We start from the raw sequence: 144,179 nt of genomic DNA on the forward strand, positions 1-144,179 counted from the left end.
TAGATGGAATAATTTCACCCACACTATCCAATTAGTCTTAATAAAATGAAATATCATTTTCTGTGTCTCTTACCAAGTCCTAGTAGGGATCTCACTTCTGCTCCTAGGAAAGCTGGGTGGTCCATCATAGCGCATCTCACCGTGGCTTTCATCTTGATAGACCCCTCTAGAGAGCTCAACTTTCCTCTCTCTCCCTCTAATGTTTTTCTTCTCCCCCTGTGTATGGTTTATGATAAGAAACTTATCAGCTAGACACACCTTCCTAGTTTGGAACTTTCCAATCATTGTTGGATTGGCGTGACCATTGATAAGAAACTGGGGGAATAATAGGCCTTATTTCTACTGGGGGCTCTGTGAGGGTACTATTAATACCAGAGGGCTCTTCTACTAATGGAGGCTCTCTTGTGGAGCATTATCACCGTTGGGTCCAGTAGGGGGCAGTATTACTAATGAGAGAATTCTAGATGGGAATTACTATTGGTGGGACTATGAGGAGTACTGTTACTATGGGGGCACTCATTTTTCTTTAGGATAGTATTAGGGGGTACAGAAATGTAAGGAAGCTAAGATGTCTGTGCGTTACAGTCTGCAGAGACGAGGCGGCTGAGAGAAGTGTCCGGACCGAATGGAGAAGATGACGACAGAGGCACTGGATGTGACAGGTATGTGCTGCTGTATAGCAAGTACAGCAAAATGCCTTCGGTGCTAGTGTTTGCGGGGGATGGGGGGCAGTAGTTTAACTTAGAGAATTAGGCCATATGCATTGGTGCTTGGGCCCCGGACCTTTTGAGAGCCTAGCAACGCCCCTGGCTTGTATTATGTTTAACATACCCGAGACGGATCCGTCATGAACTCCATTGAAAGTCAGGTGGGGAACGGATCTGTTTTCTATTGTGTCAGAGAAAACTGCTCTTCATCCCATGATCCAGCCTTCCCTGATGCCACATTAATCACACAGGTAACACCGCTGAAGAAGGTCCACCTGGACCGAAATGTTCGGTGACTTACTGTGGAAAATTATGATAAAAATATCTGGATCAGAAATCCGTTTGATGTCTCTGTAAAGAATAATAAACTATATCTTTATTTGCAACATAAACATTGGAGTGCTGCGATTTTTCTCTTTACTTTGCTCCGCATCCCATGACGGAAAGAAAACCGCAGCATGCTGCGGTTTGTTCTCTGGTATGGGAACAAAACCAAACAGAACGGAATGCATTTTAGAGCATTCCGTTCTGTTCAGTTACGTTTTGTTCCCATTGACAATGAATGGAGACTAAACTGAAGCGTTTTTCTCCGGTATTGAGATCCTATGACGGATCTCAATACCGGAAAATAGAAACGCTAGCGTGAAAGTAGCCTTACTATACTTTATATACACATGTAAGATTCTGACCGTATCTCATGCATAATGAAGGCACTCAGTATTATCAGCTAGAGCACAGTTACAGTCCCCGTTTATACACAGTCACACAGTACTAAAGGCTTGAATTCCACCCACACCACTGTCCCTACCTATTTTCACGATCCGTGCTACATGACGGCCCACAACTGGACGACAGTCCCTTCCTAAGTGCTTGAGTCTAAAAGGGAATAGGTAGCTGGGAAGAAAAATAATGAACATAGTGACAGAAACACCCGATACAGTAACACTGACGAGTAGGAAAGAACCAACTGGACTGGAACAAAACCAGAAGAGACAAAACAGAATAAAACAGCACACAAAGATCAGAAGCAATAAAGCCCTGAGGTCAATACCGGGAGAGTTCACCAAACCAGAACGGATGCCAAGAACCAGAAACGATACCAAGCCAGGGTCAACACCAGGAGCGTCCACAGAGCCAAATCAGAATCCAAGAGCAGTGTCGGAGGGATAGACGAGGTCAGAAGTCCATGTATATTTTAGCCATAAGGAAGCGCTATCATTGGGAACAGGAGGAGTTTGGAGAATGGATATCTCAATAGCAGGGTGAGGTCTGTGGCTTATAACTTTGGTCCAATAAGGGCTGCATAATAAGTTGTTTCTATCTTAAAATAGAGAACATATAGTGTGGTGTCCCTGAAGAGTACACTCCAACACCAACCATAAGGTCATATGGTACTCTAATATTCATATACTACAATGTGCAGTGGTGAAAGAGCAGCGCTATACAATGCCCAGCTAAATAGTGCAATACAGGCAGGGCCTCAATAGTGTATATACAGTAGAATGAAGTTAGTAGAGTATAGTACCTGGATAAATAGCACATATACTGTATCACCAAATATGTACCATGCGTTGCACAAGCAAATATTGTTTACAGTGACAAGTTTTTAACATGCTTTTCCATGTCCTGATTCCCACACAACCAGATAGGGGGACTGGGTGTGCGGCACACTGAGATGGTTGGGATGGTGAAGTATATTATTATATTACATTAACTACATCAAAAGTCGGAGCCTGGAAATTGTTTATTATATTGTGTTACATAAAAATAGGAAAGATGAGTGGCAGTGCATAGACACTTAATGGTTATGGCTGCCACTATTATATGGGCAGTGCGGGTGGCACTGGCACTATTATATTGACACTATAGCTCAAACTATTATATGGCACTATACTATTTGGGCTCAATTGAGGTTATAAAGCTGGTAGTTATATGGGTCCCTGGGTCGATCAATGAAACTGTTGGTACTACGCTTCTATCAAATAAGCACTATATGCCACTATAATGTGAGCGGCGTATGGTGGTATATTATATGCAGTGACTTGTAATACCATCATCCTACTGTGTATAGATAGATAAATGATACATAGATTCGCTCTGGTAGTTAGGACTAGCAGATGCAGTATAGAGGCAAAGTACCCAGTTTTTAAATCAAACAGCGGTGTTTATTCACACATTGGTGTATAACAAAATGCAGATAAAGTAACATAGTAACATAGTAACATGGTACATAAGGCCGAAAAAAGACATTTGTCCATCCAGTTCGGCCTGTTATCCTGCAAGTTGATCCAGAGGAAGGCAAAAAAAAAAACCTGTGAGGTAGAAGCCAATTTTCTCCACTTTAGGGGAATAAAAAATTCCTTCCCGACTCCAATCAGGCAATCAGAATAACTCCCTGGATCAACGACCCCTCTCTAGTAGCCATAGCCTGTAATATTATTACGCTCCAGAAATACATCCAGGCCCCTTTTGAATTCCTTTATTGTACTCACCATCACCACCTCCTCAGGCAGAGAGTTCCATAGTCTCACTGCTCTTACCGTAAAGAACCCTTTTCTATGTTTGTGTACAAACCTTCTTTCCTCCAGACGCAGAGGATGTCCCCTCATCACAGTCACAGTCCTGGGGATAAATAGATGATGGGATAGATCTCTGTACTGACCCCTGATATATTTATACATAGTAATTATATCTCCCCTCAGTCGTCTTTTTTCTAAAGTGAATAACCCTAATTTTGATAATCTTTCAGGGTACTGTAGTTTCCCCATTCCAGTTATTACTTTAGTTGCCCTCCTCTGAACCCTCTCCAGCTCTGCTATGTCTGCCTTGTTTACAGGAGCCCAGAACTGTACACAGTATTCCATGTGTGGTCTGACTAGCGATTTGTAAAGTGGTAGGACTATGTTCTTATCACGGGCATCTATGCCCCTTCTGATGCAACCCATTATCTTATTGGCCTTGGCAGCAGCTGCCTGACACTGGGTTTTGCTGCTTAGTTTGCTGTTTATTAAAATTCCTAGATCCTTTTCCATGTCAGTGTTACCGAGTGTTTTACCATTTAGTATGTACGGGTGACTTGCATTTTTCCTTCCCATGTGCATAACCTTACATTTGTCAGTGTTAAACCTCATCTGCCACTTATCTGCCCAAGCCTCCAATCTATCCAGATCCCTCTGTAGTAGTATACTGTCCTCATCAGTGTAAATTACTTTACACAGTTTAGTGTCATCTGCGAAAATTGATACTTTACTATGCAAGCCTTCTACAAGATCATTAATAAATATATTGAAGAGAATAGGGCCCAATACTGACCCCTGAGGTACCCCACTACTGACAGTGACCCAATCTGAGTGTGTACCGTTAATAACCACCCTCTGTTTTCTATCATTGAGCCAGTTACTTACCCACATACAGATGTTTTCTCCCAGTCCGAGCATTCTCATTTTATATACTAACCTTTTATGAGGTACAGTGTCAAATGCTTTGGAGAAGTCCAGATATACGACATCCATTGATTCGCCGCTGTCAAGTCTAGAACATACCTCCTCATAGAAACTGATTAAATTAGTCTGACATGACCGATCCCTCACGAAGCCATGCTGATATGGCGTTATTTTCTTATTTCCGTTAAGATGCTCTAAGATAGCATCTCTCAGAAAACCTTCAAACAGTTTACCCACAACAGATGTTAAACTTACCGGCCTATAGTTTCCAGGCTCTGTTTTTGGCCCCTTTTTGAATATTGGCACCACATATGCCACGCGCCAATCCTGTGGGACATTCCCTGTCAGTATAGAGTCCGCAAATATCAGAAATAAGGGTCTGGCTATGACATTACTTAATTCCTTTAGGATACGGGGGTGTATGTCATCCGGTCCTGGTGATTTGTCTATTTTAATCTTTTTAAGTCGCTGATGTACTTCTTCCTGGGTCAGACAGGACACTTTTAATGGGGAATTTATTTTTGCATTCTGCATGTCATCTGACAATTTATTTTCCTCAGTGAATACATTGGAGAAAAAAATATTTAACAGCTTTGCTTTCTCCTCGTCGCTCTCTGCGACTCCACCCTCATTACTCTTTAAAGGGCCAACACCTTCAGATTTATACTTTTTAACATTTATATAATTGAAGAACATTTTAGGGTTAGTTTTACTCTCTTTGGCAATTAATCTCTCGGTCTCTAGTTTGGCCGCTTTTATTAGTTTTTTACATGTTCTATTTTTTTCCTTATAGTTTTTCAGTGCTTCCGTGCCACCCTCCTGTTATAGTGATTTATATGCTTTCTTTTTGTCATTTATTGCTTTCTTTACAGTTCTATTTATCCACATTGGTTTCTTTTTGTTCCTTAACCTTTTATTCCCATACGGTATGTACCTCTCACAATGAGATTTTAGGATGTTTTTAAAGATATCCCATTTTGTGTCTGTATTTGTGAGGACTTTGTCCTAGTTAGTTTGGCCTATGGACTCTCTTAGTTGGCTAAATTTAGCTTTTTTGAAGTTTGGTATTTTTGTTCCTCCCTGTAGAAACGCTCTTTTGAATGATAATTGGAAAGTTATTACTTTATGGTCACTATTTCCCAGGTGTCCCCCAACCTGCACGTCTGTTGTTCTGTCAGGTCTATTGGTTAATACTAAGTCCAGTATGGCCGTCCCTCTAGTCGGGTCCTGAACCAGTTGGGAAAGGTAATTGTCTTTGGTTATTGCCAAAAACCTGTTTCCCTTATGAGATATACAAGTTTCAGTTTCCCAGTCTATATCTGGGTAGTTGAAGTCCCCCATAATAACCACCTCATTATGATTTGCCGTCTCGTCTATCTCGTTTAGTAGTAGATTTTCTGTGGACTCTGGTATATTAGGTGGTTTATAGTAAACTCCTATTAGTAATTTATTGTTGTTTTTAGCTCCATGTATCTCTACCCACAGTGACTCCACATGTTCATGTCCCTCACTTATATCTTCTCGGACTGTGGGCTTTAGACAGGACTTTATATAAAGGCAGACCCCTCCCCCTCTCCGGTTTTGACGATCCTTTCTAAACAGACTGTAACCTTGTACATTAACTGCCCAGTCATAACTATCATCCAGCCATGTCTCAGTTATTCCCACTATGTCATAGTCCTCCTCACACATCACTAATTCCAGTTCACCAGTTTTATTAGTCAGGCTTCTGGCATTAGTATACATACATTTGAGAGGTTTATGTATATTTTTTACACTACACCTTTCCTTCTGAACTGTTCTAGTCCCTCCTTCCATTCCTCCCCCATTCTTATTACCTTGCCCCCGGTCTCTATCTGCACTATCTTCCCCTCCTATAACGTAATTACCCTCCCGCCCAGTCCCTAGTTTAAACACTCCTCCAACCTTCTAGCCATCTTTCTCCCCAGCACAGCTGCCCCTTCCCCATTGAGGTGCAGCCCGTCCCTACGATAGAGCCTGTAGCCGATAGAAAAATCGGCCCAGTTCTCCAGGAACCCAAACCCCTCCTTCCTACACCAGTTCTTGAGCCACTTGTTAATCTCCCTAATCTCCCATTGCCTTTCTTGTGTGGCTCGTGGTACAGGCAGTATTTCGGAAAATACTACCTTTGAGGTCCTTGCCCTCAGCTTTTGACCTAAATCCCTGAAATCATTTTTAAGGACTCTCCACCTACCTCTAACTTTGTCATTGGTTCCGATATGGACCATGACCGCTGGATTGTCTCCAGTCCCTCCCAGTAATCTGTCAACCCGATCCGCGATGTGTCGAACTCTAGCGCCAGGAAGACAGCACACTGTTCGGCGATCACGGTCTTTGTGACAGATTTCCCTATCTGTTCCCCTAATAATGGAGTCTCCCACTACCAGCACCTGTCTGGCCTGCCCTGCTCTCCTGGTTCCCTGCTTACTGGAGCTGACATTCCCCTGACTGGCAGAGGAAGTGTCCGGCTGTAGCGGTGCCGTCCCCGGACTGACATCCCCCTCATCTGCCAAACGTGCAAACTTGTTGGGGTGTGTCAGATCAGGGCTAGCCTCCCTGGCACTCTTCCCTCTACCCCGCTTTCTAACTTTCACCCAGCTAGCTACCTCACTTTCATCAGCCTCCTCTCTGTCACCCTCCCCCTCATCTACCCCAAAGAATGCTTGCTCGGTGAGAAGCAAACTCTTTTGCAAATTATCAAGTGTATCACAAAATGCAGGTGTCTTGGTGTTTGTTCACACACAAGGACAGTCCATAAACAATAAAAGTCACCTTTTCTCCTGGGTGTTAATTCACATCCAGTTAGCCGTTCAGCCTCATCATGTCCATAGGCGGCCTGTTCGCCCTAAGAGGAGCCTGAGTCCTCCAGCCCGGCTCAAACCTCAAATCCCAGCACAGCCCTCATTTCACAGCACACAGATTCCTGAGCTCCACTGTGAGAGGGAGGTAAATCCACCACACCTGGCAGTGCTGGCTGTTTTTTTATGCCTGGCAAAACCCGGCCTGGAACATGGGGAGTAGTCACCCACCCAGCACTTTGACTACTCCCAGTAAGAGCCGTCCCGGATTAGCTATGACAGCCATGCTAAATCTAAAGGTGTCAATTAGCAATAGCTGCTGCATAAAATTCCGGCCAGGAACCTCGATGACACATACCTTCCATCCACGATGATTCCAGGTACCTTCTTACAATAGATAGATATTAGATAGATAGCTAAATAGATGGATAGATAGATAGATAGATAAGATAGAGGATAGATAGTAGAAAGCAGGGGCGTAGCTAAAGGCTCATGGGCCCTGGTGCAAGAGTTCAGCTCTCCCCAACCCCCCCCCCCCCCCCCCCCCCACTCAGCGCTGGTGCACCTAGCTTTTATGATGCCCAAGGCAAATATTGAAATGCCCCCCCCCCTTCCCTCCAGTCCTACTGTTAAAGGGGTTGTCCTCTTTTTACTACTGATGACCTATCCTCAGGATAGGTCATCAATATCAGATCAGCCGGGGTCCTCCAGAACCCCCGACGATCAGCTATTTGAAGAGAGGGCAGCGCTCATATGAGAGCTGCTTTCTCTGTTCTGTTCACCTACTCGCCGTAGCATTTGCAGTGATGAGCAGGTAAACAGAGCAGAGAAGGCAGCGCTCATACAAAAAAAAAACTGACAACCCCTTTAAAGATATACTTGGAAAACATTACATACAGCGCTACAGAACATACAGGGTAATACAGCGCCACATACCTCTTACATCCAGTGACTTCTCTTCTCTGATGTAGATATTTTCTTTCCTCTTCTTCTCCTGTTAGACCAGACCACCATGGTGACTTCTTTCAGCCGTGCCTCATCTGTGGAGTTTAACAAACAGAATCTTACTTTCCTACTTTTCCATCATCCTCCTCACCTTCTCAACACCCCATCCTGCCACCCCCAATACTGTGCCCACTGTGCTCCCCAATACTTTCCTGCAGAAACAGTCCCCCTGAAAATACTGGTACCACACAGATAGAGCGTCAGTACAAAAACACCCCTTTATATTGTGTGCTAGTACAAAAATATCCTGCCTTCCTTTCAGATCAGACCCCCATATAAAACCCTAAATGAGATTCCCCCATCTCAGACCAAACATCCTTTAGACCTCTATGTCAGACCCCATATAAGACCCCAGTTTTAGACCTCAGATCAGACCCCCATTAGACCTCCATGTAAGACCCCGACCCAATATCAGACCTCAGATAAGACCCCCATTAGACCTCCAGACCCCCATTAGACCTTCAGACCCCCATATCAGACCTCCACACCCCCATATCAGACCTCCAGACTCCCACTAGACCTTCAGACCCCCATTAGACCTCTAGACCCCCATATCTGACCCCCATTAGACCTCTAGACCCTCAATCAGACCTCCATACTCCCAATCAGACCCCCATTAGACCTTTAGACCCCTAATCAGACCCCCATTAGACCTCCAGACCTCTCCAGACCCCCCAGTCAGACCTCTCCAGACCCCCAGTCAGACCTCCAGACCCCCCCCCCCATTAGATCCCTTTAGGCCCCCAGTAAGACCTCTAGACCCCCCCAGTCAGACCTCCAGACCCCCCATAGACCACTCCAGACCCCCATTAGACCTCTGCAGACCCCCAGTGAGACCTCTCCAGACCCCCCATTAGACCTCCATATCAGACCTCAGATCAGACTGTAAAATAATAAAGTAACTTACCTCTCCTGCCACCACTTCTACCTGTTCTGGCAGTCTTTTCTTCTCAGGGCCCGCGCTGCACTCACCTGACCTCCTGCAGCGTCAGGTCAGAGTGCGCTGTGTACGTCCTGACGCTGCAGGCAGCCAGGACACAACAGCGCTGACCCTGAGAAGAGCGAGCAGGAGGAGAGGTAAGTACTGGACAGCGCTCACAGCGCTTCTCTCCCCCTGCAGACTAGTGAGCTCTTCCATTATGGAAGCGCTCGCCAGTATTCCCTTTATAAGATGCACTGCATCTTATAAAGGGAAAAGTACAGTACCATTGGCAAGGGGGGCCCAGAGGGTCCAGGCTTAGGGGCCTGGTCGCAACCGCGACCGCTGCGATCCCTATAGTTACGCCAGTGGTAGAAAGATAGATGATTGATTGATAGATAGTTGATAGTTAGATAGAAAGATAGATAGATCAGACCTCCCAAGTGTCCCTCTTTTGGACCCAAGTCCCTCTGTCCCGCTTTGCACCTTAAATGTCCCTCTTTTTGAGCTGAGGTATAAATTTGCATTATTACATTTACAATATTGATCCAGAAATGATTTGTATGGTTCCTATCTTCATGACCCAGCCTTGCATATTATTTCATTATTTGATGCAATTTGGATTTTAAAAATGTCAGCTCTCTGACTATTGACCCTCAGTCCGCCGTCAGGTGCTGATGGAACAGGCTGTAAGCACATTCATGTGGATATCCGGGGCACAGGAGCCTGAACTGTGCAGAAGCCTCCAGCAGGCGGCGCAGTGCACAAGTCCTAGGGATACCTGGTTTTTGTCCCGCTCCTGTCTTCCGCCTTTTGTTTACAGGGGAGAGGGCCGCACTGCGCATGAGCGGTACTGACTGCTGGCACAGGCTGTGGAGACCAGAAGAGGAGACAGTGGCCGCTGTGATGAGCCCCGAGTCCCCGAGGTGTAGTGTGCGGTTCCCTGGAGGCAGCCATTGATGCCCTGTGCTCCGCTCCTCCTGGCCCTCGTGCCAGCTGTATGTAAGTGCCCCTGCACCCTGCGGTCAGTGCTTCAGTACACTGTATTGTACAGAAGTTCTATATTGTGTATGTATAATATGTAATTATCTATCGAATTCAATGGAGCTCAACCAAAAGCAGGACCGCGCCATTCTACACGAAAACCGCAGGGTTGTGTGAACATACCCTTACTGTCTGCTCACTATGTTCACACAACGCTGCGGTTTCCGTGTAGAATGGCGCGGTCCTGCTTTTGGTTGAGCTCCATTGAATGGAACGGGTTTCCATTGTAACCGCACTGAGAATGGACGGGTATATTCTTGGCACGGTCTGGAAAACCGCACGTGAAAACTCAATGCCGCCTCCCACTGAAAACACTGGGATGTCGGTTTCAGCGCAGATTCGGCGAGGCTTACATCATTGAATCCGAGCTGTCGTGTGAACATACCCTGCGTATATCACTGCAGAGGCCAGTGATTGGCTGCAGTGGTCATGTAAACAAAGCCTGGCAGAGTGGTAGCCCTGGAGCGGAGGACTGCCTTCAGCCTATGTTTCTATTATTATCGTGCACCTCTGCTTTGGGGCTCATACACACAAACATTATTTTTTTTCCGTGTCAGTAACGTTTTGTGTGCGGCCCGTATGCGGAACCATTCACTTCAATGGGGCCCCAAAATAACGGAAATGATTCTGTGTGCCTTCCCTGTCCGCATAGCCATTCCACAAAAAAATAGAACATGTCCTATTATTGTTCGCGTTACGGACAAGGACAGGACTGTTCTATTAGGGGCCGGCCCTTCCGTTCCGCAAAATGCCGAATGCACACGGACACTATCCGTGTTTTCCAGATCCGCAATTTGCAAACCTCCAGTGGTCGTGTGCGTGAGCCCTTAAAGAGGTTTGGGTCGGCGGGGGTCTGACTCTCTGATACAAGCGCCGCCTGCACTTCATACAGCTGGTCGGCGGGGGTGTCAAGTGTGTGACCCCCGCCGATCTGATATTGATGACTTATCCTGAGGATAGGTTATCAATCTTACAACCCTCGCCAACCCCTTTAAGCGTTTAAGGGCCCACTTTACAGTTCAGGTGTTTATAAGTGTTGTCCGCCTGGTCTTCATGAGTCCCCTCATCACTAATGGTGGGCACCAGTCATTGGTGAGAGGGGCAGGGGGGGCGCTCCTTTAATGAATACAGTGGACTCTCAGGGCTCTGCATTTTACGGAACAGAACAGCCTGGCCCTAATAGAACAGTCCTATCCTGGTCCGTAATGCGGACAATAATAGGACATGTTCTATTTTTTTGTGGAATGTGGACATACAGACACGGAATGCACACGCAGTCATTTCCGTTTCTTTGCGGCCCCATTGAAGCGAATGGTTCCGCATATGGGCCCCAAAAAAAACAAAAACGGACAAAAAATACGTTCATGTGCGTGAGCCCTTAAGCAAATAATACCTTCCGTCAGCAGTGACAAAGGGATGAGATCAGTGTGATCTTCTCACATGTGTGTACTAACAGGTCTGCCCCTTTAATGTCTAAAAACTGGAGCAATTCTGGCAGGACTTGGGTTTCTACACATTTAGACAAGGGGACGGGGCTGTGTAGGAAAGGTGTGACCTGAGATGCGCCATTTTGTGCCACAATTCTGGCGTAATTATCTGTCTGAAAATAAACCAACCAAGAGTCAGAGAAAAGCGTCTGTCCCTGCAGCACATGTATCGTCCGACCTGAGCCCCTGTGATAGATCTGCAGCACATGTATCGTCCGGCCTGAGCCCCTGTGATAGATCTGCAGCACATGTATCGTCCGGCCTGAGCCCCTGTGATAGATCTGCAGCACATGTATCGTCCGGCCTGAGCCCCTGTGATAGATCTGTTGCACATGTATCGTCCGGCCTGAGCCCTTGTGATAGATCTGCTGCACATGTATCGTCCGGCCTGAGCCCCTGTGATAGATCTGCAGCACATGTATCGTCCGGCCTGAGCCCCTGTGATAGATCTGTTGCACATGTATCGTCCGGCCTGAACCCCTGTGATAGATCTGCTGCACATGTATCGTCCGGCCTGAGCCCCTGTGATAGATCTGCTGCACATGTATCGTCCGGCCTGAGCCCCTGTGATAGATCTGCTGCACATGTATCGTCCGGCCTGAGCCCCTGTGATAGATCTGCAGCACATGTATCGTCCGGCCTGAGCCCCTGTGATAGATCTGCAGCACATGTATCGTCCGGCCTGAGCCCTCGTGATAGATCTGCTGCACATGTATCGTCCGGCCTGAGCCCCTGTGATAGATCTGCAGCACATGTATCGTCCGGCCTGAGCCCCTGTGATAGATCTGCAGCACATGTATCGTCCGGCCTGAGCCCCTGTGATAGATCTGCTGCACATGTATCGTCCGGCCTGAGCCCCCGTGATAGATCTGCAGCACATGTATCGTCCGGCCTGAGCCCCTGTGATAGATCTGCAGCACATGTATCGTCCGGCCTGAGCCCCTGTGATAGATCTGCTGCACATGTATCGTCCGGCCTGAGCCCCTGTGATAGATCTGCAGCACATGTATCGCCCGGCCTGAGCCCCTGTGATAGATCTGCAGCACATGTATCGCCCGGCCTGAGCCCCTGTGATAGATCTGCTGCACATGTATCGCCCGGCCTGAGCCCCTGTGATAGATCTGCTGCACATGTATCGCCCGGCCTGAGCCCCCGTGATAGATCTGCTGCACATGTATCGTCCGGCCTGAGCCCCCGTGATAGATCTGCTGCACATGTATCGTCCGGCCTGAGCCCCTGTGATAGATCTGCTGCACATGTATCGTCTGTCCTGAGCCCCTGTGATAGATCTGCAGCACATGTATCGTCCGACCTGAGCCCCTGTGATAGATCTGCTGCACATGTATCGCCCGGCCTGAGCCCCTGTGATAGATCTGCAGCACATGTATCGTCCGGCCTGAGCTCCTGTGATAGATCTGCAGCACATGTATCGTCCGGCCTGAGCCCCTGTGATAGATCTGCAGCACATGTATCGTCCGGCCTGAGCCCCTGTGATAGATCTGCAGCACATGTATCGTCCGGCCTGAGCCCCTGTGATAGATCTGCAGCACATGTATCGTCCGGCCTGAGCCCTCGTGATAGATCTGCTGCACATGTATCGTCCGGCCTGAGCCCCTGTGATAGATCTGCAGCACATGTATCGTCCGGCCTGAGCCCCTGTGATAGATCTGCAGCACATGTATCGCCCGGCCTGAGCCCCTGTGATAGATCTGCTGCACATGTATCGCCCGGCCTGAGCCCCTGTGATAGATCTGCTGCACATGTATCGCCCGGCCTGAGCCCCCGTGATAGATCTGCTGCACATGTATCGTCCGGCCTGAGCCCCCGTGATAGATCTGCTGCACATGTATCGTCCGGCCTGAGCCCCTGTGATAGATCTGCTGCACATGTATCGTCCGGCCTGAGCCCCTGTGATAGATCTGCTGCACATGTATCGTCCGGCCTGAGCCCTTGTGATAGATCTGCTGCACATGTATCGCCCGGCCTGAGCCCCTGTGATAGATCTGCTGCACATGTATCGTCCGGCCTGAACCCCTGTGATAGATCTGCTGCACATGTATCGTCCGGCCTGAGCCCCTGTGATAGATCTGCTGCACATGTATCGTCCGGCCTGAGCCCCTGTGATAGATCTGCAGCACATGTATCGTCCGGCCTGAGCCCCTGTGATAGATCTGCAGCACATGTATCGCCCGGCCTGAGCCCCTGTGATAGATCTGCTGCACATGTATCGTCCGGCCTGAGCCCCTGTGATAGATCTGCAGCACATGTATCGCCCGGCCTGAGCCCCTGTGATAGATCTGCAGCACATGTATCGCCCGGCCTGAGCCCCTGTGATAGATCTGCTGCACATGTATCGCCCGGCCTGAGCCCCTGTGATAGATCTGCTGCACATGTATCGCCCGGCCTGAGCCCCCGTGATAGATCTGCTGCACATGTATCGTCCGGCCTGAGCCCCCGTGATAGATCTGCTGCACATGTATCGTCCGGCCTGAGCCCCTGTGATAGATCTGCTGCACATGTATCGTCTGTCCTGAGCCCCTGTGATAGATCTGCAGCACATGTATCGTCCGACCTGAGCCCCTGTGATAGATCTGCTGCACATGTATCGCCCGGCCTGAGCCCCTGTGATAGATCTGCAGCACATGTATCGTCCGGCCTGAGCTCCTGTGATAGATCTGCTGCACATGTATCGTCCGGCCTGAGCCCCTGTGATAGATCTGCAGCACATGTATCGTCCGGCCTGAGCCCCTGTGATAGATCTGCAGCACATGTATCGTCCGGCCTGAGCCCCTGTGATAGATCTGCAGCACATGTATCGTCCGGCCTGAGCCCTCGTGATAGATCTGCTGCACATGTATCGTCCGGCCTGAGCCCCTGTGATAGATCTGCAGCACATGTATCGTCCGGCCTGAGCCCCTGTGATAGATCTGCAGCACATGTATCGCCCGGCCTGAGCCCCTGTGATAGATCTGCTGCACATGTATCGCCCGGCCTGAGCCCCTGTGATAGATCTGCTGCACATGTATCGCCCGGCCTGAGCCCCCGTGATAGATCTGCTGCACATGTATCGTCCGGCCTGAGCCCCCGTGATAGATCTGCTGCACATGTATCGTCCGGCCTGAGCCCCTGTGATAGATCTGCAGCACATGTATCGTCCGGCCTGAGCCCCTGTGATAGATCTGCTGCACATGTATCGTCCGGCCTGAGCCCCTGTGATAGATCTGCAGCACATGTATCGCCCGGCCTGAGCCCCTGTGATAGATCTGCTGCACATGTATCGTCCGCCCTGAGCCCCTGTGATAGATCTTCTGCACATGTATCGTCCGGCCTGAGCCCCTGTGATAGATCTGCTGCACATGTATCGTCCGGCCTGAGCCCCCGTGATAGATCTTCTGCACATGTATCGTCCGGCCTGAGCCCCCGTGATAGATCTGCAGCACATGTATCGTCCGGCCTGAGCCCCTGTGATAGATCTGCTGCACATGTATCGTCCGGCCTGAGCCCCTGTGATAGATCTGCAGCACATGTATCGTCCGGCCTGAGCCCCTGTGATAGATCTGCAGCACATGTATCGTCCGGCCTGAGCCCCTGTGATAGATCTGCAGCACATGTATCGTCCGGCCTGAGCCCCTGTGATAGATCTGCAGCACATGTATCGTCCGGCCTGAGCCCCTGTGATAGATCTGCTGCACATGTATCGTCCGGCCTGAGCCCCTGTGATAGATCTGCTGCACATGTATCGTCCGGCCTGAGCCCCTGTGATAGATCTGCTGCACATGTATCGCCCGGCCTGAGCCCCTGTGATAGATCTGCAGCACATGTATCGTCCGGCCTGAGCCCCTGTGATAGATCTGCAGCACATGTATCGTCCGGCCTGAGCCCTCGTGATAGATCTGCTGCACATGTATCGTCCGGCCTGAGCCCCTGTGATAGATCTGCAGCACATGTATCGTCCGGCCTGAGCCCCTGTGATAGATCTGCTGCACATGTATCGTCCGGCCTGAGCCCCTGTGATAGATCTGCAGCACATGTATCGTCCGGCCTGAGCCCCTGTGATAGATCTGCAGCACATGTATCGTCCGGCCTGAGCCCCTGTGATAGATCTGCTGCACATGTATCGTCCGGCCTGAGCCCCTGTGATAGATCTGCTGCACATGTATCGTCCGGCCTGAGCCCCTGTGATAGATCTGCAGCACATGTATCGTCCGGCCTGAGCCCCTGTGATAGATCTGCAGCACATGTATCGTCCGGCCTGAGCCCCTGTGATAGATCTGCTGCACATGTATCGTCCGGCCTGAGCCCCTGTGATAGATCTGCAGCACATGTATCGTCCGGCCTGAGCCCCTGTGATAGATCTGCTGCACATGTATCGTCCGGCCTGAGCCCCTGTGATAGATCTGCAGCACATGTATCGTCCGGCCTGAGCCCCTGTGATAGATCTGCAGCACATGTATCGCCCGGCCTGAGCCCCTGTGATAGATCTGCAGCACATGTATCGTCCGGCCTGAGCCCCTGTGATAGATCTGCTGCACATGTATCGTCCGGCCTGAGCCCCTGTGATAGATCTGCTGCACATGTATCGTCCGGCCTGAGCCCCTGTGATAGATCTGCTGCACATGTATCGCCCGGCCTGAGCCCCTGTGATAGATCTGCAGCACATGTATCGTCCGGCCTGAGCTCCTGTGATAGATCTGCAGCACATGTATCGTCCGGCCTGAGCCCCCGTGATAGATCTGCAGCACATGTATCGTCCGGCCTGAGCCCCCGTGATAGATCTGCAGCACATGTATCGTCCGGCCTGAGCCCCTGTGATAGATCTGCAGCACATGTATCGCCCGGCCTGAGCCCCTGTGATAGATCTGCAGCACATGTATCGTCCGGCCTGAGCCCCTGTGATAGATCTGCTGCACATGTATCGTCCGGCCTGAGCCCCTGTGATAGATCTGCTGCAGGTCTAGACGGCCTAAGCTTACACCATCTACAAGATTAGCACATCGGGGCCACTGACGCGCGGAGACCCCTTTATATAAAGAGGAAGGCCCTGTGATCAGAAGAAGTTACATGTAATACACGGATGGGATGTGTCAGCGATGCTCTCGGGGCTCATGCACATTGCCAGATTTCGGCTCCAGGGAACCTCCGCCTTTTATGGGAATGGTCTTACAGCTCGATACACCTCTGTATGCCGTTACTGCACCATTATATGGTCCATATTAGACTGTGACCTCCTCCTGTCCAATTATATCCTATGGACTGTGGTTGCCTTCATGAGACAGCCCTGTATTGGCAGGCAATGTATGGATGGAATAGTAACACACTGTTTTGCTGACTCTTCTCTTTTTTCCTTGCACTGCAGAAGTTCTCATCACCAGGACACTGACAAAGCTCCGTCTGTGTAAAGCAGGGATTGGCAAGCAATATGAAGAAGGTTCAGCCATTTCTGTGCGGCTGTAGAGATGCTGGGTAGGGAATTGCTGATGTCATATCTATTTAAAGTACAACTATCATTTACAGTATTTTTTTTGCAATGTGTGCGGCAGCGATACTGACTATTTTTGTAATATACTTTATTTACTGAAATCATATTTTTCTATAAAAAAGAATAGCTCTAAAGTGGCCCATTTTGTTCCTTAGCACAATCTTCTATTTACTTAAAAGGTTTTCCAGGATTTTGGTTTTCTTACTGATGACCTCTCCTCTGTATCTGATCGGTGCCGGGACCCCCGCCCATCAGCTATTTTGAGAAAGGCAGAGGTGCTGCTGTGAGCGTTGCAGCCTTCTGTCTGCTCACCAAGCACATTGCCCACTCAGCCTCATTCACTTCTATATGGCTGAGCTGCTCATAGGCCACGTGACTCATAAACGTGTCCTCACTGACCTCGGAAAAGCAGAGAGAAGGCCGCAGGGGCCCTGGATGTCGGACCTCCATCGATCAGATAGATAGGTTATCAGAAAATCCCTTTAACTGCGGAGATGCGCCCCACACTGACTGCTGCTGCCCTCACTGCCTCTCTCCACATTTAACATATATATATATATATTTTCTTCATTTTCTTAAGTGTAATTTGGGACTATTTGTGTTCTATGCTGGATTATGTGGGTTTATGGGTCATCAGATGCCGTCCTGATAGAACTTACTGTACAGTGGGAAACATGTAGCATTAATGCAGTATGTAAAGAATAAAGTGCGCTCCTGTGGATATAACACACATGGCTGTATGGTGGAGGTTGGATAATGCAGGTACCGAATTAATGGAATCGTTAATCTATTAAATCTAAGGGGCACATTTATTAAGACCGGCATTTTAGACGCTGGTCTTAATAAGCCCCTGCACAGGCGGTGGGTCGCCGAAGGTATGTAGAGGTACTCAATAACCACTGAGCGCAATAATATTGTAGGCATAGGTAATACAAGTATAAATATATATATCACAGAGGGTATATACCTAAAACCTAACTTTTAATTAAAAAATATTAATAAAGGCCCAAATAGAGCCAGGCGGTGGGTCGCTGAAGTTATGTAGAGGTACATGTACTGGCCTCTACATAACTTTGGTGTATCCACCGCCGATTCTAAATGTAAGACAGCTTCCTTGCTGTTTTACATTTAGACCATTTTCCACGCCTAAGGCTACATTCACACGACCGTATGTGTTTTGCGGTCCGCAAATTGCGGATCAGCAAAACACGGATACCAGCCGTGTGAATGTAGTCGGCCCTATGATAGAAATGCCTATTCTTGTCCGCGCTTGCGATCTTTTTTTTTTTTTTTTTCGTGGCCGCGTAACAGATCTACAGATGCGGACAGCACATTGTGTTGAAATGAATGGGTCCGCACCCATTCCGCAAAATTGTGGAAGGGATGCAGAGCCAAAAATACGGTCGTGTGAATGCACCCTAAACTATTCCCTTCTGGCTTGAGCGGGGAAGAAGTTGCAGATTCTGCTGCAACATGGCATGCAACAGAATCTGCGCCAGATATACGCCACAAAAGTGGCTTATATCTGTTTGTAAATGACCCCCTAAGTGTCTATAGAAGTTGGAAGTGTTGCACTGTAATGCTGCCTGTCGTTTACCTCTAGATACTGAGGATCAGCCCACGTGAGGAGCGTATCCTGGTCTACACCGCCATCTCTATAGTTGACTGCATTCTTCAGCCACTTGTGACCGGATTCTGTAGACACCCAAATTACACATTCGTCAATGGCTCCCCTCCTGGAATATGAAAATCAAATCTTCCTAGACCTGTTCCATGAGGATGGGCTCATCATCGCCGCTCGTGGACTCGGCATTGATAGAATCCTGCAGAATTTCTTGAAGCTTTATTGTGATCCTGGGAACTTGGTGCTGGTGCTAAATACCAATACTGCAGAGGAGGTAATGCCAGTATGTAGTGCTAGATACTCACCCCAAAGAACAAGAGGGCACCCCCTTGTGTGTTTCTGCTGCACCACTACTTTATGGATGAGACCTGCTTAAAGGGGTTGTCTCACTTCAGCAAATGGCATTTATCATGTAGAGGAAGTTAATACAAGGCACTTCCTAATGTATTGTGATTGTCCATATTGCCTCCTTTTCTGGCTTGATTCATTTTTCCATCACATTATACACTGCTAGTATGCAGGGGTTTTCATCACCCTCAGCGTTGATCGTACTTGCACATTATAAGAAAAGGCTCTGGCCCCTCTGGTGGCTGGGACCACGAGAGTGTGCATAGTTCAGCGCTTTTTCCTGTAGTGTGTCAGCACGACCACCGCCGCTGGATTGCGGGGTGGTCGTAACCATGGATACTAGCAGTGTATAATGTGATGGAAAAATGAATCAAGCCAGCAAAGGAAGCAATATGGACAATCACAATACATTAGTAAGTGGCTTGTATTACCTTTCTCTGCATGATAAATGCCATTTTCTGAAGTGAGACAACCCCTGGGCTACATTTCTAGGCTTGTTCAACGCAGTAGTACCCACAACATTATATGAGTAGTAAACGGCCGTGTGCATGAGGCCTAAAACTGAAACCATATATGATACAAAAGCCTCATGGATATCTGCATATCAAAGTGTCACTTTCTACAATGTGATGTGGTGTCATTTATATAAGGGTCCATTCACACATCCGTAGTGTATTATGGATCCGCAAATTGCGGATCTGCAATACACCTGGCCAGCACCCCCCATAGAACTGCCTATTCTTGTCCGCAATTGCGGACATGTTCTATTTTTTTTGCGGAGCCGCGGCCCGGAAGTTCGGGGCCGCACTCTGGAAATGCGGATGTGAAGAGCACATAGTGTGCTCTCCGCATCTATTCCTGCCCCATTGAGAATGAATGGGTCCGCACCCGTTCCCGATATTGCGGAACGGATGCGGACCCATTTGCGGACATGTGAATGGACCCTTAACATGTGTTGCATTGTTATTTCAGGAATATCTGATTGAACAGATGAGATCAGAAGGAGTCACCGACTTGCCACGGATTGTCACCAATGAGGTCAGCAGTAACGAGCGCTATGATGTATACACACAAGGCGGAGTACTGTTTGTCACTAGTCGCATCCTTGTGGTTGATTTCCTCACTGATAGGATTCCAGCCAACTTGATAACTGGTAAGTCCTCTAACGGTCTACGTAGACCACTGTTTCCCAACTAGGGTTCCACCGCATCTGGTAAGGGGGCGCCAAGAGCAGTCACGTACATGCTTTGCTCAACTCTGTGCCAAGCTTTTTGAGTTAGGAGTTCTGGAAAGGCAAAACATTTCAGGGTTACTCAGTGGTAGAAAAGCTGGGCACCAATTCGGGACATGGCCCAATTTTATTTTTTGATTTCTGTTTTTTCCTTGCCCGCGTTCCAGGAGCCATCATTAATGGCACTTTTTATTTTAAGATAGCTTGTATTGGAAAATGGGGGACAAAAATCTTTGTGCGGTGAATTGGAAAAAAAAAACAATTCTGCCAAGGTTTTTGTTTTTACACCACTCACTGTGCGCTACAACTTTATTCTAGGGGTCAGTATGATTTTGGCGATACCAAATTTATATAGTTTTTATTATGTTTTACTACCTTTAAAAAAAAAAATGTTTTGCATCACCATATTCTGACATGCACAGAGCTGTTTGAGAGCTTTTTTTTTTTTTTTGCGGGGTAAACTATAGTTTTTAATGGTACCATTTTGGGTTACATATGACTTTTTTTGATCACTTTTTATTAAATTTTATTGGGGGGAGTGGCCAAAAAATGGTGAATGCGTGTCTTTATTTTTCCCGTTACACGGTGCACCACACAGTTTTTTTTTTAACTTTAAACGTTTTCATTGTTTTATTTTTTTAATATAATTTTTAACCCTTTTAGGGGACTTGTAGTCTTCTGATCGCTTGTCCCATAGACTGCAATAGAACACTATTGTGGTCTATGGGGATCTGACACTCGGCTTTTCAGTCCGCAGGATATGACAGGCCTAGGAACTTTCACAAGGCCCCAGGCTGAAATGGCAACCGACCGGAGCCCCATGACTTCACAGAGGAGGCTCCGATCGGAAGGCTCCCTTCTGCCTAACCCCACAGATTGACCGCGGCATCTGAGGAGTTAAAAGACTGGCATCAACATCATCGCCAATTCCAGTCATTGCAGCTGGGGGGCTGCTGTATTATACAGCTGCTGAGCCCACTCCATACTCTTTACAACGCACCACGATGTAACTGTACATAGTGGTGCGCATAAGGGTTAAATAATACCACCAATTAGCAGGGATATAACTATAGGAGGTGCATAAAAGTATATGTTGCATTAGTCGTCTTGCAGCCTTTATTATAGTCCAGAGTTGCATTCACAATTCTGCAAGCTTCATAGTTGAAAACATTTTGCATCTCTGCAGAGAATTCACCCTGGTGATTTTTACTCTCTGATGTGAATGCTGGGCAATGTACTGTAATGTGGTATAGAAAACAATACATGTACCACTGGTTTATATGAATGTGTAATAACCGTATCACCTCCTCTATCCGGACATTACTTTAGAGCAGGCATGCTCAACCTGCCGCCCTCCAGCTGTTGCAAAACTACAACTCTCATCATTCCCTGACATCATCCTACAGAAGGGCATGGTGGGAGTTGTAGTTTTACAACAGCTGGAGGGCCACAGGTTGAGCATCCCTGCCCTAGAGACTTGGAGGATAAAACTAGTGTCCACATTTTACAGCCTGGTACTTGGTATATACAATATTTGCCTTATACTAATTTCACTGTTTACTGCCTAACTAAAGTACGTTAAAAACACTTTATTTTATTATATTAAAAAGTTGACTCCACATTGATAGGCTGATAAGGTGAACTGGAACTATTACAGACCAATTATATGCTGGTTCCTAAGTGCACCCTACCACAGAAACTCCTTTTGTGTATAGGAGTATGAAATATAAGGGGGATATTCTATTCTGGTCCTAAGAATATATTTCTGCACTAAACTCACAGGGCTGTGGACCCATTGGACAGTGCTATATAGGACATGAACATAGAAGGAATAGTAGTGGGTTGTAGTGGCTCACTCCTTAGTAGTTACAGGGTGGTGCTGCAAGCTCATATAGAGGGAATCACCCCACCCTCTGTTAAAAAGGAAATGTAACAATGGAAAAATGGGCGAGCACTTTAAATCGGTATTTGGCTGAAAAAGCTGTACCGAAGGAAATTGCAGAACAGCGATCTTTGGAACTCCCGCGAAATTTGAACCAGCTTGTTGGAAGGAGCGATCAAATAAGCCGGCAGACATTTAAAGCTCCACTCAAGCAACAGGGAGACAGCAGACACCAGACGGTAAGCCAAATACCGATTTAAAGTTTACCTCGACTTTAAAAGGAAATACCATAAGAGACTTTTTATTCCAACATTATCAGGATTCCTGTGGACATTTTATGAATACACTACGTTCCCAGGGCAAATACACCTACAATATTTAAAGTGACACTCATTTTCCCAATCTGAGATAGATTCACAGAGGAATTACCTCCCCCTTCACAATAACAGCATATATAAGACCTGGACAATACTTGAAGTTTTTGGTGTGTGATTTATATCAGTGAATTCATTGACTATAGACTAGTATCGAATATTTTATTATCATATATTTTAGCATTCAATACAATATCGACTATACTATTATATCTACTATAGTTTATAGTGTTTTTAACGTACTTTAGTTAGGCAGTAAACAGTATTCAATTAGTACGTCCATATACTATCATACTAAAGTTAACTTATCCTAATTTCACCACTAGAGGTCAGCAAAGTCCTGTTTTATTTCTCTAATATTAGACTCTTATCTTGCATGTAATAAATACTGTTTGGTTGACCTGAATTAATAATTTTGTTAGCAAATAAGGCTCGTTTATTTTAATGAGAATGCAAATTATGTCACTGAATTTCTAATCCGTTTAAAACACTTAACATTTATCTTTTCATATTGACTTTTAAGGTGCTTGAGCAAGAGTGGCTATGTACAGTCGTGGCCAAAAGTTTTGAGAATGACACAAATATTAGTTTTCACAAAGTTTGCTGCTAAACTGCTTTTAGATCTTTGTTTCAGTTGTTTCTGTGATGTAGTGAAATATAATTACACACACTTCATACGTTTTAAAGGCTTTTATCGACAATTACATGACATTTATGCAAAGAGTCAGTATTTGCAGTGTTGGCCCTTCTTTTTCAGGACCTCTGCAATTCGACTGGGCATGCTCTCAATCAACTTCTGGGCCAATTCCTGACTGATAGCAACCCATTCTTTCATAATCACTTCTTGGAGTTTGTCAGAATTAGTGGGTTTTTGTTTGTCCACCCGCCTCTTGAGGATTGACCACAAGTTCTCAATGGGATTAAGATCTGGGGAGTTTCCAGGCCATGGACCCAAAATGTCAACGCTTTGGTCCCCGAGCCACTTAGCTATCACTTTTGCCTTATGGCACGGTGCTCCATCGTGCTGGAAAATGCATTGTTCTTCACCAAACTGTTGTTGGATTGTTGGAAGAAGTTGCTGTTGGAGGGTGTTTTGGTACCATTCTTTATTCATGGCTGTGTTTTTGGGCAAAATTGTGAGTGAGCTCACTCCCTTGGATGAGAAGCAACCCCACACATGAATGGTCTCAGGATGCTTTACTGTTGGAATGACACAGGACTGATGGTAGCGCTCACCTTTTCTTCTCCGGACAAGCCTTTTTCCAGATGCCCTAAACAATCGGAAAGAGGCTTCATCGGAGAATATGACTTTGCCCCAGTCCTCAGCAGTCCATTCACCATACTTTCTGCAGAAGATCAATCTGTCCCTGATGTTTTTTTTGGAGAGAAGTGGCTTCTTTGCTGGCCTTCTTGACACTAGGCCATCTTCCAAAAGTCTTCGCCTCACTGTGCGTGCAGATGCGCTCACACCTGCCTGCTGCCATTCCTGATCAAGCTCTGCACTGGTGGCACTCCGATCCCGCAGCTGAATCCTCTTTAGGAGACGATCCTGGCGCTTGCTGGACTTTCTTGGACGCCCTGAAGCCTTCTTAACAAGAATTGAACCTCTTTCCTTGAAGTTCTTGATGATCCTATAAATTGTTGATTGAGGTGCAATCTTATTAGCCACAATATCCTTGCCCTTGAAGCCATTTTTATGCAACTTAATGATGGCTGCACGCGTTTCTTTGCAGGTCACCATGGTTAACAATGGAAGAACAATGATTTCAAGCATCACCCTCCTTTTAACATGTCAAGTCTGTCATTTTAACCCAACCAGCCTGACATAATGATCACCAGCCTTGTGCTCGTCAACATTCTCACCTGAGTTAACAAGACGATTACTGAAATAATCTCAGCAGGTCCTTTACTGACAGCAATGAAAGGCAGTGGAAAGGTTTTTTGGGGATTAACTCAATTTTCATGGCAAAGGAGGACTATGCAATTCATCTGATCACTCTTCATAACATTCTGGAGTATATGCAAATTGCTATTATAAAAACTTAAGCAGCAACTTTTCCAATTTCCAATATTTATCTAATTCTCAAAACTTTTGGCCACGACTGTATACTTGGTTCTTTTAAAGGGGTTGTCCCATCTGGGACTTTTATGGCCTTATCAATAAGGCATGTCATAGATGTCTGATAGGTGGGGGTCCCTCCTCTGGGAACTGCTCCTATCTAAAGAACAGCCGCGAAAGGCGTCTTCTCTGCTCACTGCTATGAGACTTACTGAGGCAGCTCAGTTAACTATTTTCAGATGTCCCATAGCAATCAATGGAGAGCAGGCAGTGCACTGCCATGGTACTTAGCCACATGTTGGCCCAGCTATTTTTTAGAAGTCTCATAACGTTGAATGGAGGATGGGTGTGCATGCATGGCTTATCCTCCATTCACTTTGGGGGCCCGGTATTGAGATAGGAGGGGGTTCCAAAGATAGGAACCGCACCTAGTGCTCATTTATGGAATATGGATATGCCATGAATGTCCCAGAGGGGCATACCCCTTTAACTTCAAGACGATGTGGACCTTTTAGAGCATTTCTGTAAAGGAAATCTGTTGCAGAACACCTTTTGTTGTTTGTGTTCCACTTAAAGGGGTTCTCTGGGAATTTAGAAAATGAAAATACTTAAATATTACTTTATTGTAAAAATATTCCCATATACCTTTCATTATTTATAATGGCTCATTTTGTTTAGGGAGCCATCCTCAGGAGAAACAAAATGGCCGCCGTCCTATTAATACACACAAAACCTGTCCTAATCTTACAGGAGGACATGTTACTTCTGAGCACTGAGGTAAAGAGCTGCCTCATCCTCCTCTCCTACTTCTTAGGGATTATGATCCTGAATACAGATTATAAGAACGTTAACTGAATATCTGTGGAAATGGAGTTCATGAGGAGACATGAAGTACAGAGAGGACGGACAGGACAGGCTGTGGTAATGGAGACTGCAGACAAGTGCTGCTGCTCATTAGCCACATCACCCCCACCCTCCTCTCTGTACTTCGTCTTCTCATGAACTCCATTTCTACAGAGATTTAGCTGAAGATCATATTAAACTGTATTCAGGATTATAGAAGAAGATGAGGCAGCTCTTTAGCTCACTGCTCTGAAGTAGCATGTCTTCCTGTGTGATTAGAACAGGTTTTTTGTGTACTAATAGGACGGCAGCCATTTTTTTCTCCTAATGATTACTCCACAGACAAAACCAGCCATTATAACTAATGAAAGGTATTTGGGAATATATTTATAATAAAGTAATATTTAAAGGGAACCTGTCACCAGGATTTTGTGCATAGAGCTGGGGACATGGGCTGCTAGATGGCCGCTAGCACATCTGCAATACCCAGTCCCCGTAGCTCTCTGCGCTTTTATTGTGTTAAAAAACCGTTTTGATCAATATGCAAATGAACCTGATATGTGTCCTGTATCCGGAGATGAGTCCAGCGGAAAGGAGCCCAGCACCGCCCTGCGTCCTCCGAATCTCCTCCTTGCTGGCTGACGTCACAGAGCTGGAGCGCCGAAATCTCGCGATGCGCGAGCTAGCGCATGCGCAGTGTCGGCATCATGTTCATTCCCTGTGCAGGCATCAGCGCAGGGAACGAACTACGCATGCGCTAGCTCGCGCATCGCGAGATTTCGGCGCTCCAGCTCTGTGACGGAATGTGGGGAATGCATGAAGCGATTAAAACAGACATGTCAGCAGTGGTGACAGGTCCTCTTTAAGTATTTTCATTTTCCTAATTCCCGGAGAACCCCTTTAATGGGCAAAAGCTAGAAAGGTGGTTTTAGTAATATCATGTATAAAACTGAAAAGGTAGGTAACTACTGGTCCGAAAGGGCAGCATGATTTCTTCTAACAGTCTGCAGGTTGATATTTGAGAGTTACCATTCTGTTTTATTCAGGTATCCTTGTGTATAAGGCACACAAGATTATGGAGTCCTGCCAGGAGGCCTTCATACTGCGCTTATATCGGCAAAAGAACAAGCAGGGCTTCATAAAAGCCTTCACGGACAATCCGGTCGCCTTTCACACTGGTTTCTGCCAGGTGGAACGTGTAATGAGAAATCTGTTTGTCAGAAAACTTTATTTATGGCCAAGGTGGGTATATAGATATTACTTTTACACTCTGAACATGCTTAAATCATTGCTGTGTAATAAATGTGGAGAAAATGTGATATTGATGCTGGAAATAAAACTGAGGTTGGGTATCTTTTCCAGTTTACAAATTGGTTGCTGTCTAGTTTTATAGATGACTTATAAAAGGGCTCCAAAAATCATTTAGGTGCCTATGGCTCCTAAACCTAAATATTTAGGGGCCAAATTATATTTTTTTTGGTCACCAAATTTAAAATAAATATTATTAAAGGAAATGTGTCACCAAAAATATCTGCCAGTTAAAACCTATATAGTGACACATTTCCTTATTTTTTTAATCTGTTCTTATTTTCTGATTACAGATTTATTTTTTATTCTATATTCTGAACATGATTATGGGGGGCGGCCATCTTGCCCGAGCTGTTCTTAACAGCATTTAGAAAGCATTAAGAAAATAGATTTAGGGCAGCCCCATGGGCCATAGACACAATGGACAGGAGGGGACCTCATTGACATCGCGTTCCAAATGGAGTTCGGTGCCAAGATTTTTTACAGTAATGATTAATTCACAAAGTTATTACAGGAAGTCTCGCAAGACTTCACAAAGTAATAACTTTGGCTCATCGGAGCCAATAAATTCTGATACTGTACTGAGCTCCCTCTCCGTACAGTATTACAACAAAGTTTTATGCGAATCAACTTCGGATGAAGCATCCGAAGTCGATTCGCTCGTCCCTAATTACAATGACAGATAAGCAGGTAACTGCAGTAAAGTTATCTGTACAGACCAAGAAGTGGCGCCTATTATTAGGCTTAGTGGCAGGGCAAAAACATGTTAAACATAAAAACGTGATTTAAACAATAGGTCATTTTCCGATAACAATGTAAAATAAAACAAAAATATAAAAATACACTAAACTACATACTGACTTCAGCAGCCTTTACCATCGACGGACTGCATGACAGACGTGTTTACAGGAAGCAATGCTCTTTTTGTTCTGCCCCCTTACAACGGCCACTAGGGGGAGCTTTCTACACACTCCAAGCTGGGTCCAAATGCGGTGGGTTTCCAGTACAGATTCCGCACTGAAAATCTGCACCAGTTGAAAATGCAATACAAGTGGATGGGCTTTTCAAAGCTCCGGCCACATGTACCAGATAATTTTCACGCAGAAATCAAAGTACGTTGCTGATTTTTATATCCACAGCATGCTATTTCCGTTTCAAGTATGTTGCAGATTTTTACTGTGGACCCTTAGCAATCAAAGATTGAAATGCACGTTCAATCCATGGCACCATCTGCAGCAAAATTCACCTGTATTAGACTACATTGACACAACCGTATGAATGAGTCCGCATCCGTTGTGCAATTTTGCGGAACGGGTGTGGACCCATTCATTTTAATGGGCTGCAAAAGATGCGGATAGCAAAACGTGTGCTGTCTCCATATGTAGTTCCGTTCCACGGCCCCACGGAAAAAATGGAGCATGTCCGCAATTGCGGACAAGAATAGGCATTTTCTATGATATCGGCGGCATGTGTGGTCCGCAAATATTTGGCGGATCTATGGCCGTGTGAATGTAGCCTTACAAGCAGGTTTTAGCCCAGATTTTCTGCAGATTCATGTGAAAACCCTTTGTGAAGTCTATCTACGATTTTGTCTGGACAAGCTTTTTAAACTGACCTCAGTAATACCACAGTATGTAGTGAGCCCCCTCTAGTGGTGGCTGCTATAGAACAAACAAAATGTCCCTTTGTAAGTTCTCAAATTTGAGCGCAGCAGATTTCCAAGATGTAGGTTGCCTTCTAATCTCAACTGAATAAAAATAAAATCACTGAGCTCACCACCAGAGAGAGAGAGGAAAAAGTTCACACGTATGCATCCATTGTCAAGTGCTGTTGCCTCCAGTCCTCTTTTAAAGAGGACCTTTCATGGGTCCAAACATCATTAACTAAGTATAGGGATCTGACTGCACTATTTTTTCTGGGCGCCGCTCCGTTCGCCCGCTGTGACCCCCTTTGTATTCTCCCGTCCGGTATGATAATTAATAGCATCGAAGCAATGAGGAGGAGACTGAGTCTTTCTCCGTGGGCGTCTTCTCCCAGCCAGGGAGAGGGTGAGCTTCTTTTTTTTTTTTTTTTTTCTTTTTTTTCTTTTCTCCCTGGCTGTGACTCTCTCCGCCGCGATTGGACAGCGCTACAGCCAGGGAGAGGGAGACGCCCAAGGAGAAAGACTCAGTCTCCTCCTCATTGCTCCGATACTAAAATTAGCATACCAGGCGGGAGAATACAACAGGGGCCACAGCGGGCGAACGGAGCGGCGCCCAAGAATAATAGTAAGTGCAGTCAGATCCTTGCACTATCCCCTACGTATCCTGATACTTCGTTTATAATGTTTGGACCCATGAAAGGTCCTCTTTAAATGGTTTCTATCACTTCGTATGACATATTTAGGTGTCAGACACTAGCGATCCGCTAGTGTCTGCTCTGCCCAACCATCCTAATATGATAGGTTTTGGGGCAGCCGTTTTGCTAAAATAACAACTTATATCTATATGCTAATGAGCCTCTAGGTGCTATGGGGGCGTCATTAGCACCTAGAGGCTCCGTCTACCTTCATAAACTGTCGCCGCCCAGCGCGTCCCTCCAGCCCGCCCATCTCCTGCTGAATGCGATCCTCTCCATGCGCGTCTCTGACATTCATTGTGCATGCGCAGAACAGAGACGCGCATGGAGAGGATCGCATTCAGCAGGAGATGGGCGGGCTGGAGGGACGCGCTGGGCGGCGACAGTTTATGAAGGTAGACGGAGCCTCTAGGTGCTAATGACGCCCCCATAGCACCTAGAGGCTCATTAGCATATAGATATAAGTTGTTATTTTAGCAAAACGGCTGCCCCAAAACCTATCATATTAGGATGGTTGGGCAGAGCAGACACTAGCGGATCGCTAGTGTCTAACACCTAAATATGTCATACGAAGTGATAGAAACCCTTTAATGTGCAGTTAACCACCACTTGGTCGTGTTTAGAGATGAGTGAAGTTCTGAAATTTGTTTGACGAATTACTTCGTCGCGAAGAACATTTCTTTGTAAGTAGTGGGTGCAATGACAGGGAATGGCGATTGCGCCGCTCGCCGTCATTGTACCCCTCAGATGCCGCATTTATCGCTGATCGCTGCATCAGACATTAATATTAAGGTCTGTGATAAAACAAATAAAAAACCATACTTGCCTCATCCATTTGGTCACGAAGAGCCCGCCGCTGCCATCTTTAAGATCCAGCGTAAAATCTCACGTGGCGAGCGTTGACGTCATACTTCACTGTGCACGAGATTTCTCGCAGGCTCTTCGCTCTCAAATGGATGAGGTATAGTTTTTTTTTTTTTTACCCCATTTTAGGGAAAATTGATTCATTACCACGAAGCACGAGGAAATTCAGCTTCGCAGCAAATCAAATTTTCCCTGAAATTCGGATCAAAGTCCACTTCGGACACTTCAATTTGCTCAACACTCCTTCGTGTAGATAGGGGATAACTTGCCACAACCGGAATACCCCTTAAAGGTCAGGACTCCAACTTGGCCGTTCCAGAACACAAATCTTCATCTTTTTCAACCATTCTTTGGTTGATTTACTTGTGTGTTTTGGGTCATTGTCCTGCTGCATCGCTGAGCATCTATTCAGGTCATGGACCTTACATTTTGTTTGATATACCTGAGGATTCATTGTGTCCTCAATGCAAGGAGTCCAGACCCTGGGGCAGCAAAGCAGCCTCAAATCATGATGCTCCCTTCACCATGCTTCATAGTTGAGATGAAGTTTTGGTGGTGGTGTTGTACAGTGTTCATATATATATTTTTTTCAAATGACAGCATCATAGTTCAACATTGGGAAAGAAGCCACTGCTGGACCAACTGGGCTGTTCCACAATACTTCTGTGAAAATGTTCTGTGGATTTAGCCTAGGTACACATCACAAATTCATCCTCAGTGTTGATTGCTGCAGATTTACTTGTTATTGAATGGCATCTGTCAGCAGTTCTGTACGAGATTGACCTGTTACATGTGCACTTGGCGACTGAAGACATCTGTGTTGGTCCCATGTTTATATGTGTCCGCATTGCTGAGAAAAGTTATGTTTTAATATATGCAAATGAGCCTCTAGGAGCAACGGGGGCGTTGTCGTTACACTTAGAGTCTCGGCTCTCTCTGCAACTGCTGCGCCCTCTGCACTTTGACAGGGGCAGGCAGTGAAAACATCATCGCACCTGGACCTGTCAATTAAAGCACAGAGGTAGCGGCAGTTGCAGAGAGACAAAGTCTCTAGGTGTAACGGCAACGCCCCCGTTGCACCTAGAGGCTGATTTGCATATATTAAAACATCATTTTTCTCAACCATGCGGGCACATATAAACATGGGACCAAAAAGGTGCCTTCAGCTGCCAAGTGCACATGTAACAGGTCAGCCAGTGTCATAGGTACAAATCTGCTGACAGATGCCCTTTAAATTTGAGTTAACTTATTTTTTCTTATGTGTGTGTGTGTGTGTATATATATATATATATATATATATATATATATAATGTACAAACACACACACAAGAGAAATGATCAAGTTGACTGTTTATTTTTTATTTTTTTAATCTGTTTTCCGTACATTGGACCTTGTGTGATGAAGGTCTATAAATCATCATCGGTGCCGATTTAGCTGGCTCCTGTCCTGTGTCGCTCCCCGTGTTGAACTCCCAGCATATATTTGCAGGCTCAGCAGCATTCTTTTCCTTAAAGCCCTGACCGAATCATTAAAATGCAATATATTTTAATAACAGGAAGTTTTTTTTTCACCTATACTTATCACAGAAAAGGGTGTTTTTTTTATTTTTTTATTTTTTTATTTTTCACTGAAATTCTCCAGTGCTGTCATGGATCCAGCTGGATTGAACAGAGCAGGGAAGCATGGATTCAGTTACTTCGTTCTCTAAATGGCACAATGAGTCTTCATTAACCATAAAACAATGTCAAGGTTAATGAAGAAAGTCTTTTGATCACTGGATGCTGTTGTGTCTGCGGTGTTCTGTGTCTCGGAGCTCATTGCATTGGAAATCGCTGACTCCGCGCCAGTTCTCCCCTGTTCATCTGGCTTATTTGGGGCACTTTGGCTGCTGTTTGCATCTTCTTCCAGATGGTGGATTTTCCTTCCCTCTAGTCCACCAAGCATTAGTGACCACGAATAAAAGGTTGCAGACTAGAACGGATCTGGCTGCAGTTCACAAAGAGGGAATTATGTTCTACTTTGAAGTAGTAAAATGAGTTATAATCTGTTGGAAATGAATTATTTGTGTGCATTCTGCAAGGAGAGATAATGCCACACGGTTCTGTGAACTCTCAGAAAATATGAGACGACTGAGAAAATGCAGTTAAAGGGGTTGTCCGCTTTATTTATATTGATGGCCTATCCTCAGGGACAGCTCCTTTCTCTTCAAACAGCTGCCGGGAGTCGGACTCTTGCCAATCTGATATTGAAGATCTGTCCTATAAAGTGGGTAACCCTTTTAATGCTTAGGTTGTATATCCAGAGAGAAGTGTCGCTTTAAAGGGCTTTTCTGCAAGTAAAATATTGATGGCCTATTCTCAGGATAGGTCATCATTATGCCTTACGCCTGCACCTCTCTGTTTCTCCTGGGGTCGAGTTGCGCCAGTGCCGGTCACTCGCACTGCTGCCTCCCCCACAGAAGGCAAGGTGGACCAGGGCAGCCTAGCTCTCCTGCATCCCGCCAGCGTAAGGGTCGCCCGCACGCCAAGTCCCTTTTCCAGCGTCCTGCCACTGCGGTGCCAGTAGCTGAAGGGGCGACCCTGCTGGAACGGACCGAGGGTGGAGACAGCAGGACGGTGAGAAGTGGCTGCTCCACCCCAACCCCCCTCCCCCTCTTCTGCTGTTTGTGGTCTGCGAACACGGGGGCGTTTAATTCTAGGGGCCTGCGGATCCCCTCTCCTTTTTATTCCTGGGACCTTCCACTGGACGGCGGAACTAATGTGTCCCCACCACTTGTTCTCCGCAATTACCTCTGGGATCTGGCACCGGCGCTGCGGGTGGCCGCAGCGCTTTTTTACTCCCCCGGCTGGCATCCAGAACCGTGTCTGCAGTCATTACATACCCCCTGCAGTCACTTCTTCACGTCTGGGCACTCAAAATGGCCGGCGGTCGAGTGCCCCTTCCCTCAACTCCGCCGGGACTCCCGGCAGGCTGCCGGCTTCCTTATCATCAGCACCACAGGTGCTTCCTCAGCGGGGGGGCGCCAGCGCGGCACCTCTGGGGTTAATTTTGCCCGCACGCGGCATTTCCCAGCAGCGGGGGGCGGGGCCTATCTTCCCACGCTCCGCTCTCTTCCCGCCGCTCTGCTAACCATGACAGCGTAGCTGTCCGCAGCTCTAACACTGACCACAAGGAACCTGCTGGCCACCGCTGCTGCCTCCAGTCGTCCAGAGCTGCACACCTACTGCCGCTGCTGCTGCTGCTCCTCGCTTCCTGAGGCTCCTGGTAGGACTGTTAACCCCCTTCTAGCGCCAGTGGACCTTGCCTGGGTTTAGGCCTCTCTTCCTGGGTTATATTGTTCTCGTCATCACCAACATGTCGGATCCCACAGGGGCCTCTAAGCCCTGCTACCATGCCTGTACCGCCTGTAGAGAACCTTTTCCACGTGGGCAATCTGATCCGCATTGCTCTGCATGCCAGGCCCCAGTGCAGGGTCCGCCACCCACCGTGCCGCCCCCCCGTTCCCTCTGGTCTGCCTGACTGGGCCAGATTCCTGTCCCAGGCCATGTAAAGTTTCACCCACATGGTAGGCTGCCTTGTAGACAAACCGCCTACACCGCAGGCTGCCACACCCCCTGTCCCACCCTCCGGGTCTACCGCTTCTGCCGCCCCCACTGGTTCCCTCGCTCTCAGTGAATCCTCCAGGGCCCGGCACTCTCAGAAGTGCTCCAGGACAGAGTGCGCATCCTCCTCAGATGCGTCTCTCGCTCCGCCACGCGTGCGGACTCAGTTGAGCCTCACCGACCCACAGGACACGCCCTCTGAGAGAGATCTTTCGGATTGGGACATGGACTCGGCTCTGCCGTCCAAACTAGTTTCCGCAGTGGGTCACCTCATCACTAACATTTGTGATACCTTTAAGATACACGATGACCCTCCCAGCACTGACCAGGACGGCGTGTCTTTTTTCCGCTCCAAACAGGCGTCCAAAGTTTTTCCTCTCCACGCCGACTTCTCTTCAGTGGTCTCTAAAGCTTGGGCTCGCCCTGATGCCCGCTTTACCTCTCTCAAAAAGCTGGACATATGTTACCCATTTCCAGCGGATTGTGTTGCCACGTGGGCGTCCCTGTCTAAGAGCACGGCCATTCCTGTAGCAGACGGCTCCTCGCTTCATTCCACCGAGGACCGTCATATGGAGTCCCTCTCCAAAGTCATCTTTGCTGCCTCGGGTTCAGCCCTCAGACCGGTCTTTGCCTCCACCTGGGTGGGGAAAGCGGTCTCCGAATAGGGCTCCCAGCTTGAACAGGAATTGGGGTCGGACGTCCCCATTCAGGACCTCCAATCCTTAGCTCAACTGATGGTTCAGGCAGGAAAATTCATCTGCGAGGCTTCTCTCGATGTGGGTGCTGGGCGTTCCACCTCTCCGTTTCTCTCTCCCCACGGTTCTGTCCTTCCTCCAGTCCGGTCTGGACCTGGGGCTGGGCCTCAATTCCTTCAAGGGTCAGGTTTCGGCGCTGTCCATCCTCTTCCAGCATCCCCTGGCCCCTCTCGGGCCTGTCAAGAGTGGCTCATTCGGTTCCTCCATACCGTTCCCCGATTCCGCCCTGGGACATGAATATTATGCTCTCGGCGCTCCAAGCTTCCCCCTTTGAGCCGTTACGGAAGATCTCCCTATGACTTCTGTCCTGTAAGGTCGTTTTCCTTGTGGCCATCACGTCTCTCAGACAGGTGTCTGAATTGGCGGCCCTTTCTTGTTCCGAGCCTTTTCTGGTCTTTCACCAAGATAAGGCTGTTCTCCGTCCCTTCCTTCCTTCCTTCCGAAGGTGGTCTCCGCCTTTCATCTCAATGAAGACATCGTCCTCCCCTCTCAGTGCCCATCCTCTTCGCACCCCCGGGAATGGGAACTACACCGCTTGGACGTTGTTAGGGCCTTGAAGATTTACTTGGAGATCACCGGCTCCTTTTGACGCACGGACTCTCTTTCTGTGGTTCTGGAGGGTCCGCGCAAGGGGTTGGCGGCCTCCAAGGTGGCTATCACCCGCTTCATCAAATTAGATATTGCTGAGGCTTACCGCCCCAAGGGCAGGGTTCCACCTTTCGGTGTAACCGCTCATTCCACCAGAGTGGTCGGTGCCTCTTGGGCCCAGAGACTTTGGGCTTCGGCTGAACAATTGTGCAAGGCGGCCACTTGGTCTTCCTTGCACACCTTTACCAAGTTCTACAGGGTGCACACTCATGCACCGGCGGATGCTGCTTTGGGCCGCCTGGTCTTGCAGGCGGCGGTTTCTTGATGCCTACGGTGGCTTCGCCTTGGGCTGTGGTCCCTCCCTTCTTGGACTGCTCTCGGATGTCCCAAGGTCTCCTGTGTCCCCCAAGGAAATGGGCGAGAAAACGAGATTTTTGTATAACTTACCAGGTTGCCCCTGTAGGGTAGTTGACTTGTTGGTTCCACTTTGTTGGTTATTTCCTTTTCTCACTACTTGGACACGCAACTGGCAGTCTCTCTCTCCAGGCTGAGGGTATAGCTGCTGGAGGAGGGGCTTAACAGTTTTCACTTAGTGTCACGCCTCCTAGGGAGCTGAGCTATACCCAAGGTCTCCTGTGTCCCCCAAGGAAGAGCGAGAAAGAGATTTTTACTGGTAAGTTATACAAAAATTTATTTTTTGTAAAAAAAAAAAAAAGTTGCTTTACACCCACATTTTTCACTTTCCCAAAGGGTAACAGGACAAAATGCACCCCACTTTTTGTTCTCCATTTCCCCCCGAAGACGGCAACACCCCATATGTGCTCAAAAAATGATGTATGGGCGCACAGCAAGGCTCTAGAGTCAAACAGAAAAATATAGATTTTGCTGACCTGAATTGGCAGACATTGATTTTAGGTGCCATGTTGGATTAAAAAAATTCCTGAAGTCTCCAGAAATTAAATACCCCCAAGAAGTGGAAAGAGCACCCCCATACGAACATTTTAAGTGGTGGAAAGGGTACTTTTCAGCAAACGGGTGTCTCACAGAAGGCAGAAACACTTAAAGATTTCAAAGCACACATTTGTGAAAATGAAAAATTACTAGCAGACCCCAATTTTTCACTTTCACAAGGGGTTAAAGGAGAAAATGCACCCCAGTATGTGTTCCCCATTTAGGAAACACCCCATATTTGCTTGTAGCCTGCTGTATGGATTTTGCAGGCAGGCCTGAATTGGCAGACATGGATTTTAGGTGCCATGTCGCATTTAAAAGATTCCTGAGGTCCCTAGAAATTAAAAACCCCAAGAAGTGACCCCATTTTGGAAAGAGTACCCCGTACGAACATCTTAAGTGGTGGAAAGGGTACTTTTGACCTAACAGGTGTTTCACAGAAATGAATATGTAGTGGTTGGTGAAAAGTGGATCTGTAAGCTTTGTGGACTAAATCAGAGATATAAGGTGTTAAAACTACAGGGTACATCATGGATGAAATTAAATTAATACTCCATGGATGAGTGGTAGATTTTAAAACACCCCTGCATGCACAGGCCAGGTTTTTCAGAGCAGGTTTTGCAGTGGTAAATGGTGTCTTTCCTTATCCCCCTTTTGTAACACACCCTGCATCTTTTTTGGGTCCTTCCCTTCCTTGCTCTCTTGGGGGACTTGACCTGGAAAATTTTGCCATGGTACAACACGGGCACTATGACTTCCTGAAGTACTGGGACCCTGCCCGGCCTGGCTTTGAAAAATTAGGGCTTTGATAACCACCTCTTGCAACTGAATGAAAGTTCCTGTGTGGCCTGCAGAATGAAATAGCACATACGCATTGCACATTGCCATCTGTACAATGTGTACGGCCAGCTATTTGTACCACACTTTTGTTTTTCGTGTGGCACTGTAGGGCTTCAGAACTTGATCTGAAACATCCACCCCTCCCATGTGCCTGTTGTAGTCCAGGGATACAAACTGGTTTGGGGGTAGTGGTTGTGGTACCTTGTACAGGAGCAGGGAAGCTGGTGTTAGTGTGGATGGTGGTCAGTACAAGGACGTCACTCTTGTCCTTGTACTTAACCACCCGCATGTTATCATGGAGGAGAGCCCTACTTTTACCCATTCTCAGTAGTTGCCCTACCAGGTATCTAGGGAGACCTCTCTGATTTTTGCGCACTGTGCCGCAACCACAGGACCTCTGGCAGTTAGGGACATGAATAGGGGTATGCTGGTATAAAACTTATCCACATAAAGGTGAAAACCGTTATCCAGCAGTGAGTGCAGTAAGTCCCACACGATCTTCCCACTAACTCCTAGGATGGGGGGGCATTCTGGGGGTTCTATCCGGGAATCTTTCCCTTTGTAAATACAGAACTTGTGGGTGTACCCGGAGCTACTCTCACAAAGTTTGTATATCTTTATGCCATACCTTGCCCGTTTGCTAGGCAGGTACTGGCGGAATCTAATCATCCCTTTGAACAGTAATAGGGACTCATCTACACAGACATTTTTATCTGGGTTGTACACCTCAGCAAACTTGGTGTTAGAGTGGGGGCCTTCCATAGCAGACAGGAGGCCGAGCGGCTGCAGCGTAACTCACTACGTCACGCGCCTTCGCCGCCTGCTTCATTTATAAAGTGGGAGGAGCAGGAGCGTGACGTAGTGAGTTACGCTGCTGCCTCCCGCCCGGCCTCCTGCCTGCTACAGAAGATTGTAGTAAGTACTACAGGCTGGATTGGAGAGGAATTCTACAGTTTAACATTACCTATATGATTACTACAGTGAGCGGGGCCCGGTGTAATAAAATACAGTTACTGCACCGTGCCCCGCTGCCATTACAAAACAAGATCCCAGCCCCTCCTCCCTCCCCGCTGATACACATATCAGTGTAAATTGCAGCATTCGCACCATAAGACGCAATGCTATTTTTCCCCCACTTTGGGGGGGGTGCGTCTTATAGGGCAAAAAATACGGTGTGTGTGTGTGTGTTTGTATATGTGTATGTGTGTGTATATATATATATGTGTGTGTATATATATATATATATATATATATATATATATATATATATATATATATAAATGAATATGACGCACCGGCCCATAAGATGCACCTAGGTTTTAGAGGAGGACCGTAAGAAAAAAATATTTTCCATTACACCTCGGGTCAGACTTCAGCTGACAGCCCCAATCAGACCCCCAATGTTAATAAGACCCTCAATCAGACCTCATATCGGCCCCCCAATGCCATATATGAGCCCCTCCAGCCTCATATATCAGCCCCCAGCCATCAGCGCAAATAAAATAAATAAACCACTTACCTCTCCTGGATGACGGCGCTCCTCACCACCAGCGCTCTCTCTCTTCTTCATGGTCCTCGGCTGTCGGCTTTAAAAGGCTGGAATTGGAAAGAGTATTCATAAATGAAGACCATTTTTCAAAATATAATTTAGTCATCTTTCCTTTATCTGATAATGCAAAGATCCAATCCATATGAAACAAATAGGTTATCTTGGCTTGGATACAAGGGATAGAGGGTGTTTCTGGGTCTAACCATTGATGTAAAATGCTTTTCCGCGTGGCAGCCGCCAAGATATGTAATAACACTTTCTTACTTATAGAGAGACTGTGTTGTTCATCGGATAATATGTTAAAGATAACCCACTGAGGAGTGATAGTGAAGGATATATTGTGTGTTGTTAGTATATGAGATCTCACTTGCTCCCACAAATCTTGAACATATGTGCAACCCCATAAATGATGATATAAATCTGTGTCGGGTATGTTACATTTAGAGCAAGAATAGGTGCAGTCAGGAGACATTTTATTTCTAATGCTCGGTGTCACATACGCCCTATGGAAGATCAGTAATGCCATATCCGTATAGCTGTTGATTGGAGAGTGTTTATGAATTTTTAAAGTGCCGTCTAATAGTGTTTTGACGTCAAGACTTGGAAAATCCTTGAGCCACTTCCCCGGACCTTTGATAACTACATCCCAGTCTATTAAGTGTTTGAGAAATCTGTAAATAGTGCTGGTAGAGGAGATTTGTGTTCTGACCCTTTTAAGAAATATGTTGAGGCAGGCCCCTCTCTAGTCTCTCGGGATACCATTCAGACACTGTTGAGCAAAACTACGGGCTTGTAGATATATAAATTGGTTATGGGTGAATGCTGGAAACCGTTGTGAAGCCTCGGTAAAGGAAAGAACAGAGTAGCTGGAATCTAACATCCAAAATCCAAACACATTCTTGTGAAGCCAAGATGGTGTATATCCTGGGTGGTCTGCCCCCCAAAAACCCTGGGTGACCTATAAAGGCTTGAAAGAAGGTATGCATACCATCTAGTTTACTGAGTTTCCTTACTTTATGCCAGGCCTGAATAGTATTCCATAAAACAGGGAATTCATTTATGTTAGAAGGAAGCGTAACTCTAGGTAAATGTAGGAGTGCCAATAGTGAGATGTGAGGGAAGAATTGTTTTTCCATGTCTACATTTGCAAAATGGGATTTATCTCACATCCAGTCAACAACATATCGAAAGTTGGCAGCTAGGTTATATAGTAAAATGTCAGGGAAATTAAGACCCCCCCAACATCCTAGGTTGCTGAAGTTTATATAGGCTAATACGACTCCTCCAGGAGGAGTTCCAAATGAATCGTCTAAAGGTTCTCTGAAGAAATGTAATATCTGCTGAATGGAGCAGAAGGGGGAGAGTTTGGATTAAATAGAGTAATTTAAGGAAGGCCACCATTTTGAGAAGGTGACAGCGGCCAGAGATAGACAATGTAAAATGTTGCCAGGATTGACTTAAGGAAATAAGAGAGGTAATAAGGGGACGGTAATTCAGCTTGTACAGTTGCACCGCGTTGGCTGCTAACCTGACCCCCAGATAAGTGTTGGACTCTGGGTGCCATTGAAATGGGAATGAAGTACCACAATGGTTTCTGGCCGTGCGGAAAATAGGAAGTGCCTCTGATTTATGGAAATTAACTTTGAATCCAGAGATTGCACCAAAGGAAGCTATAACTGACATAATCTCTGGGATAGCCTGACGTGGGTTTGAGATGAATAACAGTATGTCATCCGCAAAAGCTAGTAGTTTAGTCTCAACCGAGCCTGTGTGGATACCACGAAACGATGGGTGAGATTGAAGGGTTCTAATTAATGGATCTAGTGCTAAATTAAATAGCAAAGGGGATAATGGGCATCCTTGTCTCATTCCTCTACCTACTTCGAATGAGGAGGAGCAAATAGAATTGACCCAAATTGTGGAACGGGGATTGTGGTATATCATCCGGACAGCAGCACAGTACACAGGGCCAAAGTGTAGCCTGAGAATTTCCTGGAGATATCTCCATGACACTCGATCTAAAGCCTTGTCAGCATATATGCTGACCAGGATATTCTTAGTTTGTCTATGGATTCTGGTGGATGATATCGCCCTAACCGCTGTCCGGATGTTGTAAGTAATAGATTTCCCTAGAATAAAACCTGTTTGTGAAGGGTGTATAATATCTGCAAGAATTGTTTGAAGTCTGTTTGCCAGTATTTTAATGAATATTTTAAAATCTGTGCTTAAGAGTGAAATTGGACGTATGATTCCACCAGTAGGTGATCTTTACCTGGTTTTGGGAGAACCGTTATGCAGGCATCATTAAACCCATCAGGATTAGTGTTAGAAGAAATAATGTGATTATACAGAAGAATAGGTGAGGGCTCAAAGTTGTGCTTAATAATTTATAATATTCGCTCCCGAAGCCATCAGGACCTGGTGCTTTAGAGAGCTTGAGAGACTTGATAGTGGCTGTGATTTCATCTTGACTAATAGGGGTATTTAAAATTTGTCTATGGTCATCTGTCAAGGTAGATTATCACTGAGAAAAGGGGACCTCTTGGGTGTGTCTTCAGAGGGTGCAGTGTATACAGTGCTCCAGACTAAAAAAAATACCTAGTAGCCATTGGCTCCTGAACTGAAAAATTTAGGAGCCAAATTAAATTTTTAGTCGCCAAATCGAAACCGAATCTAAATTTTGGTATTGTGACAACGCTACGCCGATCAGATCGGCGTAGGGTTGTTTCGATACCAAAATTTTGATTCGCTGTCGTCACCATAAAAAAATATTGTGATACTCAATACCGCGCAAAAAAAAAAAAAGCTGCGTGCATTTCGCATTTTATGAAACGTTCGGCCCATAATAGAACAGTCCTATCCTATTTTTTGGGGTGATAAGGTGACTAAAAAATGGCGAATGCTCACCGCATAGGAGATATTTTTAAATAATTTAATAGTTTGGACTTTTCGGATGCAGCGCTATGTAATATGTTTATTTATTTATTGTTTATGTATTTTAGATGTAAAATTGGGAAAGGGGGGATTTAAACTTAATATTTTAGGGTACTTTCACATTAGCGTTTTTCATTTCCGTCACTGAGTTCCGTCCTAGGGGCTCTATACCAGAAAAGAACTGATCAGGTATACCCCATGCATTCTGAATGGAGAGTAATCCGTTCTGGATGCATCAGGATGTCTTCAGTTCAGTCATTTTGACTGATCAGGCAAAAGATAAAACCGCAGCATGCTACGGTTTTATCTCCGGCAAAAAAAACTGAAGACTTGCCTGAATTTTTCCCCATAGGAATGAATTAGTGCCAGATCCGGCATTCAAAATACCGGAATGCAGGATCCGTCCTTCCGGTCTGCGCATGCGCAGACCAGTAAAAATGTGTAAATAGATACAAGACGGATCCGTTTGTCCGTATGACAAGCGGAGAGACGGATCCGTTCTTGCAATGCATTTGTGAGATGGATCCGCATCCGGATGCGTCTCACAAATGCTTTCAGTCACATCCAGATCGGCGGATCCGGCAGGCAGTTCCGACGACGCAACTGCCCGCCGGATCACACTGCCGCAAGTGTGAAAGTAGCCTTAGTGTTTGTGTTTTTTTTTTTGTTTTTTTACTTACTATTAGCCCCCTTAGGGGCTGGTACCCTTGTCATTTTCACCCTTAGGCCCCTTTCACATGAGCGAGATTTCTGCGCGGGTGCAATGCGTGAGGTGAATGCATTGCACCCGCACTGAATCCGGACCCATTCACTTCTATGGGGCTGTGCAAATGAGCGGTGATTTTCACGCATCACTTGTGCGTTGCGTGAAAATCGCAGCATGCTCTATGTTGTGCATTTTTCACAGGCCCCATAGAAGTTAATGGGGCTGCGTGAAAATCGCAAGCAAGTGCAGATGCGGTGCGATTTTCACGCATGGTTGCTAGGATGAAAGTCTATTCACTATATTATTTTCCCTTATAACATGGTTATAAGGGAAAATAATAGCATTCTTTCATACAGAATGCTTAGTAGAAGGTCAATATAATAAACATTATATACACCCCAGTATAATGAACATTGGTGGCGCAGTGCGCCCCCCCCCCCCCCAACACCCCAGTATAATAAACATTGGTGGTGCAGTGCGCCCCCCCCCCCCAAACGCCCCAGTATAATATACATTGGTGGTGCAGTGCGGCCCCAACGCCCCAGTATAATAAACATTGGTGGCGCAGTGCGGCCCCAACGCCCCAGTATAATAAACATTGGTGGCGCAGTGCGGCCCCAACGCCCCAGTATAATAAACATTGGTGGCGCAGTGCCCCCCCCCTACGCCCCAGTATAATAAACATTGGTGGTGCAGTGCGCCCTCCCCCCCAACACCCCAGTATAATAAACATTGGTGGTGCAGTGCGGCCCCCCCCCAATGCCCCAGTATAATAAACATTGGTGGCGCAGTGCCCCCCCTAACGCCCCAGTATAATAAACATTGGTGGCGCAGTGCGGCCCCCCCCCCAACGCCCCAGTATAATAAACATTGGTGGCGCAGTGCCCCCCCCTAACGCCCTAGTATAATAAACATTGGTGGTGCAGTGCGCCCCCCCCCAACACCCCAGTATAATAAACATTGGTGGTGCAGTGCCCCCCCCAACGCCCCAGTATAATAAACATTGGTGGTGCAGTGCGCCCCCCAACGCCCCAGTATAATAAACATTGGTGGTGCAGTGCGGCCCCCCCCCCCCAATGCCCCAGTATAATAAACATTGGTGGCGCAGTGTACCCCCCCCCCAACACCCCAGGATAATAAACATTGTTGGTGGCGCAGTGGGCAGTGCCAATGAGGGTTTAAAAATAAAAAAAAAATAAAAAATGAACTCTCCTCCTCCAATTGATCGCGTAGCAGCCGGTCTCCTGTTCTTTCTTCAGGACCTGTCAAAGGACCTGTGGTGACATCACTGTGCTCATCACATAGTACATCACATGATCCATCACCATGGTAATGGACCATGTGATGAGCTCAGTGACGTCACCACAGGTCCTGAAGAAAGAACAGGAGACCGGCAGCTACGCGATCAATTGGAGGAGGTGAGTTAATTATATATATATATATACAGTACAGACCAAAAGTTTGGACACACCTTCTCATTCGAAGGGTTTTCTTTTTTTTCATGACTATGAAGGCATCAAAACTATGAATTAACACATATGGATTTATATACATAACAAACAAGTGTGAAACAACTGAAAATATGTCATATTCTAGGTTCTTCAAAGTAGCCACCTTTTGCTTTGATTACTGCTTTGCACACTCTTGGCATTCTCTTGATGAGCTTCAAGAGGTAGTCCCCTGAAATGGTTTTCACTTCACAGGTGTGCCCTGTCAGGTTCAATAAGTGGGATTTCTTGCCTTATAAATGGGGTTGGGACCATCAGTTGCGTTGAGGAGAAGTCAGGTGGATACACAGCTGATAGTCCTACTGAATAGACTGTTAGAATTTGTATTATGGCAAGAAAAAAGCATCTAAGTAAAGAAAAACGACTGGCCATCATTACTTTACTTTAAGAAATGAAGGTCAGTCAGTCAGCCGAAAAATTGGGAAAACATTGAAAGTAAAGGCTATTTGACCATGAAGGAGAGTGATGGGGTGCTGCGCCAGATGACCTGGCCTCCACAGTCACCGGACCTGAACCCAATCGAGATGGTTTGGGGTGAGCTGGACCGCAGAGTTAAGGCAAAAGGGCCAACAAGTGCTAAGCATCTCTGGGAACTCCTTCAAGACTGTTGGAAGACCATTTCAGGGGACTACCTCTTGAAGCTCAAGAGAATGCCAAGAGTGTGCAAAGCAGTAATCCAAGCAAAGGTGGCTACTTTGAAGAACCTAAAATATGACATATTTTCAGTTGTTTCACACTTGTTTGTTATGTATATAATTCCAAATGTGTTAATTCATAGTTTTGATGCCTTCATAGTCATGAAAATAAAGAAAACTCTTTGAATGAGAAGGTGTGTCCAAACTTTTGGTCTGTACTGTATATATATATATAATTTATTTATTTTTTAACCCTCATTGGCACTGCCCACTGCGCCACCAATGTTTATTATACTGCGGTGTTTGGGGGGGGGGGGGGCGCACTGCGCCACCAATGTTTATTATACTGGGGTGTTGGTGGGGGGGGGAACGCACTGCTCTACCAATGAAGATAACTGACCTGTTAATACAAATACAGGAGGCGGGTGCTGGAATTAAATAGCCGGCACCCGACCTCTATGACAGGGAGCTGCGATCAGCGGCATTTAACCCCTTAGGTACCGCACCTGAAGGGTTAACTGCAGCTGATCGCAGCTCCCTGTCACAGAGGTCAGGTGCCGGCTATTTAATTCAAGCACCCGCCTCCTGTATTTGTATTAACAGGTCAGTTATCTTCATTGGTGGCGCAGAGGCCACAGCCCCTCCCCTCCTCCTCCCGTCTCTCTTCTTATTGGCGGCGGCAGCAGCACAGGGGGGAGGGACAGACTCCCTCTTCACTGCGCTGCTGAGAAGAACATCGGCAGCTGGGCAGAGAACTATCAGCTCCTGTGCCCGCCGCTGTATTCAACTGCAGAGCTGCGGCGGCGGGTCTAGTCGCAAATGGCGACAAGACTAAAAAGTCTTGTCGCCATTTGTCAATTCAGATCAAAGTGACCCAAACGACAATTGGGGTGCTGAGTATATAACGTTTATAGTAGATTTAGAGCAAGATCCACGGTATGAGGATCCAGTAATGGGTAATGTAATAAGTTGACTTGTGCTTGTAATAAGCATACGCGGATGCCCAAATACAAAATCGGAGATATCTCCTGCAGCTCTTCCCCAGTACAGTGGGAGACAATAAAAATGCAGACTCTGTTAGTATAGTGTAAATATATTGTGGGCAACAAACAGCTTCTGGCTGTAAAATAGTAATAGAAGTAGCAGAGACCTGTTCTGAAGCTCTGCTTGCAGAGTAATCCTTCCAGACTGCGTGTAGGTGATAATAGCGCGAAAGTATGGGTGCACCTGTTAATATGGCTTTTCAACAGTGGGGGGGTTACTTGTTCTTACGGTACCCCGCAGCCTCACCTGTTCTTATATTACAGCTGGAAGGAGGCAGCAGCCTTATGATATTGAAAGCGCAACAGCGCTAGAGGATGGGCGCTATGTCGCCTAAGGATGGCTTCAGATTATCGCCGAGGCAATGGCGAGTTAGTCCGCCCTGGCCGCCGCAGATGATAGGGTCTCTGGGGCTTCCGGTTGATCAGGAGAGCCGGGCAAGATGGTATGTGCCCTTATCCGGTCTTGAGCTACCTTCTGTGCCCATCGGGGCCGTGCAGGGTAGCTTTTTCTGCGTGATGGATCCGGAGCTCTCGGCTACAGGTTTCTTAAAGAGGTTGTCTGCTGAAGACAACCCCTAACCATGTGCTCCATTAGGACAGGTGGATATAACAGATGTGAGCCAGAGTGGAGAACCATTGCCCATTGATTTCCACAAGTGTCTTGTAATGATGGTTCACAATCAACACATATAGGGAACTCTGAAAAAGGTTTCCCCTGTAATATATTATTATGGAGAACTTTAGAGACACCACTCAGTAGGTTTGGCCCACTGTCCATCCATAGAAATGAAAGGCATCAAGTGAAGCATCTTTCATTGCTGTAATGAAGTTGAAGTAAGGTGCGACATATTGACTCCTGCCTCTAGAACTGATAAACTCCTGGAAAGTCCATTTTCTCGCTGGTATCATTGGGGGACACAGGACCGTGGGTATAGCTTGCTGCTGCCACTAGGAGGCGACACTAGGCTGAAAAGTGATAACTCCTCCCCTGCAGGCTATACCCCCTCCAGCCTGGAGAGAGCATATCAGTTTTTAGCTTAGTGTCGTAGGAGGCAGACCTCCCTGCTTTTGCAGGGCGGCTTACTTTTATTATTTTATCTTTTTCCTTTTTAGGTTTGGGGAAACAGAGTCGCCTAGCCACTCTGTCTACCCCGGGAGCAAGGCCGGTGTCGGAATCCCTCACCGCTCGCCCTCCCCAAGAAACAAAAGTGGACCACAGCTTCCCGCCAGCCAAAGGGGTCACCTGAATCCGGCGAGACCCTCCGCCATTCCAGTCCCCTGCCACTTCGGGTGCCAGCGGCTGAAGAGGTGACCCTGCTGGTACTCTGAGAAAGGGTGAAGAGAAGAGGATGAAGATGGGGTGAGTAGTCCTCATTGGGTAAGTACCTCAGCCCCCCCCCCCCTTCCCCTTGGTCACCTCATAAGATGGAGGACTTTTTTCTTCATGAGGGCCCCACATTACCTCAGGCCCCAATGTAGTAGCCGGCACGTTATACGGCCTGCGGGGTGAGCACCCGCGGCCGGTGTTCAGCCACGGCGCTTGAGAGCGCCGCTCCGGTCACTCCACTTCCCGGCCGGCTATTCACTCGGCCGGCGCCAAAAATTTAGGCCCCGGCTTCTCTCCGGGCCTACCGGAACTCAGCCCGTACAGTTTTTTTGCGGCCACGGGATGGGTTCCCGCAGCAGGTGGACACATCTGCCCACTGATCTGGAGGGGGTATCGGCGGTTACTCTTTAAGTCCCTCTGTGGTAGCCGGCCGGCAGTACCGCCCGGTCGACTGTGCGCCGAACTTTATGTCCCGGCTTTACGGCCTACTAGGCCGCAACTTTCATTCCGATTATGGAGGGGGCGGGTTCGTCCTTTAGGCGCGAATCCTCCCCGACTAGCTGTCCCTCCTCCCCCAGGTGCCCGCTGAGCTCCGCTCCGGTCCTCTGAGCAGGGTTAACCCTTCCTGCACAGCCACCTTTTTCAGGCCCCTGTTTACCCTAGGTTTCTTTCTGCAGGCACAATGTGCCTTAATATTGCGGTATACAGCCCTTCCTGACCTCTCCATATGAGGTTAGGTCCTCACCAAAAAAAAATAATAATAATTATGCGCAACAAATCCTGCCCTCCTCAGACCACAAAATCCATGCTCCAACTGCGCAAATCCAGTGGGGTACATCTGGAGGATCCCAATCCGCCCTCTGAGGCCGTTTGGTTGATTATGCTCCAACTGCGCAAATCCAGTGGAGTACATCTGAGGGATTCCCATTCCGCCCTCCGGGCCGTTTGGTTGATTATACTCCAACTGCGTGAATCCAGTGGGGTACATCTGGAGGATCCCAATCCGCCCTCTGAGGCCGTTTGGTTGATTATGCTCCAACTGCGCAAATCCAGTGCAGTACATCTGAGGGATTCCCATTCCGCCCTCCGGGCCGTTTGGTTGATTATGCTCCAACTGCGCAAATCCAGTGGAGTACATCTGAGGGATTCCCATTCCGCCCTCCGGGCCGTTTGGTTGATTATGCTCCAACTGCGTGACTCCAGTGGGGTACATCTGGAGGATCCCAATCCGCCCTCTGAGGCCGTTTGGTTGATTATGCTCCAACTGCGCAAATCCAGTGGAGTACATCTGAGGGATTCCTATTCCGCCCTCTGGGCCGTTGGGTTGATAATTCTCCAACTGCGTAAATCCAGTGGAGTACATCCGAAGAGTCCCCAATCCGCCTTCCGGGCCGTTTGGTTGATAATGCTCCAACTGCAAAGTCCAGTGGGGTACATCTGGAGGATCCCAATCCGCCCTCTGAGGCCGGTTGGTTATTAATACTACAACTGCGCAAATCCAGTTGAGGACAACTGTAACTTCCTATCCACCCTCCGGGGGCGTCTGTTTGAGTTTCTCCTCCTACGCAACTCAGCGGAGGACCTCTGGAAGCTCCCAACCCACCCTCCTGGGTCGTTTGGTTAATAGAGCACCGTCTGCGCAATCAGTAAGCAGACCTTTAGTTCCATTCCACCTCCGGGTAGTTTGGTTCTTCTGTCAACACCGCCACAGCCTGCAACAGCCATGGGCTAGAGGCTGAGAGGTGGAACTGCGCACGAGCGAGCCGAAGCAGGACAGTTATTCGGACTCTGACATGAATCCGGATTAATTTTCTGGTTCTGGAGTATGCATTAACCCCTTCCTTAGGCACTACTTACTTTTATTTATTTATTTATTTTCTCTGAGTTGATACGCCTTTCTTGTACGTATTTTTTTTTTTTAAGTATGAACATAGGGCAGTGTTCCGTCCAGGATCCTCTTTTTTCGCAGTAGGTGGTCGCCTTTCCACACCTCACAGACATGGGTTTCTCTTCTTCTCCCTCGTAGTACACGAACCGAGCTCTCCATCAGCCATGTGATTTGGCCTCTGAGCTTGCTTGTCCTTGACTAGCGCTTACAGCCCTACGGACTTCTACCAATTCTTATCCTGGGGTCCTTGTCAAGGCTGACGGCCTCCAAAGGCTATTTTCCAGATGGATCCGTTCAACAGTTGCTCGGGCATTTGCCCTCGGGTAGGCAACGCCCAGCTGAGTCTTGGCCCACCCGACCAGCGGTCGGCGCTTCTCAGGTCCATCTCCTTCATGCAGTAGCTTCCAGTGTGGAAGGCAGTATCTTGGTCTTCCGGGCACACGTTCATCAAGTCTTACCGGGTGCCTTCCTAGGCACCGGCGGATACTGTTCCAGGCAGCAAATTTTTGCAGGCGGCAGTGAGTTACGCATCCTCGAGGGCGTTTGTTTCTCCAGGGGCATGTGATTTGTTCCCTCCCCATGCACTGCTTTAGGACGTCCCACGGTCCTGTGTCCCCCAGTGATACCAGCGAGAAAACGAGATTTTTGTGAAACTCACCTGTAAAATCTCTTTCTCGCGGGGTTCATTGGGGGACACAGCTCCCACCCAGTAATTTCTGTTTGCTGTGATTGTTGGCGGTTGTGGAGCCAGTATGGCCCCAGTTCTGGTTTGATCCGACTGGCGTTGGTCAGTTGTTGGTTGTTTACCGTATGGTTATTTTCTCCTACTCCTATGGCTTGGGCACAAACTGATATGCTCTCTCCAGGCTGGAGGGGGTATAGCCTGCAGGGGAGGAGTTATCACTTTTCAGCCTAGTGTCGCCTCCTAGTGGCAGCAGCAAGCTATACCCACGGTCCTGTGTCCCCCAATGAACCCCGCGAGAAAGAGCTTTTACAGGTGAGTTTCACAAAAATCTCGTTTTCAAATGGTAGAAGGAGAGTACAGTCCCAAGTGGCCTATTCTGCACAGTGGAAATTGCAGTGCCAACTTTGCTACAGTATACATTGAATAATGCCATGTATAGTCATGTATTCAAATCCTTGTTTCTGAAGGTTTCATGTGTCTGTGAATTCATTTCTGGAGAAACACAAGCCTGAAGTGGTGGAGCTGCACATCACGATGACCCCGGCCATGCTGGCTATACAAGCATCCATATTGGATATAATGAACGCGTGCCTGAGGGAGCTCAAACGCTACAATCCTGCTCTGGAAGTGGAAGATCTGTCCCTAGAGAATGCCATTGGCAGGGCCTTTGAAAAGGTATTTTTTTCAGGTGCTTTTGGTGCATATGTTACTTCTGTAAAATGCATTCAGTGGTCAATGAGAGTCTGTGATGTTACATGGTCATAAATATAATATTCTTCAAGTCAACTCCAATGAACATACAGTACATTCTCCTAGAGGTCGATAACTTGTCCTAGAGTCATTTGTCCATGAGCTACCTAATGACAAGCTTTAAGGGGTTTTCCAGGGGAATAATTTTATTTATTTGCTTAGTTTTTTTTTAAGTGGTGGAATGGGTTAAAAATTATCATTACTAATCCCCTGTTGTTGCTGTACGACACTGCTCTGGTTCTAAGCTCGGCATACAGGAACTGGCTTGAACTGCCCTCTTAGCCAATCACTGGCCACAGTACTGACTCACCTCAGCCTTGCCTGTACCATCAATCAAAATTTCAGTTAAGGCCCCCCCCCCCCCCCTTCCCATCCCCACATATCGGGAAGTCTAGGGCTGGTGAGGAGTGGCAGCCCTGAACTGGTGAGGTGAAACAACCTCTTTTAATCCCTTACAGCATTAGATGTAAATGCCCTTTAAATACAAAGCAACCAATGTGACCAATAATAATGGTATAACAAAAAGTCAGGGTGAAAAACTATTTTTACAGCCTTTAATATAGACTATTCCCATATTAAGGCTGTTGTCAGACATTGTTTTTGCTGACTTTTGTATGTTTGTTTTTTTTTAAATGTCACCTCTAGATGTTAGCTATACGTCTACGGGAATTTTGAAACGCAGTACAAACTTTTTTTTCCCCCCTTATTCTTTTGGCTTCCTATTTTCATGACTTTCTTTAGTTATATGCAGCATCCAGATGTGTTCAGGGCATCACTGGGACCAGTCTGCTGGTGGGTGTGTAATATAAGAGGTCACCATTATTAAGCATTAATGTGTGTTTTTATGTTCTAGACTATACGCCATTACTTGGACCCCTTGTGGCATCAGCTTGGAGCCAAAACGAAATCTTTGGTTCAGGATTTAAAAATCCTCCGCACTCTTTTACAGTACCTGTCTCAGTATGACTGTGTGACGTTCCTGAATCTGCTAGAGTCAATGAGAGCCAGTGAAAAAGCATTTGGGCAAAATTCAGGTACATTCCTTAAATTAGTCAGTCATTATGCAGCTTAAAGGGATATTACGGTTTAATCTCATAAAGCTGTATAATGAAAGCATACCTTATGTGTAATATAATTAAATCCTCAAGGTTTTCAAAATCGCTGCTTGCTGACATTGTATGGGATCCTTTATGTTGTAGGGATCTGCCCCAATGGTAGCCTTTAGATAAGAATGCAGCAGCCTTTTAGCGGTGAAAGCACAGCAACGGATATGCCCCCATTGTCTGATAGGTGCGGGTCCCAGCACCTATCTCCTAAACAGAGCCCTGAAAGTGGTGGAGGACACACTGTGCATGCGCTGACGCCCTCCACTCATTTCTGTTGAGGTGTATCCTCACACTTTTGACACAGTCAGCACTGAATGGACAGTATGTGACTGTGTAGGAACACCCCCCAACCAGTAACACCAATTTCTATAATTAATATCTATATTTGCCGGTAACTGGGCAGCTGCTGTTTTGATTTGGTTTGCTTGGTGAGCAGGGCTAAGGCCGCGGTGCACTGTTGCCTTCTCAAACAGCTGATCGGCGGGGGTCCCGACTCGTTGCGGACCCACACTGATCAGATAATGGTCACCTATCCAGAGGATAGGTCATTAGTTCTAAAGTCTTGGAAAACCCTTTTAAATGGCCTGGGTTTACAGTACAGATATGTCTTAAAAATGTTTTAAAATTCAATAAAAACAATGATTAAAAAATAATAATAAAAAGGATTAAAAAAACTAAATTCTTTTGCATTGCCAAATAATTTCGAAGACACATAAAAATGCTTTTGTCATAAGGAAAAAGGTTTTATTTTATGGCTGAATATGTAATGGCGTTAAAGCCCTTTAAATGTGCTGTTTAACGTCTTTAAATGTTTCTTTTTAGGGTGGCTGTTTCTTGACTCGAGTACGTCTATGTTTGTTCATGCTCGAGGCCGGGTCTATAGTATTCCTGAATCTAAATCTACCAAAAAATGTAAAACTGATGAACCAAATGAGAAACGGGGTAAGTGAAACCTCCGCTTCAAAGAAAAGTGAACGTCTAGTGAATGATTGTATCCAGTCTAGACAGTACTCTGTGAGCTAAACACATCAGCAGCAGCTGCACAAACCTCTCTGCTGGTTTGTTACAATGTATCAGTCTGGAGGCCAGGTTGTCTAGCTCAGAGCATTGCTTAGGGTACTTTCACACTAGCGGCAGGACGGATCCGACAGGCTGTTCACCCTGTCGGATCCGTCCTGCCGCTATATCGCCGGCCTGCCGCTCCGTCCCCATTGACTATAATGGGGATCAAGGCGGAGCTCCGGCCCAGCACGGCGAGAGGCCGCCAGACTAAAAGTACTGCATGTCCGACTTTTGAGGCCGCCGGACTAAAAAGTCGGACATGCAGTACTTTTAGTCTGGCGGCCTCTCGCCGTGCTGCGCCGGAGCTCCGCCCCGATCTCCATTATAGTCAATGGGGATGGAGCGGCAGGCCGGCGAAATAGCAGCAGGACGGATCCGACAGGGTGAACAGCCTGTCGGATCCGTCCTGCCGCTAGTGTGAAAGTAGCCTTAGACTGGATTACAATTGTATCCACTTCTCAGCTGAGAGCAAGCCCAGATGTGTATCGGTTTACAGCCTCTATATAAAATGAGAAAAAGCAAAACCGCATACAAAGGCTGCACATCTTGATATTAAAATCTATAATTTATTTAGAAACACAAAGCAAAAATTAAAAACATTGTATACAATTACAACATTGTGTTAGGACCGACAATGCGTCTAACACACATACCTATCATCACCAAGTCCTAAATAGGGACACATATAAGCTGCCAAAAGAGTACAAAATTCATGATCTGCAATAAATAGGACATAAGCCTCTGTAAACAACAGTGTGCTTATTCACTGACAGCAAACAGATGTCTTCAAAATGGTGAAGAACTGGAACACGTAAGGGAGATTACCAAACTAAAAGAAAAACTGTTACTCATAGCAACCAATCACAGCTTTTATTTCATATTCTGCTATTTAAAAATGAAAGCTGCCTTGTGATATTCTTCTAATTTTTCAATTTTTGCCATTTTGTAAGAATAGTATAATCTACTTACGTTATTCTGTACAGCAAAAAAAACTAAACAAAATCGGTTGACCAACATATACTGGCCCAATGGAGGCCTCAAGGATACACTTTTGGTTCCCATTGGGTGAATGGGGGCTTATGGATACTTTTGATGTGTACACCACGAGCTTTCCAGGCACATATACAATTGTACACTGCAGATGCCATGTGCCAAGTGATTATTAGTGCATTCAGTTATGTTGTAATGAATGCAGATCGATTAGTAGAGATTTGTTTTTTCAGTAAGTTATCTATTACAATTTACAGTGCAAAAATGTATTAATTCACACAACCTTCGTAAATATCAAAACATAATTTACGTTACTTATTTTAATGTTACATATTTATTGAGCTTTATAGACTTTATAATAAGTTCCGTTCAGTACAAATAAAAATAAAAAATCCGTTTTACATTTTTGCATCAGATGGGAAGAGAGAGTTGGTTCTAGAAAGCAATCCTAAGTGGGAAGCTCTGAGTGAGGTTCTGAAAGAGATTGAAATGGAGAACAAGACCAGTGATGCTCTCGGTGGACCAGGTAAGATTGTTTAAAGGGGTTATCCAAATTCTAAAAGATCCCCCTCCAATGCCCGGTCCGCTCGTATACATTATACTTACTGTCGGCGCTCTCCGTGTTCCCTCAGCAGCACAGGGGAGCAGTGTCTCCCTCCCCCTGTGCTGCCGCTGCCACCAATGAGAGGAGATGGGAGCCGGCTTTGTGATCCTGCAGCCAGCTCCCGCCTCCTGTATATGAATTGATGAGAGAGTTATCTTCATTGGTGGCGCAGTGGCCACAGCCCCTCCCCTCCTCTTGTAAAAATGAAAATAGGCACAGTCTTTAAGGGGTTACACAGTAACATAGTTTATAAGGCTGAAAAAAGACATCTGTCCATCCAGTTCAGCCTGTTATCCTGCAAGTTGATCCAGAGGAAGGCAAAAAAAAAAACCTTTGAGGTAGAAGCCAATTTTCTCCACTTTAGGGGGAAAAAATTCCTTCCCGACTCCAATAAGGCAATCAGAATAACTCTCTGGATCAACGACCCCTCTCTAGTAGCTATAGCCTGTAATATTATTACACTCCAGAAATACATCCAGGCCCCTCTTGAATTCCTTTATTGTACTCACCATCACCACCTCCTCAGGCAGAGAGTTCCATAGTCTCACTGCTCTTACCGTAAAGAATCCTTTTCTATGTTTGTGTACAAACCTGTCCTCCAGGGAATAAATAGATGATGGGAGAGATCTCTGTACTGACCCCTGATATATTTATACATAGCTTTTAGATCTTCCATTCCAGTTATTACTTTAGTTGCCCTCCTCTGGACCCTCTCCAGCTCTGCTATGTCTGCCTTTTTCACAGGAACCCAGAACTGTTCACAGTGCTCCATGTGTGGTCTGACATGTGTGGTGATTTGTAAAGTGGTAGGACTATGTTCTTATCACGGGCATCTATGCCCCTTTTGATGCAACCCATTATCTTATTGGCCTTGGCAGCAGCTGCCTGACACTGGTTTCTACAGCTTAGTTTGTTGTTCACTAAAATTCCTAGGTCCTTTTCCATGTCAGTGTTACCCAGTGTTTTACCATTAAGTATCTACTGGTGACTTGCATTATTCCTTCCCGTGTGCATAACCTTACATTAAGCTGATTTATTTATTTATTGTACAAATCCTGCAAGCTGAATCTATAACTTTTATGTTTCATATATATCATTTTCTAGAAAGTCCTAAAACAGATCTAGTAAAGCGTAGCTTTATTTTCTACTTGCGTAGAAGAAGAAAAATCACAGAATGAAGTGGCCTAAATGGGAGGAAGTGCTCAAAACCCCAAACACTGTAGCGTGTTTATACCCGGGGGGCAATCCCTCCGCATGTGATCCACTGCTAACGGCAATCCCTAGCAAAAATGCATACAATGGAGGATGTCGGCAGCGGACCACATGCACCTCCTTAAGTAAATTCTCCATTCTGACATCTGGCTCCAAGACTGTTAAATGAGAAGTTATATTTTTAGCATTAACCCGACAGCGCGCTGTGAAGTGCAAGATCACATATCTGGCATCTTCTGGCATGTTTTCATGAGGATTGTTGCATTGTTTCTTTAGATATCTGGAATCCAGTTCATTTTCATTAAAACAGACTGAAACTTTGAATCTGATTTTATGTAATTATGGTGAAAACACCATCTATGTTTTGTGCTAGGCCTCTGAGCTGTCTTCAGTTCTTGGTGGGTATAGGCTTATATGTGTTTGGCCATTTTACATCTCATTTTATTCACTGAATTTCACCGGAATTTCCTTTTTAATAAATTAATTCTTAAAATTAAATAACATTTAATGCTTATTTAAATGTGTAGAAGTCAAGTTCTCACTCCACTTTCCTAGAATCTACTGTATATCCCCCCACCCATCCTTTGGTGGAACTTGATGGATGTGTGTTTATTATTTTTTTTTCAACCATATTATTTAATGTTGATTCCTGCTTCTTCTTTTTTTTTTCCAGGAATTTTTAAATATGTCTACATTGCTTTAGAACCTGGTGCATGGGCCGTGGCTCCAAGAGACAAGGTTTGCGGCCCCCGTCCTGCTCGGCATAAACATAGCTGATCGTGCGATCAGCTGTGTTTCTGCCCGGAGCGCCACACGACGCAGCATTACAGCTCCTGCTGTCTAGCAGGAGCAGGACGGGTACCCGGCTGTCAGTGACAATGGGGGAGCCGAGGAGAAGGCAGAAGTGTTTATCAGCACGTCTGCCTTCTCCTCAGATAGGTGGCGTAGCTCTCAATGAGCGCTATGCAGTTCGGATCCGGATATCACATGATCGCCGGTGTCCCGAGGGCAGAGAAGTGCAGAGCTGACTATACCCTGATCAGCGCTGCCTTGTACAAAGCTCCTTTGGATGTATCCGTTACAGTGGAAATAGTGCAAAAAAAGAAAGTCTCATTGTCTCCCAAATGTCTTTCAGTGACCTTGGAGACAAATTATGTGAAAAAAATATATAAAAAACAATAAAATATACAAAAATACAAATAAAAGAAAAAAGTCCTCTTGGGGGACATACTGTATGTGGCAAAAATATATTTAACAAAAATAGAAAATTATAAAAATACGAAAAAAAGGAAAGTGCAAAATAAAAGTGTTCACTGTTCCACAACAGTCTTTTTATGGCCTCTTGGGGGACATATCATGTGACAAAAATATATTTATATTTAAAATGAATAAAAAGTAATAAACCAAAAATAAATAAAATAAAACATTAATAAAATACAAATAAAGTAAAAAATAAAAAGGTAAGTGTAAAATAAAGTGTCAGTGTCCAACCCCCCCCCCCCCCCCCCCCCCCTCTCCCCAGGGTCTTTTTATGACCTCTTGGGTACATATTATGTAGCAGAAATATGATGAAAATTAAGTTAAAAAAATAATAAAATGCATAAAAGGAAAAACGCCTACACCAACCAAAATTGTCACCATTATCGTCCCATTCACGTGAAATAATACATATTATATAACTAAACGACCGACACAAAATACTACAAACTAATTATAATAATTTATTTTGTGGTCAGCTTGCATATTTAAAGAATAAGGAACTATAGTTTTAAAAAATGATTTCTCGCCCAGTTTCCTTGGGGGACACAGAAGACCTTGGGTATAGCTCATCTCCATAGGAGACGTGACACTAAGTGAAGACTGTTAAGCCCCTCCTCCACAGCTATACCCTCAGCCTGGAGAGAGAGACTGCCAGTTTTTGCTTAGTGTCCAAGGAGGCAAGACACTCCCTGCTCTGCAGGGCTGTTTTCTCCTTGTTTAAATTTTACATTTTTACTTTTTTCTTTTCTTTTTGTTCCAGATCATCAGGGACAACAGAGACGCACTAGACCTCTCTGTTCTCCCGGGGTTGAGCTGCGCCAGTGCCGGTCACCCGCACTGCTGCCTCCCCCACAGAAGGCAAGGTGGATCAGGGCAGCCTCGCTCCCCTACATCCCGCCAGCACAAGGGTCGCCCGCACGCCAAGTCCCTCTTCCAGCGTCCTGCCACTACGGTGCCAGTAGCTGAAGGGGCGACCCTGCTGGAATGGACCGAGGGTGAAGACGGCTGTGGTAAGAGAGAGGCTTCTCCAGCCCTACGTCCCCCCCCTGGTCTCCTGCGTGCCTGACCCCCATACTGGGCCTCTGGACCCTTCCCCTGCTGGACCTTGGCTGGCCCCTGGGGTGCCGCAGAGCGACAATCTGCTCTCTGCCTCCCTCCCCTTTTCCTGGCCCTCATAGGATATGAACTAGCTAGTGGCTGTCTCCCCACAGCTAGCTGCAGAAGCTGCGACATAGTTGCTGCTGTCGCCTGCCTTCTCCTCACGGGCACCCCGTCTCTGGGTCCCCCCATCTCCTTACCGCAGTGTTGCGTAAGGCCTCGCCTCCGGCCAGCATTAATATTCCGGTGCGGCCGGGCGCCGCAAAAATTTCAGGCTCCACGGCCTGCTAGGCCGCCATTCCGGGCCCCCTGACTATTCCGGCCGGCGGGGTGGGCTCCCGCGGCCGGCAAGCCACCATTCCGGGCCCCTGTCTCTTCCGGCGGCGGGGTGGGCTCCCGCGGCCGGCGAGCCGCCATTCCGGGCCCCTGACTATTCCGGCCGGCGGGGTGGGCTCCCGCGGCCGGCAAGCCACCATTCCGGGCCCCTGTCTCTTCCGGCGGCGGGGTGGGCTCCCGCGGCCGGCATTGGGCTTGACTATGCCCCAGCAGGCCCCGCCCGACCGTCGGTGCCGGTCGGCGGGGCTCCGCAAATTTTGTCCCAGGCTTCGGCCTGCTGGGCCGCAAAATTCCGGCATCTGGTGGAGGGGGCGGGAACTTCTCCAGGCGCGAATTCTTCCCGCCTGGGGGTTCCTCCGCCCCCAGGGGATCGCAGCGCCGCCCTCCAGGCCGGATCCCTGTTAACCCTTTGGGTACAGGCCGGCTCCCAATGGGCCTGTATGGTTGGCCCCCCTTTTTTTCTGTCTCTCAGACGATCTGTGCCCCTATATGGTGGCCCCCCTTTTAGCCTCAGAGAGGCTGTGTTTAAAATAAATAAATAAAAAAAAATAATAATAATAATAAAATAAATAATAATGAATAATAGATAACTAATTTCTATTGGACTGTGCAGGACGCTGCAGCCTCATCAGTAGTGCTGCATGTCTGCATGACCTCTTTCCACAGGCGGCATGGTGTTGCGCTCCCAGCCTGTGTCGCTGCTAGGGCATTTTCCCTTTTTAGGCGGTTTTCTTGCCCTCTTCCAGGATACGGCGCTGGCCAAGTGCATGCGGCCCTTCCGTAGGCAGCATTCATCATCTCTCCAGTTATGGTGCCTGCCATGTGCATTCCCCCCCCCCTCCTAGGCGGGATACTGCACTCTCCCTGGCTGCCGGCTGTGCATGACCCCCTTCTTAGGCGGAATACTGCACCTTCACCGGATACGGTGCTGGCCATGTGCACGACCCCCTTCCATAGGCGGAACGCTGCACTCTCTGGATTTTGCTGCCGGCCATGTGCATGACCCCCTTCCATGGGTGGAACACAGCACTCACTGGATTCGCTGCCGGCCATGTGCGTGACCCCCTTCCATGGGCGGAACGCAGCACTCTCACTGGATCTGTTGCCGATCATGTGCATGACCACCTTTTTAGGCGGAATACTACACTCTCACCGGATACGGTACTGGCTATGTGCACGACCCCCTTCCATAGGCGGAATGCTGCACTCTCACTGATGTGCTATGATGTACTTATGTACTATGTTATGTGCTATGTTTCATAGGCGGTATGCTGCACTCTCATTGGATTCGCTGCCGGCCTTGGGTATGCCTCCTTCCCTCAGGCAGCATACATACATGTTTTCTCGCAGGTACGTTGCTGGCCATGTGCATGTACCCCATACATGGCAGGGTACTTGCACTGTCACTGGATCCATAGGCATGACCCCGCTTCCGTGGGCGGTGTACGCACTCTCGCTGGATTCGCTGCCAGCCAGGGGCTGTCTCGACTACCTTATCGCCGGCTCTGTTTGGCTCCCGCTTGGTACAGATCACTCTGATGTGGCTTCTGCCCCGCCAGACTTCAGAGGCTGTTCTTTCACTGTCCTCCCTTCTGGGAGAGCATGGTTGTTCATGTGGATGGTTCCGGTGTTCCTTTTGGCCTGGTACTGTCTCCCTTGTTCACACTGGCTGTATTAGCTGTGTGCCTATTTACCGAGTCTACCGTGTTCTGTCCTCCCGCTGAGTGCAGATTGCGTGGTCCATTCTAAGACAATGGTCCTGCGGTAGACTTACCTTCTCGGTAACTTGGGGGGACTACCTTTCGGTCCAGATTGTCCTTTGATCTCCCTCACCGGGACTGTACAACGTGGCTACATCAGCATGGACTTTAGCCTTGTCTTGTCCTGGCATCTGGCGGATCCTTTGGGTCCTTTCCGTCTGTCCTTCTGCTCCCCCACTCGGGTGGATACGGGACAACGTTGCTCGAGGGCCGACGGGACCAGTTTTTTTGTCGACCCTTCTGCCCGTGTTACTGGTCTGCGCCTGATCACATTGGGTTTTCGCCCGCTTGCCAGGCGACTCCAGCGGGTTTGCTACTGTCCGCTCCTGGCTGTGTTTGGTCCAGGATCTGTCGTAAGACTTAGGGTTTTTTTGTCTGGGGTTCTGTGGGAAGCTGTGCATTCCCCACTCTGAATTTCTCTCCCCATGGTTCTGTCTTTTTTCCAGTCCAGCCTGGACCTGGGACTGGGACTCCTTTACTTGAGGTGTCAAGTGTCTGCGCTGTTCTTCCTCTTCCAGCGTTCCCCGGCCCTCTGGGCCTGTCAAGTCCTTCTTCCTCGGAGTGGCTCTTTGGTTCCTCTGTACTGTCCTTCGGTACCGCCCTGGGGACTACATACTGAGCTCTCGGCGCTCCAATCTTTGTCCTTGGAGCCGTTACAGAAGTTCTCTCTACCCCTTCTGTCCTGTACGGTTGTGTTTCCATATCAGTCGTGCCTCTGACGGGTGTCTGAATGGCCCCTTTTTGTTCCGAGCCTTCTGTCTTTTCCCAGGACAGGGCTGTTCTACATCCCGTTTCTTCCTTCCTTCCTTCTGAAGGTGGTGTTTGCCTTTCGCTATAACACTTCACCGATTTGGACGTTGTTTGGGCCTTGCCGTTTTTACTTGGAGATCTCCGACTCTTGTCGACGTTCGGCCTCTTGGGTTTCCAGGAGGTCCGTGCATAGGGTTGACGGACTCCAGGGTGGTTTTTCCTCCGCTTTATCAGATTGACTATTGCTGAGGTTACCGCACCAAGGGCAGGATTCTGCCTTTGGTGTCACCGTTCATTTCACCAGAGCGGTCGGTGCCTCCTGGGCCGGAGGCATTGGGCTTCGGCCATGCATTTGGGCAAGGCGGCCACGGGTCTTCCTTGCACGCCTTACCGAGTTCTACAGGGTGCATACTCTGGCTTTGGCAGATGCTGCCTTGGCCCGCCTGGGTCTGCAGGCGGCGGTTCATTGATGCCTTTCGGGTGCTTCACCTTGGTGCTGTGGTCCCTCCCCCTTTTGGACTGCTTTTGAACGTCCCAAGGTCTTCTGTGTCCCCCAAGGAAACTGGGCGAGAAAACGAGATTTTTGTATAACTTACCAGTAAAATCTCTTTCTCGCTCTTTCCTTGGGGGACACAGCACCCACCCATTCATTGTTTTTCTCTGCACGGTTTCCGAGTTTTTTGTTACCCGTTGGGTAATTGGCTTGTTGGTTCCTTGTTGGACTTTGCCTTTTCTCACTACTTGGACACGCAACTGGCAGTCTCTCTCTCCAGGCTGAGGGTATAGCTGTGGAGGAGGGGCTTAACAGTCTTCACTTAGTGTCACGCCTCCTAGGGAGATGAGCTATAGCCAAGGTCTTCTGTGTCCCCCAAGGAAAGAGCGAGAAAGAGATTTTACTGGTAAGTTATACAAAAATCTTGTTTTTTCTAAAATATTTTGTACAGTTTCCCCCAAAATAAAATAAAAAAATTAATTATAAAACCCTGTCTGTCACAAAAATTATTTTGGTAGTCCAGCAAATAAAAAAAGTTACAACCGTTTGAACCAACATGTCTTGGTTCATTAAGGTCTCTTCAGGCCTGGTCAGCTCTTCCCGCTAGTAAGGTAAAGTGCTTACTGGTATTGTAGGGCACTTATAACTGGGGGGCAGGAAGCGGTAATAACCAGTGAGTGCCGTCCTCTACAGTAAAGGAAAGCATTGCTTTATGAATAGGAGACAGAATGGAAGGAAATGTCACCACTTTTCCTAGTTTTTCTGGTAAAAATTATTTTTCAACATGTTCCCGCAGCATAGCCCCTGAAATAGAAGATTCATACTTACCTGCTCCACGATGCTCCGGTCCTCCGCACTGCCCCATCTTCTGGTCTCTACGCTGTTTACACCTGACAATGCATGGACATGGTCAAATACGTGGCTCCAGTCAATGATTGGCTTCAGCAGTGACATGCTGCTTGTGACCACATCACCTCTGAAGCCAATTATTGGCTGGAGACGTGCATGTGACTATGTCCATACACTGCCAGGTGTAAACAGCGCTGGAAGATGGAAGCAGCGGGGGCAATGTGGAGGACCGGAGCGACAGGGAGCAGGTAAGTATAACTCTTCGGTTTCAGGGGCTATGCTGCAGGAACTTTTTAAAACCATATTTACCTGGTAATCCCTTTAAGCCCATAATACACCGCACAATATTCGGGACAATTACTACTGAAGTGTTCATAGGAACGCTCATTCCTGATATCTGGCCGTTATAATCGTGCCGCCGATCAGCCGATAAACATGGAATCCATTATTTGTTGGCTGATTTGCATATTATATCAGGATGAATGTACAATTATCGGCAGCACATATGCTGCTAATAATCAATATAACTAAATGAAAGAGGAATGACTGTGGTAATGATCATTCTTCCCCATTCACTGTGCATTGGCTTGTGTAATAGGCCGATTGACAGGATTGGTTGTCAGTATCTGATCGGTGGGGGTTCAACACCCGGGACACCCGCCGATCAGCTGTTCAAAAAGGCATTGCTCCTGTGAGCGCCACTGCCTTCTCTCAGCTCCCCAAGCACAGCACTGTACATTGTGTAGCGGCTGTACTTGGTATCTCAGCTCAGCCCCATTCACTTCAATGGGGTTGAGTGCTCGTAGGCCATGTGACCGATGAACGTGTTGACACTTGGCCTAGGGAAAGCTGAGAGAAGGCTGCAGCACTACTGCGGTACCTTCTCAAGCAGCTCATCAGCGGGGGTCCCGAGTGTCAGACCCCCACCGATCAGATACAGATGGCCTATCCAGAGGACAGGTCATCAATATTTAAGTCTGGGAAAACCACTTTAACATTACAAAATATAGCAAAATCTGCCTATATTCATATCTTTTATGTGGTTGCCACCTCCACGCAGTGATTGTAGTGGTAACAATCACTGCAGGAAATAATTTTGGTTAACACTGTCCAAAACAAGTATTGGACATACATGTCACACTGCATGAATTCCCAATTTCACCTTTTTATTTTTTTTATTTTTTATAAATCAGTAGTAAACATGTATGTTTTAAAAACTCTTCCAGCAGCTTCTCCCCTTACCTGTCTGAAGGCTTGCTTCAAATGTTCTTAAAGGGAATGTGTCATCAGGAATTACCTATTGTTACCATGTTACCGATCACTTTGTTTTTTTTTTTTTTCCCATGTCACTATATAAAAAAAAATATTATTTAATATAAAATCGTGTAACTAGCACATTTCTTAATCACTTGATTTAATAAATATGTCTGTATCCACTTAAAAAAAAGCCATGGCCACTAGGGGTCTCACTTGCATCTAAATTGCAGTCCACGGCCTTTTGTCAGGCAAGGTAATTCAATAGTAACAGAGACTGAGAAGACGTCTCACAGAAATGGCGTGTCAGAGCTAACTGAAATCATGAGCCTGATAAAAGAACTGCTTCTGAGAGCTCCAGAGCTGAAAGCCAACTTAATGGGAAGTAAAGAAAAGGACGTCACAGCTGTACAGTGCTAGCAAATTTCACAGAAGCGATACACCCCCTGCTTTTGATTGAAATGCATCTAGTTGTGCAGCTGATACAGGGAATAATATGGCTGAAAGACATTAGAGAAGCCCAAACATGACCTGCTCCTTGATTGTACAAAGAAGCACAGCCATTATGCAAACTTCTTTTGAAAACTCAAGTACGCGTTAATAGGAATAGTCTAACAATAGGTCATCATTTCCTGTTCTGTATAGGAAACATTTCAGTAGCCATCACATTATCACCACAGGCAGAATTACAATGACAGTAACACCCCTGTATACAGTAGATAACACAGTACTCACCATTCACAATTGGTGATATCACAGCTTATTTTTATTACACCCTGACCTTTGCACAGGGCACAGAGCATGCCTAGAATACTCTCCAATAGAAGTCAATGGGGTTAGCTCCTGTCCATTGTTTCTATGGCTCATGTAGCTGCTTCCAAAAGACAGGAAGTCTTAAAAGTGTTATACAGGGGTTTTATATTGATGACCGAGGGATCGGTCATGCCAAACTAATTTAATCAGTTTCTATGAGGAGGTAAGTTCTAGACTTGACAGCGGCAAATCAATGGATTTCGTATATCTGGACTTCTCCAAAGCATTTGACACTGTACCACATAAAAGGTTAGTATATAAAATGAGAATGCTCGGACTGGGAGAAAACGTCTGTATGTGGGTAAGTAACTGGCTCAATGATAGAAAACAGAGGGTGGTTATTAACGGTACATACTCAGATTGGGTCACTGTCACTAGTGGCGTACCTCAGGGGTCAGTATTGGGCCCTATTCTCTTCAATATATTTATTAATGATCTTGTAGAAGGCTTGCATAGTAAAATATCAATTTTCGCAGATGACACTAAACTGTGTAAAGTAATTAACACTGAAGAGGACAGTATACTACTACAGAGGGATCTGGATAGATTGGAGGCTTGGGCAGATACGTGGCATATGAGGTTTAACACTGACAAATGTAAGGTTATGCACATGGGAAGGAATAACGCAAGTCACCCGTACATACTAAATGATAAAACACTCGGTAACACTGACATGGAAAAGGATCTAGTAATTTTAATAAACAGCAAACTAAGCTGCAAAAACCAGTGTCAGGCAGCTGCTGCCAAGGCCAATAAGATAATGGGTTGCATCAGAAGGGGCATAGATGCCCGTGATGAGAACATAGTCCTACCACTTTACAAAATCGCTAGTCAGACCACACATGTAGTACTGTGTACAGTTCTGGGCTCCTGTAAACAAGGCAGACATAGCAGAGCTGAAGAGGGTCCAGTGGAGGGCAACTAAAGTAATAACTGGAATGGGGGGACTACAGTACCCTGAAAGATTATCAAAATTAGGGTTATTCACTTTAGAAAAAAGACAACTGAGCGGAGATCTTTTTTTTAAATCAGATAGTTTTTATTAACGATGTTCCACAGAACAAAGAATACTTGTACAATTTCTTGGTAACAAAGAATAAAGCAGTTACAAAGATAGTCACAGAATCCATCTGTTCATTAAGCACATGAAAAGGGAACAATATGCTCAATACAATAATAAAGGTCAACAGTGACCGCCATTACATCATGTTGTGGCCAATTGTACAAGGCATTCAAATCAAGTTTTTCATTTTTATATACTGAACGGAAAAAAAATATATATAAAAATTCCCACCCACCCAACCAAACTGGCTGAGGAGGTGGTGACGGTGAGTACAATAAAGGAATTCAAGAGGGGCCTGGATGTATTTCTGGAGCGTAATAATATTACAGGCTATGGCTACTAGAGAGGGGTCGTTGATCCAGGGAGTTATTCTGATTGCCTGATTGGAGTCGGGAAGGAATTTTTTATTCCCCTAAAGTGGGGAAAATTGGCTTCTACCTCACAGTTTTTTTTTTGCCTTCCTCTGGATCAACTTGCAGGATAACAGGCCGAACTGGATGGACAAATGTCTTTTTTCGGCCTTATTTACTATATTACTATATTACCTATCTTCAGGTGCCGGATGTCATACCCCCCTCGATCTGATATTAATGATCTATTCTGAGGATCATCAATATAAAACCCCTGCACAAACCCTTTAACCTATTTTAGGCCTAGTGGCTTGTGTGAAAATTGCAAGATTATATACATTTTTAATATAGATAGTGACATTGAAAATTTTTTAAAAAAATGTTAACCAAAATGGGTCAAAATATCTATTTAGAGTAATGCAGTAAATAGAAGACCTAGAAGAGGAGAATGCAGCTGCGGCCTCTCTCTCACTTCATGCTGTGAGAGGGGAGGAGGAGCAGACTTGTTTCAATATGCTGTGCATAGCACTAGCGTCACCAGGACGAGACTGCCCACTCAGACAACCTGGAGAAAGAAGAATTTTCAAGGTGTAATATAGTATAAAAACTACAGAAACATTATTATAAAATTATTTTATTGGTCATTTAAACTATGTGTTAAAGAAAAAGGTTAAAGGGGTTATCCAAGAATTAATATTGCTGACCTATTCTCAGGATATCAGATTGGTGTTGGTCCAACACCCGGGACCCCCACCGATCAGCTGTTATAAGAGGTGGAGCGCTCCTCGAATCCCACGGCCTCTTCCTAGGCCATGAGACGTCACCGTATATTGGTCATACCAAATACCAAACATAGCCACTATATGATGTATGACGCTGTGCTTGGTAAGCGCCCAGGAGGCTGCCGGGCTCACCAGAGCGCCGGTGACAGCCGCAGCTTCCGGAAACAGCTGATTGGCGGGGGTGCTGGCACTCAAACCCCCTCCGATGTGATATTGATTAACTATCCTGTGGATAGGTCACCAATACCATTTCCTGGAAAACTCCTAAAGGGGTTTTCTAAGATTTATATACTGATGAACTGTCCTCAGGATAGGTCATTAGTATCTGATCGGTGGGGGTCCGACACCTGGGACCCCAGCCGGTCCGATGTTCGATAAGGCAAAGGCGCAGGCAGTAGCGCCATGGCCTTCTCTCTGCTTTTCCTTAGGCTGAGTGACGACACGTTCATCGGTCACGCGGCCTAGGAGCAGCTCAGTCCCATTTAAGTGGATAGGGCTGACCTGCGATACCAAGCACAGCCGCTATACAATGTACGGTCCTGTGCTTGGTGAGTAAGGAGAAGGCAGCGGGGGTCTCGGGTGTTAAACACTCTCCAATCAGATGACCTATCCAAAGGATAAATAATTAATAGTAAAATCCTGGAAAACCCTTTAAAGGCTTTGAGTCTTTCGAAGTTATAAACTCATTCATATTTTTCTTACAGTTAAATTTTAAGTAGGATCTGGTCATCTTGCATAACTACGATATTGTTCATTTTCTTTTCTTGTCAGGCCGTGTATTGATTTGTGCCAGCGATGATCGTACCTGTGCTCAGCTGAGAGAATATATTGCAGTGGGGGCCGAAGCACTGTTGATGAGGCTGTACAACAAAACCTTTGGGAAAGATGAAAAAGCTGCTGAACTGTGGCTGAAGAACCGAAAAACTGTCAAGAAGAAGGATTCAGGTACAAGTGGGAAAAATGCTCGTGCAAAGACGACAAAAGAAGGCACAAGTAATCAGAAAAGAAATTTAAAGAAGACTGAACTGACTTTAACACAGATGATTGGTAAAGCGGAGGAAGATGATGTCAAAGATCAGGATAGAGAGGAAAGTATGAGCATAGAGAGCGGTGTAGAAGAACCGAACTATGAAGACCTGCAGTTGAATTTGCCTTCAGACTGTTATTACGGTGTCTTGAAGGAGCCCCTCACTGTCATCCATCCTTTGCAAGGCTGCACTGACCCCTATGCACTTACCAGGGTACTGCATGAAGTGGATCCAAGATACGTTGTCCTATATGATGCAGATCTCAGCTTTGTGCGACAGCTTGAGATATACAGGGCAAGCATGCAAAAGACTTTAAGGTATTTATGAGAATTAAGGTCATTAAGGGTTGTGAATATTTATAGTGGTGTACTTCCTTGTGAAGTAGAGCTTCAGCTACAAGCTATGTATTATCTAACTGAAAATGCAAAACTGCTCTAATTTGTAACACCCTGTTAGTCCAGCAGACCATTCATTGACCAACATTCAAGGCTTGTGTTAGGCATGGGGACAAGAGCAGGAGTTGCTTTTTGCTGATGTACACTGTAGTTCATGCTGATGGCATCCATTCAGATGTATACGAGGATTACAGGTCTCACAATTTGGACTTAAGTGGAGCTTCAATGTAACCTCCTAACAGTCCCCTTAAAATTGGAAAAACCATCCAAAAAATTTCACTTTTTTAATTGTAGATTTTTAATGTGTGACTGCAATAAATCTTGTTGACGCACAACTCAGGGGACACAAATGCATTTTTAACCCCTGTCAGGGATTGCTCTCTGAAGCAGGTCGGCGGTGACAGATTCTGGTGCAGACAACAGGATAAAGTTCAAATCAGGTTCCACTTTATTGTGGCACAAACAGCAGAAATACAGTCAGGTCCATAAATATTGGGACATCGACACAATTATAACATTTTTGACTCTGTACACCACCACAATGGATTTGAAATGAAACGAACAAGATGTGCATTAACTGCAGACTGTCAGCTTTAACTTGAGGGTATTTACATCCAAATCAGGTGAACGGTGTAGGAATTACAACAGTTTGCATATGTGCCTCCCACTTGTTAAGGGACCAAAAGTAATGGGACAATTGGCTTCTCAGCTGTTCCATGGCCGGGTGTGTGTTATTCCCTTATTATCCCAATTACAATGAGCAGATAAAAGGTCCAGAGTTCATTTCAAGTGTGCTATTTGGATTTGGAATCTGTTGCTGTCAACTCTTAAGATGAGATCCAAAGAGCTGTCACTATCAGTGAAGCAAGTCATCATTAGGCTGAAAAAAAAAAAAAAAACCATCAGAGAGATAGCAAAAACATTAGGCGTGGCCAAAACAACTGTTTGGAACATTCTTAAAAAGAAGGAACGCACCAGTGAGCTCAGCAACACCAAAATACCCGGAAGACCACGGAAAACAACTGTGGTGGATGACTGAAGAATTCTTTCCCTGGTGAAGAAAACACCCTTCACAACAGTTGGCCAGGTCAAGAACACTCTCCAGGAGGTAGGTGTATTTGTGTCAAAGTCAACAATCAACAGAAGACTTCACCAGAGTAAATACAGAGGGTTCACCACAAGATGTAAACCATTGAGTGAGCCTCAAAAACAGGAAGGCCAGATTAGAGTTTGCCAAACGACATCTAAAAAAGCCTTCACAGTTCTGGAACAACATCCTATGGACAGATGAGACCAAGATCAACTTGTACCAGAGTGATGGGAAGAGAAGAGTATGGAGAAGGAAAGGAACTGCTCATGATCCTAAGCATACCACCTCATCAGTGAAGCATGGTGGTGGTAGTGTCATGGCGTGGGATGTATGGCTGCCAATGGAACTGGTTCTCTTGTATTTATTGATGATGTGACTGCTGACAAAAGCAGCAGGATGAATTCTGAAGTGTTTTGGGCAATATTATCTGCTCATATTCAGCCAAATGCTTCAGAACTCATTGGACGGCGCTTCACAGTGCAGATGGACAATGACCCAAAGCATACTGCAAAAGCAACCAAAGAGTTTTTTAGGGGAAAGAAGTGGAATCTTATGTAATGGCCAAGTCAATCACCTGACCTGAATCCGATTGAGCATGCTTGCTGAAGACAAAACTGAAGGGAAAATGCCCCAAGAACAAGCAGGAACTGAAGACAGTTGCAGTAGAGGCCTGGCAGAGCATCACCAGGGATGAAACCCAGTATCTGGTGATGTCTATGCGTTCCAGACTTCAGGCTGTAATTGACTGCAAAGGATTTGCAACCAAGTATTAAAAAGTGAAAGCTTGATTTATGATTATTATTCTGTCCCATTACTTTTGGTCCCTTAACAAGTTCGAGGCACATATGCAAACTGTTGTAATTCCTACACCGTTCACCTGATTTGGATGTAAATGCCCTCAAATTAAAGCTGACAGTCTGCAGTTAAAGCACATCTTGTTAGTTTCATTTAAAATCCATCGTGGTGGTGTATAGAGCCAAAATGTTAGAATTGTGTCGATGTCCCAATATTTATGGCTCTGACTGTAAATAGCCTTTACACTTTCGGCAACAAAAACCTAAAACAAATTCTGCTCATTTATTTCCCCTTAATGATCGCAGATGGCTACACCTGGAGATCCCTCAGGCTAGGGGAAAACATGCCCTGGAATGGGGTGGACTGGGGATGTCCCTCTACCCAAGCTTACCTTCACCAGTCCAATAAAATCCAGCCCATAAACTACTAAAGAAAATAGCTTCAGCAACTACTGTATATTTGCTGAAGCCAGCACCATTCTGGATCTTACTTACCTCACCCAGTTGAGTAACCTGGGTGAGATATACACCCTTTCCAGGACTTTAGCATATACTTTCCTGTTCACATTACCACACCCCATAGTGACATAATTAATTTTAGCCTTAAAGGGGTTGTCCAGGTTCAGAGCTGAACCCGGACATACCCTTATGTTAACCCAGGCAGCCCCCCTGAGGCTAGCATCGGAGCATCTCATGCTCCGATGGGCTCCCTTGCCCTGCGCTACATCGCGCAGGGCAAGGGCTCTTTTGTTAATCATAACACGCTGCCGGGCGGCAGTGTGTTCGGTGACGTCACCGGCTCTGATGGGCGGGCTTTAGAGCTGCCCTAGCCGTTTTACTGGCTAGGGCAGCGCTAAATTCCGCCCATCAGTGTAGTCACCGGGCTTCCTGGCAGCCCCATGGAGAGCCCGGTTATGTCACCGGATCTCCAAAAAATGCCTTTGACCTGCACGATTTAGCGCAGGGCAAAGGAGAGCATCGGAGCATGAACTACTCCGATGCTCAAGTCAGGGGGGCTGCCTGGGTGAAAATGGAGGACCCCTTTAAGGACCAATAATATATTCCCCCTTTGTTCCAGCAGTCATAACTTTTTTATTTATTTATTTATTTATATATAATTTTATTTTATTTTGCGGGATTAGTTGTAGGTTTTGGGGAACTATTTTGGGCTATATATAGTGTATTAAATAACTTTTATTATTTTATTTTAGGGGGAAGATAAACAGTTTTTTTTACATTATTTTGTGGAATTTACTTACGGTGCTCGCTGTGTAGTAAAAATACCATCACTTTATTATGTGGGTCAGTACAGTGATGATAATGTCACATTCTCCTCCAGACACATTCTCCTCCAGATTAAGGCTACTTATACACACTCGTGTTTTGTGCGGCTCCGTCATGGACGGATCCGTTCACATAATACGACCGTCTGCATCCGTTCTGAACGGATCCATTTGTATTATATTTAACCTAGCCAAGACGGATCCGTCTTGAACACCATTGAAAGTCAATGGAGGGCGGATCCGTTTTCTATTGTGCCAGATTGGCTCAGTTTCATCAGACGGATGCAAAAACGCTGCAAGCAGCGTTTTGGTGTCTGTCTCCAAAGCGGAATGGAGACGGAACGGAGGCAAACTGATGCATTCTGAACGGATCCTTTTCCATTCAGAATGCAAAATGATCAGTTTTGGACCGCTTGTGCGAGCCCTGAACGGATCTCACAAACAGAAAGCCAAAACGCAAGTGTGAAAGTGGACTAGCATGGAATTGGGGGGGGGGCAGCTTCTTTAGCTGCTCATATCCTTACTTTGGTACCTGCTAGAGATATGGGTTTGTATTGGACATTTCAAGCTTTCATACAATACCAGAATGACCGCATTCTCTTCAGTACATAGGAAAATATCACTGTTAGAAATCGGGATGCTGTGAATGCTTTTACCAGCAATTATTTCCGACTCTATTTCTAACTGTGATATCTCCTTGGACTTTAGCTGCCAGCTTTCAAACAAGACCAGTTACATGTTTCTAGCTGCTACCATTGAGGAGATATCGGCATCTAAAGAAGCCCTCTCTTCTCAACCTTCTGCCAGAGCTCAGCTCGGGCGGAACAGTTAGGTGGTGAAAGGCGTTGTCTCACCTCAGCTAATGGCATTTATCATGTAGACAAGGCACTTACTAATGTAATATAAGTGTCCATATTGCCTCCTTTGCTGGCTTGATGAATTTTTTCATTGAATACACTGCTCATTTCCAGGGGTTACTACCACCCTGTAATTCAGCAGCAGGAAAAAGCGCCGGCCTGTGCACACTCTCACAGTCCCGGCCACCAGCAAGGCCGGTTCCTTTGCCTATAGTGTGCAAGCATGGTCGTAACACCTGGAAACGAACAGTGTATAATGGGATGGAAAAATTTATCAAGTCAGCCAAGGAGACAATATGGACAATCACAATATATTAGTAAGTGTCTGAAATGAGACAACCCCTTTAATGAATATTATTTTGTGACTGAAAGTGGTATTTTATTTTCCCATTTTTATTTTATATTAACTTTTTTAAATCTTTCTAAATTTTAGAGTTTATTTTCTTGTCTATGGTGGATCCACAGAAGAGCAGAGATACCTCACGTCACTCAGGAAGGAAAAAGAAGCATTTGAGAAGCTGATTAGGTAACAGTGTGACTACTAACCAAGGGAAACTTGTCTTGACTACATTCACACAATGGTCCATTAGTAACAGACATTTTTTCACTGATGCCTTTCTTAGAAACGGACGTTAAAACCGCCCCCTTCAATTGTATGGGGGCTGTCAAAAAACGGACGTGTGAATAACCCCATAGACTACCATTGATCTTAAAACGGACATGTGACGGCCATTAAAGAAAACATCCGTCACGTCCATCCATCACTGTCGTGTGAGTGTAGACTTGGGGTAGAGTAAATGGAGATAAAGGAAGATGCTAAAACATCTAATGTGTATTGGAGTGTCCCAAACTCTCCCCCCCTACTGCAGATGCCAGGAAAGTGCAGATCGGGCATGTTGAATTTTAGCATGTGAAATGCTGACAGATGCCCTTTTAAAGTAGAGTAGAGAAATACAATCTGCAATCTTTATTACATTATTTATGTTCAGACCCCCTGATATTCAATTTTCAACCTGCTCCTAGTTTTAGTTCGGATGTGGATGTATTCCTCCCAGTAATACATGCTGGATGTGAGATGTGTGTGTCCAGAATGCCACTGCCTTCACTAGGCACAGCTTCATTTTCCTTTCTACAAGCCATAAGGGATCTCCTATCCCTTGTACCGACTGATGCTGAGGCGTGTGTGATTCCCAAACCCTGTTATACACAGCATATGTGATTCTTCCCTTGCAAACTGCCCTCCTTCTCTACTCTTTGATGCTTCGTCCTCTTCACTTTCTGATCTGCTGTGTGCAACCTCCTGCTGCTAACCCTGAGAGAAGGGAAGGGATGGAGCCAACAAAGCCAGGAGCAATGCTCCGACAGGTTTATTTCCCATTCAGCAGCACCAGCAGCTAGGTGAAAGACTTGCATACACTCTGCAAAAGCAAAATGGTAAAACATTTTTAATGAAGACTATTTAAAAAGTTCCCTAATTCTGCATTTAGGAAGTAAATGGTGGTGGGGGGGAAATCAGCGCAAAGGCGTCCATAACCTTTAATGTTAAAATATTTTGTCTTGTATGTTTTCAGGGAGAAGGCCAGCATGGTAATCCCTGAGGAAAGAGAAGGAAGAGATGACACAAACTTGGATCTTCAGAGAGATGTTACTCCTGCCTCTAATGCCACTGATACCCGTAAAGCTGGTAGGTAGTGTGAAATTCCATCGCTGCTTTACTAGGAACCTTCACGGTTGTGTAAATAATTTTTAAGCCAATATTTTTCACCATATAAATGTGATGTCGGATCTTTAGCTCTCGCGTTTCCAACAAAGAGATTGTAAGTGCAAATAGAACACGTTCTGTAAAAAGAATTTTAATCTGGTCACCTTATCACAAACTGTTTTCTCCAGGTATATTATTAACCATTTCAGTGCATTACAACTGTAAGGGTCTATTTTACATGGTCCAGTTATCCGGAGCAAACAATAATGTAAAGGTGCCTCGAATTACCTGATGGATGAGCAGTCATTTAATTTAGCACCCAAAATCTCATTTCTGGGCAGCAGATCATCCTGTAAAAACAGGGATCAGTAGCCCAGAAACAATGAATCTGTATGAAAACAAGCAATCACATTAGTCATCACTTCTCCCCTTACAGTATGTATGTAATGCAGCTGTCACCTCCTCCAATGAGCAGGCAGTTATGGGGAATGAACAGTTTGTTTCTGATAATTGCTTGATGACCACACAAATATTACTAATTTCTGGTAATGTCTATAAATGGGGGCTACCGTTTTTTAAAGTGTTGGGTTTTGATGTTTTTCCATTCATCCTAAATAGCGCTGATCAATGCCATCATACTGTATATCTTTGTAAAAGTTGGCTCCAATTTTTTTTTTTTTTAAAGTGTACAGTGCATCTGGAAAGTCCACAGACCTCTTCCCCTTTTTTTTTACATTTCGTTATGAAAAAAAATGTTTTCTCCGATCAATCTGCACTCAATTCCCCATAATAACAAAGTGAAAACAGAATTTTAGAAATATTTGCAATGTTTGTATTAAAAAGAACAACTAAAATTTCACATGAACACACGTATTTAGTTTTGGGGGCCCTCCTATTTCTCTTGACCAGGAACCCAATGGTCACTATGGCTGAGCTCCAAAGATCTTTGGTGCAAATGGCAGAATTTTCCAAAAGGTCAGTCATCACTGCAGCACTCCACCAATCTGAGCTTTATGGCAGAGTGGCCAGAAAGAAACCTTTTCTCAGTAAAAGAAACAAAAAACTTTGCAAGGTTAAAAAAAAAAAAAAAAAGGACTCTCAGAGAAACAAGATTCTCTGGTCTGATGAAACCAAGACTGAACTTTTCAGTTTCAGACTCAATTCTAAGCATCATGTCTGGATCATCATGTCTGCTCAATACCATCCCTACAGTGGGGCATGGTGGTGGCAGCATCATGCTATGGGGGATAGGGAGACTGGTCAGGGGTGAGGGAAAGCTGAGTGGAGCAAAGTACAGAGATATTCTTAGTGAAAACTTGATCCAGAATGGTCTGGACTTTAGACTGAGCTGAAGGTTTACCTTCCAACAAAACAATGACCCTAAGCACACAGCCAAGATAACACAGGAGTGGCTTAGGGACAACTCTGTTACTGTGATTGAGTGTCCCTGGCTTAAACCCAATAGAATATCTCTGGAGAGACCTGAAAATGGCTGCCCACCGATGGTCCCCGACCTGACAGAGCATGAGAGGATCTACATGAGAAGAACAGCAGAAAATCCCCAAATCCAGATGTGCAAACCTTGTGGCCTCATACCCAAGAAGACTGGAGGCTGTAATCGCTGCCGAAGATGCCTCAACTAAGTCCTGAGTAAAGGGTCTGAATACTTATGTTAATGCAAGATTTTAGTTTCTCCTTTTCAGTAAATTAGCAAAGATCTCTATAACATTCTGTTTTTACTTTCTCATTATGGGGTACAGAGTGCAGGATGATGGGGAAAAATTTGAATTTATTTTTGTACAAGGCCACCACATAACAAATTGTGAAAAAAGTGAATGGGTCTGAAGAATTTCCAAATTTACTGTATCTGTACTTAAAGCATTTTTTGATAAATCATAGCAACATATCAAAAGTTTTGATTGGTTTGGGTCCATGTGCTGTAACCCCCACCGATCGTTAACACAAGGAGAAAAGAGTTCACATCGCTCTCTTTGCTATAGGACGTGGACTAGAGAAGGACTCATAGACCATCTATTGAGCCTGTCTTCTGTAAAGAGGAGAGACTGCTCTTCTTTCTCCTCGTTTTAGTGATTGGTGGGAGTTTAGGGTGCGAAGGCCCCCACCAATCAAACCTTTCATATATTGCGACGAAATATCAAAAATGTCTTTAAGTACAGGAACATTTTAACCCCTTAAGGACCTAGGACGTACCGGTACGCCCTATTTCCCGAGTCCTTAAGGACCGAGGACGTACCGGTACGTCCTGACTTAAAATCGGAACTCCGGCGCCGCAGGGGTTAATCGGAACGGGATTTCGGCTGAAATCATTCAGCCGGCATCCCGTAACAATGCAGGGGGGGGTCATTTGACCCCCCCGTATCGGCGATCGCAGAAAACCGCAGGTCAATTCAGACCTGCGGTTTTCTGCGTTTCCGGTCCATTCGGGTGTCCTGTGACCCGATGAACCGGAAAAAGACTGCGATCGGTGGCGTAATTATACACCACCTATCGCAGTCCGAGGATTTGGAGAGGCGGTGCTGGCCCTGGTGCTGAATGCCGCTGTCCAGGGTGCTGATTGGTGCAGGGGAGAGAGGCGCGAGATTCAAACTTCCTGCGCTCCTCTCTCCCCTCCTCTTCCTGTCCAGCACCCTGACCGTGCAGCATCGTCCAGCACCAGCTCCTGTGTCCCCCTAATCGGAATCCATCACCCTCCTGCACCCATCGCCACCCAGGTAGGTTAGGGTCAGTGAGGGAGAGGCACCGTTAGGCAGGGAAAGAAGGGAAAAGTAAGTTAGAAAAAAAAAAAAAAAAAAAAGTACTTTTATTCCAAACTTCCAAACTTCCATCTAACCCTAACCCAGACCCCTCCTGCCACTTGCCCCCCCCCACCAGCCCCCCTACCCACCTGCCCCCCCCCACCAGCCCCCCCCCCCCCCCACCAGCCTCCCCCACCCCCCACCAGCCTCCCCCCCTCACCACCACTTTTTTTTTTTCTGCGTGCGCTGACTGGCCGGCACTTTTTAGCGTCCGTCCACTGTTAGCGCATCGCCCGCCCCACCACCCCACCGACCGCTGATCAGCGTTGTACCGCTGATCAGCAAGTTTTAACTTTTTTTTTTTCTAACACTTGCCCATTTTTTTGCCTGGACTTTTTAGTACGCGAACACCCGTTGCCCCCACACACACGCACATATAATAAAGTTTGCCACACACGCACACCTACACGCACACACACCCATGGCCCGCCGGATGTTCTCAGCCGAGGAGGCATACGCCCAGATTGCCTCCGACTCTGAGAGCCCCAGTGAGGATGAGGATGACCCCACATTCCTTTTATCATCCGCATCCTCCTCATCATCATCTGATGACGATGAGCCACCAAGGCGGCGGAGACGCCGCCAGGCGGAGCCAGGGGCCCCACATGCTAGGGATCCTGTGGCCCACCCTAGTACGAGCCGCCCTGGGGTTCGTACTGGTTTCCCGGCCCACCAAATAAGTCCACCGGAGCCCCCTGCCGATGAACTTAGCTGGTGTCCCCCAGTGGACTTTGAGCCTGAGATTCCGGATTTTGCTGGCAATCCTGGAATCCAGATTCCCACAGTGGGGTTTACTGAAATAGACTATTTTAGTTTTTTTTTCAGTAACTCACTGGTGAATTTGATGGTGGAGCAGACGAATCTGTACGCCCAACAGTTCGTCGCTCAAAACCCAGGCTCAGTTTTGGCTAGACCCGGTGGCTGGACGCCGGTCAGTGCAGCCGAAATGAGGACATTTTGGGGCCTCGTGCTGCATATGGGTCTAGTCCAAAAACCCAGTGTCAGGCAATACTGGAGTGGGGACGTCCTATACCAGACCCCACTGTACAGTATGGTCATGATACGTCACCGGTTTGAGGCCATCCGGAAATGTCTGCATTATTCCGATAATGCAGCATGTCCACCCCGAGGTCATCCTGCCTATGACCGGCTGTATAAGATACGGCCGGTCATCGATCACTTTGGGGCCACATTTCAGCAGGCCTACGTACCTGGAAGGGAGGTCGCGGTTGATGAGTCTCTCGTTGCGTTCAAGGGGAGACTCAGTTTCCGCCAATACATTCCCACAAAGCGGGCGAGGTATGGCGTGAAGCTATACAAAATTTGTGAGAGTGCCTCAGGGTACACTTACAAATTTCGTGTGTACGAGGGGCGAGATTCCCGTATTGAACCCCCAGAATGTCCCCCCACTCTGGGTGTTAGCGGGAAACTCGTGTGGGACCTTATGTACCCACTGCTGGATAATGGTTACCACTTGTACGTGGATAACTTTTATACCAGCATTCCCTTGTTCAGGTCCCTTGCCGCCAGATCCACGTTCGCTTGTGGGACCGTGCGGAAAAATCAACGCGGCCTCCCTGCCTACCCCCTCCAGGTACCTATCCCCAGGGGTGAGACCCGTGCCCTTACCAGTGGAAACCTGTTGCTGGTCAGGTATAAGGACAAGAGGGATGTCCTTATGCTGTCCACAATCCACGGTAACGGCACCACCCCTGTCCCTGTGCGAGGTACCGCGGCAACGGTCCTCAAGCCCGATTGTATCGTCGACTACAATCGGTATATGGGAGGAGTTGATCTCTCTGATCAAGTCCTCACGCCATATAATGCCATGCGCAAAACCCGGGCATGGTACAAAAAAGTTGCGGTCTACTTGGTACAGGTTGCCATGTACAACTCTTTTGTACTATCCCGAAGCGCTGGCAGCACAGGGACATTCCTCCAGTTCTATGAGGCAGTCCTCAAGGACCTGATCTTTTCGGACCGGGAAAGAGCAGGCCGGAGTACCTCGGGAATTGGAGGCGCCCGGATCGTCCCTGGCCAACACTTTCCAGGTGTGGTCCCCCATACTGGAAAGAAGGGACGAACCCAAAAAAAGTGCAGAGTGTGTCACAAGAGGGGGATACGGAAGGACACCACTACTCAATGTGACACTTGCCCCGATCATCCGGGCCTCTGCATTATAAATTGCTTCAGGGAGTATCACACTTCCATGGAGTACTAAATTTTTATAATCCTCAACAGTCCACTAGAGAACATAAAACACTATGGCTCTCAGACTTTGGAGACACGGAAACAATTTTTCTTTCCCCAAAAAATATTAGTTTTAGAGCAGGCATCCTCAAACTGCGGCCCTCCAGATGTTGTAAAACTATAACTCCCAGCATGCCCAGACAACCTACAGCCATCAGCAGGGCATGGTGGGAATTGTAGTTTTACAATATCTGGAGGGCCGCAGTTTTAGGATGCCTGCTTAGTGTCTCCAAAGTCTGAGAGCCATACATATTGGGCATCGTCGCGTGCGTAAAAGTCGTCGCTATAAAAATAACTTTTGACCAAACGCCTCGGATGAACGGTGTTAAAAATATAAAATAAAAACTGTGCCAAAACACCCATTTTTGGGCAAAATTTCAATTTGAATCCATTTTGCCGGTAATAAAGCAAGGGTTAACAGCCAAACAAAACTAAATATTTATTGCCCCGATTCTGTAGTTTGCAGAAACACCCCATATGTGGTCGTAAATGGTTATATAGCCGCACGGCAGGGCATAGAACGAAGGGAACTCCATATGGTTTCTGGAAGGCAGATTTTGATGGACAGTTTTTTTTTTTTGACACCATGTCCCATTAGAAGCCCCCCCTGATGTAGCCTAGACTAGAAACTCCAAAAAAGTGACCCCATCTAAGAAACTACACCCCTCAAGGTATTCAAAAGTTACTTTACAAACTATGTTAACCCTTTAGGTGTTCCACAAAACCAAATAGTGAATGTAGAAACAATTTTAGAATTAAATTTTTTTGTTACATTGCCTCAAAAAAGAGTAATATAGAGCAACCAAAAATCAAATTTACCCCAAAAATAGTCCCAAAACAACAACCACCTTATCCCGTAGTTTCCTAGATGGGGTCACTTTTATGGAGTTTCTACTCTAGGGGTGCATCAGGGGGCTTGAAAGGGTACATGGTGTCAATAAACCAGTCCAGCAAAATCTGCCTTCCAAAAACCATATGAAGTTCCCCTTCTTCTATGTCCTGCCGTTTAGCCAAATAGTAGTTTACGACCACATATGGGGTGTTTTTGCAAACTACAGAATCAGGGCAATCCATTTTGAGTGTTGTTTGGCAGTTAACCCTTGTTTTACTCCTGGAAAAAATTGATTATATTGGAAAATTTTCAAAAAAATAGAAATTTCAAAATTGTTTCTCCATCTGCCATTAACTCTTGTGGAACACCTAAAGGGTTAACAAAGTTTGTAAACCCAGTTTTGAATACCTTGAGGGGTGTACTTTCTTAGATGGAGTCACTTTTTTGAAATTTCTATTCTAGGGGTGCAACAGGGGGCTTCAAATGGGACATGGTATAAACAAAACCAGTCCTGCCAAATCTGCCTTCCAAGACCCATATGGTGTTCCCCTCCTTCTATGTGCTACCGTTCGGCCAAACAGTAGTTTACGACCACATATGGGGTGTTTTTGCAAACTACAGAATCAGGGCAACCCATTTTGAGTGTTGTTTGGCAGTTAACCTTTGTTTTGCTCCTGGAAAAAATGGATTATATTGGAAAATTTTCCAAAAAATATAAATTTCAAAATTGTTTCTCCATCTGCCATTAACTCTTGTGGAAGACCTAAGGGGTTAATAAAGTTTGAAAAAACAGTTTTGAATACCTTGAGGGGTGTAGTTTCTAGAATGGGGTCATTTTTGGGAGGTTTCTATTATCTAAGCCTCACAATATGACTTCAAACCTGAACTGGTCCATAAAAAGTGGGATTTTGAAGATTTCTGAAAATTTCAAAATTTACTTCTAAGCCTTGTAACATCCCCAAAAAATAAAATATCATTCCCAAAACAATTCAAGCATGAAGTAGACATATGGGGAATGTAAAGTCATCACAATTTTTGGGGGTATTACTATGTATTACAGAGGTAGAGAAACTGAAAATTTGAAATTTGCAAATTTTTCAAAATTTACGGTAAAAATTGTATTTTTTTATGCAAAAAAATTAACTTTTTTGACCCAATTTTAGCAGTGTCATGAAGTACAATATGTGACGAAAAAACAATCTCAGAACGGCCTGGGTAAGTCAAAGCGTTTTAAAGTTATGAGCACTTAAAGTGACACTGGTCAGATTTGCAAAAAATGGCCTGGTCCTTAAGGTGAAAATGAGCCCGGTCCTTAAGGGGTTAAAGGGAGTCTTTCACCTAAACTGACTATAGAGCACTAACACCATGATCTGCATCATAGTCCCCATATTGGAATGCTACTTACCCTATAGCTGTCCGTCGCTTATTTTAGCTAAAAAACACTTTTATTCAATATGTTAATTAGGTTCTGAAGGTACCCAGGGGCGGCGTTCAAGCGGCCGGTGCCCAGGCCCCTCGTCGCTTTTCATATGAAACCCCTCCCCTTTCACCCCTCTGGCCCGCCCTAGGTTCTTCAGAAATCCAGCACCGTTCACAAGATTTGCCCCACCTGCGCACTTCATTCCACATTATGGGCAGAGGCACAAGGCCGGCTAGATGTACGGGCCGGCATATGCGCATTAAACGCTCTTGTTCCTCTGCCCATAATGGTGAATGAAGTGCGCAGGTGCGGCGAATCTTGTGAACGGTGCTGGCGCTGGATTTCTGAAGAACCTAGGGCGGGCCAGAGGGGTGAAAGGGGAGGGGTTTCATATGAAAAACGACAAGGGGCCTGGGCACCGCCAGAACCTAATTAACATATTGAATAAAAGTGTTTTTTAGCTAAAATAAGCGACGGACAGCTATACGGTAAGTAGCATTCCAATATGGGGACTATATGCAGATCATGGTGTTAGTGCTCTATGGTCAGTTTAGGTAAAAGACTCCCTTTAAAGTAAATTTTTATTCTTTTACGTTATTATTAACAAAGACATACAATAGCAATAAAAAAAAACAGAAGCCCTGGTAACAAGTACACAGCTCTGACATTGAAAGCTAGGTTTCTCTCTATTTTTTTCTTATACTGATATACAAATCCCCTAATTCCCTTCTTGTAGCCGTGCAGTGGCTAACTGCTCTCCTGGTATATATTAGTAAAAACATGTCTTCCTTATAAAATAAGCTTCATCAAACATCTTATCTTAGACTTCTGTGTTGTGTTGTTTCTCTGTTATTCCTACTGGAATTGTATCGGTAAAGTAATAACTGGTTGTTACCATTGTTACCAAAGAACAGAGCCAGACCGTAAAAGTAATTTCTATTTTTATGTATTGCGTAAGGTTAAACTTGGCCCACCACACCCATCATGCATTTTTTCGAACAGATTGACGGTGTCATACTGTGTAGGGACAAGTCCTATTGATGAGGAGAATGGTAACACACCCAGATGTTTACTCATTACTTTCCAGAAGGACTAACAGAGGAACGGCACAATACAGAGATCTTAAAAAAAAAAAAAAAAAAAATTGCTCTCTTATTATTTCATGGGAAATACAAATATTTAATAAAGTAGACACGTCACGAGAGTTGACAGGCAGCTTAATGATAGGAATTATGGCTGTCTCCTGCTCCTGCTATGTACAGTTTAGGAGATTATTGAAGAGATTTATTATTGAGTTCAATGGAATATCTCACTGATGAGGGTGTTGGGCAGCCATAATTTTATCTTGTTTTTTCAGTATGGCCTATGCTTAGGCAGTGATGGTCAGATCAGTGAGCCCCAATTGATCAACATGGCAAAGGGTCCACTGTTGCTCCATCGCTGTAATACTAACACAGTGATTCTATGTATAAGGTGATACTGAGCACTACTGATTGGCTGAAGTACTCTTATTACTCTTCAGCTACTTATTACTCCGCAGCTTCTGCTAGATCAAAGGGGGCACAAATACTATGAGTTGTATCACCAGGTTTCCTGATGCTGTTTTGTAAGCCAAAATCAGAAGTGAATTCAAAAAAGAGAAGTTGTATCCGTCCATTTACACTCACATTTTATGGTCCACTCCTGTTTCTTTTTTTTTTCATCCAAAACTACATCCAGAAACCTGATTATGTGGCTGTACCTTAAAGGGACAATGACAGGGCCAATAAGCATATTGAGGTATATATATGGGAGTACAGGTCTTATAATGGGTATTACAATCATCTAAGTATCCCCCCTGTCCACCTTATACATACAGTAAACTTAAGTTTTATAACCTGCTCCAACGGTCTTCAATCTGCCCAAGGGGCGGCGTTTCACCTCTCTTGCGCCCAGCCAGCCTCCCCCAACTGCCGCTTTGAAGCGCCGCCCAGCTCATGAATATTCAGTTTGCTGGGCGGCTTCTGCGGTGCCCGCTCTGAAGCGCTGCGCTTAACAGTGCCCGGCGCATGCGGCGGATCTTGTTAAGTCCGGTACAGTAAGCGCCGCCCAGCTCATCAATATTCACTTCGCTGGGCGGCGCTTACTGTCCCCGACTTCACAAGATCCGGCGCATGCGCAGGGCACTGTTAAGCGCAGCGCTTCAGAGCGGGCACCGCAGAAGCCGCCCAGCAAACTGAATATTCATGAGCTGGGCAGCGCTTCAAAGCGGCAGTTGGGGGAGGCTGGCTGGGCGCAAGAGAGGTGAAACGCCGCCCCTTGGGCAGATTGAAGACCGTTGGAGCAGGTTATAAAACTTAAGTTTACTGTATGTATAAGGTGGACAGGGGGGATACTTAGATGATTGTAATACCCATTATAAGACCTGTACTGCCATATATATACCTCAATATGCTTATTGGCCCTGTCAGTGTCCGTTTAAAGGCACCTACACACCTTCAATAGCTTCCTCCTGACTCCATACACATACATGCTTAGTGTGTGTTTCGAGTGGGGAGAGAGGTGATAGCCACTGCCAGACACATCTGACCTCAGCTTATCTGGTTGTTAAAATTCAAGGCACCCAATCTTTCTTTCCCCTGACAGCATCTTTTAAGGGGAGAGTCTGGAATTCCTGATACACGTTAGTCTTCCGGTCCTGCCAAAATGGCAGGTTTGCCCAACAATAGTGTATATCGGCCGTAAAGGGGTTGTCTCACTTCAGCAAGTGGCACTTATCACGTAGAGAAAGTTAACACAAGGCACTTACTACTGTATTGTTATTATCCATCTTGCTTCCTTTGCTCGCTAGAATTATTTTTCCATCACAATATACACTGATCAATTCCATGGTTACGATCACCCTGCAATCCATCAGAGGTGGTCGTGCTTGCACACTATAGGAAAAATCACCGGCCTCTCCGGTAGCCGGGACCATGGGAGCTCACATAGGCTAGGGATTTTCCTATAGTGTGCAAGCACGGCCACCGCAGGTGGATTTTATGGTCGTCGTAACCATGGAGACGAGGACTAAACACTAGAATCAACGAACCCATGGGCTGCCTGCATGTACCATCTAGAGAGCTATAACCATACTGTGGAGGGGATTATATCATTTGTGCCAGTTATCTGGCATATAAAGGTTGCACATTTTGGCTCATGTCGTATTTGCACTAAAATGTATGACTTTTTACTTACAAGAGAAAAAAAAACATCCTAGGAGACCTCTGGATGTCATACAAAAATTTTCAGGCCAGTTGGAGCTCTCTTGATTTGGGTCGAATTTATTCCTACCCAAATCAATTCTTCCAACCAACTTGTTAGAATATGACCCAATATGAATTTCAAGGAATTTGCTCATCTCTGTTCATAAGTATACTCCAAATGTCTCATTGCAAATTGCCAAAAATTTGGAACAGTGATTACCCACCAAATGCCCTCTTGTTGGCTGGACTGTGAGGTGCATGCCTATTATAGGTTCATCACGGTATTTGCACGGTTTTATTTCCTATGTACTGCACCCTGAAAGTGAGTGATGCAGATTTGTCATTCTAGTTGTCTTTGATTTCCAGGAGGCCAGCAGAAGAAGAACATGCAGCACAACATCATTGTGGACATGAGGGAATTCCGCAGCGAGTTACCATCTCTGATCCACAGACGCGGCATTGACATAGAACCTGTCACTCTAGAAGTGGGAGATTATATCCTGACGCCAGACATATGTGTAGAGAGAAAAAGTGTGAGTGACCTGATTGGCTCATTGAACAATGGACGTCTCTACACGCAGTGCGTTTCCATGTGCCGATACTACAAGCGGCCTATTCTTCTGATAGAATTTGACCCCAACAAGCCATTCTCTCTCACGTCTCGAAGTTCAATCCACCAGGAAATTTCTGTGAATGACATCACCTCAAAAATCACCCTCCTCACTCTGCACTTTCCTAGACTTCGTATTCTGTGGTGTCCGTCACCTTATGCCACCGCAGAACTGTTTGAGGAGCTGAAGCAGAACAGGCCACAACCTGATGCCGCGACCGCCATGGCTATTACTGCTGACTCGGAAACCATTCCAGAATCTGAGAAATATAATCCAGGCCCTCAGGACTTCCTTCTAAAAATGCCAGGGGTCAATGCCAAAAATTGTCGAGCCATAATGAATCATGTAAAGAACATAGCAGAGCTGACAACGCTATCTCTAGAGAGGTTGTCTGAGATTCTCGGGAACCCTAACACAGCAAAACAACTTTATGAATTCATTCACACGTCTTACGCCGAGGCAATTTCCCAGGGGAAAGCGAAACGTTGATGTATTCTTATAGATTTATGCATTTACAGAGAATATTTATTTTTCTTATATTTGTAGCTGTTCTTACTTTTCATCATCTAACGGCTGATACAAATATTTTATTCCTATGTAAATAATTAGATTCTGTCCTAATTACAGTATGTATTATTTGTAAACTTGCTAATATAGATGCAAAAATAATGATTTTCCCATTAACAGCACAGTTAAAAGGGTTTTATTAGATTTTTGAACTGATGACCGATCCTCTGTATAGTATTCCAATCAAAGTTGACGGCAGCATATCCATTAGAAGATCTTTATTCATAATGGGTCCATAGAAAAATGTACAAAAAAGCCAAAGAAAGTGCAATGTTTTGACTGCTTTAAAAAGACTACTATGTAGTCGAAATGTTGCACTTTCTTTGGCTTTTTTTGTACATTTTTCTATGGACCCATTATGAATAAAGATCTTCTAATGGATATGCTGCCGTCAACCTTGATTGGAATACTGATCTAATGACCACTGTGGATTTGGGGTCACGGATGGGCTGATGCATTCCTGAGGAAGGCTACATGGTATGTTGGTGCTGCTCTCAACTAGTGTTTTTTCTGCTATTCGATCTTTTGGATAGGTCATTAGTATATGATCAGTGGGGGTCCAGGACCCCCACCAATCAGATTTTTGAGAAAGCACTGGTGCTCACAGATGAGCTGCGATACCAGTCACGGCCACTAAACAATGTACGGCTTGTGCTTGGTGAGCAGGGAGAAGGCCGCATCACTACTGTGAGCGCTAGTGCCGTCTCAAACAGTTGACCCCCACCAATCAGATACTGCTGATCTATCAGTTAAAATATCTCAGAAAATCCCTTTAACCTAAAGTCTGTAGCGTAGGCTATGTTCACATCACTTTTGGAGTAAAAGCTTCTGGCATGTACGCCAAAGGTATCGACGTATACTTTTTTTTTTTTTGCGGTATGGAATAGCAAAGTTAGACTATACTATTCTATACAGTAAGGAAAAGCATGGTATATCTTTTTTATATACAAATTAAGTCTATATATGCTTACCTACACAGTGGGATATGTTGCAGTCTTCAAATGGAGGTATACATCAGGAGATCCTCTGGACTTAATACCTCAAACAGTGGCTGAAGAAGAGATGTGAACACAGCCTTACAGAAATGCACTTTCCAAACAAAGATGCAGAAGACTAGGAAAAATAGATTTTATGCAACTCCACAGTAAAGCTGGCAATACACATGAGATAGTTGTCAGCCTAACACGTGTTCGGGCGACAGCCATTTCTCCCAATTCTTTGATACATACGTGTCTCAGTGAAGCATGCATATGTAGTGAATGGGGAGAAGAGCCAGAGAGCCACCGTCAGACAAATCTGGCAGCGGCTTATCACCTGAGAACAAAAGGATCTGGCAGTTACCATCCAATGTGCCCATTCCTTATGTAGAAACATAGAATGTGTCGGCAGATAAGAACCATTTGCCCCATCTAGTCTGCCCTCGACATCAGATGTCCAAAGGCATCAGATGCTCGGCCGAACCCGCCAAAATCAGTAGGTTCAGTGGATACAAGTCTAATGTGTATGGCCAGGTTAAAGGGAATCTGTCACCTATTTTGAGCATATAAAACCGTTAACATAGCAATGTGCAATAAAGTACCTTCATTCCAGCATGTGTCTTCTTTCTTTTATTCAACTTTTCATTTAGATGAAAAAGCGATTTTTCTGATATGCAAATGAAGTCTCAAGGTGCCCAGAGGGGCGTTATTACTCTGCTCTAGTGCCCAGTAACGCCCCCCTGCAGTGCGCAGCCCGCCTTTCTTCCAAGCCCAGCACGCCTCCTAAGAAATAAATTTACTCCCACATCCTTGCCGAACGGCGCCGCCCCCTCCACTACGTCATGTAATTTATTCACCCCACCATCCTTGCGTCCTCCTTTCTTGGCCTCCGAAATCCCGCGCAGCCGCAGTATCGCTGACTGCCTGCGCCTGTACGATACTCCTGGGTCCTGAGGCAACAGCGCTCTGATTAAGTCACTGGGCTCGGCGCATGCCCAGTGACACTATTGAGGCTGTAGCCCTCAGGAGCCGGAGTATCGTACAAGCGCAGGCAGTCAGCGATACTGTGGCTGCGCGGGATTTCGGAGGCCAAGAAAGGAGGACGCAAGGATGGTGGGGTGAATAAATTACATGACGTAGTGGAGGGGGCGGTGCCGTTCGGCAAGGATGTGGGAGTAAATTTATTTCTTAGGAGGCGTGCTGGGCTTGGAAGAAAGGCGGGCTGGGCACTGCAGGGGGGGCGTTACTGGGCACTAGAGCAGAGTAATAACGCCCCTCTGGGCACCTTGAGACTTCATTAGCATATCAGAAAAAAACGCTTTTTCATCTAAATGAAAAGTTGAATAAAAGAAAGAAGACACATGCTGGAATGAAGGTACTTTATTGCACATTGCTATGTTAACGGTTTTATATGCTCAAAATAGGTGACAGATTCCCTTTAACCTGGCCATACACATTAGACTTGTATGTGTGCAGTAACCAGCTCCGTCCACTACACAATGGATGGCGCTATGTAGTGCGTGCATCGGCGCTTCTACAGAACAGCTGATTGAGCTGGGGTGCGGGTTGTTGAACCCCCGCCAATAAGATATTGATGGCTTATCAATATAGAAAAAGTGGACAAGCCCTTTAAATTTAAAATAAAATAGACTTTAGAGGGCATATTTATTAAGATCGCCGTTTTAGACGCCGGTCTTAATAAGGCCCTAAACTGCCGGTGGATCCACCAAAGTTATGAAGAGGCTCCGGCCCCTTCATAACTTCGGAGCATCCAGCGCCAGTTCCTAGCTGTCATACTTTAGACCATTTTCTACACCTAAAACAGGCATAGAAAATGGTGAATGAGACTGGCCGACCCGTCGCCTTCACCACCCACAATTTTAGACCTGGCGTGAGCGGGGCAAAGTTGCAGATAGCAGTGCAACTAATCGCTTCGCCGCTATCTGTGCCTGAAATACACCTAATTTAGGGGGGCTAGGTTTAGTAATCTACAAAAATCAGGGAGCATCAGTTTTATTAACAGCGAATTACCAATTTAATTTCCTTTGATATAATTATTTTTATCTGCTTACATGCAGGAACTCTTCAAACCACCAATTGAACTATCAGTGGTTTGAGAAGTCTTTACTTGTATCTGATGGGCTTCTCCATCAGTGCAGTCCTCGTCTCCATCGGGTTGGTCAGTATATCTTTTTCTGGTGTATGGGATCGTGCAGTCTGCTTCACGACTCCATTGGGAGGCATCCATTAAAATAACACGTCGAGCCGTCCAAGTTCATTTGAATGGCTGCGTGTCACCCAGATTCTAATTACATGTCTTCATCATCACATCTTAAATCAGTCCTAATATAAAGATTTCTGTCTGGTGTCGGATTTTTTTAAAGAAAATTCGTAAAAAAAACTTTTCCTTTGCTTATTTCAGGAAATGCTTATTCCAAGAATAACTGCAGTTTCTTCTCTTTCTGTTTTCTAGTCTCTTTCCAGCATTTGTGACCTAGCAGTGCCAGGATGACATTAAAGGGGTGGTCGGAAAGTTTTTAAAATCTTCAGGGGAGCAGGCAGGCTTATTAAGTAAAGAAAAAAGTTTAAAGGGAATCTGTCTCCAGCGACCTCCCTATCAATCTGTTTGCAGACACATAGCTGTGGTTCACCGGATTTAAAATCTTGCTTTTCTTTTGTTGAGCCGAGGCTCCGTTCTCAAGTTATGCTACTTTATCTTAATATGCAAATTAGACCTTTGAGCTCCGCTCCTTTCTGTGGCCATCCCCTCCCTCACTGCTTTGATTGACAGGACCAGGCAGGGAGGAGCTGGCCACAGAAAGGAGTGGAGCTTGGGTACAGCAAGAGCAATGGCGACGCCCTCATTGTACTAAAAGTTTAATTTGCATATTAAGAAAAAGAATCATAACTCGGAAACGGAGCCTCGGATCAACAAAAGCGTTTTAATCAGGTAACCACAGCTATGTGACTGCTCAGCCAATCAGCCTTAACGGTCTTGTAAAATTGTCGTCGTCTGCTGAATCCAGGTGCCAGGTTAAATAAATATTACTGCACATACGTGTTTACCTGATCTCCATAAAAATCCCTTTCCTTTCCCTTATGTAGTGCTGCACAGAGTAATACCTATTTAAAGGTATTACAACAACTTATTCCCTATCCACAGAATAAATTGAATAGGGGATAAGTTGTTGTGATGGGACAACCCCTTTAAATTATTAGAAATGTGTGTAAATCAGATGAGTTTAAAGAATACGGTGCTTTTTAAAGGAAATCTGTCACCAGGATAATCGCTATTGCAGTAAAGCCATGGCCTAATAGCACTTAGTACCTTATTTCCAGATGTGCCTTTGTTCCATCAATAGAAGTTTTTATCCTCTGAAAATCCAGTTTATTTGATATGCAAATGAGCCAGTAAGGTGCCCAGAGGGGCGTCACTCTTGCAGGCAGGAGCACAGACACGCCCCCTGCCACAATGTGTCCGCCCACCCCTCCTAAATCACATTCAAACTATAACTCTGCCCCCCTTTTCCCAGCATGAGGGCGGGCTTGGGCTCCTTCCTGCAAGAGTGACGCCCCTCTGGGCACCTTACTGGCTCATTTGCATACCAAATAAACTGGATTTTCAGAGGATGAAAACATCTATTGATGGAACAAAGGCACATCTGGAAATAAGGTACTAAGTCAGGGCTGGCCAACCTGCGGCTCTCCAGCTGTTGTAAAACTACAACTCCCACCATGCCCTGCTGTAGACTGATAGCTGTAGGCAGACTGGGCATGCTGGGAGTTGTAGTTTTGCAACAGCTGGAGAGCCGCAGGTTGGCCATCCCTGTACTAAGTGCTATTAGGCCATGGCTTTACTTCATTAGTGATTATCCTGGTGACAGATTTCCTTTAAGAACTTTGTCCTGTTATACAGGGATGTATTACACTATAATGTAACAAGGGCATTTTTATTCACAAATAGATTACAAATTAAAGGAGTTTTTCCACCCAAAGGGCTCATTTTGCATTCCGCAAAACCCACACCCGCGAAAAAAAAAAAAATATATCAGATGACAAATTTTTTTTCTTTTTTTTGCGGAATGGACTTACAGATATGGAATGCACATGGGGTCATTTCTGTTTTTTGTGGTCCCATTGAAATGACTGGTTACGCATACGGGCCGCAAAAAAAAAAGTACGTTTGTGTGCATGAGCCATAATACTGATGACCTACTGCATTGCTGTTCACTTTTGCTTAAAGGGGCTTTCTGGATTTTTAAGCAAGTGCCTGCAGCCCGCCTCCTGAAGATTTATACTTACCTGCTCCACGCCGCTCTTGTCTTCTGCTTGCCTCCAGTCTTTCCATCTTCCGGTCCCCGCACTGTTTACATTCAGTGGTGCATGAGCATGGTCACATGTACTGCTCCAGCCAATGACTATCTTCAGCGATGATGTGGCCACAAGCAGCAAATCACTGCTGAAGCCAGTCATTGGCTAGAGCAGTGCATGTAATCATGCCCATGGCCAACCGGATGTAAGCAGTGCCTGGACCGGAAGATGGAGGCAGCACCAAGGACTGGAGCAGGTAAGTATGGATCTTCTGTTTCAGGAGGCTTGCTGCAGGCACTTGCTTAAAAATCATAACCATAAAACCCCTTAATGGGAGAAGCACTGCAGTACCATTCAAGGCCACTACCCAGTATATGGTGCTGTGCTGATCAGCAGGGTCCCCACCAATCTAGGTCATCAGTATTACAGTCCTGGAAAACCCCTTTAAAGGGGTTGTCCGGGTTCAGAGCTGAACCCGGACATACCTCCATTTTCACCCAGGCAGCCCCTCTGACTTGAGCATCGGAGCAGTTCATGCTCCAATGCTCTCCTTTGCCCTGTGCTAAATTGCGCAGGGAAATGCATTTTTTGGAGATCTGGTGACGTACCGGGCTCTCCTTCGGGCTGCCAGGAAGCCCGGTGACGTCGACGGCACTGGTGGGCGGGCTTTAACGCTGCCCTAGCCAGTAGAACGGCTAGAGCAGCGCTAAAGTACGCCCATCAGAGCCGGTGACGTCACCGAACACACTGCCGGGTGGAAGCTTCCGCCCGGCAATGTGTGATTGTAAACAAAAGAGCCCTTGCCCTGCGCGATGTAGCGCAGGGCAAAGGAGAGCATCGGAGCATGAACTGCTCCGATGCTCAAGTCAGGGGGGCTGCCGGGCCGAAACTATGGGTATGCCCGGGTTCAGCTCTGAACCCGGACAACCTCTTTAATGTTTGCTGGTACATGCCTTACAACAAACATTTTGAAATGATGAACTACTTCTTCAGTTGTATACATAATTTTTTTTCTAAATAATATTTTTCATACAAGGGTGGTTTGCATATGTTATGTACTAATAAAGATGTCGTGAATTTTACACATAAGTCTCTGCTTCTTGTTACTGTGTTTTTTTTAACTTTGGGAATAGTTTGGGTTGCAGGAAATTAGTTCCTCTTAGGCCTCTTTCACACAATCGTATTTGTAATGTATATGGTGTGCATTTTATGTACTGGAATCCGCTGCTAGGGTAAATGAATAGGGCTGTTCACATAGGCCTTAAAGTTCTGTCAGTACTAGAAATCAGCAACATGTCCTAATCTTGTGCGTATTTTCTTCCAAGTATGCCCATAATAGTCTATGGGAGTGCATCAAAAATGCAGGAAGGTAGGAATATGCATGTAAATATGGATGAAATACTTTAGCAATACTGATGACAATCTGGATGGCATATCATCTGGAATCAGTGTGTATTCTGGAGTAAGAATATAGACTGATTCCAATACTCATGTGAAAGAAGCAATGCTAGGGAGATTCGTCCCCGTCACCGCCTGCTATTGGCTCCCATGCTGCTGCTATGCCCTGCTGTAGGCTTATAGCTGTAGGCTGTCCGGGCATGCCGGGAGTTGTAGTTTTGCAGCAGGTTGGGAATCCCTTTGTTGGGGTATTCCTTAAATGTCAGATAACTACGGGTGCCACCTCTGAATTCCCTCCTATCTCCAGGGGGCCCCAACATGAAGGAACAGCAAGACGCACATGCATGGCCATCCTCCATTCACCAAGCCACCTATTTTTAGAAGACCCTTAGCAGTGAATGGAGAGGATGCTAAACGGGTATGGTGTGCCCTCCATTTTTATTTTTTCTATATTGCTTTAATTTAATTGCTTTGATTGCATTTTACTTATTTTTGGCTAAAAGTCATATTTTCAATTGGCCTTTAATTAAAAAAAATATTGAGCTGTTCTGTCACAAAGGGTTAACAGTTTTTCTAACTCTAACTGTGTACTTTCACTTTTACTTTGTACCTTGTGGTCATCTAATAAATCTTATCTCTAAGCTACTAAGAGGTCATAACACTTATTTAAGCCACATTTTTAGCAGTAAGATAAGAACTGAGTTATGATGAGTGTTTATAATTACAGATAGGAGCGGTAAGGAGCCCTCAGCTCCCCAACTGACGGAAAAGCAAGAAAATCCAGCGGCTGCTTCTAGAGCATCTCAGCTCTGTACAGAAAAAAGGGCTCCATATTTTTAATAAAGACCAATTGAAAAATGATTTTTAGCTTAAAATGAGTACAATGCAATAATAAAAAAAGAATTGCTCCCAAAGGTTTACATAGCCTTTAAGTTACCAGTCTACAAACGTTCCCCTTCTCATTTCCACAGATCAGAAATTGTTAATTTTGTGTACTGTTAAAAAAAGACTAAGAAACAACAGCGCACAGTGTACAAGCCTTCCTGTTTTATTATTTGGAGATAAGATGGTTCACGGCGCCACAGGGAATATAAATGTACGGTAGTTTAAACTCTACATTTGGATTACATTACCGCTAACTACAGATTAAAGGCGAACACATCATCTACTACCGATAATGGTATTTGTGTGTTACACAATATAAGATCCTAACTACTGAAATCATGTTGACCTTATTATTTCTGCTGAAGGCATGACATCCTGACCATTTACGATTAAATCTGGAAGCAGAAATATATTAAGAGGGGGTTTGGTTCGGCGTATTCAGCAAACAACCCCGTATACAGTAGATAAGTTATATATAGTAGTGAATATGCAAAGAGGTATCTCCCAAGAAAAAGAACCATCTTGCCATCGCTACCTGTTGGAAGTGGCTCCTTATGAGTCAAGATCCGACTTTCCAACAAGCCTTGGGATTTGACATGGGTATATTGTCAAGCCAGATATCCATCGGTAGCCAGCTGTTTCTGGGTGCTTGCCCCTCGTCAGTACAGAGTAGGATTCTGGCTGGTTCAGTGCGATGCCTTGGAAATAGTTTAGGCAGGGTGCTAAATCTCCTTAAAGTAGACATGTCACCAAAAATTGCAATGCAATTGGAAAGCACCATGTTATAGAGCCGGAGAAGCTGAGCGAATTGGTATATAGTGTTATCGGAAAATATTCCGTAAAACTTACATCTGCAGCTCTGTGAAGAGCTATCGGTACAGGGAGGAGGTGTTATCAGTGACTGACAGTTATCTCTCTAAACGCACAGTGCTATAAATCACTGATAACGCATCCCTCCTGTACCGATAGCTGTTCACAGGACCAATCCTGTTTGGAGACTTACTCGGAGTACTCCATGGTATGGAGACTTATTGGCAATGCTCCATGGGAAACAAATATGCAAATAAGTATCTCCCAAGAAAGAAAACCATCTCTCTAGCGCCACCTATTGGAAGTGTCTCCCTATGAGTCAAGTTCTGACTGTCCGGCAAGCCTTGGTATTTGACGATGGAATATAGCCAAGCCAGCAACCATTCGTAGACAGCTGTGCTTTCCCCTCAATATAGCAGTGATGCAGATGCTTGGAAGTATTCGCAGAGGAGATACTGATGTACAGTTGTGTTCAAAATAATAGCAGTCAGACATCACTAACCTGATCAATCACTGTTTTTGGTAGAAATGATATTTCTACATGGCAAATAATTTACTAGCAGGTGTAGTAGAGTGATAGAAATCCAATAGTTAAGACATACATGCTGCTGATTCTGTGTAATTGAATCACTAATTGAAAGGGGCATGTTCAAAATAATAGCAGTGTGGAGTTCAATGAGTGAGCGCATTCATTCTTTGAAAAACAGGTGGCAATTATTGCCCTTATTTAAGGAAGGAAGGCAGCTAATGTATTTGCTGGTTACAGTGCATTTCTCTCTGAAATTCTGAGGAAAATGGGTCGTTCCAGACATTGTTCAGAAGAACAGCGTATCTTGATTAAAAAGTTGATTGGAGAGGAGAAAATCTATAAAGAAGTGCAAAAAATGATAGGCTGCTTAGCCAAAATGATCGCAAATGATTTAAATGGCAACCAAAGCCTGAAAGACGTAGAAGAAAGCAAAAAACTCAGACTCAGCCAACAATCAGCTCCAGGAAGATCAAAGAAGGTCTAAAGTTGCCTGTGAGTAAAATCAGTGTTAAATGTATCTAAAATATTGTCCCATACATAGCTACATATAAATGTATATATTTGGGAGGCAAAATAACAATAAATAAATGGGCATAGTTTGGTCAGTAGACCAAAATATGGGTGTGAAATATAAATTCAGAAAAAGTATAATGCAAATGTTTGTACCTCTTCTGTGTTTCCCATTGAGCCTAAATCAGAAGGATCAGGGCCGGCCTTAGGTGTTCAGGCGCCCTGTGCGAGCTAACCTTGTGGCGCCCCCCCCCCCCTCAAAAAAAAAAAACAAAAAACACTGCTTGTTGCTGGCATCATGGCATATGCTGGGTGACTATCCAACCAAGTAGTTACCAGCCCGCACACCCCAAAGGCCGGTGTAATGTTATACTTCCCTACTTCGTGAGATTTCCCTACCTTCATCACTTCCGGTCGCACCGGACATGACGTGAGGAGGTGTGCCGCGCTGCGCAGGCGCACAACGACAGGTTAGGGAAATTTCACAGCAGAGTGCGCATGCGCCAGGAGCCTCGCCGGCGGTTAGGGTAGGGAAAAACTATGGGCCAGTGCGCAGGCGCAGTGATCGGATGGATGTTCTCAGCTGGACACCGGCCGACACTGCGCATGCACCGGGAGCCTCACCAGCGGTTATGGAAGGGAAAAATTACGTACGGGCCAGTGCTTTTTCCCTACCCTAACCGCTGGTGAGGCTCCCAGCGCATGCGCAGTGTCGGCCGGTGTCCTGCTGAGAACATCCATCCGATCACCGCACCTGTGCACTGGCCCATAATTTTTCACTACCCTAACCGCCGGCGAGGCTCCCAGCGCATGCGCACTCTGCTGTGAAATTTCCCTAACCCGTCGTTGTGCGCAGTGCGCCCCCCCCAATATAATAATCATTGGTGGCGCAGTGCGCCCCCCCCAATATAATAAACATTGGTGGCGCAGTGCGCCCCCCCCCCAACACCCCAGTATAATAAACATTGGTGGCGCAGTGGGCCCCCCCAATATAATAAACATTGGTGGCGCAGTGCGCCCCCCCCAACACCCCAGTATAAACATTGGTGGCGCAGTGTGCCCCCCCAATATAACAAACATGAGCGCAGTGCGCCCCCCCAATATAACAAACATTGGTGGTGCAGTGCACCCCCCCACCCAATATAATAAACATTGGTGGCGCAGTGCGCCCCCCCCCCCCAACACCCCAGTGTGATAAACATTGGTGGCGCAGTGGGCCCCCCCCAATATAATAAACATTTGCACAGTGCGCCCCCCTAATATAATAAACATTGGTGGTGCAGTGGGTAGTGCCAATGAGGGTTAAAAAATAAAAAAATAATTAACTCACCTCCTCCAATTGATCGTCTTCTGTTCTTTCTTCATGACCTGTCAAAGGACCTGTGGTGACATCACTGTGCTCATCACATGATACATCACCATGGTAATGGACCATGTGATGAGCTCAGTGACGTCACCACAGGTCCTGAAGATACAGGAGACTGCAGCTACGCGATCAACTGGAGGAGGTGAGTTAATTTTTTTAAATTATTTTTTAACAGTCATTGGCACTTCCCACTGAGCCACCAATGTTTCTTATACTGGGGGGGGGGCGCACTGTGCCACCAACGTTTCTTATACAAATACAGGAGGCGGGTGCTGGAATCAAATAGCCGGCACCCGACCTCTGTGACGGAGCTGCGATCAGCGGCAGTTAACCCCTCAGGTACCGTCCGCACCTGAAGGGTTAACTCAACTGCAGCTGATCGCAGCTCCCTGTCACAGAGGTCGGGTGCCGGCTATGTGATTTCCGGCACCCGCCTCCTGTATTTGTATTTCAGGTCAGTTATCTTCATTGGTGGCGCAGTGGCCACAGCCCCTCCTCCTCCTCCCGTCTCTCTTCTTATTGGCAGCGGCGGGGGCAGCAGGCAGGTCAGACACAGGGGAGGAGGAACGAATCAGGTCAGACAGGGGAGGGGGAGATGGAGGGGGCGCCCCGAGGGAGAACTCAGAACACAAGTGCCGCCTCACCTGCTGCCGCATATTACATTGCGAGCTGTCGGCCGCCCAGCGCCCCTGTTGCTATGGCGCCCTGTGCGGCCGCACAGCCCGCACACCCCAAAGGCCGGCCCTGAGAAGGATGGTATATCTTATTACCCTATTTAAAGTCAAGGATGTGCAGGGAACACTATTAGGGTTGAGCGAACCCGAACTGTAAAGTTCGGGTTCGTACCGAACTTTAGGATTCTTGGACCCTGGACCCGAACATTTCCGTAAAAGTTCGGGTTCGGTGCTTTCTTGGCGCTTTTTGAAAGGCTGCACAGCAGCCAATCAACAAGCGTCATACTACTTGCCCCAAGAGGCCATCACAGCCTTGCCTACTAATGGCATGGCTGTGATTGGCCAGAGCAGCATGTGACCCAGGCTCTATATAAGCTTGAGTCACGTAGCGCTGCACTTCACTCTGCTGTTACAAGTGTAGGGAGAGGATGCTGCTGGACTTGTGATTTCAGGGAGAGCATAGGAGAGAATCTAACTCGGCGATCTACAGACAAATAGTTGTGTGGGTGCAGGACACAATTGTTTTACCCTGCCCTGAGGCCATTGACCAAAAAAAAAATATATAACTTTTATAATTCTGTTAGTTAGGTGGGCGGCGGCGGCCATTTTATGCATGCTCAGTGCACCAGCACTGCATCTGAGCTTTTGGGACATTGCAAATCACAATTTTTTGGGGGGCAAACTACAACATCTGGATTAGTCAGTGTGCAATTTAACCACCTCAGCTCCCCTAGCTTAAACCCCCTTAATGACCAGACCACTTTTTACAATTCTGCACTACACTACTTTCACGGTTTATTGCTCGGTCATACAACTTACCACCCAAATGAATTTTACCTACTTTTCTTCTCACTAATAGAGCTTTCATTTGGTGGGATTTCATTGCTGCTGACATTTTTACTTTTTATGTTATTAATTGAAATTTACCGATTTTCTTGCAAAAAAAATTTCATTTTTCACTTTCAGTTGTAAATTTTTTTTTTTAAAAATACATTTCTATATAAATTTTTCTCTAAATTTATTGTTCTACATGTCTTTGATAAAAAAAATGCAATAAGTGTATATTTATTGGTTTGCGCAAAAGTTATAGCGTTTACAAACTATGGTACAAAAATGTGAATTTCCGCATTTTGAAGCAGCTCTGACTTTCTGAGCACCTGTCATGTTTCCTGAGGTTCTACAAAACACCCCACAAATGACCCCATTTAGGAAAGTAGACACCCTAAGGTATTCGATGATGGGCATAGTGAGTTCATAGAAGTTTTTATTTTTTGTCACAAGTTAGCGGAAAATGATGATTTTTTTTTTTTCTTACAAAGTCTCATATTCCACTAACTTGTGACAAAAAATAAAAACTTCCATGAACTCACTATGCCCATCAAGAAATACCTTGGGGTGTCTTCTTTCCAAAATGAGGTCACTTGTGGGGTATTTATACTGCCCTGGCATTTTAGGGGACCTAAAGCGTGAGAAGAAGTCTGGAATCCAAATGCCTAAAAAATGCCCTGTGAAATCCTAAAGGTGCTCATTAGAATTTGGGCCCCTTTGGACAGTTAGGCTGCAAAAAAGTGTCACACATGTGGTATCGCCGTACTCAGAAGAAGTAGGGCAATGTGTTTTGGGGTGTATTTTTACATATACCCATGCTGGGTGAGAGAAATATCTCTCTAAAATGACAACTTTGTATAAATATCTCTCTAAAAGTCAACCTTTCCCATTTTTTTATACAAAGTTGTCATTTTAGAGAGATATTTCTCTCACCCAACATGGTTATATGTAAAAAGACACCCCAAAACACATTGCCCAACTTCTCCTGAGTACGACGATACCACATGTGTGACACTTGTTTGCAGCCTAGGTGCGCAAAGGGGCCCAAATTCTAAAGAGCACCTTTAGGATTTCACAGGGCATTTTTTACGCATTTGGATTCCAAATTACTTCTCACGCTTTAGGTCCCCTAAAATGCCAGGGCAGTATAAATACCCCACAAGTGACCCCATTTTGGAAAGAAGACACCCCAAGGTATTCCGTGAGGAGCATGGCGAGTTCCTAGAATTTTTTATTTTTTTTGCACAAGTTAGCGGAAAATTATGATTCTTTTTTATTTTTTCTTACAAAGTCTCATACTCCACTAACTTGTGACAAAAAATAAAATTTTACATGAACTCGCCATGCCCCTCACAAAATACTTTGGGGTGTCTTCTTTCCAAAATGGGGTCACATGTGGGGTATTTATACTGCCCTGGCATTTTAGGGGCCCTACAGCGTGAGAAGAAGTCTGGAATATAAATATCTAAAAAAAATTACGTATTTGGATTCCGTGAGGGGTATGGTGAGTTCATATGAGATTTTTTTTTTTGTCACAAGTTAATGGAATATGAGACTTTGTAAGAAAAAAACAAAAAACTATAAAAAAATAATCAATTTTCGCTAACTTGTGACAAAAAAAGATCAGGCCTGATCGGGCGAACACTGCGTTTTTTGTAGAGCCTATAGAACATGTCCTATTCTTGTCCGCAATTGCAGACAAGAAAAGGCATTTTCTATATAGTTCTGGCAAAATGCGGAAAGCACATTGCCGGTGTCCATGTTTTGCGGATCCGTGGTGTCCGTGTTTTGTCCGTGATCCGCGGATCTGCAAAACACATACGGGCGTCTGAATGGAGCCTTACAGGGGGGTGATCAATGACAGGGGGGTGATCAGGGAGTCTATATGGGGTGATCACCCCCCTGTAAGGCTCCATTCAGACGTCTGTATGTGTTTTGCGGATCCGTGGCTACATAAAACACATACAGACGTCTGAATGGAGCCTTACAGGGGGGTGATCAATGACAGGGGGGTGATCAGGGAGTCTATATGGGGTGATCACCCCTGTGTCATTGATCACCCCCCTGTAAGGCTCCATTCAGACGTCCGTATGTGTTTCGCGGATCCGATCCGCGGATCCGCAAAACACATACGGACGTCTGAATGGAGCCTTACAGGGGGGTGATCAATGACAGGGGTGTGATCAGGGAGTCTAATATGGGGTGATCAGGGGGTTAATAAGGGGTCAATAAGTGACAGGGGGGGGGTGTAGTGTAGTGGTGTTTGGTGCTACTTTACAGAGCTGCCTGTGTCCTCTGGTGGTCCACCAGAGGGCCAGGTAGCAGGTATATTAGACGCTGTTAACAAAACAGCGTCTAATATACCTTTCAGGGGTTAAAAAAAATCTGATCTACAGCCTGCCAGCGAATGATCGCCGCTGGCAGGCTGTAGATGAGCTCGTTTACCTGCAGTTCCTGTGAACGCGCGCTCCTGTGTGCGCGTATTCACAAGAAATCTCACGTCTCGCGAGATGATGCAACGGCGCGTGAAGGAGGAATGAATCAGCCGCCTCCGGAACGCGATCCTGCGTTAGGCAGTCCGGAGGCGGTTAAGGTACACCCATCATTTTCTGGGGTTTTAAAAACACACTATTTTCTTTTCAAAAAACTGTATTTTCCAGATCTGCAAGTGTTAAATTCAAGTTTAATATATACAGCTTTCATATTCTGTTAGCAAAAAAGACTTTTTGGGCAATCTACAACATCTGGATTAATCAGTGTGCAATTTAAGGTACACCCATAATTTTCTGGGGTTTTAAAAACACACTATTTAAAAAAAAATAAAAAATAAGTGTTAAATTCAATTTTAATATATACATCTTTCATATTTCTGTTACCAAAAAAACACAATTTTGGCAATTTACAACAGTCAGTGTGCAATTTAATCTAGAAATACACCCATCATTTTCTGGGGTTTGAAAAACACACTTTTTTTTTTTTACAAAAAACACTTTTCAGGCCTTGGAGCATCAGCACGTGTGAAATTGCAGGCTTATATACTGCTGTCAAATTCAGTTGTTAACCACCTCAGCCCCCAGTGCTTAAACACCCTGAAAGACCAGGCCACTTTTTACACTTCTGACCTACACTACTTTCACCGTTTATTGCTCGGTCATGCAACTTACCACCCAAATGAATTTTACCTCCTTTTCTTCTCACTAATAGAGCTTTCATTTGGTGGTATTTCTTTGCTGCTGACATTTTTACTTTTTTTGTTATTAATCGAAATTTAACGTTTTTTTTGCAAAAAAATGACATTTTTCACTTTCAGTTGTAAAATTTTGCAAAAAAAACGAGATCCATATATAAATTTTGCTCTAAATTTATTGTTCTACATGTCTTTGATAAAAAAAAAATGTTTGGGTAAAAAAAAAATGGTTTGGGTAAAAGTTATAGCGTTTACAAACTATGGTACAAAAATGTGAATTTCCGCTTTTTGAAGCAGCTCTGACTTTCTGAGCACCTGTCATGTTTCCTGAGGTTCTACAATGCCCAGACAGTACAAACACCCCACAAATGACCCCATTTCGGAAAGTACACACCCTAAGGTATTCGCTGATGGGCATAGTGAGTTCATAGAACTTTTTATTTTTTGTCACAAGTTAGCGGAAAATGATGATTTTTTTTTTATTTTTTTTTTCTTACAAAGTCTCATATTCCACTAACTTGTGACAAAAAATAAAAAGTTCTATGAACTCACTATGCCCATCAGCGAATACCTTGGGGTCTCTTCTTTCCAAAATGGGGTCACTTGTGGGGTAGTTATACTGCCCTGGCATTCTAGGGGCCCAAATGTGTGGTAAGGAGTTTGAAATCAAATTCAGTAAAAAATGACCTGTGAAATCCGAAAGGTGCTCTTTGGAATGTGGGCCCCTTTGCCCACCTAGGCTGCAAAAAAGTGTCACACATCTGGTATCTCCGTACTCAGGAGAAGTTGAGGAATGTGTTTTGGGGTGTCTTTTTACATATACCCATGCTGGGTGAGATAAATATCTTGGTCAAATGCCAACTTTGTATAAAAAAATGGGAAAAGTTGTCTTTTGCCAAGATATTTCTCTCACCCAGCATGGGTATATGTAAAATGACACCCCAAAACACATTCCCCACCTTCTCCTGAGTACGGAGATACCAGATGTGTGACACTTTTTTGCAGCCTAGGTGGGCAAAGGGGCCCATATTCCAAAGAGCACCTTTCGGATTTCACAGGTCATTTTTTACAGAATTTGATTTCAAACTCCTTACCACACATTTGGGCCCCTAGAATGCCAGGGCAGTATAACTACCCCACAAGTGACCCCATTTTGGAAAGAAGAGACCCCAAGGTATTCGCTGATGGGCATAGTGAGTTCATGGAAGTTTTTATTTTTTGTCACAAGTTAGTAGAATATGAGACTTTGTATGGGAAAAAAAAAAAAAAAAAAAAGTCATCATTTTCCACTAACTTGTGACAAAAAATAAAAAATTCCAGGAACTTGCCATGCCCCTCACGGAATACCTTGGGGTGTCTTCTTTCCAAAATGGGGTCACTTGTGGGGTAGTTATACTGCCCTGGCATTTTCCAGGGGCCCTAATGTGTGGTAAGTAGGTAAATGACCTGTGAAATCCGAAAGGTGCTCTTTGGAATGTGGGCCCCTTTGCCCACCTAGGCTGCAAAAAAGTGTCACACATCTGGTATCTCCGTACTCAGGAGAAGGTGGGGAATGTGTTTTGTGGTGTCATTTTACATATACCCATGCTGGGGCAGAGAAATATCTTGGCAAAAGACAACTTTTCCCATTTTTTTATACAAAGTTGGCATTTGACCAAGATATTTATCTCACCCAGCATGGGTATATGTAAAAAGACACCCCAAAACACATTCCTCATTTTCTCCTGAATACAGAGATACCAGATGTGTGACACTTTTTTGCAGCCTAGGTGGGCAAAGGGGCCCAAATTCCTTTTAGGAGGGCATTTTTAGACATTTGGATACCAGACTTCTTCTCACGCTTTGGGGCCCCTAAAATGCCAGGGCAGTATAACTACCCCACATGTGACCCCATTTTGGAAAGAAGACACCCCAAGGTATTCAATGAGGGGCATGGCGAGTTCATTGAAAAAAAAAAATTTTGGCACAAGTTAGCGGAAATTGATTTTTTTGATTTTGTTCTCACAAAGTCTCCCTTTCCGCTAACTTGGGACAAAAATTTCAATCTTTCATGGACTCAATATGCCCCTCAGCGAATACCTTGGGGTGTCTTCTTTCCAAAATGGTGTTATTTGTGGGGTGTTTGTACTGCCCTGGCATTTGAGGGTCTCCGCAATCATTACATGTATGCCCAGCATTAGGAGTTTCTGCTATTCTCCTTATATTGAGCATACGGGTAATGAGATTTTTTTTTTCCGTTCAGCCTCTGGGCTGAAAGAAAAAAATGAACGGCACAGATTTCTTCATTCGCATCGATCAATGTGGATGAAAAAATCTCTGCCAAAAAAAGAAAAAGGAGGTGAAAAGCGTCTGCCAGGACATAGGAGCTCCGCCCAACATCCATACCCACTTCAGCTCGTATGCCCTGGCAAACCAGATTTCTCCATTCACATCAATCGATGTGGATGAATAAATCATTGCCGGGATTTTTTTTTTTATATATACAAAGTGTTTGCCAAAGTATATGAACACCGCCACCTCCTCAGCTCATATGCCTCGGCAAACATATCTTTTACTGCAGAGGAGAAATCTCGTCTTGCAGCGCCGCATACACCGACTTGCGTGTAATCTGACAGCAGCGCAATGCTTCTGTCCGAATGCACATCAGTGCTGCAGCTGGTCGATCGGTTGGTCCACCTGGAAGGTAAAAAAAACAAAACAAAAAAGAAAAAACCAGGCCGCAAAGCAATAACTTTATTAACTTTAGAACAGAACATATTAACTTTTTTTAACTTTTTTACTTACCGGTAATTTTTTTTTTTTATTTTTTTTTTTACCTTTATAGAAAAAACCTCTCCTTCCCCATGGGACAATGTGCAAAGCGCAAATCGCCCAAAGATGTGGCGAAGTACGTTATGCACTTTATCCCAGGTGAAAGGAGAGGTTTGCAGCAGCTGAGAGTAAAAGGGCCCTAATAGCCCTGTGTGCCTGTCCTGGGAGATGCAATCCCTATGCTAGGTGTACCTGTGTGTGGTACTTCCGGAAACACTCACCAAAGCATAGGGCAGGGTGGTCAGGACAGTCAGGACAGAAATAGCGGGTGTCACGCCTTATTCCACTCCTGCTACAGACACGACATCTTTTTCGGGGTGACGGTTGGGTTGAGGTACCAGGAACGACACTGGGGAAATGTCGCTCGTGTAGACGGCTAACTACACTGGTGGATGGGGCCACGGAACCTCCTGGGTAAAGGAGGTTCTCGATGATCTCTTCCTGGAATTTGAGGAAAGATCGTGTTCTCCCAGCCTTACTGTAGAGAACAAAACTATTGTACAGCGCCAATTGAATTAAATATACAGACACCTTCTTATACCAGAGTCTGGTTCTGCGGGAAACTAAATACGGAGACAACATCTGGTCATTGAAGTCCACCCCTCTCATGAGCGCATTATAGTCGTGGACACAGAGGGGCTTTTCAATGACACGGGTTGCTCGCTCAATTTGGATTGTCGTGTCTGCGTGAATGGAGGAGAGCATGTAAACGTCACGCTTGTCTCTCCATTTCACCGTGAGCAGTTCTTCGTTACACAAGGCAGCCCTCTCCCCCCTTGCAAGACGGGTGGTTACAAGCCGTTGGGGGAAGCCCACGCGACTAGTTCGCGCGGTGCCACAGGCGCAAATCCGTTCTAGAAACAAATGCCTAAAGAGGGCCACACTTGTGTAAAAATTGTCCACATAAAGATGGTACCCCTTGCCGAATAAGGGTGACACCAAGTCCCAGACTGTCTTCCCACTGCTCCCCAGGTATTCAGGGCAACCGACCGGCTCCAGGGTCTGATCTTTTCCCTCATAGATCCGAAATTTGTGGGTATAGCCTGTGGCCCTTTCACAGAGCTTATACAATTTGACCCCATACCGGGCACGCTTGCTTGGGATGTACTGTTTGAAGCCAAGGCGCCCGGTAAAATGTATTAGGGACTCGTCTACGCAGATGTTTTGCTCAGGGGTATACAAATCTGCAAATTTCTGGTTGAAATGGTCTATGAAGGGCCGAATTTTGTGGAGCCGGTCAAAAGCCGGGTGGCCTCTGGGACGGGAGGTGGTGTTGTCGCTAAAATGCAGGAAACGGAGGATGGCCTCAAATCGTGCCCTGGACATAGCAGCAGAGAACATGGGCATGTGATGAATCGGGTGCGTTGACCAATATGACCGCAATTCATGCTTTTTTGTCAGGCCCATGTTGAGGAGAAGGCCCAAAAAAATTTTAAGCTCGGAAACTTGGACTGGTTTCCACCGGAAAGGCTGGGCATAAAAGCTTCCCGGGTTGGCGGATATAAATTGTGTGGCATACTGGTTGGTCTCTGCCACGACTAAGTCCAAGAGCTCCGCAGTCAAGAACAGCTCAAAAAATCCCAGAGCCGAACCGATTTGAGCCGTCTCAACCCGAACTCCAGACTGGGCGGTGAAAGGGGGAACTACAGGTGCGGCTGAAGTTGGTGACTGCCAATCAGGGTTTGCCAGCACCTCAGGGATTCTAGGGGCTCTACGGGCCTGTCTGTGCGGTGGCTGCGACGGGGTAACTAGTGCACGTGCCACCGTACCAGCTTCAACTGCCCTTCTGGTGCTCGCCACGTCACCATGTTGTACGGCAGTGCTGGTACTAGGTCCAGGGAGGGCTGCGCTGCTGGTGTATGCCTCACCACGTGATCCGGCAGCGACAGCCCCACTCTGCTGCTCTTGAAGCGGATCCTGCATAACCTGTGGTCTAGCGACACGGGGCCGGGTACGCCTGGTGCTGCCAGGGACCTCCACCTCCTCGTCCGAACTTTGGGTCAGAGAGCCACTGCTTTCCACAGGTTCATATTCTGACCCGCTAGATTCATCAGATGAGGGTTCCCACTCCTCATCCGACTGGGTCAGAATCCTGTAGGCCTCTTCAGAAGAATACCCCCTGTTTGACATTTTGGACTACTAAATTTAGGGGTATTCCCTGAGACTACCCAAGAAAAAAAGCAAGCCTGTCTTACAAAGGGGAGGCTAGCGAAGTACCGGAGGCCGCTGCGGTTGATAAAAAATATCAAAACGGATTTTTTTATCGCCGCAGTGCGTGTAAAATGAATGTGCAGTGATCAAAAAATATATTTTTTTTGTCACTGCGGTGGGGCGGGCGTGGGTGAACGCACGTGTGGGCGACCGATCAGGCCTGATCGGGCAAACACTGCGTTTTGGGTGGAGGGCGAACTAAAGTGACACTAATACTATTATAGATCTGACCGTGATCAGTTTTGATCACTTACAGATACTATAAAAGTACAAATGCTGATTAGCGATACGCTATTCAGCGAATAAAAGTGACTGCGGTGCGGTGGGGTGGGCGCTAACTGACGCTAACTACCTAACCAAGGGGCCTAAACTATCCCTAAAACCTAACAGCCAATACTAGTGGAAAAAAAAAAGTGACAGTTTACACTGATCACTTTTTTTCCTTTCACTGGTGATTGACAGGGGCGATCAAAGGGGTGATCAAAGGGTTAATTGGGGTGCAGGGGGGTGATCAGGGGCTACAGTGAAGTGTTGGGTGTACTTACAGTTCAGTCTGCTTCTCTGCTGGATCCAACCGACGAAAAGGACCAGCAGAGGAGCAGAGAAGCCATATAACAGATCATATTTACTAATATGATCTGTTATATGGCTTGTGATTGGATTTTTTAAAAATCGCCAGCCTGCCAGCCAATGATCGTTGCTGGCAGGCTGGTGACGAACTTCTTCTTTGAATTTTGCCGGCCCGCGATGCGCATGCGCGGGCCGGCTTGGAGCGAAATCTCGCGTCTCGCGAGATGACGCGTATATGCGTGATTGTGCGCAGCGCTGCCACCTCCGGAACGCGAATCTGCGTACAGCGGTCCGGAGGTGGTTAAACAAACACTCGTTTGGGCACAAAAAATGTAGTTGGCAGCCTATGATGCAGATGTCATTGTGAGATACACCCTTAATACCGTACGAATGGGTTACATTCAGAGATTTTAAATACCGCCATTTGGTGCACCAATATTGAATTCAGGCCTACACTGGTTCAGACCGTGTAAGATACCCCCTCTACATACAGGGGTTTGAATCAGGGATTTGAAATACAGCCATTTTGTGCAAAGATATATTTACTTCAGCCCTACACTGGTTCAGACTGTGTGAGATACTCCTTTTACATACAGGAGTTTGAATCAGGAATTTGAAATACAGCCATTTGAAATACAGCCATTTTGGGCAAAGAAATATTTAATTTAGGCATACACTGGTTCAGACCGTGTGAGATACACCCTTTACATACTGTCGTTCTATTCTACTATTAATTTAACACCCATTTAGGGCAAGATCCTAAATTTGAAAAATATGAGGAGAGCGTCAAATAAGGGACGTGACCCAGGTCGTGGAGCTCCTGTTGCAGGGAGAGGACGTAGACGATCTGTGCCAGCTACACGCACAAGTGAAACCCCTTCCTCAGGTGCGAGTAGGCGACAAAACCTGCAGCGGTATTTGGTTGGGCCTAATGCTGCTCTACGAATGGTGAGGCCTGAACAAGTACAGGCGATAGTAGATTGGGTTGCTGACAGTGGATCCAGTTCCTTCACATTGTCTCCTGCTGAAAGAGACAGTTGGCACCTGCAGCCCATGTCCATCAGTCTTTCACCTCACCCCCTTGCAAATCAGCCAAGCAATCTGAGCCCCAAGTCATGCAGCAGTCTCTTCTGCTTTTTGAAGACTCTGTTAGCAGGGTTTCCCAGGGCCATCCACCTAGCCCTGCCCCAGAAGTGGAAGAGATTGAGTGCACCGATGCCCAACCACTTATTTTTCAAGATGAGTACATGGGAGGACCATCGCAGCACGTCTCGGATGATGACAAAAAACAGGTGCCAACTGCTGGGGCTGTCAAAAGTGTGCAGACCGACAAGGAAGTCAGGGGTGAAGACTGGGTGGAAGATTATATGGAGGATGATGAGGTCCTCGACCCCACATGGAATCAAGGTCATGCGAGTGACCTATGTAGTTCGGAGGAAGAGGCGGTGGTCGCACAGAGCCACCAGCACAGCAGAAGAGGGAGCAGGGTGCAAAAGCGGAGCGGCCGTCCTCTAGACAGTACGCCTCCTACTGCCCACCGCAGCAAGGGGCCGAGCACACCAAAGCCAGCTCCAAGGAGTTCCCTGGCGTGGCAGTTCTTCAGACAATGTACTGACGACAAGTCACGAGTGGTTTGCACGCTGTGCAATCAGAGTCTGAAGCGAGGCATAAATGTTCTCAACCTGAGCACAACCTGCATGACCAGGCATTTAAGTGCAAAGCACGAGCTGCAGTGGAGTAGACATCTCAAAAAACAAGAAAGGTCTCTGGCTCCTCATGCTTCCTCTTCTGCTGCAGTCGCGGCCTCTTCATCCACCTCTGGAGTGACAGTGCCACCTGGCACCCCACAAACAGAGGATCTGCCAGCAACACCAACACCTGGGTCACCAAGCATCTCCACAATGTCCCACGGAAGCGTTCAGCTCTCCATATCCCAAATGCTGGAGAGGAAGAGGAAGTAACCCCCTACCCACCTGCGATCCCTAGCCCTGAATGCCAGCATTTCTAAATTACTTGCCTTTGAAATGCTGTCATTCCGTCTGGTGGAGACGGATAGTTTTAAAGGCCTAATGGCGGTGGCTGTCCCACAGTACGTCGTGCCCAGCCGCCACTACTTTTCAAGGCGAGTCATCCCTTCCCTTCACAACCAAGTAGGGGACAAAATCAGGTGTGCACTGCGCAACGCCATCTGTGGCAAGGTGCACCTGACTACGGATATGTGGACCAGTAAGCACGGTCAGGGCCGTTATATCTCCATAACAGCACACTGGGTAAATGCAGTGGCGGCTGGGCCTGAGGCGGATAGCAGTTTGGTGCATGTCCTTCCACCACCGAGGATTGCAGGACGCTTCAGTTTGCCTCCTGTTGCTTCCTCCTCCTACTCTGCTTCCTCATCCTCTACCAGCTCCTCATCCAGTCAGCGTAACACCTTCACCACCAACTTCAGCACAGCCAGTGGTAAACGACAGCAGGCAGTTTTAAAACTTATCTGTTTGGGGGACAAACCCCACACCGTGCAGGAGCTGTGGACGGGCCTTGAACAACAGACCGATGAGTGGTTTGTGCCAGTCAGCCTCGAGCCCGGCCTGGTGGTGTGCGATAATGGGCGAAATCTCGTAGCAGCTCTGGGACTATCCGGTTTGACGCACATCCCTTGCCTGGCGCATGTGCTGAATTTGGTGGTGCAGAGATTCCTTAAAAATTACCCCGACATGTCAGAGCTGCTGCATAAAGTGCGGGCCGTCTGTGCGCGCTTTCGGCGTTCTCACCCTGCTGCTGCTCGCCTGTCAGCGATGCAGCGGAACTTCGGCCTTCCCACTCACCGCCTCATATGCGACGTGCCCACAAGGTGGAACTCCACCTTGCATATGCTGGCCAGACTGTGCGAGCAGCAGCAGGCGATAGTGGAGTTTTAGCTGCAGCACGCACGGGTGAGTCGCTCGGCGGAACGGCACCACTTCACCACCAATGACTGGGCCTCCATGCGAGACCTGTGTTCCTTGTTTTGCTGTTTCGAGTACTCCACCAACATGGCCAGTGCCGATAACGCCGTTCTCAGCGTTACTATCCTACTTCTATGCCTCCTTGAAAAAACGCTCCTGGCGATGATGGAAGAGTATGTGGCACAGGAGGAGGAGGAGGAAGAGGGATCATTTCGTAGGGTTTCCGGCCAGTCATTCCCAAGTGGCTCCGAGGGTGGGTTCCTGCACCCACAAACCCAAGGTACACATGTGTCCAGCCAGGGCACAGTTCTGGAGGATGAGGAGGTGGAGGATGAGATGGAGGAGGAGGAACCATGTTCACAGCAGGATGGCATGGCCATCAATGGTGCATGGATGGGGGGGATACAGAGGACACAGACGATACACCTCCCACAGAGGAAAGCTTTTCGTTGCCTCTGGGCAGCCTGGCACACATGAGCGATTACATGCTGCAGTGTCTCCGCAACGAACGCCGAGTTGCCCACATTCTAACTTGTGCTGATTACTGGGTGGCCACGCTGATAGATCCCCATTACAAGGACAACGTACCGTTCTTAATTCCCTCACTAACGCATGATCGTAAGATGCGCGAGTACAAGCGCACGCTGGTAGACGCGCTGCTGGTGGCATTCCCACCTGACAGCGGGGGCACAGTGGAAGCACAAGGCGAAGGCAGAGGATGAGGAAGAGGTCGCCAACGCAGCTGGGGCACCGCCAGCACCTCAGAAGGCAGGGTTAGCATGGCCGAAATGGGGAAAAGCTTTGTCAGCACGCCACAACAACCAGCACCACCAGCTGATATGGAACGTCTTAGCAGGAGGCAGCATTTCACCAACATGGTGGAGCAGTATGTGTGCACACGCCTACACGTACTGAATGACGGGTCTGCCTCCTTCAACTTCTGGGTCTCCAAATTGGCACATGGCCTGAGCTTGCCCTCTACGCCTTGAAGGTGCTGGCCTGCCCTGCAGCCAGTGTATTATCTGAACGTGTGTTTAGCACGGCAGGGGGCGTCATCACAGACAAGCGCAGCCGCCTGTCCACAGCCAATGTGGACAAGCTCATGTTCATTAAAATGAACCAGGCATGGATCCCTCAGGACTTGTCTGTACCTTGTGCAGAATAGACATGTATACCGGCACTAAGCAGCCATTGTTATACTGCAGCGCAATTGCTCATGTTTGTATTTTGGATATTTCACACTCTTTTGGAGTGTACCTTAATTTTACTAAATTAAATTAAAACCGAAAACCTGTGTTGGCTATCTCGTCCTCCTCCACCGCCGCTTCCACCTACTCCGCTACGTCCACCGCCTCCTCAAACTTTTACTCCATATAATCCTCCACCTCATAAATCAATTTATTGTTTTTGTACGTGTTTTATTTTATATCATTTCATCATATCATATCATTTACTTTTTTGGGTGAAATTCAGCAATTTTTGGGTGTATAGTACCACTGCTATACCTAGTAGACAGGTTAAACCCAAAAAAATTGTCAGTTATATATTCTGGTGAAATTCACCAATTTTTGGGTGTAATATACCCCTCTACCTAGTTGACAGCTTAATAAATTTCAATAATTTTTACATTCTTGGGTTGACATTATACAATTTTAGACGTGAATAAACACCTGCTATGCATAGGTGACAGGGAATAAAATTTAATAAATTATTCAGTAATTAATGCGCACCACATCCTTTCATTCAATGCTTAAACTTTGAAAAGTTGTCACACTTTTATGCTTTAATAATTTCTCCCATATTTCAACTCTAATTTTAAATTTGAAAAAATGAATCCTCCCTTGGATGTGGTCTCTCTTTCTTACGCTCCCTCTCCGGTCTGGAACCCTGATTCCCCGCCACCCGTAATCACCATGGTAGGCGCATAAAAGAACATCGAAAGTGGATAGAGCAGATATTAAATTGGATCGTGAACATCACGGGGACGTGCGACATGGTGGGGCAGTAAGTGTGCACACATCTACACAAACTGACTGACAGGGGTCAGCCCCTGCAACTTCTGGGTCTCCAAATTGGGCACATGGCTTGAGCTTGCCCTTTACACCTTGGAGGTGCTGGCCTGCCCTGCAGCCAGTGTATTGTCTGAACGTGTGTTTAGCACGACTGAAGGGTTATATTTCCCAATGTTTTGTGGTGTACCCTAATTTAAAATAAATAAATAAAATTTTAAACCAAAAAGCAGTGTAGGCTACCTCCTCCACCGCCACTTCCACCTACACCGCCACTTCCACCGCCTCCTGAACCTCCTACTCCATATGGACCTGGTCCTTCTAGATCAAGAATATTATTTTTTATTTTTACGTATTTCATGTTATTTTAAGTCATTTCCCTATCCACATTTGTTTGCAGAGCACTTGCCATGCTCTTAACCACATTTTGACGCCATTTGCAGCCCTCCAGCCCTTTCCATGACATTTTTACAGCCATTTTAGTGCTCAAAAGTTTGGGTCCCCATTGACTTCAATGGGGTTCAGGGTCAAGTTCGGGTCCCGAACTCGAACTTTTTTCCAAAGTTTGGCCGAACCTGTCGAACCCGAACATCCAGGTGTCCGCTCAACTCTAAACACTATCAGAGAGGCTACGTGGGTACGGTGTAGGACACCAAATTTTCTACTTTTATCAGACACTAAAAAGCCATAGCCCCACAGGAATAAGACTGGTTTTGTGAAGATGGTATTGTCATGTAGAGTAAGTTGTGTTATCATCGTGAAGACTCTCATGCCTGCTATTGTAAAGTTCCTAAAGCATACCTAACCTTTCAACAAATGTTACATTAATCTATAGTACAGTGTTTGTACATGAGGAATAATGTAATTATATCACTTGTATATGGTATTTCTTTTTAGACTTTAGACATTCTCATGTGTATTGCTAGGTCTTTAGTTTGCAGTTATTCCAGAAATGGTGGGTAGACACTAGCTGCCATCCACTGCACACAAAAAGTACAGAGGGATCCACTTCCTAACTTTCTCATACTCAGTGGCAGCCCCAAAAGGACATGGAGGTCATGGCGGACATTACAAGAGAAGTACTGACCTGTATTGCTGTGAATAAAGCACTTGGGTTGAAACAGAAACTGTGTTATGCAGTCTCTTTGGCTGTGTGTCTCTCATATTGCTGCATTCTTTGGTAGAAGCAATCTACTGATCACATGTCAAAGCACCATAGAGGGGCTAAAAATAAAAGTTTACAAGTAAAATAAAGTTTACAACTAAAAAAAATAAAAATTAAAAATATATATATATATACACACACACACACACACACACACACACACACACACACACATAAAAAAATGCCAAATGCCCAAATTTCTGTCTTTTGGTCACTTCACCTCCTAATAAAAACTATACTGTGTGCACAGTTATTAGACCAGTGAGTATTTTGACTAGATCATAATTTTTATGCATATTTTCCAACTCCAAGCTGTATAAACTTGAATACTTATTGGATTGAAGCATATTAGATGATGTGTATTTGTGTAATGTGGGAGGGTGTAGCCTAAGCAGTGCTGTCATGTTCCAGAAGTGCAACCTCCCTGGAGGGCCCAGAAGTACAAGGTGTTCAGTGCTCAGATACATGGCCAAGGTAAGAAAGCCTGAAAACCAACCACCAAAGAACAAGACACGTTAGTTGAAACATCAAAACTGGGCCAAGAAATATCTGAAGACAAATTTTTCAAAGGTTTTATGGACTGATGAGATAAGAGTGAGGCCTCTTGCACACGAATGTGCAAGAGTCCTCACTTGAATGGGTCCACAATCATGGAAATGCGGAACGGAAGCACGGATCGAAACCCCATGGGAGTGCTTCCGTGGTGTTTCTGTCCGTGCCTCCGCAGCGCAAAAATATAGAACTTGTTCTATTTGTTTTGCGGTGCGGACGGATCACAGACCCATTCAAGTTGAATCGGTCTCGATCCGTCCCGGCCGCCGCACGGACGTTGCCGTGCATTGGAGACCGCAAATTGTGGTCCCCAAAGCAAGGAACGGATGCACAACGTTTGTGTGCAAGAGGCCTGACTCTTGACGAACCAGATGGATGTGCCCGTGGCTGGATCAGTAACGAGCACAGATCTCCACTTCCACGCAGATGCCGGCAAGGTGGAGGTGGGGTACTGCTATAGGCTGGTATTTTATAAAAGATAAGCTAGCTGGACCTTTTCGTGTTGAAGATGGAATAAAAATCAACTCCTAAATCTTTCTAATATAGTTTTTATTAAGATTTTCTTAGTGTATAGTACACTTAAAACATAAAGGTAGATTTATATTATTACAGGAATTAAGAAATAATTACTTGCTGCATTGTTACAATACAATATAGATAGTATAGTTGATCGTAATTATAGTTTCATATAATTGTTACAGTTTGTTAAAAGTAAGGAATGGAATAAAAAAACATTAATCAATTACCGTATAACAAGGTGAAATTCGACATTTTAGCCTTGGGTTGTTGTTTATTAGCATTAAGTCAGCGGCTCGTTTGAAAGTAATAATACAAACTTAAACTTATTAAACTTTCTGCCAGTTTTTAGAAGACACTTTCTTCAAGCAGTGGTACAGGAAAAAGTCTTCATCTTTTAAGAAAACCAGTACTTTTATGCTGGAAGTACTCCACTGCATGGCTAGCCAGTAAAGGCCTTAAAGGGAACCTGTCACGGGGATTTTGTGTATAGAGCTGATACATATGCAAATTAACCTGAGATGAGTCAGAGCTTGAAAATATGACTCTTCTCTGGTCACACAAGTAAGATATGACTCTTTTATGTTAATTTGCATATGTATCAAATCGGTTTTTTTACACAATAAAAGCACAGAGAGCTATGGGGACTGGGTATTGCGGATGTGCTAGCGGCCATCTAGCAAACCCATGTCCTCAGCTCTATACCCAAAATCCTGGTGACAGGTTCCCTTTAAACAGCATCTGTCAGCAGATTTGAACCTATGATTCATATGTACCCACATTTCTGAGAAAAATTATGTTTTAATATATGCTAATGAGCCTCTAGGAGCAACGGACGTGTTACCATTACACCTAGAGGCTCCACTCTCTGCAACTGACCCTCTTTCTGCACTTTGATTGACATGTGATGACATTTTCACTGCCTGGCCCTGTCAAAGAGCAGAGGGACTGCCAGCTGCAGAGAGAGCAGGGCCTCTAGGAGTACTGGCAACTCTCCTCTTGCTCCTAGAGACTACCGTAACTTGCATATATAAAAAAAAAAATTGTTTACCGCAATTCTGGCACATATGAACATGGGGCCAACACAGATGCCTTCAGCTGCCAAGCGCACATGTAACAGGTCAGCCAGTGTCGTAAGTACAAATCAGCTGAAGATGCCCTTTAAAGATGAAAGAATAACGACATGGCCCCCTTCCTCATCTGACGTAAACCCTATTGAGAATGTGTGGGCCCTTCCTAAAGGTTCTCCGGGAATTCAGAAAATGAAAATACTTAAATATTACTTTATTATAAGTATATTCTCAAATACCTTTCATTATTTATAATGGCTTGTTTTGTCTGTGGAGCAATTAGGAGAAACAAATTGGCTGTCGTATTAGTACACACAAAACCTGTCCTAATCACACAGGAGGACAAGTTACTTTACAACACTGAGGTAAAGAGCTGCCTCCTCATCCTCCTCTCTGCCCTACTTGTCAGGGATTATGATCCTGAATACAAGTAAGGGCTCTTTCACACTTGCGTTCTTTTCTTCCGGCATAGAGTTCCGTCGTCGGGGCTCTATGCCGGAAGAATCCTGATCAGTTTTATCCTAATGCATTCTGAATGGAGAGAAATCCGTTCAGGATGCATCAGGATGTCTTCAGTTCCGGACCGGAACGTTTTTTGGTCGGAGAAAATACCGCAGCATGCTGCGCTTTTTGCTCCGGCCAAAAATCCTGAACACTTGCCGCAAGGCCGGATCCGGAATAAATGCCCATTGAAAGGCATTAATCCGGATCCGGCCTTAAGCTAAACGTCGTTTCAGCGCATTGCCGGATCCGACGTTTAGATTTTTCTGAATGGTTACCATGGCTGCCAGGACACTAAAGTCCTGGTTGCCATGGTAAAGTGTAGTGGGGAGCGGGGGAGCAGTATACTTACCATCCGTGCGGCTCCCGGGGCGCTCCAGAGTGACGTCAGAGCGCCCCACACGCATGGATGACGTGATCGCATGGACACGTGATCCATGAGCATGGGGCGCTCTGACGTCATTCTGGAGCGCCCTGGGAGCCGCACAGACTGTAAGTATACTGCTCCCCCGCTCCTCACTACTACTATGGCAGCCAGGACTTTAATAGCGTCCTGGGTGCCATAGTAACACTGAACGCATTTTGAAGACGGATCCGTCTTCAAATGCTTTCAGTTCACTTGCGTTTTTCCGGATCCGGCGTGTAATTCCAGCAAATGGAGTACACGCCGGATCCGGACAACGCAAGTGTGAAAGAGCCCTAAGAACTTTAGCTGAATCTCTTTAGGAATGGAGTACAGAGAGGACGGACAGGACAGACTGTGGTAATGGAGACTGCATACAAGAGCTGCTGCTCATTAGCCACACCTCACCCTCCTCTCATGTCTCCTCATCTTCTCCATTCCCACAGAGATTCACCTGTATTCAGGATCATGATTCCTGACAAGTTAAGTAGAGAGGAGGATGAGGCAGCTCTTTACCTCAGTGTTGTAAAGTAACTTGTCCTCCTGTGATTAGGACAGGTTGTGTGTACTGATAGGACGCCAGCCATTTTATATCTCCTAATGATTGCTACCCAGACAAAACAAGCAATTCTAAGTAATGAAAGGTATTTGTGAATATATTTATTATAAAATAATATTTAAGTATTTTCATTTTTTAAATTCCTGGAAAACCCCTTTAAACGGGAGATTTATGGTGAAGAAAAACAGTCCTCCTCTCTGAACAGTGTCTGGGAGGCTGTGGTTGCTGCTGCACAAAAACTTGATAGTCAACAGAAACTTAGACTCCGTTGATTGTAGGCTTATGGCTTTTATTGAAACGAAGGGTGGCTATATTGGTAACTGTGTATTTTTTTTTAAGTGTCAGAAATGTTAGGCTCCATTCACATGTCCGCAAAATGTGTCCGCATCCGTTCCGCAATTTTGCGTAACGGGTGCGGACCCATTCATTCTCTATGGGGACGGAATGGATGCGGACAGCACACAGTGTGCTGTCTGCAGCCGCAATTGCGGAGCGCGGCCCCGATTTTGGGTCCGCAGCTCCGCAAAAAGATAGAGCATGTCCTATTCTTGTCCGCAGCTTGCGGACAAGAATAGGCATTTCTATGGGGGTGACGGGCTGGTGTGTTGCGGACCCGCAATTTGCGGGTCCGCAACACACCACGGACGTGTGAATGTAGCCTAAATTTGTAAATTTTGAGGTATTATTCTCACTTTAATAGATGAACATACACAAGTGGGATGGGAAAATTTTCATTTGTGGTCGGATCAGCTATAAGAAAGGTGAACCTAACCTATCTAACCCTATCTACAACAAGCAGTGGAGTTATGCCATAACTGCTGTGGTAGGGCAGCCTAAAAGGGCCAAAAAGAGCAGACCTTAGTTTAGAGTAAATATATACATACTGTTACGACACCCGATTTTGAACGGAAAAGACCTTTCACGATGAAGGTGCGGAATATACTGTATATATCACTGTGACTTCCATCTACCTTACCTCTTTGTCATGTGCACCGCCACATCGTTCTTGGAGATGGTTAATGCTGATGCAATTGAAAGTGTGGCTGGTAACCAGGAACAATTTACTCCTATGTTGACTAACATATGACCATATTACGAGAAGGTCTGAATCCTGAGAGCTGCAGACTGAAACAAACAATCGTGAATCTGTTGGAAGGGCCTAGATGAACTCGTACCATCTGCCAAGGGCTCTGATCGTGCACCGACTGTTCCTGGTGGCAAAATACTTCACCTCTACTTATTCCCCAGTCCACACTTTCTATTAAGGACCCAAAAGTTAGAACATTGTGTCTGCCGTCTTACTTTAGTAGTAGATTAAGTGAAATGTGTAAACTCACCAGGCCTGGGGAACCATACACAGGAATTCATGGCTATTTCGATTAACGAGCTAATGTTGCCTGTAATAAGGACAGAACGTACACATAATACCTGCAGTTGTGACAGAAAATAAGCTTAAGGTCGTGATAAACTATGTATGCTGCGCCTGTAGTCGTGATAGGAATTGTCGTGTCTGTAGACATGACAGACTTCGTAAACTGCGCCTTATTACTGTACCTCCTACTGGAAGACGGACCGATACCCAGGACTTAGGCCGGACACCAACACCCTCAGCCCAAGTTTGTAGATGAAGTAAGCATGCCTGGGAGAAGATTATGTCCGCAAAGGCAGGCTTGGGATGACTGCTTATAAAGAAAACAAAGACCCAACAACCTAGAAAATAAAAAAAGTCAGAAAACAATAACGTGAGTGAGACTCTAATGGCACAAGCCACCACAAGAAAATTGTATTGCGAGCCACAGATGACCGAGCCATGCGAGCGGCAGAAAAAGACATGGAACCTAACTTGTTGGCGGAGTTATGCGTGTAAATTTAAATGGCGGAGCCATGCGAGAGAGACTCTAATGGCGGAGCCATGCGAGAGAGAATCTAACGGCGGAGCCATGCGAGAGAGACTCTAACGGCGGAGCCATGCGAGAGAGACTCTAACGGCGGAGCCATGCGAGAGAGACTCTAACGGCGGAGCCATGCGAGAGAGACTTAAACGGCGGAGCCATGCGAGAGAGACTCTAACGGCGGAGCCATGCGAGAGAGACTCTAACGGCGGAGCCATGCGAGAGAGATTCTAACGGCGGAGCCATGCGAGAGAGACTCAAACGGCGGAGCCATGCGAGAGAGACTCTAACAGCGGATTTTTATATATATATATATATATATATATATATATATCACTTATGCAGCACCAGTATGACTTGGGGACTCGCATAACCATGACTCTCGCCGACAATAAACCTAGAACGCTAACCAGCCTACAACCATATTGTACCCCTAACGAACAACATGAAGAACGGTCATCGGGCCCCCGAAGCCAAGAGACTGACCTGGATGACCTTACAGTGACGATAAGTAATTAAAACGTGAGCCATACCTATTGGAAAATGCATAGACATTAGTGATCCGAACCACGTGCATAAACGAAACATTAAACCAACCGCGAACCGTGAAATTGAAACAGATGGGAGAAAAACAAGAGCCAGGGGCATTGCAGTTCGCTAAGAGAAGACCCTTGTCGTGACAAACTAATGAACAACTGAAAACATAGTAGGAACTTACTCCTATTGGCCCACTGACCGCTAGGGAGCTATTTGGTTAACTGGGGCTGGAGACCAATCTGAGTGAATGCGAACCAGAAGTAAAGGAGACCAGTCTGAGTGAATGCAAACCAGGACTAAAGAACACCACAAAAACATTCCCCCCCCCCCCCAAGTGAACAGAAAAAGGTAGGCCTAAGGAATGTAACAAACCACGAGGAAAGAAACGTAAGCCTGAAAAGGAAGCAGCTATGTTTATAGGAAGAGCAGTATCAGAGCGGTGTGCTGATAGCCCTAGTAAGAATACTGAGTAACCATAATGTAGCAATGAAAAGAAATGCAGCTTTAAGTGGAAGCAGAGTATAACACATGATGTAAGAACAAGTGGGTGAATGCAGCTCTGGATGTGAGTGGTGCCTAAAAATATGGTATGTGCACAGCTCTGAGTATGAGTATGAGGAGCATGGTGTAAAGCAGCCGTATGAATGCAATCTGAAAGTGAGCAGAGTATTAATGTAATGCAACAGCGGACGCATGAACGCAGCTCTAGTAGTGAATGGCGTATAGGACAAAATGTAAATGCAGACACGGACGTAGCTTTGAAGGTAACAATCCTAACCACGATCATTTGACCATTAGCGCCCAACCCCCTTCGCCCCAGAGCGCTACAAGTCACGGACCATGTAAGTCCAATCCTACCGTGAATGCCAGCACTCGCCTGGCACCTTCTGCCATTGCCCAGGCACGAACGAATCTCCACATGATGCTGCAGGAGTGTGTTTTTTAAATTTTTGAATTTTTTTATCGATGGTCACCACAACACCACCTCGTGCTGGCCTAGGAAAAACATAAACGTGGTCGAAACATAAACCCTGATGCAACGCCAATTAATTGACATATAGTGTACCTATAAACATAGCACGGAACCGCTGACACATGCTTGCCCATAAAATAATGTTTATAGAAACGGCAGCAAAACTGATGCGTGAAAAACAACGCTCATGTACACAGACTTATTGAAATGAATGGGTCAGGATTCAGTGCGGGTGCTTTGCGTGACGCATTACACCCGTGCGGAAAACTCGCTCGTGTGAAATGGGCCTAATAAAGCTAAAACCTCCCTTTTACTTTCTTACATATTTAGGTTTGAGGTTTATTAACATTTTGGATCAACCGACGGCACTGTAGTTATTCAATAATAAAATGAATCCTCAAAAATAAAACTTGCCTAATAATTGTGCACACAGTCTACAGCTTACCCCTCAAAAAAGAGCGCTAACACAGCTTCGTAGATAGAAATATATAAAAAAAAATTGGCTTAATTTTTTAAAAGTTTTATACATGTTTTTAAAATATCAAAACAAAAACTCAGTGTAATTGTACAAATCCACAGAATAAAAATCATGTGTCATTTTTACCGCACAGTGGATGCTGTAAAAAACGAGACTCATAAAACACTGGAGCAACTGACTTTTATTTTTCAAATTTCACCCCATTATTCATTTTTTCCCAGCTTCTCATTAAATATTACAAAATATTATATGCTACCATTAGAAAGCACAACTTGCCCCATGAAAAACAAGACCTCGTATGGCTATGTGAATGGAAAAATAAAAAGTTATGGCCTTTGGAAGGCAGAGAATAAAAATGAAAAATGCCAAAACAGAAAATGGGTGTGGCTGGAAGGGGTTAAAGGGGTATTCCGGTTGTGGCAAGATATCCCCTATCCACAGGATAGGGGATAACTATAAGATTGGTGGGAGTCCTACCGCTAGTGTCACCAAATGGGGTCCTTTGAAATGAATGGAGGAGCAGGTTGGGCACAAGCATTGCCGCTCCATTCCTCTCTATGCGAGTAATGGAGGCAGCCAAGTACAGCGCTCACCTATTTCCGCAACTTCCATAGAGATGAATGGAGGGACTGGGTGCACGCCCCAACCTGCTGCTCCATTAATTTGGGGTGGGTGTCTCCGTGGGATATGGGTTCCCTGTTCTCGTGATTGGTAGGACCCCCACCAATCTCACAATTATCCCCTATCTTGTTGATAAGGGGAGAGCTTGCATTTGATTTCCCGCTCGTGTCAGTGTAAGACAGAACCTTATATTCGGGCAAGATCAAGGCTGTTGAGGGCTTCCTCCCCAGTTATAATGTCATATAGTGCATGGCTCAGTGCCTCTCGTTGGCAATGTATCTTCCCAAAGTATACCTCCAACATACACCACTGTATAGGCGCACATTGCCCATAGGGGTTCCATTGTATACAAAGAAAATGGTTATGCTGCTTGTATCTATACTGTAAAAAAAAAAATGCCACTTCCTAACATCCTGATGGAGACCAAAAGTACATTCTTTTGGCTTTTATAGGGTAAATTGTGCTTTATGGATACTTTTCAATTATACACAAGGCTCCCACGCAATGTGCAGAGTTCCTTAAGCTGGCCCTACATATTACATTGCCTACTGTCCCTTGATGTCTGCTGATAGGGAGGGTGGTAATCTGCTGCCAGATTATCATGCTCTCGACCACTGGATTTCTTCTACTTTGCAGCTCAGGCAGATGGGACACTCCTGTCTTGCTGCAAGGAGTGTCTGGAAAACACTTTAGGGAACTGGGAGAGCCCCCGTCCCCCTCCAAACTGCACCTTTTTTCCTTCTGTATAATTCAGCCCCGTTTATAATAGTACTAGGTAAGGTCAGCGCAGCCTCATTACACTGAAGATCTGACTGCAAAGCCACAAAAATGCTACTCAACCTGAATTCCCCATGATATGGCCCTGCTCCCTCAGGTACTTGTAGTAAGGAGGAGGCCTAGCTTTACTACATTCTTCTGGAAATAAACTAGCATAAAGCAATACAGCAAAGCCCTATCCATGTAGACCCCAGGCCAGTACTGGCACATTAAGGCCTCATGCACACAAACAGATATTTTTGGCATCCCACAAAACACGGATACTGGCTGTGCGCATGCCACCATTTTTTTTTTCCATTCCATAGAAATGTACTATCCTTGTTCGCAAAATTGACACGTATGGGAGATGTTCTATTTTTTTTGTGGGGCTGTGGCACGGACATATGGACATGGTGTGCTGTCCACGTTTTTGCGGCCCCCATTGTAGTGACTGGTTCCACATTCGATCCGCAAAAACTGCGGATCGGATGCGGCCCAAAAATATTCTTGTGCGTATGAGGCCTAATGCAGAGGGGCCCATGTTGTAGAATATTAGCCTTCTGTACAGCAATGCACAGAAGCGGTTTTAGCAATGAACAGATCAGTTTTCCACAGGGGGAGTTGTTCTGATGCCTGTAGACATCTTGCATTGTATGGACCTTTGACACGGTCCTGTAAATTTCTATCACAGACGGTATGCCCAGCAAATCACCCACGGGAGAAAAGCTTTTTAGATGCCGTGGTCAACAGAGACATCTTATGTATGTTAATAAAGAGAGGGGTGACATATGGCAGCTTGGGGCCACGATATTCAAATTAATCACCATGTGAGGTCATTTCTGCTGCCCTATTTGAGAGAAGGATATCATGGGGGGGGGCTGAGCTCTGTGATATATACAGTGCTTTGAAAAAGTATTTATACCCCTTGAAATTTTCCACATTTTTTCACATTACACCGACAAACTTAAAGGGAGTCTTTCACCTAAACTGACCATTATAGAACACTAACCCCATGATCTGCATTATAGTCCCCATATTGGAATGCTACTTACCCTATAGCTGTCAGTCGCTTATTTTCGCTAAAAAACACTTTTATTCAATATGTTAATTTGGTTCTAAAGGTGCCCAGGGGTGGCGTTCAAGCGGCCGGTGCCCAGGCCCCTCGTCTCTTTTCATATAAAACCCCTCCCCTTTAACCCCTCTGGCCCGCCCTAGGTTCTTCAGAAATCCAGCGCCGTTCACAAGATTCGCCGTGCCTGCGCACTTCATTCCCCATTATGGGCAGAGCGTTTAATGCGCATGTGCCGGCCCGTACATCTAGCCGGCCTTGTGCCTCTGCCCATAATGGGGAAAGAAGTGCGCAGGCGCGGCGAATCTTGTGAACGGCGCTGGCACTGGATTTCTGAAGAACTTAGGGCGGGCCAGAGGGGTGAAGGGGGAAGGGTTTTATATGAAAAGCGACGAGGGGCCTGGGCACCGGCCGCTTGAACGCCACCCCTGGGCACCTTTAGAACCAAATTAACATATTGAATAAAAGTGTTTTTTTAGCGAAAATAAGCGACTGACAGCTATACGGTAAGTAGCATTCCAATATGGGGACTATAATGCAGATCATGGTGTTAGTGTTCTATAATGGTCAGTTTTTTAGGTGAAAGACGCCCTTTAATATGTATGTTACTGGGATTTCATGTGATAGACCAAGACAAATAGCAAGTTTTGTGTGAAGTGAAAAGAAAATGATACATGGTTTTCAAAAATTTTAATAAATAAAAATCTGAAAAGTGTGGAGTGTATTTGTATTCAGCCTCCTGTTCTCTGATACCCCTACAAAAAATCCAGTGAGACCAATTGCCTTTAGAAGTCACCTAATTAGTAAATAAAGTCCACCTGTGTGTGATTTATTCTCAGTATAACTACAGTTGTTCTGTGAAGGCCTCAGAGGTTTGTAAAAGAACATTAGTGATCAAACAGCATCAAGAAAACCAGGGAACACACCAGACAGGTCAGGGATAAAGTTGCGGAGAAGTGTAAAGCAGGGTTAGGTTATAAAAAATATCCCAAGCTCTGTACATCCCACAGAGCACTGTTCCATAAATCATCTGAAAGTGGAAGGAGTATGACACAACTGCAAACCTAACAAGACGTGGCCGGTCACCTAAACTCACAGCCCAGAGCACCAATTATAGAAGCAGCTAAGAGGCTTATGGTGACTCTAGAGGGGCTGCAGAGATCCACAGCTCAGGTGGGAGAATCTGTCCACAGGACAACTAATCATGTTCTCCACAAATGTGGCCTTCATGACCCTGACATTCCAGTTATCATGGTGGGGGACTTCAATAACACTATTCACCCCTACTGGGATAGATATGGGGGGGGGGGGGGGGGCGCAGGTGGATGCTGAGGGTCCTTTTTCATCTTTTGGTAGATTGCTGGAGGAAGTGGCCCTGATAGATTTGTGGCGTGTCGATCATCCCAAGGTGCGTCAGTTTTCTTGCTATACCAGATCACATGAGGCCTTATCACGCATTGATCTGGTGCTGGGATCTGAGTTGGTGTGTAGGCAGGTGGAGGAGGTGAAATACCTGGCTAGGGCTCTGTCTGAGCATTCCCCTCTGCTTTTGCATCTGTCCACCGCACCCATGGTCCCGGGCTCTCAACGGTTGTGGACATTTAACTCTTTTTTATTACAGGTGATTGATTGTCCCCACGTTATTTCCACTATACAGGAGTATTTTACTCTAAATGTAGGCTCAGCCGCAAGCGGGGTGGTATGGGATGCCATGAAGACCTGTCTAAGGGGAACGCTAATTTGGAGAATTTTTGAGGGATCGGGTGCGGGTGACGGAGGCGCACTATGTGGAGAAGGGTGATCAGTTATCTCTATCCATCTGGAAGGAGGCACAGGATGCATATAACTCGCATGTTGTGGAACTTGCACGCACAAAACAATCCTTTCAGCGACAGAAGTATTATGATGTGGGAGAGAAGGCGGGCCACCTACTGGCCATTGTGGCTAGGGCGCAGTCCGCGTCAGCATATGCTACAGATTTACAGGGGGAAGATGGGAGGGAAATAATGGATAGCCAGGCCATAGTGTCGGTGTTTCGTGCCTTTTATGCTGATCTGTATTAATCACGTCTATATTATAATAGGGAAGATATATCAACGTATTTGCATGGGGTATCCTTGCCTAAGTTGTCAGACTCAGATAGTGCATATCTCAATGGCCCGCTACAATTACTGGAAATTGAGGAGGCGGTGGCCTCTATGGCAAATAATAAAGCACCAGGTACTGATTGGCTGCCGGTAGAAATCTATAAGAAGTTTGGAGACATCTTACTGCCCCAGCTGCTGAAGGTTTACCAGAAGGCCTCAGAGACAGGGTCGCTTCCTGCGTCAATGCAAGAGGCTATTATTGTGGTTCTCCCTAAACCGGGGAAAAATCCGCTTCTTCCGGATTCCTATCGCTCTATAGCATTGTTACCCACAGATATAAAGATATTGGCTAAGGTGCTAGCTTTGCGCCTTTCTAAGGTCATCTCCTCCATTGTACATATGGATCAGTCAGGATTTTTACCAGACAGATCTACAGCGATTAACATCCGACGCCTCTACCTTAATATGCGGATAGACTCATCTGTTCCCTAGATGCTAATAAGGCATTCAATAGTATTGAGTGGGAGTATTTGTGGGAGGTTCTGGAGAGGTTTGGTTTGGGGGATAACTTCATAGCATGGGTACGGCTGTTAATGGTGGGCCTACAGCTCGAGTACGGGTGAATGGATGTCTATCAGAAGGATTTTGGCTTTATGGGGAGCCAGGTAGGGCTGCCCCCTATCTCCGTTGCTATTTGCCCTGGCTATCGAGCCATTAGCGGCTTTTGTTCGGAGTCATGTTGGCATTATAGGGTTTAACCGGGGCGGGTCTCAGGAGAAAATAGCATTGTATGCGGACGATGCCTTACTGTTCTTGGCCGAGGCTAGAGAATCCCTACCAGTAGTTATGGATGTGATTGGCACTTTTGGGCGGTACTCTGGCCTGGTTATTAATTGGAGTAAATCTGCCCTCCTCCCTATAGATCGTGTAGATCACTCTACGGATTATGCTCAGTGAGGATTACAGGTGTTGAGTGAATTTAAGTATCTGGGGGTGGTGGTGTCTAGAAAGATTACTGATTATGAGAAACTGAATTTGTCTCCCCTCATAGGCAGATTCAAACAAAAACTCCATGTCTGGTCTAAGCTACCGCTGTCAGTAGTAGGACGGATTAATCTTATCAAGATGATCTGGATACCGCAGCTGCTTTATTTACTACATAATTCCCCCATATGGTTACCGCTCAGGCTTTTTCACTCAATTAATAGGCTGTTTAGGGAGCTTATATGGAGGGGGGGCTCAGCACGATTGTGGCTGGAGACACTGCAGAGAGGTAAAACTGAGGGGGGATTGGCTCTTGCAAACCCGTGGGTGTACTTCCTAGCTGCCCAACTTCAGCATAGGAGGGACTGGGAAAGGGGAGAGGGAGATACCCAACATAGGCTACTGAGAGACTTTTTGGCGGTACCAAATCTCTATGAAGCGTTAGAGGCAGATAAGCTAAAACTGTCGGGTCTGGTGTTCCCTACGTTGCGTCTCTTACATAGGACGTGGTGGAAAGTGAGGGACATGCAGGGCATCAAAGGCGTCACGCAGTATACTTCTATATGGGACACTCCGTGGTTGCCTCGTTTGGGCTCTTTACAGGGGCATTATTAGAGTCCACCAACTTATTGATGATACCGGTCTCAAATCTTATGAGCATCTTCGGACGGAAACTGGATTACCGTCCTCCAATTTTTAAAGGTATTTGCAGCTGCGCCATGCCTTCCGGGCTGACCATGATGGCGGTATGTTGAGCACGGGACTTCAAAACAAGATTATTGCGCTTATAGAGAAGAGGGATTCCTCCTCTGGAGTTATTTCTCTGCTCTATCAGACCCTGCTGGACCTATTTCTGCAAGACCATCCGGTGAATAGTAGGACAAAATGGGAAGCGGAGATGGGGCCGTTAGAGGAAACGCAGTGGCAGGAGATATTGGAGAGGATTCCCCAGCTCTCTCTCAGCGAGGCCCATAGGCTGTCGCACCTATATCTAATTCATAGGGTTTATAGAACTCCTCAATTTCTGTTTAATATTGGACTCCGGTTGGATTCCAAATGCCCGCGATGTGGGGAGGAAGATGCGGGTATGTTGCACATGCTGTGGTCATGCTCGGCACTGGAGGGTTTTTGGCGCACGGTGCTGCATCTCATTGATTCTCTGTATGAAGTTACACTGGATGTGACCCCATTTGTCTGTATATTGGGGTATGCGGAGGACTTGCCAATCACTGAGCCCAGGAAGATAGCAGTGGCCAGAATGTTGTATATGGCTCGTAAGCTGATTGCTCAACATTGGCTGGATGAGGGTAGTCCTAGTAAAACCAAATTTATAGCCAAGATTAATTTGTTACTTAATTTGGAACGAGGGGTTTATAGGAAGAGGGGTGCTATGGCCAAATTTGAAAAGCTCTGGACTCCTTGGATTGATGCCCCCGGGCTGGCGTCCAGGGAACTTCAGAGATTAGTGTGAAGGTACTATTGCTTGCTGTGCATATCTGCAGGGGTCAAGTCCTGGGGAAAAAAGTGTGGGAACTTACCCAAGATCCACTGCAACCCCCCCCCCCCCCAAAAAAAAAATATATATATATTTCGCTGAAAATTCAGTGCAACATTTATTGTAAAGTGCCAGTTTACACAAACAACTGCAAAATTAACATGAAATAAACATGGAGATCCCAGTGCCAGCTGCCTTGCTGGTGGACGATTGGCATATACTTCTGCTGTGGCCCACAGCATAAGTATATGCCAATCGTCCACCAGCAAGGCAGCTGGCACTGGGATCTCCATGTTATTGGTCAGTTAATACATCAGGGACCCCCTGGCATGGGGCCTGGGCATAGCTAAGTGCAAACTGGGTGATCCATAGGCAGGACCGGGTGGCTGCCCTCATCCACCAGCCCGTCCCTAATGCCAGTCAATACCCCCTTAGGAAATCTCTCATCAGATGTGAGAGCAGCAGCGATCGATCAGCCAGGATTAATGTGCACAGTGGGAGGCCTCGCTTAGGCAAGTGACAAACTGCCCCCCTCATTCTTAGGCAAGTGACAAACTCAGCTCTGCTACATCTACAATGAGCAACTACAACAAATGTAATGCCAAACTGCAGTTCCTCTATGTGATGCCTTGGATAGCTTCCACTGGACCCACAGGCTGTGGGTCCAGTGGAAGCTATCTGAGGCATCACAATCGCATAGAGGAACTGCAGTTTGGCATTACATTTGTTGTAGTTGCTCATTGTAGATGTAGCAGAGCTGGGTTTGTCACTTGCCTAAGATTGAGGAGGGGGGGGGGGGGCAGTTTGTCACTTGCCTAAGGCCAGGGTAAGGGGGGGCCTCCCACCCAGGCTGTGCACATTAATCCTGGCTGATCGATCGCTTCTGGCCTGCTGCTGTGCTGCCTGCAGTCACATCTGATGAGAGTACTGACTGAGATAAAAGAGGGGGTATTGACTGGTCTGGTCTGGGGCTGCTGGCCACCGGCGCTCCCACCAGGCGGGTTAGGGCCTCCGGACTCACTCAGGGACAGTCACAGACACTTAGACTGGTCTGGACCGGACCACCAGGACCCCGGTCCGGTCGGATGGTCCAGCCACGCTCACCTCAGCAGACAGTCAGGCAGGGGCGTTGTAACGACCGACGACACGCACAGGGAGGAAAACAGGGAAAGCCCTGCCCAAGGGAGAGGGAAAGGTGGTGACCCCTAACTCACCTTGCGGCTGGCACCTGACTGCCCTGACGTCCCTAGACGGGTTCCTCACCCGTGCGGCGATCGCGTGCCTAAACCCTGGCTTTCCCTAATATGAGCCCTGGATAGTGAACAGGCCGGTGGGATCGCTAGTCCACACCACTATCACTAAGAGGGAAACACCAGGGAGAGGACAGACAAAACATACAAACACATACACCCAGGTGGGCGACCACAATAAACCAAAAAGGTCCAACAGGGATCTGGAGGGTAGCGTACTGGACCAACTACCAGCGAACGCAGCAACACAGCTCCAGAAGGTCAGAATAGATGTCCAGGCAGGAAGCTCTATCTCTGGCAACCAGAGAAGTGTGAGAGAGGAATATAAGGAGGTCTGGGAGTGCTGGACAAGGAACAGCTGAGGAGAAGGAGCTACGGATCCCTGAGTGAGCCAAAAGGGTTTGCTAAGCAAACCCAGAAAGCTACCATAAGGAAAACAGCCCTATCTTAAATAGAGCGTGCAGCCAACCGCTGCGACTTCCTGACCCCGGGTATAACGGAGTCAGGCGTGGTCCTCGACACCCTCGTGACAGGCGTACACAGAAATCATTGGGCCCCATAGCTTTTATGCCTTGCAGGATAGCAGGAAATCTGAGTGACATTACATGATGTAATAGCACTCAGCTTTTCTGCTCTCCTGCATGGCACATGTGGAGAGACATGAGAAAGCTGAGTAACACAACCCTCATATCTTCTCATGCCTCTGCACTTCTGCCATGCAGGACATCAGGAAAGCTGAGTCACATTACATAATGTAGTGACACCCAGCTTCCCTCCTGTTCTGAATGGCATATGTGCAGAGGAATAGCCTGGGAAAGCTGAGTGACCCCCATACACCTCTGCACTGTCCTCACCTACAAGTCGTCATTTACTTCATTACTGGTTGTGGCAATCCAGAGGAATCAGGCGGGGGCGGAGCTAACAGGCAGGAGGCGGAGCTAGGAGGCGGGGCTAGCAGACGGGAGACAGTTAGGAAGATAGACAGGGGTGGGGACTCTCCTCCACTGCAGGGCCCCCCCCTTCCTCACGGGCCCCATAGCAGCTGCGTGGTCTGCCTATATGGTAGGTACGCCACTGTCAGGCAGTCGCAGGCTCAGGATAGGAGGAGGGGAGCTCTCAGCCAGGAGGGGAGTCAGTCAGTGAGTCTTCCGTCCTCAACTGAAGCCGCTCCCCTCCCTCCTCACTTAGCCTGCCCTGCACAGTGCGAGTCACGCAGGGCCTCGCCTCCGCTCCGCCCCCTGTCAATCTGATTTCACCGCTTCCCCTCCTGGTCCTTTTGCTCTGAAAGGGAACGGCGTTCCTGCCATGAAAAAAGTGCAGGAACGCCGTTCCCACGCGTTCCCCCTCGACTCGACCCCTGCATATCTGGCTCCGTGGTTGGAGATTTCTTGCAGGATATATGGAATGTTTCTACGCTATGTAATGTAATGTGGGGAAGTTCTGGCTGATAACAAATGTATATTCCTTTATAAGATCGCAGTTCTGCTATCAATGTTCTGTGGGGAATGCTGTAGGGAAAGGGCATGTGCCTTTGTAATTATTATGCGGGTGTGATGGTGTAGCCGAATGTTGGAAGTTATGGAAGATGGAGGGCATCATAATGATGGTTTGTGGGGGGATGGTATGTGGGTGTCGGGGACTTATGTTTGTGTTATTAAAATACTAATAAAAATTACTTAATACCAAAAAAAAAATCTGGCCTTCATGGAAAAGTGGCATGAAGAAAGCCATTTTTGAAAGCAAGCCACAACAAGTCCTATTTGTAGTTTGCCACAAGTCATGTAGGGGACACAACAAACATGTGGAACTAAGCAAGTGTTCTGGTCAGATGAGACCAAAGTTGTACTTTTTGGCCTAAATGCAAAATGCTGTGTGTGGCAGAAAAGTAACACTGAACATGACCCTGAACACACCATCTCCACCGTGAAACATGGTGGTGGCAGCATCATGCTGTGGGGATGCTTTTCTTCACCAGAGACAGGGAAGCTGGTCAGAGTTGGTGGGAAGATGGATGGAGCTAAGTAAAGACAAACCTGGAGAAAAACCTGGTAGAGGCTGCAAAAGACTTGAGACTGGGGCGGAGGTTCACCTTCCAGCAGGACAACGACCCTAAACATCCAGCCAGAGCTACAATGGAATGGTTTAGGTCAAAGCATATTCATGTGTTGGAATGGCCCAGTCACAGTCCAGACCTAAATCCCATTGAGAATCTGTGGCAAGACTTGAACATTGCTGTTCACAGACCCTCTCCATCCAATCTGACTGAGCTAGATGTGCAGAGCTGGTAGAGCCATACCCAGGCATGGGATCCAGCCGGTTCTCTCCGGTACTGTTAAAATTACAGCAGGTTCTCAGGACTGGTGAGAAGCAGGAATCCCGACCCGATCCTGCAGCATATCAATTTCAAAACCCTATATCGATCGGCACAATGGTGAGTGTAGTGATAGTGTAGCGGTGCACGCGTCCTAGGGCTGGCGTCCCATGCAGATAACAGGAAAGGAGGACCGGCACTCGCTGTTAGGCTATAGACTAACAGAGAGTGCCGGTCCTCCTTTCCTGTGATCCGAATGAGCTGGTTTGTGATTGGCTGAGAGCTGATATGGAAGCATCTATGCACCTAATTTGTCAGGAGCCATGTCCTGGGAGATAGAGGAGGTATAGCCTGCAGTTCTATAGGGCTGCTGGTAGTTAACACCTTCACTACCTTGAATAATCTGTCTGAGACTCCAGAGAAAAATAGCAGTGGACGGGTAATGCAAGATACTTGTTCTATCTCTGTCACTGCTCCATGCTTTACACTGCATCTCTGCTTGTTTATATGCTTTGTGCAAGCACCAGCTCTGATGGCAATCTGTACATGGAGAAATTATGACGTTACAGGATGGACAGAACTACGAATAATAATCATCACGGAGGAACAGATAGGGAAATGTGGGCAGGTGTGACGGTGGAGATGCCTGCAGCAGGCAGAGTATCGGGGAATGGGCGGTGTATGGAGCAATAAGGACAGGCATAAAGTTTCATTTTAAACATGTAATTAAAACAATTATTTGGAATCATTGGTGCTTAAAGCCATTTAATGCGGTGAAGGATTAAGATGATTGTCTCAGGAGCCGCACTTCTCGTTTCTACTGTAAATGAGCTTCAAATTAAAGGGAACCTGTCACCGGGATTTTGTGTATAGAGCTGAGGACATGGGTTGCTAGATGGCCGCTAGCACATCCGCAATACCCAAAACAAAATCCTGATGACAGGTTCCCTTTAACCTCTTACGGACACAGGGCGTACAGGTATGCCCTGATGTCCCGGTACTTAAGGACACAGGGAGTACCTGTACGCCCTATGTATTTCCGATTACCGCCGCACGGCGGGCGGTGATAGGAACTGGGTGCCTGCTGAAATGCAGGCACCCTGGGTCAATGCCGAGGGGGGTCCTGTGACCCCCCCGTATCGGCGATCGCTGCGGATTAACCCCTTCTATGCTGTGTTTGAGGCAGCGCATCGAGTCCCCGCGGTGCTGTGGCGGGGACTCGATGTCTCAGAAGGCAGCCTGATGCCGTGCAGAGGCTGCCCAATGCCCTGCACGGCATCGGGACCTGCCTTCTACGGGTGCCAAGGAGATCCAGCCTCAGGCTGGGTCTCCTAGGCAACCTGTTAGTGTATGACTCAGTGTCATACACTAACAGGCAATGCATTACAATACAGATGGATCAGACCCCCAAAAGTGAACGTCAGAAATAAAGTAAAGAAAAAAAGTAAAAAAAAAGTGTTTTTAATAAAATGTATAAAGTAATAAAATGAATAAAGTAAAAAAAAACAAAAAAAACAACCCACACATATTAGGTATCGCCGCGTCCGTAACGGCTCTATAAATATATCACATGATCCACCCTGTCCGATAAATACCATAAAAAAATTAAAAAGGTGTAAAAAAAAAAGCAATTTTCGTCACCTTACATCACAAAAAGTGCAACACCAAGTGATCAAAAAGGCGTACCAATCTAACCGTCACCTCATCCCGCAAAAAATGAGCCCCTACCTAAGCCAATCGCCCAAAAAATAAAAAAAAACTATGGCTCAGAATATGGAGACACTAAAACATCATTTTTTTTAAAAATGCTGGTATTGTGTAAAACTTCAGTAAATAAAAATAAGAATACATATTAGGTATCGCCGCACCCGTAAGAACCTGCGCTATAAAAATATCACATGACCTAGACCCTCAGGTGAACACAGTAAAAAAAAAAAAAAAACGGTGTAAAAAATGCCATTTTTTGTCACCTTACATCACAAAATGTGTAATAGCAAGCGATCAAAAAGTCATACGCACCCGAAAATAGTGCCAATCAAACCATCATCTCATCCCGCAAAAATAATACCCTACCCAAGATAATCGCCCAAAAAAAGAAAAAACTATGGCTCTATATTTTTTTTGGTTTAAAAAATGAAATCATTGTGTAAAACTTACATAAATAAATAAAAAGTAGACATATTAGGTATCGCCGCGTCTGTAATAACCTGCTCTATAAAAATATCACATGACCTAACCCCTCAGGTGAATACCGTAAAAAAAAAAAAAAAAAAAGTGTCAAAAAAGCTATTTTTGGTCACCTTACATCACAAAAAGTGTAATAGCAAGCGATCAAAAAGTCATGTGTACCCCAAAATAGTGCCAATCAAACTGTCATCTCAGCCTGAAAAAAATGAGCACCTAGACAAGACAGTCGCCCAAAAAATAAATAAAACTATGGCTTTCAGAATGTGGAGACACTAAAGAATTTTTTTTTTTTAAATGCTTTGTTATGTAAAACTGAAAACAAATAACCAAAAAAGTAGTCATATTTGTTATTGTCGCGTCCGTGACAACCTGCTCTATAAAAATACCACATGATCTAACCTGTCAGATGAATGTTGTAAATAACAAAAAATAAAAACGGTGCCAAAACAGCTATTTCTTGTTAACTTGCTTCACAAAAAGTGTAATATAGAGCAACCAAAAAATCATATGTACTCTAAACTAGTACCAACAATACTGCCACCCTATCCCGTAGTTTATAAAATGGGGTCACTTTTTTGGAGTTTCTACTCTAGGGGTGCATCAGGGGGTCTTCAAATGGGACATGGTGTCAAAAAAAACAGTCCAGCAAAACCTGCCTTCCAATAACCGTATGGCATTCCTTTCCTTCTGCGCCCTGCCGTGTGCCCGTACAGCAGTTTACGACCACATATGGGGTGTTTCTGTAAACTACAGAATCAGGGCAATAAATATTGAGTTTTGTTTGGCTGTTAACCCTTGCTTTGTAACAGAAAAAAATGGATTCAAATGGAAAATCTGCCAAAAAAGTGAAATGCTATCTTTATTTACCATTAATTCTTGTGGAACACCTAAAGGGTTAACAAAGTTTGTAAAATCAGTTTTGAATACCTTGAGGAGTGTAGTTTGTAAAATGGGGTCATTTTGGGGTGGTTTCTATGATGTAAGCCTCACAAAGTGACTTCAGACCTGAACTGGTCCTGAAAAAGTGTGTTTTAGAAATTTTCTGAAAAATTTCCAGATTTGCTTCTAAACTTCTAAGCCTTCTAACTTCCCCCAAAAATATAATGGCATTCCCAAAATGATCCAAACATGAAGTAGACATATGGGGAATGTAAAGTAATAACTATTTTTGGAGGTATTACTATCTATTATAAAAGTAGAGAAATTGAAATTTGCTAATTTTTCAATTTTTTTTTTGTAAGTTTGGTATTTTTTTTACTCCATTTTACCAGTGTCATGAAGTACAATATGTGACAAAAAAAACTATGTCAGAATGGCCTGGATAAGTCAAAGCGTTCTAATGTTATTACCACATAAAGTGACACTGGTCAGATTTGCAAAAAATGGCCTGGTCCTTAAGGTCAAATATGGCCCTGTCCTTAAGGGGTTAAAGTCTTAAATATCTTATATATTTTAGGTGACAAAGGATTTGCTGACTGATGACCAAAAATCCAAATGATTAATATCCGTCCCATTACACTTAGAGATTTCTCAGCAGCGTGCTGAGACAGCGAATCCAGGGTCTCCTCATACGGCCGTCACCACCAAACACTGGAGAGAGCTAGTCAATGGTCCCAGAGCAACAGAAAGAAATCCTCCGTCACTGTTAGTTTATATCTGGTATCCGACTAATGTGATATATTGTAATGTAGCGTAATATAATGTAACATAATCTAATATATGAAGCTGAGTGTATGTATGTGTGTGTGTATTTACAATCACGAAATTTGGCACACAGGTACATCAGGTGTCTGGGACGGTTTTAGACCGGGTCTCAGCTCTCTAGGAGATATTCCCAAAAAAATGCATTAGCCAATAGAAGCCTGGTCACATGACCCTTATCAGCCAATAGAAGCTCGCAGGCCCTTAGTCTCCACATACACACAGTTTTACTCCAGGTTTCCATAACAACCCAGCCATATTTCTTCACTGCTGTAGGAGAGCTTTAAAGGAAATCTGTCGCCAGGATAATCGCTATTGCAGTAAAGCCATGGCCTAATAGCACTTAGTACCTTGTTTCCAGATGTGCCTTTTTCCAGCAATAGATGTTTTTTATCCTCTGAAAATCCAGTTTATTTGGTTTGCAAATGAGCCAGTAAGGTGCCCAGAGGAGCGTCACTCTTGCAGGAATACCCGTGCAAAGTAGGGTCCTTCAGCTAGTATGTGATATAATCCCAATATAGATAACAAAACTTTGTCACTCACCATTAAAACATTGGGGGGTCATTTATTAAAGGGGTTGTCTGGGTTCAGAGCTGAAACCGGACATATCCTTGTCTTCACCCCTCTGCCCCCCCACCCCCCCAAGACAGGCATGGGATTCAGCTAGTTCCCTCCAGTTCTCCAGAATATTACAACTGGATTGGAGAACCGTGTTGCCGGCTGAGACCCGTTCCGGTGCTCTGGCAACGACAGGGCAGCTGGAGATGTTCGCTTCCATTGCTTTGCACGCCGCTGGTAGTTTAGCTCATTAGTTGGGTGGTATGTGTGTGTAGTGTATATATATAGTATATTTATGTATGTGCACCATGTATATGGTGTATTTATGTGTGTTGCACATATATGTTAACGTGTGTCGTGACGCTGCGTGTCCGCTGTTGAGTAGGGAACCTGTTAAAAATTTTCAATCCCACCCCTGGACATACCCCAAAAGACTTGCAGCTATAATTGCAGCATACGGTGGTTCTGCAAAGTATTGACCACACACTTTCCAGATTTTTCTTTATTAAAATTTTTAAAAAACCCACGTATCATTTTCTTTTCACTTCACATATATTTGCTACTTTGTGTTGGTCTATCACATAAAATCCCAATAAAACACATTTAAGTTTGTGGGTGCGAACGTGAAAAAATGTGTCCACAAAATTCCATGAAGAGGTCTGTGTGTATAAGGCTACTTTCACACTTGCGTTTTGGGCGGATCCGTCACGGATCTGCAAAAACGGAACCGTTACAATAATGCAACTGCATGCCTCCGTCATGAACTGATCTGTTTGTATCATCTGTAACATAGCTGAGACGGATCCGTTTTCTCTTGTGTCAGAGAAAACGGATCCGTCCCCGTTGACTCACGTTGTGTATCAGGACAGATCCGTTTGGCTCAGCGCTGAGTGGCTTTTTGCTGTTTAGGTACTGGGGTGGGGTGGGGGGGGGAGTGCGGCTTTTTTTTGTAACCTAGGTTTTATTTGTTTATTTATGAGGAAAGTGCAAAAACCGCCCTGACTACCGGAGGTCCAAAAACGCCTAGTAGAGAAAGGGTCCGGCCGTCTGCACACAGGGATGGGCTCAGTAATTCGGCACAAACTTCCGTGGAGATTTCTGTGCATTTCCGTGGAACTTCCGATTTTTGGTGCGTATTTTCAGCAGATTTTCAGCAGATCTCAACCTTGCATTGAAAAGGGGTGAAAGCCACACAATGAATTGACATGCTGGGTATACCAAAATCCACACGGTTGGTCAGTCTCTGCATGGAAGAAAAACGCAGATTTTTCGAATCTCATTCACATTGCTGGTGCTGAAACAGGCTGCATTTTTCCCCCCGTATGAGAATCTGCACGGAAAAACCACAACGTGTACAAGTAGCCTTAGGCTGGTTTCACACGGGCGTTGCGGGAAAAGGTGCGGGGGCGTTGCGGGAACATGCGCGATTTTTCCGCGCGAGTACAAAACATTGTAATGCGTTTTGCACTCGCCTGAGAAAAATGTTATAAGGGAAAATAATAATGATCGGGTCCCCATCCCGATCGTCTCCTAGCAACCGTGCGTGAAAATCGTGCCGCATCTGCACTTGCTTGCGATTTTCACGCGGCCCCATTCACTTCTATGGGGCCTGCGTTGCGTGAAAATCGCAGAATATAGAGCATGCTGCGATTTTCACGCAACGCACAAGTGATGCGTGAAAATCACCGCTCGTGTGCACAGCCCCATAGAAATGAATGGGTCGTTATTCAGTGCGGGTGCAATGCATTCAACTCACGCATCGCATCCGCGCGGAATACTCGCCCGTGTGAAAGGGGCCTTAAAGCGACCAGCGCCCTATTTATGAGTAATATTAAAAGTTCGGTAGCTGAATTTTTTTTTTTTTTTAAAAGTGCAGCCAAAAGATGAATACGTTGTCCATAGAAACCAGATATGGTGGTTGCTATGGGCAACTCCTCGAGGACACTAGTTTTGACACGTGACCAGACCTATGCTCACTAGTACTGCCGCCACCGCGGGACAACCATGATACTTTCCCTGCTCCACTGAGCATCTGCACTGCAGCGCCGCTTCGGGAAACCCAGGGATAGTTGTCCTTTGTCCCGCTCCCGGTCACAGGGAGGAGGGACAGGAGGAGGCCGAGCGTCCTGCGCATGGCAAGCGGTGATTCCAGGCTGAGGAGACAAGAGGGGGAAGCAAAGGAGAAGAGCCGGAGTGCTGCCACTCAGGTAATGACACACTGAGAAATAACAGCGGTCGGAGCCGCTCTCCGGCCTGTGCTGGGAGTTATGCCTGAGACCTGCCGTGGGCCGCGCACTGCTCTCTGTAGTGCTGGGTAGTGCTCCTTGCTGTCCTCTGTGTACGCTACCATTAAAGTTATTACAAAAAAAAAAAAAACATCCCACAACACATAGACAGTAGTGCTCCCTGCTATAGCTGGTGCCCTGGGTAAAGGTTATGGATAGACGGGGCTTTACAGCCAGCAGCAGGATCCTCATCATCTGCCCTGTGATAACTCCTGGGGTCCTGACCTCAGCTCCCTGGGCAGTATGTCTGTCAGCACCAGTCACCATGTCTGTATGTCATGGACCAGATTTCCTCATGTGGCCTAGGCCTGTATACAAGATGACATGTGGTTGTCAGTGTACGTGATTGCAGTGGTTGTCAGTCTATATGATTACATGATCTTATGTTGTCAGTAGCCGCCATGTTTCTCTTTCCTGAGATGGCGACAATTCACTATTGCCAGTCCCATCAGACATTCGGCCTGTGGTCCTTACAGGGAATCCATCACCGGGATTCTGGAACAGTCCGGACATGATTTTGGCTTCCAAAACCACATCAAGAGACCTCAACATGGGGCCTTACCCTTAGAGCTCATGCACACGACCGTATATGTGTTTTGCGGTCCGCAAAACACTAATCTGCAAAAAATACGGATTACGTCCTTTTGGCATCCGTATTGCATCCGTTTTTTCTGCGGATCCATTGTAACAATGCCTATTCTTGTCCCCAAAACGGACAAGAATAGGACATGCGGATGCGGACAGTACACGGCGTCCTGTCTGTATTTTTTGCGGGCCCATTGAAATGAATGGGTCCTCATCCAGTCCGCAAAAAAAACTGAACGGACATGGAAACAAAATACATTCGTGTGCATGTAGCCTTAGGGCTCATTCACATGACCGTATGTATTTGAGCCGCAAAAAACACGGATTCTGTATTTTGCGGAACAGAACAGCCAGCCCCTAATAGAACAGTCCTATCCTTGTCCGTAATGCGGACAATAATAGGACATATATCTTTTTGCGGTATGGACATATGGAAACGGAATGTGCACGGAGTAACTTCCATTTTTTTTTGCGGACCCATTAAAATGATTAGTTCCGCATACGGTCCAAAAAAAATGGAACGAGCATGGAAAGAAAATACGTTTGTGTGCATGAGCCCTTAGGGTTCGGCTACACTGAGATCTTGCTCATGCAACAGCTGTCACGGCCAAGGCTCGCAGTGTAGTGGGGTCGCACGTGTGCCGCTTCCAGGACCCCAGAATTGTAAAAAAAAGCTGGATTTCTTGTGATTCTGAAGAAAATCCACAGTGTAAGGCTACTTTCACACTTGCGGCAGAGGATTCCGGCAGGCAGTTCCATCGCCGGTGATGGAACTGCCTCCCGGATCCGGCAATCTGGACGCAAACGGATGAATTTGTGAGACGGATCCGGATGCGGATACTTCTGACAAATGCATTGCAATACCGGATCCGTCTTTCCGATTGTCATCCGGAAAAAACGGATCCGGTATTTTTTCTTATTATTATTTTTAAAGGTCTGCGCATGCGCAGATCGGAAAAACGGATCCGGTTTTCCGGAACACTTAGTACCGGATTCGGCATTAATTTCAATTTCAATGGAAATTAATGCCGGATCCAGCATTTTGACAAGCGTTCAGTATTTTTGGCCGGAGAGAAAACTGCAGCATGCTGCGGTATTTTTTCCGTCCAAAAAACGTAAGAGGGACTGAACTGATGCATCCTGAACGGATTTCTCTGCATTCAGAATGCATTAGGATAAAACTGATCAGTTTTATTTTCCGGTATTGAGCCTCTAGGACGGAACTCAATACCGGAAAACAAAAACGCTAGTGTGAAAGTACCTTTAGGCCTTTTGCACACGACCACGGTTTGGTTCCGCATCCGAGCCGCATTTTTTGGCGGTTTGCGTGCGAACCCATTCACTTCAGTGGGGCCGCAAAAGATGCGGACAGCACTTTGTGTGCTACACATATAGAAAAGAAGATGGCTTCGGCAGCATTCCGCAATATCAAAACGATCCTTTATTCGTACCTCCAGACACAATTGGCAACGTTTCGACTGTACACCAGTCTTTGTCAAGCCTAATGACATACATTCTGGTAGGCATATATATACCCCCCACATAAAAGACACACCCCGTTACATCATCAGTACAAATCACTGCACAATAGTATACACATGTTGATATTACAACTCACAGTTAATGATATGTCCACCCCGCTCGTGTTGTTCACCTCGGCGTTCCAATATCTGTAATGCGCAGCCGCATCTCAATGTATTTGCATATCGGAAGTGTCATACGTTGCCATGACTCCCGGCGGCGCACGTGTCTCCAGCCAATGTGCTGCAGGACGCACTCACTGACGTCACAGCTTGTGCGTCCACCCCATGACCCACACTCAAGTGCGCACAACAGTGCGTCAATAGCGTTAGTCACGTGGGGTACGTAGCCAATGAAGACCCGGCGCGAACACCGGCGCCATGGCAACGATGACGCCACGGTCACCACTACTTATTACATGTGTGATCTGTATCTAAAGTGGCCGGGTCTATATATTACAGAACCTCCGCTCACAGCGATAATCACATGACTATAGAGGGAAATTAATCCTGACCCCACATATACACGCACATAACAGCTAATGGAAAAATGCATAACTTCATAAGTGTGGTGCACAATAATCACACATAACCATCATCTGGATGGTGTATCCCATATATACATCACATATGGACCATCAACATGGTCCTTTGACATATAGACTAAAGACTGTTGCACCAGGGATGTGCCACATATATATTTAAAAACATGATGTCACTATACTGAGAGGACAAAACAGTGACAATCATCAATCGATGGATGCGACATTAAACTCTAAATTCAGGCCAAAAGGTTGGAGGGACCTGAGGGTATGGATCCATTTAAGTTCCTTCTTCCTCAGGATTCCCTTCCTGTCCCCACCCCTTCTCAAGTATCCTACACTGTCAATAACTCGAAATCTCAATTGATTAATGGAATGTTTACAGTCAATGAAGTGTTTTGCAACCGGTTTGTCAAGTGCACCTGTTCTAATTGTGCTTTTGTGTTTGTTAATTCTTTCCCTCAATTCCATCGTGGTCTCCCCCACATAGATCAAACTGCATGGGCACTGTATCATGTACACCACATCCGTGGATTTACATGTAAAATGACCTTTGATCTTAAACCGTTTACCACTATAGGGATGTGTAAAACCATCACCTTTCATGATGCCACCGCAGTTGCAACATGAAAGGCAAGGGAAATTACCATTCCTCAGTGGTGCTAGCCTTTTCTGTCTTTCGATGTCCTTCCCCCCTATATCCGCCTTCACCAATCTATCGCGTAGGTTAGGGCTCCGTTTGTATGCCATCATTGGGGGAACTGAAAATTCAGTGACTGTAGGCAATCCTTTCTGTAGGATCCGCCATTCCTGTCGTAGGATGTTGGCTATATTGCCGCTATCACCCCCATAGATGGATACAAATGGAATGCGGGGGGTCTCCTGTTTTTGGGATTTCCTTACCAGAGTGGCACTACGTTCCATGGATGTAATCCTATGCTTAGTACGGTTGATCAATTTGATGGGATATCCTCTCCTGCTGAACTTATTACACATCTCATCTACCCTAATACCAAAGAGGGTGTCATCCGATACGATACGGCGTACCCTAAGTAGCTGACTCCACGGGAGGGAGCTCACCATGTTCTGAGGGTGACTACTGTCATACATTAACAAGGTATTCCTGTCTGTAGGTTTTTGGAAGAGATCAGTACAGATCCTTCCATTGTGCACCTGAATTCGGACGTCAAGGAACTGCAGCTCACTGGCACCGTGCCTGAACTGGATGAGTTTCATGCGCACCTGAATTCTGGGGTCCGGGACCTGCAGTTCACCGTGATGCATTCTGCCCGTGAGCTGCAGTTCCTTGACGTCCGAATTCAGGTGCACAATGGAAGGATCTGTACTGATCTCTTCCAAAAACCTACAGACAGGAATACCTTGTTAATGTATGACAGTAGTCACCCTCAGAACATGGTGAGCTCCCTCCCGTGGAGTCAGCTACTTAGGGTACGCCGTATCGTATCGGATGACACCCTCTTTGGTATTAGGGTAGATGAGATGTGTAATAAGTTCAGCAGGAGAGGATATCCCATCAAATTGATCAACCGTACTAAGCATAGGATTACATCCATGGAACGTAGTGCCACTCTGGTAAGGAAATCCCAAAAACAGGAGACCCCCCGCATTCCATTTGTATCCATCTATGGGGGTGATAGCGGCAATATAGCCAACATCCTACGACAGGAATGGCGGATCCTACAGAAAGGATTGCCTACAGTCACTGAATTTTCAGTTCCCCCAATGATGGCATACAAACGGAGCCCTAACCTACGCGATAGATTGGTGAAGGCGGATATAGGGGGGAAGGACATCGAAAGACAGAAAAGGCTAGCACCACTGAGGAATGGTAATTTCCCTTGCCTTTCATGTTGCAACTGCGGTGGCATCATGAAAGGTGATGGTTTTACACATCCCTATAGTGGTAAACGGTTTAAGATCAAAGGTCATTTTACATGTAAATCCACGGATGTGGTGTACATGATACAGTGCCCATGCAGTTTGATCTATGTGGGGGAGACCACGATGGAATTGAGGGAAAGAATTAACAAACACAAAAGCACAATTAGAACAGGTGCACTTGACAAACCGGTTGCAAAACACTTCATTGACTGTAAACATTCCATTAATCAATTGAGATTTCGAGTTATTGACAGTGTAGGATACTTGAGAAGGGGTGGGGACAGGAAGGGAATCCTGAGGAAGAAGGAACTTAAATGGATCCATACCCTCAGGTCCCTCCAACCTTTTGGCCTGAATTTAGAGTTTAATGTCGCATCCATCGATTGATGATTGTCACTGTTTTGTCCTCTCAGTATAGTGACATCATGTTTTTAAATATATATGTGGCACATCCCTGGTGCAACAGTCTTTAGTCTATATGTCAAAGGACCATGTTGATGGTCCATATGTGATGTATATATGGGATACACCATCCAGATGATGGTTATGTGTGATTATTGTGCACCACACTTATGAAGTTATGCATTTTTCCATTAGCTGTTATGTGCGTGTATATGTGGGGTCAGGATTAATTTCCCTCTATAGTCATGTGATTATCGCTGTGAGCGGAGGTTCTGTAATATATAGACCCGGCCACTTTAGATACAGATCACACATGTAATAAGTAGTGGTGACCGTGGCGTCATCGTTGCCATGGCGCCGGTGTTCGCGCCGGGTCTTCATTGGCTACGTACCCCACGTGACTAACGCTATTGACGCACTGTTGTGCGCACTTGAGTGTGGGTCATGGGGTGGACGCACAAGCTGTGACGTCAGTGAGTGCGTCCTGCAGCACATTGGCTGGAGACACGTGCGCCGCCGGGAGTCATGGCAACGTATGACACTTCCGATATGCAAATACATTGAGATGCGGCTGCGCATTACAGATATTGGAACGCCGAGGTGAACAACACGAGCGGGGTGGACATATCATTAACTGTGAGTTGTAATATCAACATGTGTATACTATTGTGCAGTGATTTGTACTGATGATGTAACGGGGTGTGTCTTTTATGTGGGGGGTATATATATGCCTACCAGAATGTATGTCATTAGGCTTGACAAAGACTGGTGTACAGTCGAAACGTTGCCAATTGTGTCTGGAGGTACGAATAAAGGATCGTTTTGATATTGCGGAATGCTGCCGAAGCCATCTTCTTTTCTATATGTGTTTTTCATGGCCTGATGGATCAAGGGCCTACGGCTAGGCTGTTGCATTGACATAGACGCATTATCTGGATACCGCATAGTGCTGCCTCTACACTACTTCTAGCACTTTGTGTGCTGTCCGCATCCGTTGCTCCGTTCCGTGGCCTCGCAAAAATTATAGATGATATCCTATCCTTGTCCGGTTTGCGGACAAGAATAGGCATTTCTATAATGGGCCGTCTTTTCCGTTCTGCAAATTGTGCAAGGCACATGGGCGGCATCCGTGTTTTGCGGATCCGCAAATGTGGACTTTCCTTTTAGATTTCACCCTTTGCAATGCAAGTTAGATCTGGGGCGAATGAGCATCAAATTGGAGCAAAACTTTCTTAAAACTCCATGTAGAAAATCTGCATAAACGACACTGCTGCGTGCATGTACCCTAAAGGTGGAAAAACACATGATTTTAGTAGCCTTTCCCCCTCAAACAATTAAATAACTGATCAAAAAGTCATACGTACCACAAAAATGGTACCAATAAAAACTACAATTCATCCTGCAAAAAACAAGCCCTCATAGAGCTGTGTGGACGGCGATATAAAAAAAGCAATGGCTGTCAGAAAATACCCATGCTGCAATTTTTTTTTTAACTTCTGTAAAAACATTGCCTGCAAAACGGACAAGAAAAGGCCATGTTCTGTCTTATTGCGGGCAGCTCATGGGGTGCTGTCCGCATCTTTTGCAACCCTGTTTAAATAAATGGGTCCGCATCCGATCCGCAAAAAATGCAGACCGAAAATATGTTTGTGTGCACGATGCCTTATTTTAGTGTTTTTCCAGTATTACCCTTCTGTATCGCAGGTTATGGGTCATATATGAAACTAGTACTGATGTGAGAGGTGCACACATTTACATGTGATTGATCCGCTCGTCCGCACATAGGGTTTGTGTGGTTGTGGGGATTTTCACGCTGACGTGGTGTTGTTGGGTCGGTGGTGACATCTACGTGGACTTCTATGTGGAGAAGTTTCCTCGTTTGCAGAATGGAGAAGTGACGACTTTCTTACATTGAACATAAAAAATGAAATAGGACAACACCACTTAGGGTGCACGGCGAAAGCCGCCGGACTAAAAAGTCCTGCATGTCCGACTTTTTAGTTCCGCGGCTTTCGCCATGCCCCGCCGTGCTGCGCCGGAGCTCCGCCCCCGTCCCCATTATAGTCAATGGGGACGGAGCGGCGGCACGGTGAAATAGCGGCAGGACGGATCCGACATGGTGAACAGCATGTCAGATCCGTCCTGCCGCAAGTGTGAAAGAGCCCTTACTGGAACAAATGGTCCGTGTTATGGCGGCGGTGCTCGTGGCGTAAGGTCCTGGCCTCAGAGACCTCTCAAATGTAAAGAAACCTTGAGGCTGGGTTCACACTTGAGCGTTTTACAGCGCGTTCAAACGCGCTGTAAAACGCTCAACACATGAAAACCAATGCTTCCCTATGGCCCTGGTTCTCACTTGAGCGTTTTACAGCGCGTTTGAACGCGCTGAAAAACGCCCTACGCTCAAGAAAGTTCTTGAGCTTCTTTGGGGCATTTTGTCGCGCGTTTGCAGCCATAGGACACTGCTGTTAATCACACAAACGCGCGTAATACGCGCGTTGACTATGGACAAAAAACGCGCCACAAAAACGCGCGTTAAACGCGCATATCGAATACGCTCAGGTCTGAACCCAGCCTGAGGGAAGTCACAGCACTCTCAATCTTGAATCAAATCCTAGGGCCAGATTTATCATGACTCTGACAGCTCACTCCACTTTCACATATGGCTAAAGTCAGTTTTAGCCAAGTCAGATTTATGATCGGCCCTTTAAGACTGTAATAAATGTGGTTTGACGGTAGCAGTTTATCCGTCAGTAAGCAGCTTTACAAAAGTCGCACATCTTTACGAAAAAGTCGCACGTTTTTATGAAAAAGTTGCATGTTCTATTAAAAAGTCTCATAAGATAAGCATGGTCCTCACTGGAGTGAAATTGCAACTTTTTTGCGACTTTTTAAATAGTCCCAATAGTAAATCTGTCTAGAGATTCATTTACATAAGAAAACACGCCCACTTTCAGAAAACTAGCGAGCATAGTGCAGAGCAGAAAAAAGTTGCAAATTTGTGCGCAGTTTTAGTGTTCGGGACTTTTTCACTCCATTATTCTGACCTGAGCTAATGATAAATCTGGCCCCTAGTG

General features: G+C 45.8%; 1 protein-coding gene across 2 annotated transcripts; it reads left to right on the forward strand.

Moving 5' to 3' along the window:
• The first annotated feature begins 9,753 nt into the window (after positions 1–9,753).
• Positions 9,754–85,546, forward strand: ERCC4 (ERCC excision repair 4, endonuclease catalytic subunit). Of its 2 annotated transcripts, none has more exons than XM_040440434.1 (13): positions 9,754–9,917; positions 16,781–16,887; positions 18,507–18,801; positions 19,848–20,028; positions 26,311–26,506; positions 49,253–49,460; positions 50,389–50,569; positions 51,464–51,583; positions 53,109–53,219; positions 66,089–66,662; positions 71,198–71,290; positions 72,336–72,448; positions 83,375–85,546. In XM_040440434.1, the coding sequence occupies exons 3-13, from the start codon at positions 18,628–18,630 to the stop codon at positions 84,106–84,108; spliced, it is 2,685 nt and encodes an 894-aa protein (XP_040296368.1). In that variant the 5' UTR covers positions 9,754–9,917; positions 16,781–16,887; positions 18,507–18,627; the 3' UTR covers positions 84,109–85,546. The 2 variants fall into 2 exon arrangements, with proteins under 2 accessions (XP_040296368.1, XP_040296369.1); XM_040440435.1 differs by having other exon boundaries at positions 9,754–9,895.
• The last annotated feature ends 58,633 nt before the right edge of the window (positions 85,547–144,179 follow it).

Source organism: Bufo bufo, chromosome 7 (genome assembly GCF_905171765.1).
Source record: "Bufo bufo chromosome 7, aBufBuf1.1, whole genome shotgun sequence".
NCBI lineage: Eukaryota > Metazoa > Chordata > Amphibia > Anura > Bufonidae > Bufo > Bufo bufo.

Excerpts from the sequence above, each read along its gene's own strand:
- ERCC4 (XM_040440434.1), top strand. The coding sequence starts at position 18,628 with ATGGCTCCCCTCCTGGAATATGAAAATCAAATCTTCCTAGACCTGTTC. Across the intron at positions 50,570-51,463 it reads AGCATTTGGGCAAAATTCAG|GGTGGCTGTTTCTTGACTCG; the intron begins GTACATTCCTTA and ends GTTTCTTTTTAG. Across the intron at positions 72,449-83,374 it reads CACTGATACCCGTAAAGCTG|GAGGCCAGCAGAAGAAGAAC; the intron begins GTAGGTAGTGTG and ends TTTGATTTCCAG.